The 144,179-nt window shown below is 48.3% G+C and overlaps 2 protein-coding genes, 1 long non-coding RNA gene and 1 other non-coding gene across 4 annotated transcripts; 2 read left to right on the top strand and 2 right to left on the bottom strand.

The window, feature by feature from the left end:
- Positions 1 to 27,055: 27,055 nt before the first annotated feature.
- On the top strand, positions 27,056 to 119,366 carry LOC140417907 (uncharacterized). Its single transcript, XM_072501339.1, has 3 exons — positions 27,056 to 27,163; positions 28,625 to 29,736; positions 118,240 to 119,366. Exons 2-3 carry the CDS (start codon positions 28,702 to 28,704, stop codon positions 119,221 to 119,223), a joined length of 2,019 nt encoding a protein of 672 aa, XP_072357440.1. The 5' UTR covers positions 27,056 to 27,163; positions 28,625 to 28,701; the 3' UTR covers positions 119,224 to 119,366.
- Positions 55,004 to 71,665, bottom strand: LOC140419712 (uncharacterized). Its single transcript, XM_072503648.1, has 2 exons — positions 71,612 to 71,665; positions 55,004 to 61,803 (listed from the first exon to the last, which is right to left on the bottom strand). The coding sequence occupies exon 2, from the start codon at positions 61,445 to 61,447 to the stop codon at positions 60,245 to 60,247; it is 1,203 nt and encodes a 400-aa protein (XP_072359749.1). The 5' UTR covers positions 61,448 to 61,803; positions 71,612 to 71,665; the 3' UTR covers positions 55,004 to 60,244.
- trnak-cuu (transfer RNA lysine (anticodon CUU)) lies at positions 74,808 to 74,880 on the bottom strand. The gene has a single exon. It is a non-coding gene; the product is annotated as a tRNA-Lys (tRNA).
- Positions 119,367 to 141,155: 21,789 nt separating the features above from the next.
- On the top strand, positions 141,156 to 143,658 carry LOC140419716 (uncharacterized). The gene is made up of 2 exons (XR_011945995.1): positions 141,156 to 141,437; positions 142,722 to 143,658. It is a non-coding gene; the product is annotated as an uncharacterized lncRNA (long non-coding RNA).
- Positions 143,659 to 144,179: the final 521 nt, after the last annotated feature.

The following is a 144,179-nucleotide window of genomic DNA, read 5'->3' as shown; positions in this document are numbered from 1 at the left end:
GATTCCAGCACCATTTATAGACAGTGCATTCCAAATCACAACAACTCGCTGTGTTTTACAACAAATAATTGTGGATATGGTGTGTCGGGAGTTTCACAGAGTATTCAAAATGGTGTCAACACTGTGGTTATTACACAAAATTAAGACTCAACCTTTATCAATTATTTTGGTGAGGACACAGAGTGTAATATGTCCGGGTGTAGGGACAGTGAGAACAAATGTACATTTCTATAAAACCTCACTCCCACTGGACCTCCTAAAGTGTTTTAAAGCCAATGGAGTATTTTGAAACATATTCACTGTTGTAATGTAGGAAACTGTAAGTACGCATGAGTAATCACATTTAGTTTTTTAAATTGTGGGTGGCACGGTGGTGCAGTGGTTAGCACCGCTGCCCACAGCACTGAGAACCCTTGTTTGAATCCTGGCCCTGGGTCACTGTCCGTGTTTGCATATTCTTCCTGTGCCTGCATGGGTTTCACCCCCACAACCCAAAGATGTGCAGGTTGGGTCGATTGACCACGCTAAATTGCCCCTTCGTTTGAAAAAATAATAATTGGGTACTCTAAAAAAAATGTTTTAATAGTTTTGAAATTGTTATTTTCAGAGTGTATTCACTGTCATTAGTAACAAGGTCAAGGAAGCTCTTTTTTACCTCTAACATGGGGCTTCATGCAGCCACTTCACCTCCTGTACCTTTCTATATTAACTATGTAACGATTTCATAGAAAATATACAAACAGACACAGACGCACCAATATATTCTACAAACACACATACCAGGCACTCATGGATACACCAACACCCAAGCAAACACATATGGGACATGTCCTGTCCTATCGGGCAAACTTAAGGGAGGCAGAGAGAGACTGGTGAAAATTGAAATATAGGAAACAGTGAAGAGAACAACAAACCTCAGGAGGACAGGGAGAAACTGGGTAAAATAGAAATATAAGAATAATGGGGAGGATTGTAACAAATTCCAGGAGAACAGAGAGAGACTGGGGGAATGGAAATATAGGAAACAGTGAGGCTGATCATAACAAATTTCAGGATGACACAGAGAGAGACTGGGGAAAATTGAAATATAGGAATAGTGGGGAGGATAGTAACAAATTCCAGGAGAACCGAGAGAGACTGGGGAAATGGAAATATAGAAAACAGCGAGACTGATCACAACAAACTTCAGGAGGACAAAGAGAGAGACTGGGGGAAATGGCAGACACCTAGCAGATCAAATGTACAAACCATAATGCTGAAATCTTTACCAACTTGGGTACAATGTCTGAATAATCTGGGTGGAGAGACACAACACAGATGGGAAACTGATTTAAACAATACGGAGAAGAAAATAAGAGAAATTACCAGCAAGAAAGGCACGGAGAAAAAATTAAGATTGGCTGAATACAGGAGCAGTAAAACAAAACTGGGAGATAGGAAACATTTGTTATTAATATTGGTGGAATAAATCAGTCTGGGATCAATCAGTTGAAAGACGTTTTACTAAAATACGTGTGTGATGTAATAAACATGAAATACACACACAATTCACGTTTATGTTGCATTCTGGCAGGTCAACTAAACCATGAATCAGAGTGAGCCAGAGGATCAGTGGTTTCACAACTGTCAGTGTGTTATGGAATGCTATTTTGCAGTGCCATTGATTCATGTCGAGAAAAGCAGATCATTCATGTTTTGACTGTGGGAATTACAGCTGTGTTTTGGGATTAAATTGGAGAGATGAGCAAAAAATGTCAGCAATCAGCTATTTAAATATTGGGACAGTTAATATTCCTGTGAAGGGTTATGGAATGTTGTCATTACTGTTAAGGTGCTATAAAGTGCAAGTCACTGACTATGAGAATGAACGGACTTCCTCTCTGAGCTGGGAACCCATGATACAGTCATGTTTCTATATGAGTCTTCTGGTTGATTCCCTTAATTCGTATTCCTTTAATTTTGTCTTTATTATTTTGGACCATTGAGACATACATTTAACTCGAGCAGAGGAAGTAAGCAACTCAAAGTGTCAAAACTGTACACTGTGTTATCAAGTTTTCTATTTTGGACAGACTAATCCAGACTTTATGACACCCAAGAGATATAAGGGGTTTGTTCCAATTGGTTGACTGGTGATCAATGGATTGGCCAGGGACAGTATTCCACCCGGCAGCCGCCAGCGATTTGTTCTTATCAGGTGTGGTTTTTCAGAGAAAACCCAGGAGAAGCCACTGGACCCTCAAGGTGGAAGCAGCTTTCTCACTCTGCTCTGCTGCCGACTGTCTGAAGGCACGAAGCTTCTCGATCCTGGAAGAAGAAACTTTCTCTCTGTCTCAAATGCTGGTTGCCTGCTAGTTCTGTGAGTCTACTGTGAAAACTATTGCAAACTGAATGTAAAGGCAACATCCATCTGAAAGCCTAGAGTGAAGGAACTAACTGCAAGACTTCCATCTGAAACAAAGACTCTTAACCTTTTATTGTCACCATTATGTTCACACCCTCTTTCCCCTTTGTGTTTGTTTGTCTGTCTATGTTCAGAGGGTGGGGTGAGTTCAGGGGAGGTGGTTGAGAGTTAGATATTAGATAGAATTTTTTTTTCTAAAAATAAATTTAGAGCACCCAATTATTTTTTCCAATTAAGGGGCAATTTAGCATGGCCAATACACCTAACCAGCACATCTTTGGGTTGTGGGGATGAAACCTACACAGACACGGGGAGAATGTACAAACTCCACATGGACAATGACCCAGGGCCGGGATTCGAACCCGGGTTCTCAGCGCCGTAGTTCCAGTCATCAGATAGTAGAATTAACCAGTTGCATGTGTTGCCTATTTAATTATAGTTACTGTCAATAATATAAGTTTAATAGTGTTTAAATTTACAAGGCCAGGTGACTGTAGTTATTGGCCATCTGAAGACCTGGGTATTTTAAGATAAAAGTTAATTTCAATGTGTTGTGATTCCAGGTCAAGTGGGGCTGGAATTGACCATGCACTGGCCCAGGGTGTCATGACACTGCAGATTGACCACTCAGCAGCTCAATGTGGGAAGCGCTGCTCTCGGTCATACCATTTACTGACAGATAGCACAGTCACACTGGAGAGAGACCATTCAAATACTTTAAGTGAGCAAGGACATCTTGCTATTATTCCAGCGGAACATGCCCTAGCTTAATGATTCAAAGGTTTCATGCATGACCAGCACATTCTTACTGGAGAGTGGCTGTTTAAATGTTCTCTGTGTTGAAATAGATTCACTTACATAAGAACTAGGAACAGGAGTAGGCCATCTGGCCCCTCGAGCCTGCTCCGCCATTTAATGAGATCATGGCTGATCTTTGTGGACTCAGCTCCACTCTCCGGCCCGTACACCATCTCCCCGAATCCCTTTATTCTTTAGAAAGGCATCTATCTTTTTCTTAAAAACGTTTAAAGAAGGAGCCTCAACTGCTTCACTGGGCAAGGAATTCCAGAGATTCACAACCTTTTGGGTGAAGAAGTTCCTCCTACACTCCGTCCTAAATCTACCTCCCCTTATTTTGAGGCTATGCCCCCTAGTTCTGCTTTCCCCGACCAGTGGAAACAACCTGCCCGCATCTATCCTATCTATGCCCTTCATAATTTTATATGTCTCAATAAGATCCCCCTCCCCCCCCCCCCCCCCCCCCCGCATCCTTCTAAACTCCAATGAGTACAGTCCCAGTCTACTCAACCTCTCGTCATAATCTAATCCCCTCAACTCTGGGATCAACCTAGTGAATCTCCTCTGCACTCCCTCCAGTGCCAATATGTCCTTTCTCGGGTAAGGAGACCAAAACTGAACACAATAATCCAGATGCGGCCTCACCAACACCCTATACAATTGCAGCAAAACCTCACTAGTCTTGAACTCCATCCCTCTAGCAATGAAAGACAAAACTCGATTAGCCTTCTTAATCACCTGTTGCACCTGCACACCAACTTTTTGAGACTCGTGCACCAGCACACTCAGGTCCCTCTGCACAGCAGCATGTTTTAACATCTTACCGTTTAAATAATAATCCATTCTGCTGTTATTCCTCCCAAAATGGATAGCCTCACACTTGGCAACATTGAATTCCATCTGCCAGACCCTAGCCCATTCACCTAACCTATCCAAATCCTTCTGCAGACTTCTGGTATCCTCTGCCCTTTTTGCTTCACCACTCATCTTAGTGTCGTCTGCAAACTTTGACACATTGCACTTGGTCCCCAACTCTAAATCGTCTATGTAAATTGTGAACAACTGCGGGCCCAACACTGATCCTTGAGGGACCCCACTAGTTACAGGTTGCCAACCAGAGAAACACCCATTTATCCCCACTCTCTGCTTTCTGTTAGTTAACCAATCCTCTACCCATGCTACCACTTTACCCTCAATGCCATGCATCTTTAGTTTATGCAGCAACCTTTTGTGTGGCACCTTGTCAAAAGCTTTCTGGAAATCCAGATATACCACATCCATTGGCTCCCCGTTATCTACTGCACTGGTAACGTCCTCAAAAAATTCTACCAAATTAGTCAGACATGACCTACCCTTTGTGAACCCATGCTGCGTCTGCCCAATGGGACGATTTCTCGCCAGGTGCCCCGCTATTTCCTCCTTAATGATAGATTCCAGCATTTTCCCTACAACCGAAGTTAAGCTTACCGGCCTATAATTACCCGCTTTCTGCCGACCTCCTTTTTTAAACAGTGGTGTCATGTTTGCTACTTTCCAATCCTCTGGGACCACCCCAGAGTCTAGTGAATTTTGATAAATTATCGCCAGTGCGTTTACAATTTCCCTAGCCATCTCTTTTAACACTCTGGGATGCATCCCATCAGGGCCAGGAGACTTGTCTACCTTTAGCCCCATTAGCTTGCCCAATACTGCCTCCTTAGTGGTTACAATCATCTCAAGGTCCTCACCTCTCATATCTTTATTTCCATCAGTCACTGGCATGTTATTTGTGTCCTCCACTGTGAAGACTGACCCAAAAAACCTGTTCAGCTCCTCAGCCATTTCCACATCTCCTATTATTAAATCTCCCTTCTCATCTTCCAAAGGACCAATATTTACCTTAGCCACTCTTTTTTTTCTTATATATTTGTAGAAGCTTTTACTATCTGCTTTTATGTTCTGAGCCAGTTTACTTTCATAGTCTACCTTACTCTTCTTTATGGCTTTTTTAGTAGCTTTCTGTTGTCCCCTAAAGACTTCCCAGTCCTCTAGTCTCCCACTAATTTTTGCCACTTTGTATGTTTTTTCCTTCAATTTGATACTCTCCCTCACCTCCTTAGATATCCACGGTCGATTTTTTCCCCTTTCTACCGTCTTTCTTTTTTGTCGGTATGAACCTTTTCTGAACACTGTGAAAGATCGCTCAGAAGGTTCTCCACTGTTCCTCAACTGCTTCACCATGAAGTCTTTGCTCCCAGTCTACCTTAGCTAGTTCTTCTCTCATCCCATTGTAATCGCCTTTGTTTAAGCACAAAACACTAGTGTTTGATTTTACCTTGTCACCCTCCAACTGTATTTTAAATTCCACCATATTGTGGTCGCTCCTTCCAAGAGGATCCCGAACTATGAGATCATTAATCAATCCTGCCTCATTACACAGGACCAGATCTGGGACCGCTTGTTCCCTTGTAGGTTCCATTACATACTGTTCCAGGAAATTATCCCGGACACATTCTATAAACTCCTCCTCAAGACTGCCTTCACCAACCTGGTTAAACCAATCGATATGCAGATTAAAATCTCCCATGATAACCGCTGTACCATTTCTACATGCATCCGTTATTTCTTTGCTTATTGCCTGCCCTACCATCCTGTTACTATTTGGTGGCCTATAGACTACTCCTATCAGTGACCTTTTCGCCTTACTATTCCTGATTTCCACCCAAATTGATTCAACCTTGTCCTCCATAGCACCAATATCATCCCTTACTATTGCCCGGATGCCATCCTTAAACAACAAAGCTTATGTTTGGTCCAATCACCACCGCCCTTACCGTCCATTTTATCCTTTCGTATAGTCTGATACCCTTGGATATTTAACTCCCAGTCGTGACCATCTTTTAACCATGTTTCAATAATGGCCACTAAATCATAGTCATTCACGATGATTTGCGCCATCAACTCATTTACCTTATTTTGTATACTACGAGCATTCAGGTAAAGTACACTTATGCTGTTTTTTATGTCTTTGTTATGAATCCTAACACCTTGATCAGTAACTTTTCGCAATTTATTTTTCCTCTTACCCTTTCTCCTAATTTTCCTTGTCTTTGAACCCATATCTCTACATAATAACCTGTCACGTAACCTGCTGCCTTGATCTCCATTAACCATTATACTGTCCATAGCTTTACACTTCCCTTCCACTTGTTGATCGAACCTGCTGAGATACCACTGGAAGTATGGTAGCACAGTGGTTAGCACCATTGCTTAACAGCACCAGGGTCCCAGGTTTGATTCCCACTTGGATCACAGTCTGGCAGAGTCTGCACGTTCTCCCCGTGTCTGTGTGGGCTTCCTCCCACAAGTCCCGAAAGATGTGGTGTTAGGTAATTTGGAAGTTCTGAATTCTGCTTCAGTATACCCGAACAGGCCCCGGGGATTTTCACAGTAACTGTATTGCAGTGTTAATCTAAGCCTACTTGTGGCAATAATAAAGATTATTAGATTATTATCCATTTGTGCCTATAGGGATGGTTTTGTCTATTTATTTCCACTGTGTCTCACAATTTCAGACCAAGTCCAATTTCCCATCTCTGGACTTTGAGAATAGGTTATGCTTTTGTATTTCTGTATGGTCCTTCAGTCCCAGTCGACATCCAACAACAACAAATAAATCTTTTCAACCATTATCTTCAATGGCGGGCATTCTGCCCAGCATGCCTTGCGCAGAGACTCCCGGATGTGGACAAGAGACCATCGCGCAGGCGCGGAACAGCCCAGTGTAAGGAACATGCGCAGTGGGAGTGATGGCGAAGGGGAGCAGCTTGTTTCTGGTCCTACAACACCAGGTTAAAGTCCAACAGGTTTGTTTCGATGTCACTAGCTTTCGGAGCACTGCTCCTTCCTCAGGTGAATGAAGAGGTATGTTCCAGAAACATATATATAGACAGATTCAAAGATGCCAAACAATGCTAGGAATGCGACCATTAGCAGGTGATTAAATCTTTACAGATCCAGAGATGGGGTAACCCCAGGTTAAAGAGGTGTGAATTGTATCAAGCCAGGACAGTTGGTAGGATTTCGCAGGCCAGATGGTGGGGGATGGGGATTACCCCATCTCTGGATCTGTAAAGATTTAATCACCTGCTAATGCTCGCATTCCAAGTATTGTCTGGCATCTTTGAATTTGTCTATATATGTGTTTCTGGAACATACATCTTCATTCACCTGAGGAAGGAGCAGCGCTCCGAAAGCTAGTGACATCGAAACAACCCTGATGGGACTTTAACCTGGTGTTGTAAGACTTCTTACTGTGCTCACCCCAGTCCAACGCCGGCATCTCCACATCATGTTTCTGGTCTCGACAGCGGATAAGGTAACAGTGTGTCCGAGAGAGCAATGGGCGCTGTGGGTGGGCGGAAAGACTTGATAAACACTCAGTGAAGATCTCGAACCGCGAATAAGAAACTCTCAACCCTGCGGCGCGCTTCCCCGGGCCGCTGTATTTCCGGCAGGGGCCAGGCCCGGGTTAATGTTAAAGGAGCAGCAGGACGCATGCGCGCTGAAACCCTGTCCTGTCAGCAGGAGGAGAGAATGTTGTTAATTTCTCTCCTGGACTGACAGGGATGAACAAAAGAACAAAGAAAAGTAGAGCACAGGAACAGGCCCTTCGGCTCTCCAAGCCCGTGCCGACCATGCTGCCCGACTAAACTACAATCTTCTACAATCTAAACTACAATGGATTCATCAGGATCTGGATATTATTGATCTTTGAATTTTAGCATTGAGTTCCAGGTCATTACCACTCACTGGGTGTAATTTATTCATCACATCCCCACCACCACCCATACATCTTACCCCCAAATTGTAAATCTGTCCTGAAATCATTGTATGATCGGATAATGGGGATGTTTCTTTATCTACCTTATCTAAACATATCATAAACTATCCAAACCTATCAGAAACTGGTACACCTCTATCAAATCTCCCCTCTGCCATTTGCTCCAAGGAGAACAACCCTCTTATGGACTGACTTGATTGACACTACACCCCTGTATGCTTCACCCGATGGCAGTGTTTATGTAGTTATATTGTGTACCTTGTATTGCCCTATTATGTATTTCTTTTCTTTTCATGGACTTAATGATCTGTTGAGCTGCTCGCAGAAAAATACTTTTCACTGTATCTTGGTACATGTGACAATAAACAAAATCCAAATCCAACCTAACATTGCAACTGTAATCCCTCATCCCTGGAACCATTCTGGTAAATCTCCTTTGCACCCGCTCAAAGACCCTCCCATCCTCCATACTGTGTGGTGATCACTGGTTTGCACCGACCCAGATGTTCTGTCTTGCTGTCTGTGATGTCATCACACACCCACAATTGCACAGTGACATCACCCCCACTTCCCGGGTGTCTCCTCAATGGTGTCACTAACAAGACCAACAGCAAATATTGCCAAACCCCAGTTGGTGAGATTATAACGTTTGAGCTTCTTGAACCGCTGCAGTCTGTGTGGTGAAGGTGCTCTCACGATGCTGTTAGATTAGGAGTTACAGGTTATTCCCCCAGTGATGATGAAGGAACAGTGGTGATATATGTCCAAATCATTATGCGCTACTCTATTTATATTGAGCCTTTAAGGTAATGAAACATTCCTCAATATTTCACAGAAATGTTATCAAACGACATTGACACTGAGCCACGTAAGGAGTTATTAGGGCTGATGGACAAAAGTTTGATCAAAGAGGTAGGTTTGAAGGAATATCCTAAAGGAGGAAAGTTGGATTGAGAGGAGGAAAGGCTGAGGGAGGAAATTCCACAATTTATGGCCTTGGGAAAATGAAGGTGCAGCGTGGCACAGTTAATATCAGAACGTTGAGGAATTAGAGGAAGTGCAGGTAGCCCAGAGGGTTGTGAGGCTGGAGGAGATTACAGCGGTCGGTCAGTGAGCATAGGGGTGATGGGTGAACAGGACTTGGTGTGAGTAAGCACACAGGCAGCAGAGTTTTGTGTGACCCCAGGATTACAGGGAGGATGAATCTGGGAGGCTGGCTGGGAGTGTGTAGGATAATAGGTTTAGAGGTAACAGGAATGGATGGGAGTTTCAGCAATAGATGAACTGGGTTTAGGGTGCAGTTGGGTGAAGTTCCTGATGTGGAAATGATGGTCTTGGTGATGATGGGGATTTGTGCTTGTCCACTCATCATGGCGTCAAATATTATTCTGAAGGTGTGAAGAGTTTGCGTCAACCTCACTCAGTTGCCAGGGAGAGGGTTGGAGTTGGTGTTCAGGGAGTGGAGTTTGTAGCGGGGACTGAAGACAATGACTTCATTTTCCCAGTATTTAAATGGAGGAAATTCCAGTTCCTCTTGTACTGGGTCAGACTAGTCAGGGTGCTGTGTGATTTTGAGGGGAATTTGAAGGTGATGGTGTTAACGTACACCACAAAGGGGGACACATTGGCGTAGTGGTATTGTCACTGCACTTGTAATCCAGAGACCCAGGGTAATGCTCTGGGGAAATGGGTTTGAATCCCACCAGGGCAGATGGTGGAATTTGAATTGAATAAAAATATGGAATTTAAAAAGTCTAATGACGACCATGAAACTATTGTTGATTGTTGCAAAAACCCATCTGGTAAATGTCCTTGAAGGAAATCTGTCATCCTTACCCAGTCTGGCCTCCGTGTGGAAGCACCCACAGCAATGAGGTTGAGTCTTAAATGCCTCTGAATGGCTGAGCACTCAGCTCTTTCTTGCTGGTGGTAGAACTTCAGAGTTTGGAGATTCTAAGTTCTGTTTGAGTTGAAGACATAAAGGACCGAGTCTTCTGTAGATCCAGACCAGGTGGTAGGTTCTCTTCCCTGAAGGACATCAGTGAACCAGCTGGGTTTTTCTGACAATCCAGCAGTTTTCATGGTCACTTTTTCCCAGTGCCGGCCCCACAAATGACCAGATTCATTCAGCTCAATTTCACAACCTGTTTTTGTGGGTTCTCTCTCACTCGCTATTTTCCGTTTTAAATCAGTTTCACAGGGTGTTCGAAGGGGATTTGTTGGGAAACTCAAATCGAACATCGCATCAGGATCTGACAGTCACCCAATTTATTGTGACTTTATATCATCGGATTTTGAACATGGAAGGAAAAAGCATTGTTCACAGTGGGGAGAAACCGTACACGTGTTGTGTGTGTGGACGCGGATTCAGTCGATCATCTGGACTGTCAAAACATAAATGCAGTCAGACCAGGCAGAAACCGTGGAAATGTGGGGATTGTGGGAAAGGATTCAGATACTCGTCGTGAGTTGGAAATCCATCGACGTAGTCACACTGGAGAGAGGCCGTTCATCTGCTGTGTGTGTGGGAAAGGATTCATGAAGTCAAAGATTCTGGTAAAACACCAGCAAATTCACACTGAAGAGAAACCTTTTAAATATGGAGAATGCGGGAAGTGCTTTAAAGGTTCCAGCGAACTGATGTCTCACCAACGTGTTCACACTGACGAGAGACCGTTTAGGTGCTCTCACTGTGGGACTGGGTTCAAATGGTCATCTCAACTCACTGTACACCAATGCGCTCACACTGGGGAGAGACCTTTTAAATGCTCAGACTGTGAGAAGTGCTTCAAAAGTTCCTGGGAACTGATGCGACATCGACGTGTTCACACTGACAGGACACCGTACAGGTGCTCTCACTGTGGGACTGGGTTCAGATGGTCCTCTCAACTCACTGTACATCAGCGCACCCACACTGGGGAAAGGCCATTCACCTGCTCGAAGTATGGGAAGGGATTCACTCGGTCATCCCACCTGGTTATACACCAGAGAGTTCACACTGGGGAGAAACCATTCACCTGCTCTGAGTGTGGGAAGGGATTCACTACCTTATCAAACCAGCTGATACATCAGCGCACTCACACTGGGGAGAGGCCATTCACCTGTACCATGTGTGGGAAAGGATTCATTCAGTCATTCGCCCTGCTGATACACCAGCGCACTCACACTGCGTCGGGCCCATTCACCTGCTCCAGGTGTGGGAAGAGAGTCACTACCTTATCCAGTCTGCGGACACACCAGCGAGTTCACACAGGGGAGAGGCCATTCACCTGCTTTGTGTGTAAGAAGAGATTCACTCACTCATCCGCCCTGCTGAGACACCAGCGACTTCACAAGTAATGACAGTGATTGAACTTTGCTGTTAATCACATCCAGGACTGAATCATGTTCATTGGGGGCTGTTTTTGCTGTTGCTAATAAACCCCAGCCCAGTTATAGTAGTTAATATTGTGAATCAAAGTGAAATAAGTAAACTTTCTATTTCATACGCATTGTGTTGAATCTTTTTAATATCTCGAAGACAAATTAGTTCCTGTTGATGTGTTCTCCCTCTCCCCTGTCTCCTCCATCCTCACCTCCAATAAGTGCGAGACAATCCAATCAGCTGCCTCTGCTAGTTTCCTCACTTCTGCCAATCCACCCGGACAAATATCTCTCCGTGTCCAACTCCTCCAGCCAGCCTCCCCACACACAGTGAGTTCATACTGCAGAAAGAGGGTTTAAATGCTGAGACTGTGACAGGAGCTGTAAAAACCCACATTCACTGATGGTTCACCAGTGCAGTCACTCCGGTTCCACTCCATTCACCTGCTCTCAGTGCAGGGAGAGGTTCAGTCGATTGTCCATCCTGCAGCAACACCAGTGAGTTCACATCAGGGAGAGGTCATTCACCTGCTCCATGTGTGGGGAGGGATTCGCTGCTTCATTCAACCTGTTAACACACCAGTGAGTTCACACTGACGGAAGATATTCTAAATGTCTGGATTGTGGAAAGTATTATAAAATACACTGACAAGAGACTGTTCAGAATCTCTCACAGTGGGACTGGGATCAGGTGATCATGTGGACTCAGTGTCCGCCAGCGCCCTCATACTGGGCAGAGACTGTGCATCTGTTCCATGTGTGGGAAGAGATTCGCTCAGTCATCCCACCTCAACACACATTCACTTGTCCACACTTTTCAAAGTTCTGAGTGTGGGCAGAGATTTAAAAGCAAATCGGATCTGCTGTCACACAAACACATTCACACGAGTAAGAGGCTGTTCACCCGCTGTGTGTGTGGCAAGAGATTCACTTGGTCATCTCACCCACTGAGACACCAGTGAATTCACGGTGATTACAGGGGTTGGGTTCAGCTGTTATTGCTGCTGTTAATCACATCCAGGACTGACCATGTTCATTCTGACAGTTGGAGTTTGTTTTTGCTGATGTTAATAATTCCAGTAACTGGAATGAAGTTTAATATTCTGGATTAATGTCAAATAAATCGGCTTTATTTAAACCTGTTGTGTATTTTGTCCTTCCTACCTGAGTGGTTAACTTCACCTGTCTGGAGCTCAGAAAGGACAATCTGGGGAGGATCACATGGCAGGAACAGAACTTCAGCCTGGACACAGTCCTTCAGGGTCACACTGAGAGGGACAAATGGCACTTTGGTCTTTCCCATCTCTCTTCAAAGTCATTTCAGATATAAAATTTATACCAAGTGTGCATAAAATCAGTGCTTAAAGGTGATCAGAGTGTAAATGTTGAGAGAGCAAAATACAGCATGATATATTCAATTAATACATGTTGGTAAGTAATATGAGTTAAAATAACTAAAGAACTATGAAAACTGATTGGAGAACTTAAATTCTTTAAGTTCACAGACTAAAGGTGGTTAGATACAGTGACAGAAATGACTGCTTTCCAGAAATTACAAGCTAAAGGTTAAACTTATTTCAGACACAAGGTTGAAGGATTGAAACCTCTCAGTTTTCTTCACACAACAGTGCCTCGAACCGAAGTATAACGGTTAATTATCAATAGCTGGTGTTTTTTTAATAAATATTTTTATTCTCCTTTTTCACATTTTCTCCCAAATTTACACTCACCAACAATAAATAATAATCAGTAATGAATGTAATGTCAATCCCCATATCAATAACAACAATCCCATCCTCCCACCAAACGCCCAAACATTAGCCCGCATGTTAACATAAACAAATGACAAAAAGGAATCAGGAATCACCCATAGTCACCATTATCACATACAGTCCACCAACCCTCCCAGCAGCCCCCCCTAATGTTCGATGTAATCCAATTCTCGAAAGTGCACAATGAATAACGCCCATGAATTGTAAAACAACTCCATCCTTCCCCTCTGTCCAAATTTGACCTTCTCAAGAGTCAAGAATTCCAGCAGGTCCTTCCGCCACGCCAGGGCACAGGGCGGAGAGGTCGGTCTCCACTCTAACAGTATCCACCTTCGGGCTATCAATGAGGCAAAGGCTACAACATCTGCCTCCACGCCCATTTCCAACCCCGGCTGGTGCGACACCCCGAATGTGGCCTCCCGAGGGCCCGGGTCCAGATTCACGTGCACCACTTTGGAGATTACCCGAAAAACCTCCTTCCAGTAATCCTCCAGCTTTGGACAGGACCAAAACATATGAACGTGGTTTGCGCCATCCCCAGCCATACTTCGCTCCCAGCTCCTTCAATCCTGGAAACCGACACCCAAGAAACAAATCTTTTAAAGTCCTAATTCCTTTCTCCTCCCATCTCTGAAAAATTTCCATCCCTCTTCCCTGGCTCAAATCTATGTTTCCCCCGAATTGGTAGTTCCCTTGACCCTGCCCCCAACCTGAAAGGCGAAACTTCCTCCAAATTCTCAACTAAGCTATTACTACCCGACTCCCTGAGTATTTCCCCGGGGCCGTCAGGAGCGGCGTTGTTGCTAGCGCCTTCAATACCGACCCCCGACCCAAACTCTCCTCCATTCTGACCCACTGGGAGTCAACCAATGGCTGGGGAGCTAACGGTTCCAGACCGTAGCTCACCCAACCTTTATGGGAATCGCAGCAGTTGTTCTGTAATTAAACCGTTAAAGTGTAACTTTGTCCTGGCCTCGGGCCATGTGATGTATTTCACTTGTCCATTTTGGCAGGAAGAATAGCAAAAACAATATTCTTGTGACCTTATGAGACAAAGTCCCATCTTCACACTGAGGATACCCTCCATTGTCCTGTGTGACACTATCACTGTGCTAAGCGGGGTCGCTTCAGAACACATCTCGCTAAAAACAGGGTATCCATGAGGTGCTGTGGGCCCGCAGCAGCCTGATATTCAATCACAATCTGTAACCTCATAGGCCGGCATATCCCTCACTCTACCATTACCATCAAGCCAAGGGACCAACCCTGGTTCAACATGGAGTGGAGGAGAACATGTCAGGAGCAGCAGCAGGTATCCCTAAAACAGAATCCATGATAAACAGTGGAAACAGCAGGCTCTAGGCAGGGGTAAGCGATCGCAAAAACAATAGATCAGATCAAAGCTGCAGTCATGGAATCCCTCCAGTATCGGAGGCCATTCAGCCCATCGAGTCTGCACTGAAATAGCACCCCATCTAAGCCCAAATCCCACCCTATCCCCTAACCCCACCGAGGAGCAATTTACCTAAGCTGCACATCTTTGGACTGTGGGAGGAAACTGGAGCACCCGGAGGAAACCCACGCACACACGGGGAGAATGTGCAAACTCCACACTGACAGCCGCCCAAGGTCAGAATCGATCCTGATGCCTGGCGCTGTGAGGCAGCAGTGCTAAACACGATGCCGTTGTGCTGCTCTGCTACATTCAGTCGTGGATGGTGGTGAACAATTAAACAAATCAGAGGAGCAGGAGGTTCCACAAACAACAACATCGTCAGTGATTGGGGAGACAAGCACATCAGTGCAAATGACTGTTTTGTGTTCAGTGATCCCTGGTATGTTACTGATAACTTCCCTGGATCCCAAGGCTGAGAGAGAGACTCTGGGAGCAATGGAGAGCTGGGATTAGTCCATGGAGTAACTCAAGGTGTCACAACTGAAATAATCTAGAGTTATAAAGGAGAAAAGTTCCCAAAATGCAGCAGTCTGTATCAGGACATGAATTAATCTCCTCTTATCCTGAAGAAATGAAGGTCTCGACTGTGTGTCTGAAACAATATTAGTTCATCTGACATTTATCCAGAGGATTAAACCCCAGCCCAGTTATAGGGATTATTATCAGAAATAAACTCCAACTGTCAGAATGAAGAAGGTTCAGTCCGGGATGAGATTAACAGCAGCAATAACTGCAGAATCCAACCCCTGCGGACACTTGTCACCTTGCTGCTGTGTCAGAAGATGGGCTGTCTGAGTGATTCCCTTCCCACACCGAGAGAAAGTGAACGGTCTCTCCTCGGTGTGGCTGCGTTGGTGTCTCAGCAGGTGGAATGAGCGAGTGAATCCTTTCCCACACTCCGAGCAGGTGAACGGCCTCTCCCCAGTGTGAATCCGCTGGTGTGTCAGTAAATCCGATGTACAAGTGAATCCATTCCCACATTCGGAGCAGGTGAATGGTCTCTCCCCAGTGTGAACTCGCTGGTGTGTCAGCAAGTGGGATGACTGAGTGAATCCCTTCCCACACAGAGAGCAGGTAAATGGTTTCTCCCCGGTGTGAACTCGCTGGTGTTCCTGGAGGCTGGAAGACCGAGTGAATCCCTTCCCACACAGAGAGCAGGTAAATGGTTTCTCCCCGGTGTGAACTCGCTGGTGTTTCTGGAGGCTGGAAGACCGAGTGAATCCCTTCCCACACACAGAGCAGGTAAATGGTTTTGCCCCGGTGTGAACTCGCTGGTGTTCCTGGAGGCTGGAAGGCCGAGTGAATCCCTTCCCACACTTTGAGCAGGTGAATGGTTTATCCCCAGTGTGAACTCGCTGGTGAACCAGCAGGTGAAATGAGGGAGTGAATCCCTTCCCACAGTCAGAGCAGGAGAATGGTCTCTCCCCAGTGTGAACCTGCTGGTGACTCAGTAAGTAGGCTGTACAAACGAATCCCTTCCCACATTCATAAGAGCATAAGAACTAGGAGCATGAGTAGGCCATCTGGCCCCTCGAGCCTGCTCCGCCATTCAATTAGATCATGGCTGATCTTTGTGGACTCAGCTCCACTTTCCGGCCCGAACACCATAACCCTTAATCCCTTTATTCTTCAAAAAACTATCTTTATCTTAAAAACATTTAATGAAGGAGCCTCTACTGTTTCACTGGGCAAGGAATTCCATAGATTCACAACCCTTTGGGTGAAGAAGTTCCTCCTAAACTCAGTCCTAAATCTATTTTCCCTTATTTTGAGGCTATGCCCCCTAGTTCTGCTTTCACCCGTCAGTGGAAACAACCTGCCCTCATCTAACCTATCTATTCCCTTCATAATGTTATGTTTCTATAAGATTCCCCCCTCATTCTTCTAAACAAGTACAGTCCCAGTCTGCTCAACCTCTCCTCGTAATCCAACCCCTTCAGCTCTGGGATTAACCTAGTGAATCTCCTCTGCACACCCTCCAGTGCCAGTACGTCCTTTCTCAAGTAAGGAGACCAAAACTGAACACAATACTACAGGTGTGGCCTCACTAACACCTTATACAATTGCAGCAGAACCTCCCTAGTCTTAAACTCCATCCCTCTAGCAATGAAGGACAAAATTCCATTTGCCTTCTTAATCACCTGTTGCACCTGTAAACCAACTTTTTGCGACTCATGCACTAGCACACCCAGGTCTCTCTGCACAGCAGCATGTTTTAATATTTTATCATTTAAATAATAATCCCTTTTGCTGTTATTCTTACCAAAATGGATAAACTCACATTTGTCAACATTGTATTCCATCTGCCAGACCCTAGCCCATTCACTTAGCCTATCCAAATCCCTCTGCAGACTTCCAGTATCCTCTGCACTTTTTGCTTTACCACTTATCTTAGTGTCGTCTGCAAACTTGGACACATTGCCCTTGGTCCCCAACTCCAAATCATTTATGTAAATTGTGAACAGTTGTGGGCCCAACACTGATCCCTGAGGGACACCACTAGCTACTGATTGCCAATCAGAGAAACATCCATTAATCCCCACTCTTTGCTTTCTATTAATTAACCAATCCTCTATCCATGCTACTACTTTCCCCTTAATGCCATGCATCTTTATCTTATGCAGCAGCCTTTTGTGTGGCACCTTGTCAAAGGCTTTCTGGAAATCCAGATATACCACATCCATTGGCTCCCCGTTATCTACCGCACTGGTAATGTCCTCAAAAAATTCCACTAAATTAGTTAGGCACGACCTGCCCTTTATGAACCCATGCTGCGTCTGCCCAATGGGACAATTTCCATCCAGATGCCTCACTATTTCTTCCTTGATGATAGATTCCAGCATCCAACATTCGGAGCAGATGAATGGTTTATCCACAGTGTGAGTGCGCTGGTGTGTCAGCATGTTGGATGAGAGACTGAATCCCTTCCCACACTTTGAGCAGGTGAACGGTTTCTCTCCAGTGTGAACTCGCTGGTGCATCGCCAGGTGGGATGAGCGAGTGAATCTCTTCCCACAGTCAGAGCAGGTGAACGGCCTCTCCCCAGTGTGAAACCGCTGGTGTCTCAGCAGAACATTTGTGGATTTAAAGCTCTTCCCACATTCAGAGCATTTGAAAGATTTCTTATCCGAGTGAACAAGTTCATGTGATCTGAGGCTGGTTAAATAAATTAATCCTTTTCCACTAAGGAGCAGATGAATGGCCTCTCCCCAGTGTGGACTCTTTGGTGTTTCTGGAGGCTGGAAGACTGAGTGAATCCCTTCCCACACACAGAGCAGATGAATGGCCTCTCCCCAGTGTGGACTCATTGGTGTTTCTGGAGGCTGGAAGACAGGGTGAATCCCTTCCCACACACAGAGCAGGTGAATGGTCTCTCCCCAGTGTGAGTGCGGTCATGTTCAATGAGTGTCTGTGATCGTTTAAACAGCTTCCCACAGTGAGAGCAGCTGAACTGCCCCTCAGTGCGAACAACCTGCTGCTTGACCAGGGCCTCGGAGCTTTTAGAGTTCTTATCACAGGCTGACTGGTTAAACAGCTTCTCATCAATGTGAACTTGCTGGTGGGTCAGCAGGTGCGATGACTGAAGGAATCGCTTCCCACAAACGGAGCAGGTGAACGGCCTCTCTCCAGTGTGACTGCGTCGATGCATTTCCAGCAGGGATGGGTATTTGAATCCCTTCCCACAGTCCCCACATTTCCATGGTTTTTCCATGGTGTTCATGTCCTTGTGTCTCTCCAGGTTGGATGATCAGTTGAAGCTTCATCCACACACAGAACACATGTACGGTTTCTCCCCGCTGTGAATGATGTGATGTCTTTTCAGGCTGTGTAACTGGTTAAAGTTCTTTTCACAATCAGTTCACTTTAACACTCTCACTCAGGTGTGTGGATCTCTGCTTTTCCAGTCACACTGATGTTTGAAATTGTTTCCCACTGACAGAACCAACAAACATTTCTCCTTCCACATTCAAAGACCGATGATATTCAGATCTTGATGAATTGAGTGACTCTGTCAGATCTTGATGTGATGTCTGGTTTGAGTTTCCCATCTGCAAATCAATGTCCTCTTTTACCTTATAAAAGACATTGACAGTGTCAGTATTACCATGACCGGGTGGGTCGCGTGCGGGTGTCGGGAGGGTCGCTGTCATTAACGCCGTCTGCAAGCGGCCTTCAAAATGCCCGCATACATGTAAAAAAAAATGCAGCCGCATTGCGCATGCGTGCCAGATCATCGGTACGCTTGCGCAAAACTATGCGAATGTGCTCCGATGATCGGGCACGCATGCGCAGTGCGGCCGCTTTATTTTAAAATGGTCGCAGCTTTTTGATTTACAAGTTCGGGGGAGAGGGTTTATAAATTTTATTCATTTATTTTATTTATTTAATTTTTATTTTTTTCATTTTTTTTTTACAAGTTCGGGAGGGTTTTATTTGATAAAAATGTTGCAGGAAAAAAATTCAGAACTTTGGACAGATGGAGACTCCATACTTTCCGACACCGGAAGGCTTCACCTTCATCCGACAGGTTCCATTGGAGGAGCGTCTCTGAGGGCCAAAGGGACCCAAAACCATTTCCTCCATTTTTGTCAGCAGCAAACAAAGGAAGAGAAAATGGTGGGTTGGCCGGTTGGTAAGAATGGGTCCCCGGTTAAAAAAAAGTTTGAAGAACACTGATCTACAGTTTATAATCAAGAAATTAGGAAAACACGATCACAGCTTAGAAAGAGCTGGGTTAGTCAGAAATCAGTTGCGAGCGGCCAATATAACTATGATTAAGAAGTGGGTGATCGGGGGGGGGGGTTGGTGTGGGAGCAGCTGGAGGCGGCATCATGTAAAGGTACTAGTCTGGGAGCTTTGATAACAGCTCCTTCACCGTTCTCACCGACCCGTTACTCCACAGGTCCGGTGGTGGTGGCGACACTGCGGATTTGGGGACAATGGAGGAGGAAGGTGGAGGGAGTGTTGGTTTGGACCCCGAGATTCAACAACCACAGGTTTGTCCCGGGAAGGATGGATGGTGGGTTCCAGAGCTAGCAGAGGGCAGGCATCAGAAGGATGGGAGATCTGTTCATAGACGGAAGCTTTCCCAGTTTGAAGGCGCTAGAGGACAAATTTAATCTGCCGCCAGGAAACGCCTTTAAATATCTGCAACTATGAGCCTTCCTGAAAAAATAGGTAGTGGCCTTTCCGACGCTGCCGCCACTGAGGATACAGGACAGGGTGGTCTCCGGCACCTGGGTGGGGAAGGGGAAGGTGTCGGATATCTACCAGGAACTACAGGAGGCGGAGGAAACCCCGGTGGAGGAGCTCAAGGGCAAGTGGGAGGAGGAGCTGGGTGAGGGGTTGGAAGCGGGTCTGTGGGCAGAGGTCCTGGGCAGGGTTAATTCCTCCTCATCATGTGCCAGACTCAGTCTAATTCAATTTAAGGTGGTCCACTGGCACACATGGCAGCAGTGAGAATGAGCAAGGTTTTTGGGGTGGAAGACAGTTGTATGTGGTGCAAGGCAACCCTGCAAACCATTTCCACATGTTTTGGGCATGCCCGGAGCTTAGAGAGTTCTGGCAAGGGTTCGCGAGGGCAATGTCCAACGTGCTTAATACACGGGTGTTGCCGAGTCCAGAGATGGCGATCTTTGGAGTGTCAGATGACCCGGGATCTCAGGGGACGAAAGAGGCCGACGTCTTGGCCTTTGCCTCCCTAGTAGCCCAGAGACGGATTTTATTAATGTGGAGGGACTCGAAGCCCCCGAGTGTAGAGACTTGGGTTAACGACATGGCTGGGTTTCTCAGCCTCGAGAAAATAAAGTTCGCCTTAAGAGGGTCTTCGCTAGGGGTCTCTCAGAGGTGGCAGCCGTTCGTCGACTGTCTCGGGGAAAATTAAAATGTCAGCAGTAGCAGCAATCCGTAGGGGAAGGGGGGGGAGGTTGGGGGGGGGGGGTGAGTGCTTCATTGGGATAGTGTGGGAAGACTGGGTCGCGCGGGGTAATGTCCATTTAATTGTTATTCTATATTCTCTTTTTACACTATGTTAATATTCACTCTAGTTTGTTTTGTTATTATTGTTTCTATTGTTGTATTATGAAAAATTCTGCAAAACCTTAATAAAAATACTTTTTTTTAAAAAGAAATCAATTGTGAGAAGTCAATTATGTTGACAAACACAGGACAGTGTCAGCCTGTTATCTCTGCCAAGGACATGTCCAGCACAAAACCTGAATCAAGATAAACTTGATCAGCTGGGGAGGATCCCATATGTAAACCAGACACCTGGGTAAAGGTTAAAGAAATGAGCCACAAAATGACTTCATGCTTTCTGACTAAACTAGGAAGGATTACCAGTTTCTGATTGGCGATTCTGCGTTGTCGATCAACGCGCCAGAGTGAAAAGCCGCACCGACCTCCTCAGAAAACAATCACAGGACACAACCAACGAATACCCTTCGTCATTCAGTACTTCCCTGGAGTGGAGAAACTACATCTTCTTCGAAGCGTTCAACATGTCAACGATGACGACGAATATCACGCCAAGGCCATCCCCACAACTTGCCTTCAAACAACCACCTCACCTCAAACAGACCATTATTCGCAGCAACACCACTCAACCCTACCACGGCAACGTCTGCAATTCATGCTGGATCATCGACATGGATATCACCATTACACATGAGAACATCACCCACCAGGTACGCGGTACATACTCATGTGACTCGGCCAACGTTGTCTACCTGATACGCTGCAGGAAAGGATGTCTCGAAGCGTGGTACATTGGCAAGACCATGCAGATGCTACGACAACGGATGAACGGACATCGTGCGACGATCGCCAGGCAGGAATGTTCCCTTCCAGTCGGGGAACACTTCAGCAGTCAAGAACATCCAGCGTCTGATCTTCGGGTAAGCGTTCTCCAAGGCGGCCTTCAAGACACACATCAACGCAGAATCAGGTAGCCAAGTTCTGCACGCACGAGGAAGGCCTCAACCAGGACTTCGGGTTCATGTCACATTACGTGTGACCCCCATCATACTGCCCGGATTTGCAGAATCTTATTACCTGTCCAGGCTTGAGACAATTGAGACCCAGAATCATCGAATTTACAGTGCAGAAGGAGGCCATTTGGCTCATCAAGTCTGCCTCTTGGAAGCCGAGGTCAGCCAGAGTTTGCTGACTTCTGGGAGCAACATGGGGGGAGTAATTACGCTAGCGGGGGATCTAGCGGGGGGGGGTGGGAGGGGGGAATTACTGGGTTGCTGCTGCTGGGGAGAGGGGGGAGCTGGTATGGGAGAGGATGGGCGGGGGGGCACCGCCTGGGGGAGATACAGCTGCGTGGGAACCAGGTGAGGAGGTGGAAAAAGGTGATGGCTAATCGACAAGGGGGGGGGGTAGGAAGCCCCCCAACTCGGCTGATCACGTGGAACGTGAGAGGGCTGAGCGGGCCGATAAAGAGGGCACGGGTACTCGCACACCTTAAGAAACTTAAGGCAGATGTGGTTATGTTACAGGAAACGCACCTGAAACTGATAGACCAGGTTAGGCTACGCAAAGGATGGGTGGGGCAGGTGTTCCATTCGGGGCTAGATGCGAAAAACAGGGAGGTGGCTATATTAGTGGGGAAGCGGGTAATGTTCGAGGCAAAGACTATAGTGGCGGATAACGGGGGCAGATACGTGATGGTGAGTGGCAAACTACAGGGGGAGACGGTGGTTTTGGTAAACGTATATGCCCCGAACTGGGATGATGCCAATTTTATGAGGCGGATGCTAGGACGCATTCCGGACCTAGAGATGGGAAAGCTGATAATGGGGGGAGATTTTAATACGGTGTTGGAACCAGGGCTGGATAGGTCGAAGTCCAGGACTGGAAGGAGGCCGGCAGCAGCCAAGGTACTTAAAGATTTTATGGAGCAGATGGGAGGTGTAGACCCGTGGAGATTTAGCAGACCTAGGAGTAAGGAGTTCTCGTTTTTCTCCTATGTCCATAAAGTCTACTCGCGAATAGACTTTTTTGTGCTGGGTAGGGCATTGATCCCGAAGGTGAGGGGAACGGAATATACAGCTATAGCCATTTCGGATCACGCTCCACACTGGGTGGACTTGGAGATAGGGGAGGAAACAGGAGGGCGCCCACCCTGGAGAATGGACATGGGACTAATGGCAGATGAGGGGGTGTGTCTAAGGGTGAGGGGGTGCATTGAAAAGTACTTGGAACTCAATGATAATGGGGAGGTCCAGGTGGGAGTGGTCTGGGAGGCGTTGAAGGCGGTGGTTAGAGGGGAGCTGATATCAATAAGGGCACATAAAGGGAAGCAGGAGAGTAAGGAACGGGAGCGGTTGCTGCAAGAACTTTTGAGGGTGGACAGACAATATGCGGAAGCACCGGAGGAGGGACTGTACAGGGAAAGGCAAAGGCTACATGTAGAATTTGACTTGCTGACTACAGGCACTGCAGAGGCACAATGGAGGAAGGCACAGGGTGTACAGTACGAATATGGGGAGAAGGCGAGCAGGTTGCTGGCACACCAATTGAGGAAAAGGGGAGCAGCGAGGGAAATAGGGGGAGTGAGGGATGAGGAAGGAGAGATGGAGCGGGGAGCGGAGAGAGTGAATGGAGTGTTCAAGACATTTTATAAAAAATTATATGAAGCTCAACCCCCGGATGGGAGGGAGAGAATGATGGGCTTCTTGGATCGGCTGGAATTTCCCAAGGTGGAAGAGCAGGAAAGGGTGGGACTGGGAGCACAGATCGAGGTAGAAGAAGTGGTGAAAGGAATTAGGAGCATGCAGGCGGGAAAGGCCCCGGGACCGGATGGATTCCCAGTCGAATTCTATAGAAAATATGTGGACTTGCTCGCCCCGGTACTGACGAGGACCTTTAATGAGGCAAAGGAAAGGGGACAACTGCCCCCGACTATGTCTGAAGCAACGATATCGCTTCTCTTAAAGAAGGAAAAGGACCCGCTACAATGCGGGTCCTATAGACCTATTTCCCTCCTAAATGTAGATGCCAAGGTCCTGGCCAAGGTAATGGCAATGAGAATAGAGGAATGTGTCCCGGGGGTGGTCCACGAGGACCAAACTGGGTTTGTGAAGGGGAGACAGCTGAACACGAATATACGGAGGCTGTTAGGGGTAATGATGATGGCCCCACCAGAGGGAGAAACGGAGATAGTAGTGGTGATGGATGCCGAGAAAGCATTTGATAGAGTGGAGTGGGATTATTTGTGGGAGGTGTTGAGGAGATTTGGTTTTGGAGAGGGGTATGTTAGATGGGTGCAGCTGTTGTATAGGGCCCCAGTGGCGAGCGTGGTCACGAATGGACGGGGATCTGCATATTTTCGGCTCCATAGAGGGACGAGGCAGGGATGCCCTCTGTCCCCATTATTGTTTGCACTGGCGATTGAGCCCCTGGCGATAGCGTTGAGGGGTTCCAAGAAGTGGAGGGGAGTACTTAGGGGAGGAGAAGAACACCGGGTATCTTTGTATGCGGACGATTTGCTACTATACGTGGCGGACCCGGCGGAGGGGATGCCAGAAATAATGCGGATACTTGGGGAGTTTGGGGATTTTTCAGGGTATAAATTGAACATGGGGAAAAGTGAGTTGTTTGTGGTGCATCCAGGGGAGCAGAGTAGAGAAATAGAGGACCTACCGTTGAGGAAGGTAACAAGGGACTTTTGTTACCTGGGGATCCAGATAGCTAAGAATTGGGGCACATTGCATAGGTTAAATTTAACGCGGTTGGTGGAACAGATGGAGGAGGATTTCAAGAGATGGGATATGGTATCCCTGTCAATGGCAGGGAGGGTGCAGGCGGTTAAGATGGTGGTCCTCCCGAGATTCCTCTTTGTGTTTCAGTGCCTCCCGGTGGTGATCACGAAGGCTTTTTTTAAAAGGATTGAAAAGAGCATCATGGGTTTTGTGTGGGCCGGGAAGACCCCAAGAGTGAGGAAGGGATTCTTACAGCGTAGCAGGGATAGGGGGGGGCTGGCACTACCGAGCCTAAGTGAGTATTATTGGGCCGCTAATATTTCAATGGTGAGTAAGTGGATGGGAGAGGAGGAGGGAGCGGCGTGGAAGAGATTAGAGAGGGCGTCCTGTAGGGGGACTAGCCTACAGGCTATGGTGACAGCCCCATTGCTGTTCTCACCGAGGAACTACACCACAAGCCCGGTGGTGGTGGCTACACTGAAGATTTGGGGACAGTGGAGACGGCATAGGGGAAAGACTGGAGCCTTGGGGGGGTCCCCGATAAGAAACAACCATAGGTTTGCCCCGGGGGGAATGGATGGGGGATATGGAATGTGGCAAAGAGCGGGAATAACGCAACTGAAAGATCTGTTTGTGGATGGGAAGTTCGCGAGTCTGGGAGCGCTGACCGAGAAATATGGGTTGCCCCAAGGGAATGCATTCAGGTATATGCAACTGAGGGCTTTTGCGAGGCAACAGGTGAGGGAATTCCCGCAGCTCCCGACACAAGAGGTGCAGGACAGAGTGATCTCAAAGACATGGGTGGGGGATGGTAAGGTGTCAGATATATATAGGGAAATGAGGGACGAAGGGGAGACTATGGTAGATGAACTAAAAGGGAAATGGGAAGAAGAGCTGGGGGAGGAGATCGAGGAGGGGCTGTGGGCAGATGCCCTAAGCAGGGTAAACCCGTCGTCCTCGTGTGCCAGGCTAAGCCTGATTCAGTTTAAGGTATTACACAGGGCACATATGACTGGAGCACGGCTCAGTAAATTTTTTGGGGTGGAGGATAGGTGTGCGAGGTGCTCGAGAAGCCCAGCGAATCATACCCATATGTTTTGGTCATGCCCGGCACTACAGGGGTTTTGGATGGGGGTGACAAAGGTGCTTTCAAAAGTAGTAGGAGTCCGGGTCGAACCAAGCTGGGGGTTGGCTATATTTGGGGTTGCACAAGAGCCGGGAGAGCAGGAGGCGAGAGAGGCCGATGTTTTGGCCTTTGCGTCCCTAGTAGCCCGGCGCAGGATATTGCTAATGTGGAAAGAAGCCAAGCCCCCGGGGGTGGAGACCTGGATAAATGACATGGCGGGGTTTATAAAGCTAGAGCGGATTAAGTTCGTCCTAAGGGGGTCGGCTCAAGGGTTCACCAGGCGGTGGCAACCGTTCGTCGAATACCTCGCAGAAAGATAGACGGAATGGGAAAAAGAAGGCAGCAGCAGCAGCCCAGGATCGGGAGGGGGGGGGGGGGGGGGGGAGGAGGGGGGGGGGGGGAGGAACCAGAAGGACTCTCAGGGTTGTTAATATATACTGTATAGTATGTATAGGTCGTTGCTACAGATAATTATATATTGGACTGTTAAATTATATTTTTGGAGAGTGTTACTTGTGACAAGGCAGTTGCCAATTAGGGCTAGTTTTCATTTTTGTTATTTATTATTTATTCATTTTTTTGTTTATAAAATAGGTCATTGTTATTTGTGTTGTTATAATATTGTGTTCAGGATGCACAATGTACTGTGTTGGTTGACCAAAAATTTTCAATAAAATATTTAATAAAAAAAAAGTCTGCCTCTTGGAAAGAGCCCCTTACCTAAGCCCAAACCTCCACCCTATCCCCGTAAACTCACCTCACCTTTTTGGTCACTAAGGGCAATTTTCATGGCCAATCCACCTAACGTGCACATCTTGGGACATGGGAGGAAACCGAAGCACCCGGAGGAAACCCATGCAGACACGGGGAGGACGTGCAGACTCCACATATACAGTGACTCGAGCGGAAATCAAACCTGGGACCCTGCCGCTGTGAAACAACTGTGCTAACCACTGCGCTACTGTGCCACCCAGAAATTATTGGTTTCTAAAAATGCTTCACTCCAACTACTAAAGGAACAGCTCAACATACAACAGGCCTACAGCGATACCCAGTCTTCCTACACATTCAATTTCCATAATAACAGCTTCAACTTGATCTGTATCTAATTTCTGTGTGTGTATGTGTCAGTGAGTGTGAAAGAGACGAGAGACTGAGATGTTCAAACATCCAGGGAAATAGTGTGATAGTAAATAACCTTCTTTCCTTTTAAAAATCACCAGTAAGCCTGCTGCTGAAATGTTTCTTAAATGAAGACAAATCACTCTGAGGGTAAGAAAATATCACACAAACATCCTGATAATGGACTGGAAAGGACCACACAAATCCTGCGGGTAACAATGAGTAAATCTCCTGACTCATTCAACGCCCCCACCCGAGCCTGGGGTTGAAGTGTAACCAAAAGTTGTATAACCCGTTCAGGTAGCGAGACAGGGCTGCAGCCTCTCGCACTGAATGATTAAATGACTGAGTCCTCCAGGCTGCAAACATCAGCTGCAGCCTGGGAGTGGGAGGTTTAAAAACCAGTTGCGATCGATGTGGAGCCCTGGCACTAGGACCCGGCTGGGAACCGAAACCTTGATGTTCCGCCCACGCTGTTGCGTCACCAGGACGCCAGCGCATGCGCTCTGCTCCACGCTGAACCAAGATGGCGGCCGTTAACCAGGGCTTGGTCCCGGGAGAAAGACTCGGAGCAGCAAACGCGGGATCTGCAGGTTCGTATTCGAGGTTTGAAGCCTTCACCAGACATTTATAAATCTTACCCGTCTATCTGGCTCCCTGCATGTTTCCACATCCTTACCGGCGGCTGATGATGTGGAGATGCCGGCGTTGGACTGGGGTGAGCTCAGAGTCTTACAACACCAGGTTAAAGTCCAACAGGTTTGTTTCAAATCACTAGCTTTCGGAGCGCTGCTCCTTCCTCAGATGAATGAAGAGGTATGTTCCAGAAACATATATATGGACAAATTCAAAGATGCAGATACAGAATTTGTCCATATATATGTTTCTGGAACATACCTCTTCATTCACGTGAGGAAGAGCACAGTAAGAAGTCTTAACACCAGGCTAACCTGTTCACCTGAGGAAGGAGCAGTGCTCTGAAAGCTAGTGTTTGAAACAAACCTGTTGGACTTGAACCTGGTGTAAGACTTCTTACTGAGCTCACCCCAATCCAACACTGGCATCTCCACATCATCATTGTTCAGGACACCGGAGGTGGGGGTGTTGTGAATTTCTCTCCTGGACTACTGTGATAGATTTTGGAAACTCCTTTACTGGGGGTTAGAAGCGGAGGATTTAAATACAGCAAACTCAAACCAAGAGAAATGTTTGTCTCTTTTGAATTTAGTTTCTGGACTGACCGTGATGGTTTTTGTAAACCTCCATTTAGAGGGTATTAGAAGAGGATTTGCAGACATGAAACTGGAACCAAATTTCACATCAAAATCTGGCCACATTATTTGATTACTCAGCACCTGAATGTAATCGCCCTTTTAGCATAATGATTGAGTTCCAGGTCATTGACATTCACTGTGTAAATCTGCCATCCTTAGTTGGGTGGTGTTATTGAGGTGGAAATAGTCAATAATGGTGATGATGTTGATATCTGGTTGAAAGCTCAAGTTTAAGGTGAAATATTTAGTCTGGTTCGGTCTCTGGCAGTTCAGAGGAGAAGGGGTGAAGATAGAGGCTGGCGGGAACTGTAGACAATATGAAAATGGAGGAAATTTCTGTTCATCCAGTATTGGATGTTGAGCAAGTCAGGATGGTGTGTACGTTGGAGGAGAACTTGGTGGTGATGGTGTTCACAGCCACCTGCTACCCTGGTCCTTCTAGGTGGAGGAAGATAGGAGTTTTTGGAAGTTCTACCAAACATCTTGTTGAGTTGTAGATATATAAAATATCTCTACTTCATTCCTTGCCTCTCCTTTCCTGCTCCTTCCCTCCCCTCTCTTGCTCTCTTCTCCCAGCGAGACCAGAGAATTGTGTAGGTCCAGACCAAGTGGCAGGTTCCCTTCCTTGAAGGACATATGAACCAGTTCATTCATGGTCAATTTTTCCAAGTGCCAGCCCCACAAATGTCCAGATTCATTCAGCTCAATTTCACAACCTACCATTGTGTTTTTGTTGGTTCTCTCTCACGCCATCTTTTCTGTTTTAAATCAATTTTACAGGGTGTTAGAAGGGGAGGATTTGCAGTCGGGAAACTGAAACCCGTTTATTGAAACCTGTACACCACCATATTTGAAACATGGAAGGAAAATGCGCCGTTCACAGTGAAAAGAAACCGGACACATGTTCTGTGTATGGACAAGACTTTAGTCCGTCATCTGGTCTGACAAAACATAACTACAGTCACCACAGTGAGAAGCCTTGGAAATGTGGAGACTGTGGGAAGGGCTTTAATTACCCATCTGAGTTGGGGAATCATCAGCGCAGTCACAGTGGGGAGAGACCGTTCACCTGCTCTGAGTGTGGGAAGGGATTCACTTGTTCATCCTCCCTGCTGCAACACCGACAAGTTCACACAGACGCGAGACCTTTTAAATGTCCAGTCTGTGGGAAGTGTCATAAAAGTTCCCGGGAACTGACTGGTCATCGACGTGTTCACAGTGACGAGAGACCTTTCAAGTGCTCTCAGTGCGAGACTGGTTTCAAGACATTATCTGGCCTCACTGTCCACCAGCGAATTCACACTGGGGAGAGGCCATTCATCTGCTCCATGTGTGGGAAAGGATTTGCTCACTCATCTCACCTGCGGACACACCAGCGAATTCACACCGGGGAGAGACCTTTTAAATGTCAGGACTGTGAGAAGGGCTACAAAACTTCCTGGGAACTGATGGTTCATCAACGTGTTCACACTGGGGAGAGGCCGTTCAGGTGCTCTCTCTGTGGGACTGGGTTCAGGCGATCATCTGATCTGATTGTACATCAGCGGGTTCACACTGGGGAGAGACCCTTCAACTGCTCTGAGTGTGGGAAGGGATTTACTCGGTTATCCACCCTGCTGGAACATCAGCGCATCCACAGTGGAGAGAGGCCGTTCACCTGCTCCCAGTGTGGGAAGGGATTCACTCGGTCATCCCACCTACTGACACACCAACGCACCCACACTGGGGAGAGGCCATTCACCTGCTCAGAGTGTGGCAAAGGATTCACTCAATCATCCCACCTGGTGACCCATCGGCGCATTCACACTGGGGAAAGACCGTTCACCTGCCCTGAGTGTGGGAAGGGATTCACACAGTCAGCCAACCTGCTGCTACACCAGCAACTTCACAAGTGACTGTGATTGAATTGTTCTGTTTATTGTATCGGGGGTGAACCATATTCATTGGGTCGGTTTCTGCTGGTGTTAATAAACTCCAGTTATAATGGTTAACATTTCACATAAAAGTCAAATAAACCAGCTTTTATGTTAAACACAGGGTGGTAATTTTTTAAATAATCTCTAACAGATTAATTCCCTTTGAAGGGTTCCCCAGTCTCCTCCATCCTCACCTTACCTCCAACAAGAAGTGTGAGGAGCTGATGGAGCTTCTTTGTCACTGAGATTGAGACAATCTGATCAGCTGCCTCTGCTGCTTCCCCCCCTCCCACTAACCCACCAGACCAAACCATTTCTCTAAGTCTGAGCCTTGAACCTGCATCTTTCTCCACTTTCACTCCTATCTTCAATCTTCCTCAGAGCTGATCTTGTCAGAGATCTGCCTTCTGCTCCTTAGACCCCATTCGCACTAAACATCCTGACCATGTTAGCTTCTCCGTGTTAGCTGATATTGTTAACATTTCTCTCTCTCTCTTGGTACCGTCACCCTCACCTTTAAATCCACCATCATCACCTATCCTCTTAAAAAAGAAAAACTTTTCTACTGTCGTTGCAAAGTACCACCCATCTCGTATCACTTTCCTCTCCAAAGTCCTTGTACTCGGTGTCCCCCAAGGATCGGTCCTTGGCCCCTCCTATTTCTCATCTACACGCTGCCACTAGGTGGCATCATCTCAAAGCACCTTGTTAGTTTTCACATGTACACTGACAACACCCAGCTCTACCTCACCACCATCCCTCTCCATTCCTCCACTGTTACTAAATTATCAAACTGCTTATCCCACATCCAGTACTGGATGAGCAGAAATTTCCTCTAATTAAAAATTGGGAAGACCAAAGCCATTGTGTTCGGTCACCATTAGAAATTCCGTTCTCAGGGCAGCACGGTGGCATAGTGGTTGGCACTGCTACCTCACAGCACCGAGGTCCCAGGTTCGATCCCGGCTCTGGGTCACTATCCGTGTGGAGTTTGCACATTCTCCCCGTGTCTGCTTGGAATTCACCCCCACAATCCAAAGGTGTGCAAGTTAGGTGGATTGGCCACGCTAAATTGCCCCCTAAAAAAATCTTTTTTAAAATAAAAAAATAATAAATGAAAAGCATTTAATGCTTCTGCCAGTTTTGACCCAGGCACCTTTCGCGTGTTAGGTGAATGTGATAACCTCCATGCTACAGAAACAGCTGGAAGCACAGCACCAATGGACCTGTGCAACGTTCAACTGCACAGTCTTGCTGCAGCATTCAATGGTTCGGCTGGGAGGCCAGGTCACTTATTACATGAAGACAGCTGTTCCTTTAAAACAGATGTCTCAAGTTGTAAGACCATAAGATATAAAACTTATATTGAACTTTAACATTTGTTCAGCAGATATCTAACGGAACAATGCTCTGTTCAATCATTAATGCATCATTCTTATCTTCCACCAATTTTACTCAATATGTTTTATTCAATGTTAAACGTCAGTATTTTTATTTGTTGTATATGAGGGTAGGTCCGATCAAGGACAGTAGCGGGAGATTGTGTATTGAGTCTGAAGAGATAGGAGAGGTCTTGAACGAGTATTTTTCTTCTGTATTTACAAATGAGAGGGGCCATATTGTTGGAGAGGACAGTGTGAAACAGACTGGTAAGCTCGAGGAAATACTTGTTAGGAAGGAAGATGTGTTGGGCATTTTGAAAAACTTGAGGATAGACAAGTCCCCCGGGCCTGACGGGATATATCCAAGGATTCTATGGGAAGCAAGAGATGAAATTGCAGAGCCGTTGGCAATGATCTTTTCATCCTCACTGTCAACAGGGGTGGTACCAGGGGATTGGAGAGTGGCGAATGTCATGCCCCTGTTCAAAAAAGGGACTAGGGATAACCCTGGGAATTACAGGCCAGTTAGTCTTACTTCGGTGGTAGGCAAAGTAATGGAAAGGGTACTGAAGGATAGGATTTCTGAGCATCTGGAAAGACACTGCTTGATTAGGGATAGTCAGCACGGATTTGTGAGGGGTAGGTCTTGCCTTACAAGTCTTATTGAATTCTGTGGGGAGGTGACCAAGCATGTGGATGAAGGTAAAGCAGTGGATGTAGTGTACATGGATTTTAGTAAGGCATTTGATAAGGTTCCCCATGATAGGCTTCTGCAGAAAGTAAGGAGGCATGGGATGGTGGGAAATTTGGCCAGTTGGATAACGAACTGGCTAACCGATAGAAGTCAGAGCGTGGTGGTGGATGGCAAATATTCAGCCTGGATCCCAGTTACCAGTGGCGAACCGCAGGGATCAGTTCTGGGTCCTCTGCTGTTTGTGATTTTCATTAATGACTTGGATGAGGGAGTTGAAGGGTGGGTCAGTAAATTTGCAGATGATACGAAGATTGGTGGAGTTGTGGATAGTGAAGAGGGCTGTTGTCGGCTGCAAAGAGTCATAGATAGGATGCAGAGCTGGGCTGAGAAGTGGCAGATGGAGTTTAACCCTGAAAAGTGTGAGGTTGTCCATTTTGGAAGGACAAATATGAATGCGGAATACAGGGTGAACGGTAGAGTTCTTGGCAATGTGGAGGAGCAGAGAGATCTTGGGGTCTATGTTCATACATCTTTGAAAGTTGCCACTCAAGCGGATAGAGCTGTGAAGAAGGCCTATGGTGTGCTAGCGTTCATTAACCGAGGGATTGAATTTAAGAGCCGTGAGGTGATGATGCAGCTGTACAAAACTTTGGTAAGGCCACATTTTAGGAAGGATGTGGAAGCTTTGAACAGGTGCAAAGGTGATTTACCAGGATGTTGCCTGGAATGGAGAGTAGGTCTTACGAGGAAAGGTTCAGGGTGTTAGGCTTTTCCCATTAGAACGGAGAAGGATGAGGGGCAACTTGATAGAGGTTTATAAGATGATCAGGAGAATAGATAGAGTAGACAGTCAGAGACTTTTTCCCCAGGTGGAACAAACCATTATGAGGGGACATAAATTTAAGGTGAATGATGGAAGATATAGGGGGGATGTCAGAGGTAGGTTCTTTACCCAGAAAGTAGTGGGGGCATGGAATGCACTGCCTGTGGAAGTAGTTGAGTCGGAAACATTAGGGACCTTCAAGCAGCTATTGGATAGGTACATGGATTACGGTAAAATGATGTAGTGTAGATTTATTTGTTCTTAAGGGCAGCACGGTAGCATTGTGGATAGCACAATTGCTTCACAGCTCCAGGGTCCCAGGTTCGATTCCGGCTTGGGTCACTGTCTTGCGGAGTCTCCACATCCTCCCGTGTGTGCGTGGGTTTCCTCCGGGTGCTCCGGTTTCCTCCCACATTCCAAAGATGTGCAGATTAGGTGGATTGGCCATGATAAATTACCCTTAGTGTCCAAAATTGCACTTAGTGTTGGGTGGAGGTGTTGACCTTGGGTAGGGTGCTCTTTCCAAGAGCTGGTGCAGACTCAATGGGCCGAATGGCCTCCTTCTGCACTGTAAATTCAATGATAATCTATGATTAATCTAGGACAAAAGTTCGGCACAACATCATGGGCTGAAGGGCCTGTTCTGTGCTGTATTTTCTATGTTCTATATGACTTCATTTTGAATTGAATAGCTCTTGAGTCTTCACGCTGAATAACTCTGAAATATACACCATTGAATTGCAAACATGACTGACCAAGAAAAGAAAGCGTTTCACTGGGTAATACAAATCCCATGAATCGTTATCGAGTTTGACCTCAGACAGCTTTTGAACAAAGTCAAATATAGTTAAATGGAAGTGAATTGAGAATTATGTGTTGCTTATATTTGACCCCTCTGTGTTTTGCTGTGAAACGTTCTGCAGCCTATATACCGTTAATGTATAAGAAAGGAGGGGTGACAGCAAATCCGCACTGAGCCTGGATTTCCTCATCTCCCCGAGTGGCTTTTCCTGTTTCCCCATCATTAAGGCTGAATCTTTCAAAAATGTGGTTCAGTTAAACTCTAACATTTCCTCTAATTCAGTTACAGTAGATTTCCGGTTGCGGCGATGCGGAGCTAAGCCGCACGATTCGGCAAATCCCGCGATCGCGGACTTTCGGGCTCTCTAGAAGAGCCCCAACTGGAATTTTTTGAAGACGTTCCGAGTGGGACGGGGAGAGTGAGGTCCCCCTTCATGGTTTATGGATCGAACAAGAAGTGAAATGGCCAAAAAAGCGGCGCTGGAGCAATGGGAGAAGCGAGGGAAGAAAAACAAGATGGCGGCGGCCGGGGATAAAGTGGAGTGTGGGCCAGAGCTGCAAGAGTTCATTAAGCGCTGATTTGAGGAGCTGCGGAAAGAGATGCTGGCGCCTATGCTGTCGGCGATTGAAGGATTAGGGATGACCCAGAAGGCCCACGAGGTAAAGATCCAGGAGGTGCAGAAAAACGTTAATGATAACGAGGATGAGATCTTGGGCCTGGCGGTGAGGGTGGAGGCGCACGAGGCGCTGCACAAAAGGTGGGCGGGAAGATTCGAAGACCTGGAGAACAGGTCGAGGAGAAAGAATCTTCGGATCCTGGGTCTCCCTGAAGGAGTGGAGGGGGCCGATGTCGGGGCATATGCGAACACGATGCTCGAGTCGATGATGGGCGCGGAGGCCCCTTCGAGGCCCTTGAAGCTGGATGGGGCACACCAGGTGCTGGCGAGGAGGCCCAAGGCTAATGAGGTTTCACCGGTTCACGGACAGAGAGAGGGTCTTGAAATGGGCCAAGAAAGAGCGGAGCAGCAGCTGGGAGAATGCGGAGATCCGAATATACCCGGACTGGAGCACGGAGGTAGCAAAGAGGAGAGCGGGTTTCAACCGGGCCAAGGCGGTGTTGCACCGGAAAGGAGTGAGATTCGGAATGCTGCAGCCAGCGTGATTGTGGGTCACATTCAAGGATCAACATCACTATTTTGAAACGCCTGAGGAGGCTTGGACATTTATTCAAACTGAAAAGTTGGACTCAAACTGAGGGTTTGTGACGGTGGGGGGGATGTTTGATGTACATAGGGTGTTAATCACACGCAGGAAATGTGCCACGGATTGGGAGATGGATGGGGATGGGGAAAGGGACCAGGTGAGAAGACCGTACGAGAGACGATGAGTGCTGGTGCTGGAGGGAGAGGAGGCTCGGGGATGGGGAAATGAGACAAGGCCACGACAGGAGCTGCGCCAGAGGGGGCGGAGCAGGCTTAGGAAAGCGCGGGCTTTTTCCCGCGCTAGGGAAGGACGGGGGGGGGGGGGGGGGGGGGGGGGGGGGGGAATGGAGGAGTGCACACTGATTGGGAGATTCCCACACGGGGGAGTCAATGGGACGGCGGGGGAAGCCGGGGTCAGCTGGCTTACGGGAGTGCTATGGGGGGAGCAAAAGAGCTAGACACGGGTCTAGCGGGGGGCGGCGGGGAAATAGGGTTGCTGCTGCACTGGCCGAAGGGGAATGGGACACAGAAGAGGTGGTCGGGGCGGGGGTCTCCCGTCTGGGGGACTGGAGGGTGAGGGTGGCACGGGCACGGGACTGGCCTAGTAAAGGAGATGGCTAGTCGGCAAGGGGGGGGGGGGAGGCTCCCCAATCCGGCTGATAACGTGGAATGCGAGGGGCCTGAATGGGCCGGTAAAGAGGGCCCGCGTGTTCGCGCACTTAAAGGGACTGAAGGCAGACGTGGTCATGCTCCAGGAGACACATTTGAAGGTGGCGGATCAGGTCAGGTTAAGAAAGGGATGTGTAGGACAGGTATTCCATTCGGGGCTGGATGCGAAGAACAGAGGGGTGGCAATATTGGTGGGGAAGCGGGTGTCGTTTGAGGCCAAGAATATCGTAGTGGACAATGGAGGTCGATACGTGATGGTGAGCGGTAAGTTACAGGGGACGTGGGTGGTATTGGTAAATGTATACGCCCCGAACTGGGATGATGCCGGATTCATGAAGCGTATGTTGGGGCGCATTCCAGACCTGGAGGTAGGAAGCTTGATAATGGGTGGGGATTTTAATACGGTGTTGGACCCAGCACTGGATCGCTCCAGATCTAGGACCGGAAAGAGGCTGGCTGCGGCCAAGGTGCTTAGGGGGTTTATGGATCAGATGGGGGGAGTGGACCCGTGGAGGTTTGCCAGGTCGCGGGCCAGAGAATTTTCTTTTTTCTCCCACGTGCACAAAGCCTACTCCCGGATAGATTTTTTTGTTCTGGGCAGGGCGCTGATCCCGAAAGTGGAGGGAACGGAGTATTCGGCCATCGCCATTTCAGATCACGCCCCGCACTGGGTGGAACTGGAGTTGGGAGAAGAGAGGGACCAACGCCCGTTGTGGCAGTTGGATGTGGGACTGCTGGCAGATGAGGCGGTGTGTGGGAGGGTGAGGGAGTGCATTGAAAAGTACTTGGAGGCCAACGACAACGGGGAGGTGCGAGTGGGGGTGGTATGGGAGGCGCTGAAGGCGGTGATCAGGGGAGAGCTAATCTCCATCAGGGCTCATAGGGAGAAGATAGAGGGCATGGAAAGGGAGAGGTTAGTGGGGGAGATTTTAAGAGTGGATAGGAGATACGCAGAGGCCCCTGAAGAGGGACTACTCCGGGAAAGGCGACGTCTCCAGACGGAGTTTGACCTGTTGACCACAGGGAAGGCGGAGGCACAGTGGAGGAAAGCGCAGGGGGCGACCTACGAGTATGGGGAGAAGGCGAGTCGGATGCTGGCACACCAGCTCCGTAAGAGGATGGCAGCGAGGGAAATAGGTGGAGTCAAGGATGGAAGGGGAGCTACGGTGCGGAGTGCGATGAAAGTAAATGAGGCATTCAAGGCCTTCTATGAGGAGCTGTACAGATCCCAGCCCCCAGCGGGGGAAGAGGGGATGCGACGATTCTTGGACCACCTGATGTTCCTGAGGGTGGAGAAACAGGAGGTTGCTGGTTTGGGGGCACCAATTGGGTTGGAGGAGCTGATCACAGGTCTGGGGAGTATGCAGGCAGGGAAGGCCCCGGGACCGGACGGGTTCCCGGTTGAGTTCTATAGGAAGTACGTAGACCTGTTGGCCCCGTTGTTAGTGAGGACGTTTAATGAGGCAAGGGAGGGAGGGACCCTGCCCCCGACAATGTCGGAGGCGACGATCTCTTTGCTCCTGAAGCGGGACAAGGACCCACTGCAATGTGGGTCGTACAGGCCGATCTCGCTCCTCAACGTGGATGCTAAGTTGCTGGCAAAAGTTCTGGCTACGAGGATCAAGGACTGTGTCCGGGGGTGATTCACGAGGACCAGACAGGATCTGTAAAGGGTAGGCAGCTAAACACCAATGTGCGGCGGCTCTTGAACGTGATAATGATGCCATCGGTGGAGGGAGAGGCGGAGATAGTGGTGGCTATGGACGCGGAGAAGGCCTTTGACCGAGTAGAGTGGGAGTACCTCTGGGAAGTGCTGCGTAGGTTTGGGTTCGGGGGAGGGTTTATTAGATGGGTTAAGCTCCTATACAGAGCCCCGGTGGCGAGTGTGCTTACGATTCGGCGGAGGTCGGAGTACTTTCGGCTGTATCGTGGGACGAGGCAGGGATGCCCCTTGTCCCCCTTGTTATTTGCATTAGCAATTGAACCCTTGGCCATGTCATTAAGGGAGTCTAGGAAATGGAGGGGGGTGGTCCGAGGGGGGAGAGGAGCATCGAGTGTCGCTTTATGCAGACGACCTGTTGCTGTATGTGGCGGATCCAGTGGAGGGGATGGTGGAGGTCATGCAGACTCTAAGGGAGTTTGGGGATTTTTCAGGCTATAAGCTTAATGTAGGGAAGAGTGAGCTTTTTGTAGTACAGGCAGGAGACCAGGAAAGTGGGATAGACGATCTACCGCTGAGGAGGGCGGAAAAGAGCTTTCGGCACCTGGGGATCCAGATAGCTAGGAGTTGGGGGGCCCTACCTAAACTTAACCTGACGAGGCTGGTGGAGCAGATGGAGGAGGACTTCAACCGATGGGACACGTTGCCGCTCTCATTAGCGGGTAGAGTGCAGTCGGTCAAAATGGTGGTCCTCCCGAGGTTTCTTTTTGTGTTCCAGTGCCTTCCAATTGTAATCACCAAGACCTTTTTTAAGAGGGTAGGCAGGAGTATTATGGGTTTTGTGTGGGCGAATAAGACCCCAAGGGTAAGGAGAGGGTTTCTGGAGCACAGTAGGGACCGAGGAGGGTTGGTGCTGCCGAATCTGGGTGGCTACTACTGGGCAGCAAATGTGGCGATGATCCGCAAGTGGGTGATGGAGGGAGAGGGAGCGGCATGGAAGAGGTTTGAGATGGCGTCCTGCAAGGAAACGAGTCTGGGGGCACTGGTGACGGCACCGCTGGCACTCTCGCCGACAAGGTACACCACGAGTCTGGTGGTGGCGGCAACGCTAAAGATCTGGGGCCAGTGGAGACGCACAGGGGTGCAATGGGAGCCTTGGTGTGGTCCCCGATCAGGGATAACCATCGGTTTGTCCCAGGGAGGATGGACGGGGTGTTTCAGAGCTGGCATCGGGCAGGGATTAGAAGAATGTGGGACCTGTTCGTCGATGGGACGTTTGCGAGCCTAGGGGCGCTGGAGGAGAAATTTGGATTACCCCCGGGAAATGCCTTCAGGTACATGCAAGTGAGGGCGTTTGTGAGGCGGCAGGTGAGGGAATACCCGCTGCTCCCGGCACAGGGGATTCAAGACAGGGTGATTTCGGGCATATGGGTCGGGGAGTGCAAGGTGTCGGCGATATACCAGGAGATGAAAGAAGAGGGGGAGGCTTTGGTAGAGGAGCTGAAAGGTAAATGGAAAGAGGAGCTGGTGGAGGAGATTGAGGAGGGACTGTGGGCTGATGCCCTAGGTAGGGTTAATTCCTCTTCTCGTGTGCCAGGCTTAGCCTGATACAATTCAAGGTAGTGCGCAGAGCGCATATGACGGGTACAAGGCTGAGTAGGTTCTTTGGGGTGGAGGACAGATGTGGGAGGTGCTCAGGAAGTCCGGCGAACCATGTCCATATGTTTTGGTCATGCCCGGCACTGGAGGGGTTCTGGAGGGGAGTTGCGGGAATAGTATCTTAAGGTGGTGAAAGTCCGGGTCAAGCCAGGCTGGGGGCTAGCAATATTTGGAGTAGTGGACGAGCCGGGAGTGCAGGAGGAGAAAGAGGCCGGCATTCTGGCCTTTGCGTCCCTAGTAGCCCGGCGAAGGATCTTGTTAATGTGGAAAGAGGCGAAGCCCCCCAGAGTGGAGGCCTGGATAAATAATATGGCAGGGTTTATCAAGTTGGAAAGGATAAAGTTTGCCTTGAGAAGGTCTGCGCAGGGGTTCTACAGGCGGTGGCAACCGTTCTTAGACTATCTCGCGGAGCGTTAGATGAAGGTCGGACAGCAGCAACAGCAACCCAGAGGGGGGGGGGGGGGAAGGTTTTTTTTTCTGGGGGGCATTTGAGCAAGAAAACACATGAATGATCCGGAAAACTGACATGTACGGGATGAATCCAATGTACAAAGTTCTGTATCATTGACTTGCCATGTCTTACTATGTGCGCTTTCTTTCTTTTTGTTACGGCGGGGGGGGGGGGGGTTTGTATGGTTGAAAATTCTGTTAAACTCTTAATAAACATATTTTTAAAAAAAAAATATTTAAGGCAAGATTATAAACAGAGGGCATTCATTTAAAGTGATTAGAAAGAGACGCAATGCTGAGCAAGGCTAGGAGAGTGGGCAAAGAAGTGGCAGATGGAATACAATATGGAAAGGTGTGAGGTTATGCACTTTGGAAGGAGAAATGGAGGCATAGACTATTTTCTAAATGGGGAAATGCTGAGGAAATCACAAGCACAAAGGGACTTGGGAGACCTTGTTCAAGATTCTCTTCAGGTTAATGTGCAGGTTCACTGTAGCCTCACGGCGCCGAGGTCCCAGGTTCGATCCCGGCTCTGGGTCACTGTCCGTGTGGAGTTTGCACATTCTCCCCGTGTTTGCGTGGGTTTCACCCCCAAAACCCAAAGATGTGCAGGGTAGGTGGATTGGCCACGCTAAACTTCCCCTTAATTGGAAAAAATAAATTGGGTACTCTAAATTTTTTTTAAAGGTTAACGTGCAGGTTGAGTCGGCAGTTAGGAAGGCAAATGCAATGTATTCAGGTCGAGTGGCTTGAATACAAGATCAAGGATGTCCTTCTGAGACTATATAAGGCTCTGATCCGACCCCATTTGGAGTATTAAGAGCAGTTTTGGGCCCTGTATCTAAGTAGGATGTGTTCACCTTGGAAAAGGTCCAGAGGAGGTTTACAAGAATGAAATGAAAGAAAATTGCTTATTGTCACAAGTAGGCTTCAAATGAAGTTACTGTGAAAAGCCCCTAGTCGCCACATTCTGGCGCCTGTTCGGGGAGGCTGGTACGGGAATCGAACCGTGCTGCTGGCCTGCCTTGGTCTGCTTTAAAAGCCAGCGATTTAGACCTGTGCTAAACAGCCCCTGCGATCCCCTGGAATGAAGAGCTTGTCGTATGAGGAACGGTTGAGGACTCTGGGTCTGTACTCGTTGGAGTTTAGAAGGATATGGGGGGATCTTATTAAAACTTACAGGATACTGCGAGGCCCTGGGTAGAGTGGACATGGAGAATCCACTTGTAGGAAATTATTCCTCAAAACTCTCCAAAAAATACTTTTGGCAGGGAAAAATCGGCAGGCATTGTAAAATAAACAAATCACGGCAACATGTTCATTTTAAACCGACCCTCCAGTGACCTCCCCCCCCCCCCCCCCCCCCCCCCCCCAATCCCGAGCAACCTGCACACCCAGATATCTAAAGTGAACCACTGCCCTACAGAATGGCAGCCCCCCCCCCCACCCCCTGCCCACACCCCCCGGCCGAAACACCACAAAATGCTCACTCTTGTCTGGATTTAATTTGTACCTCGAGAAAGACCCAAACACCCGAAGCAGCTCCAATATTCCCCCCTCTTGACATTCTGGGTTCCGACACATAGAATAACAAGTCGTCGGCATACAAGGGCACCCTGTGCTCTATTCACCCCCCCCCCCCGCCTCATAACGCGATGGCCAACGGCGATTTTGCGATGGCCAACGGCTCAATCGCAAGTGCAAACAGCAGGGGGGACATAGGACATCCCTGCCTAGTCCCACGGAGAGAAAAGTCTCTCGAGCTGATGTTTTTTGTGCGGACACTGGCCCCGGCTCCTCATACAGTAGCTTTACCCAGTCCACAAATCGTGGACCAATCCCAAACCGCTCCAGAACTGCTATCAAGGGCCCCCCATTCTACTCGGTCAAATGTTTCTCGGCATCCAGTGCCACAACCACCTCTGTTTCCTTCCCCTCCGCTGGTGCCATAACCACGTTCAATACCCTCTTAATGTTTGAAAAGAGCTGCCTCCCTCACACAAACCCCGGTCTGATCTTCACCTATCACCTTCAGGAGGCACTCCTCCTGCCTTCCTGCCAGTACTTTCGCTAATACCCTTTGCGTTCACGTTTAAATGTGATATGGGCCTATACAACCCACACCTCGTCCGTCAGATCCTTATCTTTTTAAGCAACAGGGAAACTGATGCCTGCGCCAAAGTTTGTCGTAACACCCCCTTCCCGATCTCCTCCTCAAATATCTCCATCATCAGGGGTGCCAGCTTATCCTGCAGACACACCAGCGAGTTAACACTGGGGAGAAGCCATTCACCTGCTCTGTGTGGGAAGGGATTACATAGAAACATAGAAAATAGGAGCAGGAAGAGACCATTTGACCCTTCGCGCCTGCTCTGCCATTCATTATGATCATGGCTTATCATCCAACTCATTAGCTTAATCCCGATTTCCCCTCCATATCCTTTGATCCCCTTCGCCCTAAGTGCCTATATCTAACTGCTTCTTGAAACATACAACGTATTGGCCTCAACTATTTTCCTGTGGTAACAATTCCACAGGCTCACCCCTCTCTGGTTGAAGAAATTACTCATCATCTCTGTCCTAAATGGTCTACCCCGTATCCTCAGACTGCGCCCTTTGGTTCTGTACACTGCCCACCCTCGGGAAAATCTTTCCTGCATCTACCCTGTCAAGTCCCTGTTGGAATACTATAGGTTTCTATGAGATCCCTCATTCTTCCTGAACTCCAGCGAATACAATCCTAACTGATTCAATCTCTCATACGTCAGTCCCACCATCCCAGGAATCAGTCTGGTAAACCTTCGCTGCACTCCCTCTAGAGCAAGAATATCCTTCCTCAGATAAGGAGAACCAAAACTGCACACAATATTCCAGGTATGGCCGTCGCCAAGGGCCCTGTATAATGACAGACAAGATATTCCTGCTGCTGTACTCTAATCTGCTCGCAATGAAGGCTGGCATATCATTTGCCTTCTTTTACCGCCTGCTGTAGCTGCATGCTTTCCTGCAGTGACTGTGTACAAGGATATCCAGGTCTCGTTGCACATTCCCCTCTCCTAATTTATGACAATTCAGATAGTAGCCTGCCTTCTCATTTTGCTACCAAACTGGATAACCTCGCAGTTCTCCAAATTATACTGTAAGTGCCATCCATTTGCCCCACTCACTCAACTTGTCCAAATCACACTGACGGATCTCTGCAACCTCCTCACAGCTCACCCTCCCACGCAACTTGTGTCATCTGCAAATTTGGCGATATTGCATTTTGTTCCCTCATCTAAATAGTTAGGTGACGCAATGGGTAGCACTGCAGTCCCACCGAGCTGAGGACCATTATTCAATCCTGGCCCCAGGTCACTGTCCATGTGGAGACACGTTCGCCAAGTGTCTGCGTGGGTGTCACCCCCATAACTCAAAGATGTTTACTTCTATTTTCGCGATTCACTGGTTTTGCTGTCCGTTCACCTGCTCTCAATGTACAAAGGGATTTTGTAATTCATCGCACTTCCTGAGACACCAGCAAGTTCACAACTGATTACAGGGATTGGATTCTGCTGTTATTGTCTCTGTTCTCAATTACATCCAGGACTGCATTTTGTTTATTCTGATTCAATGGGGATGGTCAGAGAGTTTCTTTCTGCTGGACTGGCCGGTCTCATGGCTTTGTCTCCAATGGTCTGATTCTCTCTGAGCCTTCTTGCGAATATCTGGTTTCACATTTCACAAGGATCAAAGTGTGGAAGGGTGTTTGGAGGTTAGAAGATGTTTCATTACCATTTCTGTTTGGAAACCCCCAAAATCATGCCACATTGCCATGAAGATGGACTATGATGGTTACATGGTTCTTTTGTTTAATTTATCTTGGTGCTTCTCACAGAAGAAAATTATTGGGGTATGAGGGGCACGTTATCTGAGGTGCACTGGGAAACTACATTAAATAGTATGGTGGGAGACAGGCAATCACTAATATTTATGAAATTATTGCAGATTTACATGGGAATCGGTTAGCTCAGTTGGCTGGTTCGTGTTGAGTGACACCAACATTACAGGTTAAATTCCATTACCAGCTGAGGTTAGCCATGGTTTGTGTCAGTATTTATGCTCCACATGAGCCTCCACCCACCCCTCTATATCTCTTCTTCCCCCCCCCCCCCCCCCCCCCCCCAAATCAACATCTCCTTCTATTCCTTTCTCCCTCATGTATGTATCTAGCTTTACATTCAATGGATTCATGCTGTTCACCTCAACCACTCGCTGTGGTCGTGAGTTCCACATTCTCACCACTCGCTGGGTAAAGGGGTTTCTATTGAAATTCCTATTGGATTATTGAATCCCTTCATAATCTGAAAGATTCCATCCGGTCACCCATCAGTCTTCTCTTTTCCGGAGAAAAAGCAGCCCCAGCCTTTCCTGAGTGTTAAATGCTCTCAGTTCTGTATATTATGAATCTTTGTTGCACCTTATCCAGTGCCTCTATTTCCTTTTTCGAAATGGAGATCACCAATGTTGACAGAGCTCCCAGTGTAGTTGAACCATCGTTTTAAACAAGTTGAACATTTCCTCCGTGCTTTTCAATTCTTTCCCTCTGGAATGGAACCCTATGTATGGGCTCCACACTTTAGGAAGGATGTGAAGTTCTTAGAGAGGGTATAGAGGACATTTACAAGAATGGCACCAGAGATGAGGGACTCCAGTTAGTTGCAGTGACTGGAGCAGCTGAATTTCTCTCCTGAGATCACAGCATCTGGAGGGTGGGGAATGAGGCCATTCAGCCCTTTGAGACCGTGTCGGCTCCCTGTGGAGGAAGCCAGTCTGCCCATTGCCCAGTTCTTTCCCCAAATCCCTGTGGTTTATTCTCTCAGTGCCTGTCCAATTTCCTATTGAAATCTCTCCGTCATCTCTGCGTCTCCTACCCTCATAGGCAGTAGGTTCCAGGTCGTTACCACTCCCTTTACGTGTACACAAGGCTCCCAGAGCACAGAGGAGTCTATTTGGCCCATTTTCCCCGTGCCAGCTCTTTGTACAGCGACCCATTTAATCCCATAGTTCGACTATTTTGTTTTCTTTTTCAGAATGTACCAAATTCCCTTTTGGAAGTTACAGTCCAATGAGATTCCAGCACCATTTATGGACAGTGCATTCCAGGGTCGGGATCGAACCTAGGGCCTCGATGCCGTGAGGCAGCAGTGCTAACCATTGCGCAGCTTTGCTGCCTGTAAATTGTTATTTTCATAGTCTATTCACTGGCCTTAGTAATAAGGTCAAGGAAGCCCTTTTATACCTCTAACATGTGCCTTTCTGCAGCCATTTCACCTTCTGTACCTTTTCTATATGAACTATGTATTGATTCCATCGCAAAAAACAATAATAAAATTGAAGTTTATTCAACAGTGAACATTGATTATGATTAGTGAATTGGTGTATTAGGTAATTATATTGCAAAAACTAGATCTTTATTTTAAAAAAATAACACGATCAACCAAAATGTTGCCAGAAACTGCAGAGCTATCAGAATTTGTTTGAAGAAATAAATTACTGGATAATTTTGAGAAGTTACGAGATGTGGTGATAAGCCTGTATATAATATTACATGTACTCAGCAGTGTGACCTCCCACCAGTAGTTGGCGTCAGGCAGCAGTCGGGTTCCGGCTTCCAGCAGAAGGTTGTCATGCATACACGAGGCCAGTCGCACATAAGGGTAGTTCCAAGAGTTCTAATGTAATTCTGTGATAACTTAGTCTGTATAGCATTCTGATCGTTACCACGTATACATTAATAAATCATCGTTCTGACTAATTCACCAGCAGTTCTGTAGAATCATTGCAAGACAAGCCAAGAATATGTGGGCTAGGCATTGGAGTAATGGCATTGTTACTGGGTGAGTAATCCAGCGACCTAGGTTAATGCTCTGGGGATCTGGGATCGAATCTGCCTGTGTCCAAAAAGGTGAGGAGGGGTTATTGGGTTAGGGGGATAGGGTGGAAGTGAGGGCTTAAGTGGGTCGGTGCAGACTCGATGGGCCAAATGGCCTCCTGTACTGTATGTACTGTATGTTCTATGTTCTATATGACAGATGCTGAAATTGAATAAAAGTCTCGAATTAGAAGTCTAATGATAACACTCTTGATTGTTGTGAAAACTCATCTGGTTCACTAATGTCCTTCAGGAAATCTGCTCTCCTTATGTGGCCTGGCCTACACGTGACTCCAGATCCACAGCAATGTTGTTGTTGATTTGTAAGTGCCCTCTGAAATAGCCTCACAAGACACGCAGTTCAAGAGCAATTGGAATGAGCAGTAAATGCTGGCCCAGCCAGTGACCCCCACCTCCCTTGAATGAATAATTTTTAAGGCGGCTCAATGTTCAATCTGAAGACGAGTAAGAAACTGTCTCTTTGATTGGATTTGATTTATTGTCACGTGTACCGAGGTACAGTGAAAAGTATTGTTCTGTGTACAGTCCAGACAGATCATTCCATACATGAAAACACAAAGTGCGGATCTTGGCAATTTGCTCAGTTCACAAAAGAATTTAATGGCTTTGTAGACGTAGATTAAGATTTTAATCACCCTCCGAAACATATCCAGACAGCTCATATAGACAGACACAAACGATACTGTAACTGAATTTTTAAAAAAATATATATTTATTAAGAATTTTAACACAATTTTTCACCCTTACAAACAAGAACCCCCCTCCCGTAACAAAAAGAAAGCGCCCGTTGCAAGACATGAACATGGTAAATCAATATGTTACAGAGCTTTGTACATTGGATTCCTCTCGTACATGTCAGTTTTCCGTGTGGAGACATGTTCTGCAAGTGTCTGCGTGGGTGTTACCCCCATAACTCAAAAGATGTTTACTTCTATTTGCGCGATTCACTGGTTATGCCGTCTGCAGTCACACCAATATTGCCACCCCTCTATTCTTCGCATCCAGCCCCGAATGGAACACCTGTCCTACCCATCCCTTCCTTAACCTGACCTGATCTGCCACCTTCAGATGTGTCTCCTGAAGCATGGCCACGTCTGCCTTCTGTCCCTTTAGGGTGCGCGAACACTCGGGCCCTCTTAACCGGCCCATTTAGGCCTCTCACATTCCACGTGATCAGCCGGATTGGGGGGCTACCCAACCTCACCTGCCGACTAGCCATCTCCTATCTTAGGCCAGTCCCGTGCCCGCGCCTCCCGCACCCTCCAGTCCCCCAGACGGGGAAGCCCCGCCCCGACCATCTCTTCCATGTTCAGTTCCCCCTCGGACAGTGCAGCAGCAACCCTAATGTCCCCCCCCTCTTCCCCCCCCCCCCTTCCCTCCCCCCCCCCCCCCCTCCCCGCTAGATCCGCATCCAGACCGTACCATTCTCCCTCTCTACCTGACCGTTCCACCGGGGGTTGTAACTGTTCGTCCTGCTCGAGGCGATGCCCTTGCTGAGCAGGAATTGACGCAGTTCGTCGCTCATGAAGGAGGACCCCCTATCACGGGGTCCGGTGGGGAAACCGAACAGTGTAAAGATGGTGCAGAGGGATTTAAGACCGTGGGCATGGTCATGTCGGGGCAGGGGATGGCGAAAGGGAAATGGGAGTATTCGTCAACCACATTTAGGAAGTACGTGTTGCGATCGGTGGAGGGCAGGGGGCCTTTGAAGTCCAGACTGAGGCGCTCAAAGGGACGGGAAGCCTTTATCAGGTGTGCTCTATCTGGCCTGAAAAAGTGCGGCTTGCACACTGCACAGATTTGGCAGTTCCTGGTGGCTGTTCGGACCTCCTTGACGGAGTAGGGGAGGTTGCGGGTCTTCACGAAATGGTAGAACCAAGTGACCCCCGGGTGGCAGAGGTCCTCGTGGAGGGCTTGGAAATGGTCCACTTGTGCGTTGGCACATGTGCCGCGGGATAGAACATCGGACGGCTCGTTCAGCTTTCCGGGACGATACAAGATCTCATAATTATATGTGGAGAGTTTGATCCTCCACCGCAAGATCTTGTCGTTCTCGATCTTGCCCCGCTGCGCATTATCGAACATGAAGGCTACCGACCGTTGGTCAGTGAGGAGCATGAATCTCCTACCGGCCAGGTAATGCCTCCAATGCCGCACAGCTTCTACTATGGCCTGGGCCTCCTTTTCCACTGAGGAGTGGCGGATTTCTGAAGCGTGGAGGGTACGGGAAAAAAAGGCCACGGGTCTGCCTGCTTGGTTTAGAGTGGCCGCCAGAGCTACGTCGGATGCGTCGCTCTCGACTTGGAAGGGGAGGGACTTGTCGATTGCGTGCATCATGGCCTTTGCGATATCCGCTTTGATGCGGCTGAAGGCCTGGCGGGCCTCTGTCGATGGGAAAAACAGTGGACTGAATTGGCGGGCGGCCCTTGTCCGCGTAGTTGGGGACCCACTGGGCGTAATAAGAGAAGAAGCCCAGGCAGCGTTTGGAACAGTGAGGGAGGGGGAACTCCGTAAGGGGGCGCATGCGTTCAGCGTCGGGGCCTATCACTCCATTATGCACTACGTAGCCAAGGATAGCTAGACGGTCGGTGCTAAACACGCATTTTTCCCTGTTGTAGGTGAGGTTCAGGGCGTTAGCGGTCTGGAGGAATTTGCGGAGGTTGGCGTCGTGGTCCTGCTGGTCATGGCCGCAGATGGTGACGTTGTCGAGGTACGGGAACATGGCCCGTAAACCGTGCTGGTCAACCATTCGGTCCATCTCCCGTTGGAAGACCGAGACTCCGTTAGTGACGCTGAATGGAACCTTTAAAAAGTGGTAGAGCCGCCCGTCTGCTTCGAAGGCAGTGTACTTGCGGTCGCTCGGGCAGATGATATGCGGACTTAAGGTCCACGGTGGAAAAGACCTTGTACTGTGCAATCCGATTAACCATGTCGGATATGCGGGGGAGAGGGTACGCATCTAGTTGCGTGTACCTATTGATGGTTTGGCTATAATCTACGACCATCCTCTGCTTCTCCCCGGTCTTTACAACTACCCCCTGAGCTCTCCAGAGACTATTGCTGGCCTGGATTATGCCTTCCTTCAGCAGCCGCTGGACTTCAGACCGGATAAATGTTCGGTCCTGGGCGCTGTACCGTCTGCTCCTAGTGGCGACGGGTTTGCAATCCGGGGTGAGGTTCGCAAACAAGGAAGGCGGTTCAACCTTGAGGGTCGCGAAGCTGCAGATAGTAAGTGGGGGTATAGGGCCGCCGAATTGGAACGTTAAACTCTGATGGTTACGTTGAAAATCTAACCCTAGGAGAGTGGGAGCGCAGAGGTGGGGGAGGAAATAAAGTCGTTAATTCTTAAACTCTCTCCCCTGCACCGTTAGGTTCGCGATGCAGAACACTTTGATTTCTACGGAATGGGATCCCGCTGCCAGAAAAATCTTTTGGGTACTCGGGTGGATTGAAAGATTGGATTGGATTGGATTTGTTTATTGTCACGTGTACCGAGGTACAGTGAAAAGTATTTTTCTGCGAGCAGCTCAACAGATCATTAAGTACATAAGAAGAAAAGGGAATAAAAGAAAATACATAATCGGGCAACACAACATATACAATGTAACTACATAAGCACTGACATCGGATGAAGCATACAGGGTGTAGTGTTCATGAAGTCAGTCCATAAGAGGGTCATTTAGGAGTCTGGTGACAGCGGGGAAGAAGCTGTTTTTGAGTCTGTTCGTGCGTGTTCTCAGACTTCTGTATCTCCTGCCCGATGGAAGAAGTTGGAAGAGTGAGTAAGCCGGGTGGGAGGGATCTTTGATTATACTGCCCGCTTTCCCCAGGCAGCGGGAGGTGTAGATGGAGTCAATGGATGGGAGGCAAGTTTGTGGGATGGACTGGGCGGTGTTTTTGAGTCTGTTCGTGCCTGTTCTCAGACTTCTGTATCTCCTGCCCGATGGAAAACAGCGTCTTACCGTATCCGGATTGATAAAACTTTCCGTGCTCCCAGAGTCGATCAGACATGGCGTTTCGTACTCGTTAACCAGCACCGTCGTCGTTGCCGTTTGGAATGTCCGGGGCCGCGACTGGTCCAGGGTCACCGAAGCCAGTCGCGGTTGCTGCATCAGGGCGTTTTCTTCAGGCCCCGTGGAGCCCTCCATGCTGGGGTCCTTGGCTGTCAACCAAGATGGCGGCGACCACGGATCGCACGCAGTTGGGGGCGGACAAAATGGCCGCATCCATAAATCTCACGTGGCCGGAGGGTCACAAGATGGCGGCACCCATCCCCCCCGCATGGAGTCCAGGACCCAAAATGGCGTCGCCCGTTGGCCACACATGCATTGTTGGGCGGGTTGAGTCTGTAGTCCCAGCTCTCCCCTGGAGATTGCGGCGACCCCCTGGGACTGGCACACCGCTGAATAGTGTCCCTTCTTGCTGCAACTTTTACAGATGGCCGAGCGGGCCGGGCAGCACTGCCGGGGGTGTTTTGACTGGCCGCAAAAATAGCAGCGGGGGCCCCCCCCGGGTAGTCTGGTGCTCTGGCCGCACAGGCTTGCGGGGGGATGGGGGGTGCCGGGGAGTCGGTCGCGGGTGGGGGTCCACGGAGCCCAAGGGGCTGCTGTGCGGTCGGTGGCATAAGCGCGGGCATTCTGCGAGGCCACATCGAGGGAGGCCGCAAGGGCCCGTGCCTCCGTGAGCCCTAGTGAGTCTCTCTCCAGCAGTTGCTGGCGAATTTGGGATGAGGTCATACCTGCTACGAACGTATTCCTGATTAGGAGTTCCGTATGTTCGTTAGCCGTCACCGGTGGGCAGTTGCAGCTCCTTCCCAATATTAGCAGCGCGCTGTAGAACTCGTCCAGCGATTCTCCGGGGATTTGCCGTCTCATCGCGAGTTGGTGGTGTGCGTAGACTTGGTTTACGGGCCGAATGTAGATCCCTCTCGGCATGGTGAGCGCCGTCGGGAAATCCTCTGCGTCTTCGATGAGCGTGTAGATCTCCGGACTCATCCTGGAATGCATCCTGGAATGCATTTTCTGGTCTTCTGCCGGGGGCCGTTCGGAGGGATCCCTCAAAGCACGCTAGCCAGTGTTTAAACGTGGCCGCTGAGTTTGCTGCATGGGGGCTGATTCGCAGACACTCCGGGGCGATCCGGAGCTCCATCATCCTTTAAAGTGTGCGTAATAAATTGTAGCACAATCAATCACTCACGAGGCGAGAAGAGATGAAGTTAATCGATGGCTTTATTACGCAGACTTGTTCGCCAGCAGCTCGGTTACAGAATGTGGGTGCTGGGAGAACCCGGGTTCTTATACTCCACCTTACTGGGTGGAGCCAGCAGGTGGCAGATCCAATCAGGACCCAGTGTCTGTCCACCAATAGCCTCTCGGCATCACTGGGTACCGTACTACCCCTAATACATACCACCACAAGCACAGACAAGACTCCAAAGATGTGCAGGTGAGGTGGATTGGCTATGCTAAAATGCCTTAGTGTCCAAAAAGGGTAGGTGGGGTTACAGGCATCGGGTGGAGATGTCGGCTCAGGTAGGATTCTCTTTCCAAGGACCGGTGCAGACTCAATAGGCTGAATGGCCTCCTTCTGCACTGTAAAGTCTATGATTCTATGAGGTCAGAAGCTCATATTGGGTTCAAATGTGAAACAAAGTTTACGAAGAGACTGGCTAAGTCTCAGACTGTTGCCAGGGAGAGGGTTAGAGTTAGTATGTCAGGAATGGAGATTGGAGCAGGGACCGAACAGTGGATTCAGTCTTCTCCATATTTGATTGAAGTTATTTAGTCAGCAGGAAGAGAACCAGAATGGATCTTGGGTCTGATATCCAGTACAACTTAGTTCAAGAGGGAGAGGAAGAACGAAGGAAACCCTGGAACATTTGGTGAAACGACCTTTGCGACTGCTCATCAAATCTCCACACAGTCAGTTCTGGACACCAGGTTAACATCTGTTATTCTGTCTGCTCAGTCAGGGTGATTCAGATTAATGTCTGTCACAAGTCATGAATGAAGTGACTTGTAAAGCATATTCTTACCTCTAATTATATAACTTTGGTAAAAGGATACAGAAATAATGATCTAATACTTTATTTGGATTTCAGCCCCAGGCAGGAGGGAGAGTGTGAGGGGCGGGGATTTACAGCTTTGGGGAAAAAAGAGAGACAAAAATGTTCCGCAGAAACTGGAATTAACTGTTCTGTATTTCTATCCCATACTGATAGTGTGCCCTTCGTAAACTCCTTTTCCAGGGCATTAGGAGAGGATTTTCAGACAGGAAACACAAACCAAATATCACATTAAGATCTGACAGTGTCACTCGGTTGGTGTGGACCTGAATATCCTCAGACTATAGACTGGAATTAAAAATGTTTGTTCTGTTTGTGGGAAAATATTTCAAAAGCAGTGTGACTGGAAAAGCACCGAGACACACACGCACCTGAGTGAGTGTGTTCCAGTGAACTGACTGTGGAAAGAGCTTTAACCAGTTACAGCCTGAAAAAACACCACACCATTCACTGAGGGGAGAAACCATACACGTGTTCTGTGTGAGGACCAAGCTTCACTTGATTGTCTAAAGAGGAAACGGACAAAGGCACTGACTCCATGGAGATACCGTCGAAACCGTGGGGTATGAATTTTGCTTCGGGGGTTTCCAAAACGCGAGAGGTCCCGGGTTCATATCCCGGACGAGCCCTGCAAAGTGGTTGACTGGGGGGGGGGGGGGGGGGGGGGGTGATGATGTAGTTGTATTGTCACTGGATGAGTCATCCTGAGACCCAGCACAATTCTCTGAGAATGCAGGTTCAAACCCCACAACGGCAGATGCTTCATTGTGGCTTGTATTTGAACTTGAATCCAATAAATCAGGGGTAGCACAGTGGTTAGCACAGTTGTTTCTCAGCTCCACTGTCCCAGGTTTGATTCCTGCTTGGGTCGCTGTCTGTGCGGAATCTGCGCTGGTGTCTGCCTGGGTTTACTCCGGGTGCTCCGGTTTTCCCCCAGTCCAAAGATGTGCAGGTTTGGTGGAGTGGCCATGCGAAATTGCTCTTGGTGTCCAAAAGGGTTAAATGGGGTTACTGGGTTATGGGGATAGGGTGGAGGTGTAGGCTTGAGAAGGGTGCTCTTTCCAAGGGCCAGTGCAGACTCGATGTGCTGAATGGCCTGTTCTGCACTGTAAATTATATGATTGTGGAAGTTGGATATGAAACAGTTTAGTGAGAATTGGGTCAAAGGAGCAAAGGGTAAGTCTCACAGACAAGATGAGCGCTGAAAGAGCATGATGGGAGGAAAAGAAGAGAAAGATCTGAGTTCAGAATTTGGACAAGAAAAGTCTTCGAGGCAGTTTTACTGAGTGGTTTAGTGGAAGAGGAGCTGTAGAATCAGCTGATCGGATTGTTTCAATGGGTGGGGTTTTCCAGTCCTTCCTGTTGGCTGGAACTTCCAGTCCCACAGATCTCTCGGTCTGCTGTTCCGGTTCATTGGTTGTCTCATTGGGTTCGCTGTAGGCCTCTTGGGATCTGTGGAAAAACTCCCGGTGCCACATTCGCCTGATGAATTCCCTGGAGCGGAGAAACTACACCATCTTCTTCACAGCCTTCAACATGTCATCGATGAAGATGAACATTTTGCCAAGGTCATCAACACTGCTTGCCTCCCAACAACCGCGCAACCTCAGACTATTGATTGCAGCAAACTACCCAGCATTCAGAACGATCATGACACCACACAACCTTGTCATGGCAACCTCTGCAAGACGTGCCAGATCAACATGGGTACCACCATTGCACGTGAGAACACGTGTAATGGTGCGCCTCAGCCAACATTATCTACTTCATACGCTGCAGCAAAGGATGTCCCGAGGCGTGGTACATTGGCGAGGCCAATGCAGACGCTGCGACAAGGAATGAACGGACATCGCGCAACAATCGCCAGACAGGAATGTTCCCTTCCAGTCAGGGAACACTTCAGCAGTCAAGGGCATTCAGCCTCTGATCTTCGGGTAAGTGTTCGGTCTTCAGGACGCGCGACAACGCAGAATGGCCGAGCAGAAACTGATAGCCAGGTTCCGCACACGAGTACGGCCTCAACTGGGACCCTGGATTCATGTTACATTACATGTGCTTGCAAAATCCAACCAACTGTCGTGGCTTGAGACAATTCACACCTCTTTAATCTGTGATTATCCCTCTCTCCAGTCGCAGTGTATGGACCTGTAAAGACTTAATTACCTGCAAAGACTCGCATTCAAAGTACCATTTTGCGACATTGAATTTTTCTACAGACGTATTTGTGGGACCCACATCTTCATTCACCTGAGGAAGGAGCTGCAATCCGAAAGCTAGTGATTCTAAACAAACCTGTTGGACTTTAACCTGGTGTTGTAAGACTTCTTACTGTGCTCATCCCAGTCCAACGCAGGCATCTCCACATCATAAATGAGAAGCATTAAATGCTTCTGCCAGTTTCGAACCATGCACCTTTTGCTCGGTGAATGTGATAACCTCCATGCTACAGAAACAGCTGGAAGCACAGTACCAATGGACCTGTGCAACGTTCAACTGCACAGTCTTGCTGCAGCTTTCAATGGTTTGGCTGGGAGGCCAGGTCACTTATTACATGAAGACAGCTGTTCCCTTAAAACAGATGTCTCAACTTGTAAGACCATAAGATATAGAACTTATATTGAACTTTAGCATTTGTTCAGTAAATATCTAACAGAACAATGCTCTCTGTTCAATCATTAATGCATCATTCTTATCTTCCTGCAGAATATTTCCACCAATTTTACTCAATATTTGTTTCATTGTTCAATGTTGAACATCAGTATATTTATTTGTTATATATGACTTCATTTTGAATTGAATCGGTCTCGAGTCTTCACTCTGAATAACTCTGAAATACACACCATTGAATTGCAAACTTGACTGACCAAGAAAAGAAAGCGTTTCACTGGGTGACACAAATCCCATCAATCTTTGTTCAGTTTGACCACAGTCAGCCTTTGGACAAAGTCAAATATAGTTAAATGGAAGAGAATTGAGAATTATATGTTGCTTATATTTGACCCCTCTGTGTTTTGGTGTGAAACATTCTGCAGCCTAAATACCGTTCATGTATAAGAAAGGAGGGCTGACAGCAAATCCGCACTGAGCCTGGATTTCCTCATCTCCCCGAGTGGCTTTTCCTGTTTCTCCATCATTAAGGATGAATCTTTCAAAAATGTGATTCAGTTAAATCTCTAATATTTCCTCTAATTCAGTTACAGTATCGTTTGTGTCTGTCTGTATGAGCTGTCTAGATATGTTTCGGAGGGTGATTAAAATCTTAATCTATGTCTACAAAGCCATTAAATTCTTTTGTGAACTGAGCAAACTGCCAAGATCCGCACTTTGTTTTTCCATGTGTGGAACGATCTGTCTGGACTGTACGCAGAACAATACTTTTCACTGTACCTCGGTACACGTGACAATAAATCAAATCCAATCAAAGAGACAGTTTCTTACTCGTCTTCAGATTGAACAATGAGTCTTCTTAAAAATTATTCATTCATGGGAGGTGGGTGTCACTGGCTGGGCCATCATTTACTGCTCATTCCAATTGCCCTTGAACTGCATGTCTTGTGAGGCTATTTCAGAGGGCACTTACAAATCAACTACAACATTGCTGTGGATCTGGAGTCACGTATAGGCCAGGCCACGTAAGGAGAGCAGATTTCCTGAAGGACATTAGTGAACCAGATGAGTTTTCACAACAATCAAGAGTGTTATCATTAGACTTCTAATTCGAGACTTTTATTCAATTTCAGCATCTGTCATAGGCAGATTCGATCCCAGATCCCCAGAGCATTAACCTGGGTCTCTGGTTTACCATTACTCCAATGTCCAGCCCGCATATTCTTGGCAGAATATGGTGTCACATGTTGTGTTCTGCGATCTTGTCTTGCAATGATTCTACAGAACTGCTGGTGAATTAGTCAGAACGATGATTTATTAATGTATACGTGGTAACGATCAGAATGCTATACAGACTAAGTTATCACAGAATTACATTAGAACTCTTGGAACTACCCTTATGTGCGACTGGCCTCGTGTATGCATGACAACCTTCTGCTGGTAGCCGGAACCCGACTGCTGCCTGACGCCAACTACTGGTGGGAGGTCACACTGCTGAGTACATGTAATATTATATACAGGCTTATCACCACATCTCGTAACTTCTCAAAATTATCCAGTAATTTATTTCTTCAAACAAATTCTGATAGCTCTGCAGTTTCTGGAAACATTTTGGTTGATCGTGTTATTTTTAAAAATAAAGATCTAGTTTTTGCAATATAATTACCTAATACACCAATTCACTAATCATAATCAGTGTTCACTACTGAATAAACTTCAATTTTATTATTGTTTTTTGCTGTGAAATCAATGCATAGTTCACATAGAAAAGGTACAGAAGGTGAAATGGCTGCAGAAAGTCACATGTTCGAGGGAGAAAAGGGCTTCCTTGACCTTATTACTAAGGCCAGTGAATAGACTATGAAAATAACAATTTACAGGCAGCAAAGCTGCGCAATGTCCTCACCAATTTATTGATAAAGGTTAAGTCTTAATTTTGTGTAATAACCACGTCAATGACACCATTTTGAATACTCTGTGAAATTCCAGACACACCATATGCACAATTATTTGTTGTAAAACACAGCGAGTTGCTGTGATTTGGAATGCACTGTCTATAAATGGTGCTAGAATCTCATTGGACTGTAACTTCCAAAAGGGAATTTGGTACATTCTGAAAAAGAAAACAAAATAGTCGAACTCTGGGATTAAATGGGTCGCTGTACAAAGAGCTGGCATGGGAAAAATGGGCCAAATAGACTCCCCTGTGCTCCAGGAACCTTGTGTACATGTAAAGGGAGTGGTAACAACTGGGAACCTACAGCCTATGAGGGTAGGAGATGCAGAGATGACGGAAGCATTTCAATCGGAAATTGGACAGGCACTGAGAGAAATAAACCCACAGGGATTTGGGGATAGAACGGGGCAATGGACAGACTGGCTTCCTCCACAGGGAGCCGACACGGTCCCAAAGGGCTGAATGGCCCCATTCCCCACCCTTCAGATGCTGTGATCTCAGGAGAGAAATTCAGCTGCTCCAGTCACTCCAACTAACTGGAGTCCCTCATCTCTGGTGCCATTCTCGTAAATGTCCTCTACACCGTCTCTAAGAACTTCACATCCTTCCTAAAGTGTGGAGCCCATACATAGGGTTCCATTCTGGAGGGATAGAATTGAAAAGCACGGAGGAAATGTTCAACTTGTTTAAAACGATGGTTTGACTACACTGGGAGCTCTGTCAACATTGGTGATCTCCATTTCGAAAAAGGAAATAGAGGCACTGGATAAAGTGCAACAAAGATTCATAATATACAGAACTGAGAGCATTTAACACTCGGGAAAGGCTGGGGCTGCTTTTTTCTGGAAATGAGAAGACTAATGGGTGACCTAATGGAGGTCTTTCAGATTATGAAGGGATTCAATAATCCAATAATAATTTCTTCATTTTTTTTTTTGAATTTAGAGTACCCAATTATTTTTTCCAATTAAGGGGCAATTTAGCATGGCCAATCCACCTATCCTGCACATCTTTGGGTTGTGGTGGTGAAACCCACACAGACACAGGGAGAACGTGCAAACTCCACAAGTACAGTGACCCAGGATTCGAACCCGGGTCTTCAGTGCCGTAGCCAATAGGAATTTCAATAGACACCTCTTTACCCAGCGAGTGGTGAGAATGTGGAAGTCGTTACCCCAGCGAGTGGTTGAGGTGAACAGCATGAATCCATTGAAAGTAAAGCTAGATACATACAGGAGTGAAAAAGGAATAGATGGAGATGCTGATGGGGGAGGCGGGGGAGAAAGAGAGGTATAGAGGGGTGGGTGGAGGCTCGTGTGGAGCTTAAATACTGACACAAACCATGGCTATCCTCAGCCAGTATGGGGATTTAATCTGTAATGTTGGTGTCACTCAGCACGAACCAGCCATCCAGTCAATAGAGCTAACCAATCCCCGTGTAAATCTGCAATAATTCCTTAAATATTAGTGATTGCCTGTCTCTCACCATACTATTTAATGTAGTTTCCCAGTGCACCTCAGACAACTTGCCCCTCATACTCTGATAGTTTTCTTCTGTGAGAAGCACCAAGATAAAATAAACCAAACAACCATGTAACCACATTAGCCCATCTTCATGGCAATGTGGCATGATTTTTGAAGTTTTCAAACAGATATGGTAATGAAACATCTTCTAACCTCCAAACATCCTTTCACTCTTTGATCCTTGTGAAATGCGAAACCAGATATTCGCAAGAAGGCTCAGAGAGAATCAGCCCACTGGAGGCGAAGTCGTGAGACCGGCCAGTCCAGCAGAAAGAAACCCTCTGACCATCCCCTTTGACCAACAGAATGAACAAAATGCAGTCCTGGATGTAATTGAGAACAGAAACAATAACAGCAGAATCCAATCCCTGTAATCATTTGTGAACTTGTTGATGTCTCAGCAAGGGTGATAAATTACAAAATCCCTTCGCACATTGAGGGCAGGCGAATGGCCTCTCCCCAGTATGAACTCCCTGGTGCGACTGCAGACAGCATAACCGAGTGAATCGTGCAAATAGACGTAAACAGGTGTGAGATAATCGGGATTATGGAGACATGGCTGCAGGATGGGATTGAAGGGTGATAAATCGCCAGGGCCTGATAATCTGCATCCCAAAGTACTTAAAGAAGTGGCTCCAGAAAAGGTGGATGCAATGGTGGTCATCTTCCAGGATTCTATAGACTCTGGAACAGTTGCTGCAGATTGGAGGGTGGATTATGTAACTCCACTATTTAAAATGAGAGATAGCGAGAAAACAGGGAATTATAGACTAGTAAGCCTGACATCGGCAGGAGGGAAAATGTTAGAATCCATTATTAAAGACTTTATAGCAAAGCACTTCGAAACCAGTGGCAGCATCGGACAGAGTCAGCATGGATTTATGATGGGGAAGTCGTGCTTGACAAATCTACTGGAATTCTTCGCAGGTATAACTGGTAGAGTTAACAAGGGAGAGCCAGTGGATACAAAGAACAAAGAAAAGTACAGCACAGAAACAGGCCCTTCGGCCCTCCAAGCCCGTGCCGACCATGCTGCCCGACTAAACTACAATCTTCTACATTTCCTGGGTCCCTATCCTTCTAATCCCATCCTATTCATCTATTCATCAAGATGCCCCTTAAATGTCACTACCGTCCCTGCTTCCACCACCTCCTCCGGCAGCGAGTTCCAGGCACCCACTACCCTCGGTGTAAAAAACTTGCTTCGTACATCTCCACTAAACCTTGCTCCTCACACCTTAGACCTATGCCCCCTAGTAATTGACCCCTCTACCCTGGGAAAAAGTCTCTATCTATTCTGTCTATGCCCCTCATAATTTTGTAGACCTCTATCAGGTCGCCTCTCAACCTCATTCCAGTGAGAACAAACCGAGTTTATTCAACATCTCCTCATAGCTAATGCACTCCATACCAGGCAACATCCTGGTAAATCTCTTCTGCACCCTCTCTAAAGCCTCCACATCCTTCTGGTAGTGTGGCGACCAGAAATGAACACAATACTCCAAGTGTGGCCTAACTAAGGTTCTATACAGCTGCAACATGACTTGCCAATTTTTATACTCAATACCCCGGCCAATGAAGGCAAGCATGCCGTATGCCTTCTTGACTACTTTCTCCACCTGGGTTGGCCCTTTCAGTGACCTGTGGACCTGTGCACCTAGATCTCTCTGACTGTCAATACTCTTGAGGGTTCTACCATTCATGTATATTCCCTCCCTGTAATAGACCTTCCAAAATTCATTACATCACATTTTTCCGGATTAAACTCCATCTGCCATACCTCCGCCCAAGTCTCCAAATGATCTAAACCCTGCTGCATCCTCTGACAATCCTCATCGCTATCCGCAATTCCAGCAAACTTTGTGTCGTCTGCAAACTTACTAATTAGACCAGTTACATTTTCCTCCAAATCATTTATTTCTACTACGTACAGCAAAGGTCCCAGCACTGATCCCTGCGGAACACCACTGGTCACAGCCCTCCAATCAGAAAAGCATCCTTCCATTGCTACTCTCTGCCTTCTATGACCTAGCCAGTTCTGTGTCTATCTTGCCAGCTCACCTCTGATCCCGTGTGACTTCATCTTTTGTACCAGTCTGCCATGAGCGACCTTGTCAAAGGCCTTACTGAAGTCCATATGGACAACATCTACTGCCCCACCTGCATCAACCATCTTTGCGACCTCTTCGAAAAACTCTATCAAGTTAGTGAGACACGACCTCCCCTTCACAAAACCATGCTGCCTCTCACTAATACGTCCATTTGCTTCCAAATGGGAGTAAATCCTGTCTCAAAAGAATTCTCTCCAATAATTTCCCTACCACTGATGTAAGGCTCTCCGGCCTGGAGTTCCCTTGCTACCCTTCTTAAACAAAGGAACAACATTGGCTATTCTGCCGTCCTCCGGGACATCACCTGAAGACAGCGAGGATCCAAAGATTTCTGTCAAGGCCTCAGCAATTTCCTCTCTTGCCTCCTTCAGTATTCTTGGGTAGATCCCATCAGGCTCTTGGGACTTATCCACCTTAATATTTTTCAAAACGGATGTGGTATATTTGGACTTTCAGATGGCTTTCGATAAAGTCCCGCATCAGTACTTAGCGTGTAAAATTAAAGCACATGGGATTAGGGGTAGTGTATTGAGATGGATAGGAAAACAGGTTGGCAGACAGGAAACAAAGAGTCTGAATTAATGGATCCTTTTCAAATTAGCAGGCAGTGGCCAGTGGGATACCGCAGAGATCGGTGCTCGAACTCCAGATATATTAATGATTTTATTTTTCAAATTTAAGGTACCCAATAAATGATTACTATTATTATTAGATGCAGGAAAGATTTTCCCAATGGTGGGAGTGTACAGAACCAGTAGTCGCAGTCTGAAGATATAAGGTAGATCTCATATGAGGGCGAAGGGGGTCAAAGGATATGGAGGGGAAAGCAGGATTAGGCTATTGAGTTGGATGATGAGCCATGATCATAATGAATGGCAGAGCAGGCGCAAAGGGCCAAATGGTCCCTTCCTGCATTTTCTATGTTTCTATGTAATCCCTTCCCACACTAAGAGCAGGTGAATGGCCTCTCCCCAGTGTGAACTCGCTGATGTCTCTGCAGAGTGGATAACCAAGTGAATTCCTTCCCACACTGAGAGCAGGTGAATGGCCTCTCGCCAGTGTGAACTCGCTGATGTCTCTGCAGACTGGATAACTGTGTGAATTCCTTCCCACACTGAGAGCAGGTGAACGGCCTCTCCCCAGTGTGAACTCGCTGGTGTGTCTGCAGACTAGAGAACTGTGTGAATCCATTCCCACAGAGGGAGCAGATAAATGGTTTCTCCCCAGTGTGAACTCGCTCGTGTTTCAGCAGGTTAGACGAATTAACAAATCCCTTCCCACACTGAGAGCAGGTGAATGGCCTCTCCCCAGTGTGAACTCGCTGATGTCTCTGCAGACTGGATAACTGTGTGAATCCCTTCCCACACTGAGAGCAGGTGAACGGCCTCTCCCCAGTGTGAATTCGCTGATGTCTCTGCAAGTTGGATAAAGCACGGAATCTCCACCCACACTGAGAGCAGGTGAATGGCTTCTCCCCAGTGTGAACTTGCTGGTGTTTCCGCAAGTTGACTGAATGGCTGAATCCCTTCCCACACTGAGAGCAGGTGTACGGCTTCTCCCCAGTGTGAATTCGCTGATGTTTCCGCAGGGCGGATGAATCAATGAATCCCTTCCCACACTGAAAGCAGGTGAATGGCCTCTCCCCAGTGTGAACTCGCTGGTGTGTCTGCAGACTGGATAACCGAGTGAATCCATTCCCACAGAGGGAGCAGGTAAACGGCCTCTCCCCAGTGTGGACTTGCTGGTGTGTCTGCAGACTGGATAACCGAGTGAATCCATTCCCACAGAGGGAGCAGGTGAATGGCCTCTCCCCAGTGTGAACTCGCTGATGTTTCCGCAGGGTGGATGAATCAATGAATTGCTTCCCACACTGAGAGCAGGGGAACGGCCTCTCCCCAGTGTGAACTCGCTGGTGTGTCTGCAGGTGGGATGCTTGAGTGAATCCCTTCCCACAATGAGAGCAGGTGAACGGTCCCTTCCCAGTGTGAACTCGCTGGTGTGACTGCAGGGTGGATAACTGAGTGAATCCCTGCCCACATTTAGAGCAGGTGAACGGCCTCTCCCCAGTGTGACTGCGGCGATGAATCTCCAGCAGAGATGGGAATCTGTATCCCTTCCCACAGTCATCACATTTCCACGGTTTCTCCATGTTTTGGGTCTCCTCGTGTCTCTCCAGATTGGACAATCAGTGGAAGCCTTGTCTACACACAGAACATGTGCACTGTCTCTCCGCACTGTGATTGGTGCGATGTTTTTTCAGGCTGTTTAACTGGTTTAGGCTCTTTTCACAGTCAGTTCACTGGATCACTCTCACTCGGGTGTGTGTTGTGTGGGTCTTGGTGCTTTTCCAGTCACGCTAAAGTTTAAAATCTTTTGAAGCCGACAGATCAGACAAACATTTTCCTTCTCGCCGATGATATTCAGGTCAGAAGGACTCGAGTGAGTTTGTCACATCAAGACGTGATGTTTGAGATTTCTGTCTATAATTCCTCCTCTTCCAATATCCTTTAAAAACAATTTACAAAAGTCATCAGTTAGAAATTCAGAACAGACAATTCTAGTTCCTATGGAACATTATTTCCTCTCGTTCTCCAAAAGCTGTAAATCTCCATCGCACACAATCTCCCTCCATTCTCACTCTGCTGTATCTAATATTCACCCTCCCAATTCTCCTGAAGGTGCTGATTCATGTTGATTGACAGATCCGAGCTCGGCTCACTGCTTCCTGACCAGGACACAGATTATACCAGGAGCAAGAGTAGACCATTCGGCCCACCGAGACCGCAAAAATATTCAATGAGATCCTTGGTCGATCTACCTCAGCATCATTTTCCCCACACGGTCCCCATATCCCTCAATATCTTCAATATCTAGAAACATGTCAAACATACTTGATGACTGAGGCTCCACATTCCTCTGGGGTAGAGAATTCCAAAGCTTCACCACATCCTCGAGTGAAGAAATCCCTCATCTCAGCTTCCTCTCTATTTTCCTACCTGTTCCCCATAACCCTCAACTCCATTGTCAATAAAATATCTGTCAAACTTGTGCTTAAATATATTCAATGACCACCAGATACAACTGGTCCCTGTGGAAGAGAAATCCAAAGACTAACAACCCTCTGAGGGAAGAGATGACTGGAAATCTATAACGGAGCTGCAGTCTTATATTACAAGATGAGAAATAATAATACATTTACTTTATAACAAACATCTAATCATACATCTAATCTGGACCACGCAACAACACGAGACATATCTCTGTCCATTATTAATTTAATGTGCCCTGAAATGTCAGCCATCTCCTGGGGAACCCACTCCCTTTTTGAAGTAAATCCAATTTTGAAATAAATTTAGAGTAACCATTTAAAAAAAATTTTTTTTGCAATTACGGAGCAATGTAGCGTGGCCAATCCTGTGAGACCCATTCAGACACAGGGAGAATGTGCAAAGTCCACACGGACAGCGACCTGGGGCCGGGATTGAACCCGGGTCCTTGGCGCCGTGAGGCAGCAGTGCTAAGCACCAGGCTTTTAGTCAGTCAAATATATGCGTCAACCTGTTCAGGAGATGGGTGGCAGGAGTTGGACACACTTTGTGGAGCTGTGAACCTTCATGTAATTCTTTTTCTCCCAATTAAGGGACAATTTATCGTGGCTCCAGTTTGGGCTCAAATCATCAATGAGGACTCTGATCTCTGGGAAGGAAGGAAACCCTGGGAGGTGGGCTGGGAGGATTCACAAACACCGACTGGAGGCCCTAAACTCCCAATGAGACCCATTGATTTTATTGTCAGTCTGCAGACAGGAGCTGGAGAACTGAACCCAGGCAGAGGAGAGGGAGGGAGAAAACTGGGAGTGGAGGAAAGAAATGGTGCAGATGGTGAGATGGGTTTGGATTTCAGCCCAGGGAGGAGGGAGAGTGTGTGGGGCGGAGAAAAATGTTCCAGAGAAACTAGAATTGTATGTTCAAAATTTCTATCCTGGACTGACAGTGATGACTTTTGTAAACACCTTTTACAGGATATTACAAGGGGAGGATTTACAGATGGAAACTCAAATCAACCTTCACATTGGATTGGATTTGTTTATTGTCACGTGTACCGAGGTACAGTGAAAAGTACTTTTCTGCGAGCAGCTCAACAGATCATTAAGTACATGGGAAGAAATGTGAAGAAAAGAAAATACATAATAGGGCAACACCACATATACAATGTAACTACATAAGCACTAGCATCGGATGAAGCATACAGGGTGTAGTGTTAATGAGGTCAGTCCATAAGAGGGTCATTTAGGAGTCTGGTGACTGTGGGGAAGACGCTGTTTTTGAGTCTGTTCGTGCGTGTTCTCAGACTTCTGTATCTCCTGCCCGATGGAAGAAGTTGGAAGAGTGAGTAAGCCGGGTGGGAGGGATCTTTGATTATACTGCCCGCTTTCCCCAGGCAGCGGGAGGTGTAGATGGAGTCAATGGATGGGAGGCAAGTTTGTGGGATGGACTGGGCGGTGTTCACGACTCTCTGAAGTTTCTTGCGGTCCTGGGCCAAGCAGTTTCCATACCAGGCTGTGATGCAGCCCGATAAGGTGCTTTCTATGGTGCATCTGTAAAAGTTGGTAAGGGTTAATGTGGACATGCCGAATTTCCTTAGTTTCCTGAGGAAGTATAGGCGCTTTTGTGCTTTCTTGGTGGTAGCGTCGACATGGGTGGACCAGGACAGATTTTTGGAGATGTGCACCCCTAGGAATTTGAAACTGCTAACCATCTCCACCTCGGCCCCGTTGATGCTGACAGGGGTGTGTACAGTACTTTGCTTCCTGAAGTCAATGACCAGCTCTTTAGTTTTGCTGGCATTGAGGGAGAGATTGTTGTCGCTACACTACTCCACTAGGTTCTCTATCTCCCGTCTGTATTCGGACTCGTCGTTATTCGAGATCCGGCCCACTATGGTCATATCGTCAGCAAACTTGTAGATGGAGTTGGAACCATGTTTTGCCACGCAGTCGTGTGTGTACAGGGAGTAGAGTAGGGGGCTAAGTAGGCAGCCTTGCGGGGCCCCGGTGTTGAGGACTATTGTGGAGGTGTTGTTGTTGTTCATTCTTACTGATTGTGGTCTGTTGGTCAGAAAATCGAGGATCCAGTTGCAGAGTGGAGCTTTGATACGAGCTTGGCTGGGATTATGGTGTTGAAGGCGGAGCTGTAGTCAATAAACAGGAGTCTGATGTTGGAGTCCTTGTTTTCGAGATGCTCTAGGGATGAGTGTAGGGCCAGGGAAATGGCGTCTGATGTGGACTGGTTGCAGCGGTATGCAAATTGCAGTGGATCAAGGCGTTCTGGGAGTATGGAGGTGATGTGCTTCATGATCAATCTCTCGAAGTACTTCATTACGACTGAAGTCAGGGCCACTGGACGGTAGTCATTGAGGCACGTTGCCTGGTTCTTCTTTGGTACCGGTATGATGGTGGTCTTCTTGAAGCTGGTGGGGACCTCGGAGTGGAGTAGGGACAGGTTAAAGATGTCCGCGAATACCTCTGCCAGCTGATCCGCACAGGCTCTGAGTGCACGACCAGGGATCCCGTCTGGGGCCCGTCGCCTTCCGAGGGTTCACTTTCAGGAAGGCCAATCTGACTTCGGAAGCTGTGATGGTGGGTATGGGTGAATTATGGGCTGCTGGGGCACTCGACAGCGGATTGTTGGTTACCTGCTCGAACCGAGCATAGACTGCATTGAGTTCATCGGGGAGGGATGCGCTACTGCCAGAGATACTGTTCGGCTTCGGTTTGTAGCCCGTTATGTTGTTTAGTCCTTGCCACAACCGCCGAGAGTCTGTCTGTGACTCTAGCTTGGTTTGATATTCTCTCTTGGCATCTTGGATGGCTTTGCGGAGGTCGTACCTGGATTTCTTGTATAGGTCAGGGTCGGCTGTGTTGAACGCCTCAGATCTGTCCTTCAGTAGGGAGTCAATCTCGCGATTGAGCCATGGTTTCCGGTTGGGGAACGCACGTACTGCTTTCTTTGGCACGCTGAAACCATGGAAATGTGGAAAGGGATTCACTCAGTTGTCCCACTGAGCATTTACCAAGATGTGGGAACCGAGCTGGTGAGGAAGCGAGCGGCCTTTAATAAGGTTCAGGCTGCTCTATGTAAGAAGTTTGATTCGGGTGGTACACCCAGCAAATCTGCGGCTCACATGAGTCCAAAGACTTCCATTGAGACACTGGAGGAGGCAAATGGCTTAATTGTAAAGCCTGGACTGGGGTCCAGTTATCTGAATTGTGCAAGATCTACGTTTCCTGTGGAGTGGGATGGGTGTTGTGATAACCTCTATATAGTTTTTGATATTTTCTGATAAAATCTGTTTTTCTGTGTGAGGACTAAGGGAGATTTTCTTTTTGAAGCACAATGTAGACATATGGGGAGGGCGGAGAGAGAAATTAGAGAGAGAGAGAGATTAATAAGACAGTGAACTCTGGAGACCAGGATTGGCTTCCTTTTCTTTCCATCTCTGCCACCGCTTTGCATCATCAGTAAGACATTGGGACGACTTCCGGTTGCGGCGATGCTCAGCTAAGCCGCACGTTTCGGCGGCTCCAGCTCTGACGGACTTTCGGGCTCTTTTTGAGAGCCCCAACGGGAAATTTTCGCGACGAAATCCGGTGTGGGGTGAAGCAACAGGGAGTCCCCCCTGTGTGAAAGAAAAAGATCGGCGGCGGTGGCCAGATCACGGAGGATCCTCGAGGGCAGTGGCAGAGGAAAGAAAGAAACAAGATGGCATCGGAGGGAGCCCAGGCGACATGGGGACTCGGACCAGGATGAATTTCTCAGACGGTGTGTGGAGGTGTTAAAAAAAGGTGCTGGCCCCGATGTTACAGGCAATCGAGGGGCTTAAAGAGACACAAAAGGCCCAGGAGATAGAGCTCCGTGTGGTGGAGCAGAAGGTAACTGACAACGAGATCCTGGGCATGGCGGTCAAGATGCAGACGCACGAGGCGCTTCATAAGAAGTGCATCGAAAGAATTGAAGTCCTGGAAAACAGATCAAGGAGAAAGAACCTCCGGATCCTGGGTCTCCCCGAGGGAGTGGAAGGAGCTAACGGCGGGGCTTATGCGAGCACGATGCTACGTTCGCTAATGGGAGCTGAGGCCCCCTCGGGCCCCTTGGAGGTGGAAGGGGCCCACCGGGTCCCTGCGAGGAGACCAAAGGCTGGAGAACCACCTAGGGCGATGGTCGTGCAATTTCACCGCTTCAACGACAGAGAGGTTGTTTTGAGCTGGGCAAGAAGGTACGAAGTAGCAGATGGGAGAATGCGGTGATACGAGTGTATCAGGACACGAGCGCGGAGGTGGCGAGAAGGAGGGCGAGTTTCAATCGAGCCAAGGAGGTGCTGCATAAGAAGAAAGTGAAGTTCGGGATGTTGCAGCCGGCGCGATTGTGGGTCACGCACCAGGATAGACATTACTATTTTGAAACGTTGGAAGAAGCATGGACCTTCATTCAAACTGGACCAGAACTGAGGGACTGATGTTGGAGGGGAAACGACAATGTTAATGTATAGAGGTATAAATTGGGGAGGGGGGGGACACTGAGAAATGTGGGCGCCGGTGGGGGGGGGAGGGGGGGGAAGGGACACAGGCGGGGGACGGGGAATGGGAACGGGGCTGTAGGGGGATCTGCGCCATAGGGGGCGGGATGGTTCTAGAATGCGCGGGGTTTTCTTTCCCGCGCCAGAGAGATGATGGCGGGAAGATAGGCGCAAGGAAGATGGGAGTTCGACACACGGGGGGGGGGGGGGGGGGTCAAGGAGAGAGCGGGAGAAGCCGGGGTCAGTTGAAGTCAGCTGACTTTCGGAAGCAATATGGGGGGAGTAACCATGCTAGATGGGGATCTAGCAGCGGGGGGGGGGGCAGGGATAGGGGGACAACTGGGTTGCTGCTGCGGAGATCGAAAGGGAGCTGGTAAGAGAAAAGGTGGTCGAGGCGGGAACGCGCCGCCTGGGGGACGGGTGGGTGCGCGGGACCGGGACGTGGGACTGGCCCAGAGAGGGTGATGGCTAGTCGACAGGGGCAGCCCCCCAGTCCGGCTGATCACGTGGAACATGAGGGGCCTAAATGGGCTGATTAAGAGGGCCCGAGTGTTCGCGCACTTAAAAAGGACTGAAGGCAAGCGTGGCCATGCTTCAAGGTGGCGGACCAGGTTAGGTTAAGGAAAGGATGGGTGGGACAGGTGTTCCACTCAGGGCTGGACGCAAAGAATAGAGGGGTGGCCATATTGATGGGGAAACGGGTGTCGTTCGAGGCTAGGAACATTGTAGCGGACAGCGGTGGCAGATATGTGATGGTGAGTGGCAGACTGCAGGGAATGGAGGTCGTGCTGGTCAACGTCTATGCCCCGAACTGGGATGATGCGGGATTTATGAAGCGGATGCTGGGACATATCCCGGACCTGGAGGTAGGAAACCTGGTAATGGGGGGGGGGGGGTATCTTCAACACCGTGCTGGACCCAGGGTTAGATAGATCTAGATCCAGGACCGGAAGAAGGCCGGCAGCGGCCAAGGTGCTTAGGGGGTTTATGGACCAAATGGGGGGAGTGGATCCGTGGAGATTTGCTAGGCCGCTGGCCAAAGAGTTCTCCTTTTTCTCCCATGTTCATAAGGTATACTCCCGGATAGATCTGATTTCGAGGGTGGAAGGAACGGAGTACTCGGCCATAGCTGTTTCAGACCATGCCCCACATTGGGTGGATCTGGAACTAGGAGAGGGAACAGCGCCCACTCTGGCGACTGGATGTGGGATTATTGGCGGATGAGGGAGTCTGCGGAAGGGTACGGGGATGTATCGAAAGGTACCTGGAGGCCAATGATGATGGGGAGGTCCGAGTGGGGGTAGTATGGGAAGCGCTGAAGGCAGTGGTCAGGGGAGAGTTGATCTCCATCAGGGCCCACAAGGGGAAAACAGAGGCCAAAGAGAGGGAAAGATTACTGGGGGAGATTTTGAGTGTGGATGAAAGATATGTGGAGGCCCCGGACGAAGGACTATATAGGGAGAGGCGAAGACTCCAGACGGAGTTTGACCTGCTGACCACAGGGAAGGCAGAGGCACAGTGGAGGAAGGCACAGGGGATGAGATATGAATATGGGGATAAGGCGAGTCGCCTGTTGGCCCACCAGCTTCGTAAGAGGACAGCGGCGAGGGAAATAGGGGGAGTTAGGGATGAAACGGGAACTACAGTGCGGAGAGCAGGGAATGTAAATGAAGTGTTTAAGACCTTCTATGGGAGGTTATATAGGTCCCAACCCCCGGAGGGAAAAGCGGGGATGCAGCAGTTTCTGGACCAACTAAGGTTGCCGAGGGTGGAGGAGCAGGAGATGGCAGGCCTGGGGGCGCCAATTGGGGTGGACAAGGTGACCAAAGGGCTGGGGAACATGCAGGCAGGGAAGGTCCCGGGGCCTGACGGGTTCCCGGTGGAATTTTACAGGAAATACGTGGACTTGTTGGCCCCGCTGCTGGTAAGAACCTTTAACGAGGCCAGAGAAGGGGGGACTCTACCCCCGACAATGTCGGAGGCGACGATATCACTAATCCTGAAGCGAGATAAAGATCCGCTGCAATGCGGGTCTTATAGGCCTATCTCGCTCCTGAATGAGGACGCCAAGTTGTTGGCAAAAGTGCTGACAATGAGGATAGAGGATTGTGTCCCGGGGGTGGTGCACGAAGATCAGACAGGGTTCGTAAAGGGGAGACAATTGAATGTCAACGTGCGACGGCTTTTGGGGGGGGGGGGGGGTGATAATGATGCCCCCAGCAGAGGGGGAGGCAGATATAGTGGCGGCAATGGATGCAGAGAAGGCATTTGATAGGGTAGAGTGGGAGTATTTATGGGAGGTGCTGAGGAGGTTTGGGTTCGGGGAGGGATTTGTCAGCTGGGTTAAACTCCTCTATGGGGCCCCAATGGCAAGTGTAGTCACAAAATCGGCAAAGATTGGAGTATTTTTGGCTACATAGGGGAACAAGACAGGGGTGCCCTTTGTCCCCATTACTGTTCGCGCTGGCAATTGACCCACTGGCCATAGCGCTGAGAGACTCCAGGAAATGGAGAGGGGTGGTTAGAGCGGGAGAGGAACACCGAGTGTCACTCTATGCAGATGACCTACTGCTGTATGTGGCGGATTCAGTGGGGGGGGATGACAGAGGTTATGCGATATTGAGGGAGTTTGGAGATTTCTCGGGATATAGGCTTAACATGGGAAAGAGTGAGCTTTTCGTAATACACCCTGGGGACCAGAGTAGAGGGATAGATGGCCTGCCGCTAAGGAGAGTGGAAAGAAACTTCCGATACCTGGGGATTCAGATAGCCAGGAGCTGGGGAACCTTACACAAACTCAATCTGACTCGGCTGGTGGAGCAAATGGAAGAGGATTTCAAAAGGTGGGATATGCTGCCGCTGTCACTGGCGGGCAGAGTGCAGGCGATTAAGATAATGGTCCTCCCGAGGATCCTATTTGTGTTTCAATGTCTCCCCATATTGATCACTAAGGCCTTTTTCAAGAAAATAGATAGGAGCATCATGAGCTTCGTGTGGGCAGGGAAGGCCCCGAGAGTAAGGAGGGGGGTTCCTGCAACGTAGCAGGGACAGAGGGGGACTGGCGTTGCCGAATTTGGGCGACTATTACTGGGCCGCCAATGTGGCGATGATCCGTAAGTGGATGATAGAGGGAGAGAGGGCGGCGTGGAAAAGGCTGGAGATGGCGTCCTGTAAAGGAATGAGCTTAAAAGCGCTGGTGACGGCGCCACTACCGCTCTCCTCGAAAAGGTTTACCACAAACCCAGTGGTGGCGGCAACATTAAGTATCTGGGGGCAATGGAGGCGACAGAAGGGTGCGTTGGGAGCCTCGGTGTGATCCCCGATCAGGAACAACCATAGGTTTGCCCCAGGGAGGTTGGACGGAGGGTTCCAGAGCTGGCACCGGACGGGAATTAGGAGAGTGGGAGACTTATTTATAGATGGGACGTTTGCGAGCTTGGGAGCGCTAGAGGAAAAGTATGAGCTGCCTCCGGGGAATATCTTTAGGTATATGCAGGTGAGGGCGTTCACAAGACAACAGGCGAGGGAATTTCCGCTGCTCCCGACACAGGGGATCCAGGATAGAGTGCTTTCGGGGGTGTGGGTCGGGGAGGGCAAAGTGTCCGAAATATACCGGGAGATGAGAGAAGAGGGGGAGGAGCTGGTAGAAGAGCTGAAAGGAAAATGGGAAGAGCTCGGGGAGGAGATTGAGGAGGGTTTGTGGGCTGATGCCCTAAGTAGGGTAAATTCCTCTTCCTCGTGTGCCAGGCTCAGCCTGATCCAATTTAAGGTGCTACATCGAGCACAAAAAAACGGGAGCGAGGTTGAGCAGGTTCTTCGGTGTGGAGGACAGGTGCGGGAGGTGCCCGGCACAGGAGGAGTATTGGAGGGGAGTGGCGGGAGTGATCTCGAAGGTGGTGAAGGTCCGGGTCAAGCCAGGCTGGGGGTTAGCTATATTTGGGGTAGCGGATGAGCCGGGAGTGCAGGAGGCGAAAGAGGCCGATATTGTGGCCTTTGCATCCCTGGTAGCCCGGCGAAGGATTCTACTCATGAGGAAGGAAGCGAAACCCCCCGGCGTGGAGGCCTGGATAAACGATATGGCAGGGTTCATAAAACTGGAGCGGATGAAGTTTGCGCTGAGAGGATCGGCTCAGGGGTTCTCCAGGCGGTGGCAACCGTTCCTCGACTATCTAGCGGAACGTTAGGGGGAAAATAGATAGCCAGAAGCAGCAGCCCAGAGGGGGTGGGAGGGAGGGTAAATTGATTTTGTTCTAGATGGGGTGGAGAGGCGGGGGGGGTGGGGAGCACTATTTCATGTTATTTTGTTAGTCAACTATTTTATTTAAATAATATTATCTATTAGTTATCATGTTACCGTTTTTGTTGATTTGTAAGGAGGAAAAATGTTGTTTGAAAACTTTAATAAAATATATATTTTTAAAAAAATAAGACATTGGGACTCAAAGACTAATGCAGTTTGATGGACAAGTTGTCTCCATTCTGAACAATGGGGAACAAGCTCCTCCCACTCATTGAAACATCGCCACGACAAAGATGACAACCGCGCATGCGCCGTGATGCACATCCAACAAAGATGGCGGCCGTTACCCCGAGCCGAATATGAGGAGCTGCAGCCCCGCTCGGTACAAACTGGGTCCCGTAACCTTTTCCGAGGTTTGCGACTCACAACAGCTTTACACAACGTTTCCGCCCACTCCCGCGATCTCTCTCTCCCTCCATATTGTCAAACGCCCCTTACCAATTTCAGATCTGAAGACAGCCCTTCTCCTTCGCCATTACCCACACTGCGCATGCTTCAATCACAGCGGGCCCCGCCCCTCATTCACTCCGATTGGTTCGAGGACCAGCCGCTCCAGGTCGTCCTCCAGTCCTGCCCCTCCTCTTCCTATTGGTTCGGAGCTGCCGTCAATCACCCGGGTATTGTGACGGTTCCAGATGGTGAGAGCGGCCACAGGCTCAGACTGACTCGCTGATTGTCCAATAATAACAGTGAGAGTCTCAGTGGGACAATCAGACAATAATAGTGGAGATGGGGCCCAGAGGGTAAACAGCAAAGGATTCACTCACTTTGAGAGTAATAAACACAGTGTCTGTTCCAATAATAAGAGTCAGGCTGCAGTGTGTGAGTGAACACATCAGTGGATCCAATGTAGAATCATAAGAGTCCCTACAGTGCTGAAGGAGGCCATTCGGCCCATCGAATCTGCACCGACCCAATGAAATATCACCCTACCTGGGCCAATCTAGGGCATCATGGTAGCACAGTGGGTAGCACTGTTGCTTCCCAGATCCAGGGTCCCAGGTAATAACTCTGTCACTTATTATTAGACAATAACCTGCCTTTTATTCCAATGCTGGTGTGTGTTACTCTGTTACTGTTATTATTAGACAATAACTTGCCTGTCTTTCTTATCATTAGACAATAATAGGAGGGCACGATAGCAATGATAATTTGATGTTTCTGTGTTATAGTCAGTGTCACTTGGAGGTGTGTGATAAAATAGGAATGGAAACATCATGACATTTAAGGGGCATCTTGACAAATACATGAATAGGATGGGAATAGAGGGATACGGACTGAGGAAGTGTAGAAGATTGTAGTTTAGTCGGGCGGCATGGTCGGCACGGGCTTGGAGGGCCGAAGGGCCTGTTCCTGTGCTGTACGTTTCTTTGTTCTTTGACAGAGGCACATGTGACTGACTCCACCTGATTCAGAGCTGTTCTGCCCAAGGTGAGAGCAATGAGGATGTGGAATTCCAGAGATTTCTGGTATCTGAGGTGCATCTGTAGAGGAACTGAAATAATTCTAGTGGTTCTCGATTCATACAATCACACAGGAAATATATCTGACAGCTAAAACTAAAGTTTCAATCTTCTCTTTGAGACACATTGTGATTGAAAAGATCAAATGTTAAAACATCAGGAGAGGAAAATTCAGACTGCCGCAAAGGGCATCATTGCTACCTCACAGCACCATGGACCCTGGTTCAATTCCGGCCTTGGGTGACTGTCTGTGTGGGGTTTGCACTTTCTCCCAGTGCCTGCATGAGTTTCCGACCACCATTCAAAGATTTGCAGCTTAGGTGGATTGGCCATGATCAACGTCCCCTTAGTGTCCAAAAATGTGTTGGTTAGGTGGGGTTACAGGGATAGGGTGAGGGATTGGGCCTAGGTATAGTGCAAACTCAATGGACCGAATGGCCTCCATTTGCACTGTAGAGATTCTATGAGTGAACTATTCAATTCATCCCATTCACCATATCTCTGCCAATTTACCCTCTACAAGTGTCACTCCCTTTGAAAGTTACTGTAAATCTGCTTCCAGCAGCCTGTTAGTGTGAATTCCAGATCACATCACATCACTGTGTAAAAACAATTCTCCTCATCACCCCCTTGGGTTCTGTTGTCAAATATCTCAAATATCTGTGTCCTCTGGTTACAAACCTTTCTGCTCTTGGGAAACAGTTTCTCCCCATCGACACCATCACAAATCCTTCCTCATGTTAAACACCTCTATTAAATCTCGCCTTCATTTTCCCTGGTCTCAGAGGGACAATCCCTGTTTCTCCTGCTCTGAGTCACAAGGACTCAAAACATTAACACTTTTTCTCTCAGTACCGATGCTGTCAGAACTGCTGAGTTTTTCCAACATTTACTGGTTTTCGCCCTCTTTCTTTCTTTAATCTATTACAACCCTTTCATGAAATTCAACACCTCAATTAAATAGTAACATACACACACCAAGAGAGAGAGAGATACAGAGGAAAGGAGAGAGAGAAGAACTGAGAAAAACTGAGATTTTAAACAGCAGAAAGATGAGGTGGCGAGAGATAAAAGCTGAGAAATAGAGGAATCAAGTAACACAGAAAGAATGATATAAAATATAAGGGAGCAGGTTATCAGTTCCCAGCTACAGAGAGCAGAGGGAACTCAGTGACTGATCCACAGACACAGCCGGTTCTGTCTAGGAATGGAGACTGAACAGAAATAACCGGCTCATTTGTAAATGTCACCGCAATGTGATCTGTGGGACTCTGTCCTGACTCTGTGGACAGATACAGGCCGCCTTGACAGACTTTCACATCAGATTGTGGTCCCTGGATTTATTTTCTGCTCAGAAGTGAGATGTGCGGTTTGGAACCGGCAGCAGAGAAACAGGAAGTTGTCTTTTTAAGTTACATCAATTCAAATGTCTATCTAAATACTTTTTAAATGTTATGAGGGTTTCTGCCATCATTTCAGGCAACATGTCACAGATCCTTACTACCCTCTAAACCTCCTAGTCCTTCCCTAAATCTCTGCCCCCTTTGATATGTATCTCTCAACCAAAGGGAATAGGACCTTCCTATCCAATCTATTTAGATCCCTCAGAATTTTAAACAAATATAAATTTATATTTGTTTCCAATTAAGGGGCAATTTAATTTTGCCAAGCCACCTAACCTGCACATATTTGGATTGTGGGGGTGAAACCCACACAGAAAACGGGAGAATGTGCAAACTTCTTACAGACAGTGACCTGGGGCCAGGATCGAACCCGGGTCCCCAGCACGCAGGCACACAACCACTGTGCCACCATGAAACTCCAGAATTTTATACATTTAGAATAATTTTTACTATTGTCACAAGTAGGTTTACATTAACGCTGCAATGAAGTTACTGTGAAAATCCCCGTAACCACACTCGGGCAGCTATTCAGGTACACAGAGGGAGAATTCAGAATGTCCAATTCACCTAACAAGCATGTCTTTCGGGACTTGTGGGAGGAAACCCATACAGACACTGGGAGAATATGTAGACTCTGCGCAGACAGTGTCCCAAGTGGGAATTGAACCCCGGGACCCTGGCGCTGTGAAGCAACAGTGCTAACCACTGTGCTACCGTGCCGCCCATAAAACAGTCCAGCTCAATGTTCTCAGATTAAAGAAGCTGAAGCGCCCAACGTGGGTCTTGAACCCACGGCCCTGGGATTAAGAGTCCCATGTTCTACCGACTGAGCTAGCCGGGATGCTATTCAAAACAGCCCCAGTTTATCCAAACTTTCCTCTGAGCAAACATTGTCAATTTCTGGCTGATGTTGTTAAATCCCCTCTGTGCTCTCTCTGGTGCAATCTTCCTGTGCACAGGTATCTAGCTCTGGCCTAACTAGTCCTGTCCTGCCATTTATCATGTAATCCTTTGCCTTGTTTTCCCTCCAGCTTTCTTCCTCATTCCTCAAGTGTTCAATTATTTTTGTGTCACAGGTAAACTTCTTCCTCATGTTCCTACATTTACTCCAAATCAGTGATGTCACCAGGAGTGAAGGGCCCAGTACTGATTCCTTGGAAACCGGCGCTGGAAACAGCCCTTTGATTTTCTCTATTCTTTATGGGATGTGAGTGTCACGGGCAAACCAGCTTGGCTGCCCATTCCTAATTGCCCTTAAACTGAGGGGCTTGCTGGGCAATTCAGAATTAACCACATTTCAGTGAGTTAGCCGGATCAGGTAGCTCAGGTACAGACTCGATGGGCCGAATGAATTGTGGATTCTATGATTAATTCCGACCTTGGGTCACTGTCTCTGTGGAGTTTTCCTGCGTCTGCGTAGATTTCCTTTCCGGGTGCTCTGGTTTCCTCCCACAGTCCACGAATGTGCAGATTAGGTGGATTGGCTGTGCTAAATTGTCCCCGGGAGGTGTTACGTGGATAGGGTGGGGAATTCGCCATGGTAGGGTGCTCTTTCAGAGGGTTGCTACAGACTCGATGGGCCGAATGGCCTCCTTCAGTACTGTTGGAATTCCATGATTCTACAATGATGTGTTCACTCACACACTGCAGCCTGACTCTTATTATTGGAACAGACACGGTGTTTGTTACTCTCAAAGTGAGTGAATCCTTTGCTGTTTATCCTCTGGGCCCCATCTCCACTGTTATTGTCTAATTGTCCCACTGAGACTCTCACTGTTATGACTGGACAATCAGTGCACAGTCTGAGTCTGGCCGCTCTCACCATCTGTAACTGTCACAATGCTTGCGTGAGTGACGGCAGCTCCAGACCAATAGGAGGTGGAGGGGCACTCTCCCTCCTTCCTGGGCTGAAATCCAAACCCATCTCACCATCTGCACCATTTCTTTCCTCCACTCCCAGTTTTCTCCCTCCCTCTCCTCTGTCTGGGTTCAGTTCTCCAGCTCCTGTCTGCAGACTGAGAATAAAATCAATGGGTCTTATTGGGGATTTGGGGCCTCCAGGGGGTGTTTGTGAATCCCCGCCCACCTGCCAGGGTTTCCTTCCTTGTCAGAGATCAGAGTCCTCATTGATGATTTGAGCCCAACCAGGAACAACACGAAATTGCCCCTTAATTGGGGAAAAAATTACATGAAGGCTAGCGTCTGCACAAAATGGTTCCATCTCGTCCCACCCATCTCCTCAACAGGTTGACGCATTTATTTGACTGACTAAAAGGATGGTCTCTGGCAGCACAGTGGTTAGCACTGCTGCCTCACGGCGCCAAGGACCCGGGTTCGATCCTGGCCCCAGGTCACTGTCTGTGTGGAGTTTGCACATTCTCCCTGTGCCTGCACCCCCACAACCCAAAGATGTGCAGGGTAGGTGGATTGGCCACACTAAATTGCACCTTCATTGCAAAAGAAAATTGCTTACTCTAAATTTATTTCAAAAAAGGCTTGTCTCTTTCCTCATGTTCACAATTAAAGGGGTGGGTTCCCCAGGAGATGGCTGGCATTTCAGGGCAATTAAATTAATAATGGACAGGGATATGTCCAGTGCTGTTACATGGTACAGATTGGATATATTATTTATCATTCTGTAATGAAGTAAATGTATTATTAGTTCTCGCCTTGTAATATAAGACTGTAGCTACGTTATAGATTTCCAGTCATCTCTTCCCTCAGAGGTTGTTAGTCTTTGGATTTCTCTTCCACAGGGACCAGTTGTATCTGGGGGTCATTGAATATATTGAAGTACAAGTTGGACAGATATTTTATTGACAATGGAGTTAAGGGTTCTGGGGAACAGGTATGATAATGGAGTGAAAGCTGAAATGAGGAGGGATCTCTTCACTCGAGGATGTGGTGAAGCTTTGGAATTCTCTACCCCAGAGGAATGTGGAGCCTCAGTCATCAGGTATGTTCAAGACAAATATTGACAGGTTTCTAGATATTGAAGATATCGAGGGATATGGGGATTGTGTGGGAAAATAGTGCTGAGGTAGATCGGCCAAGGACCTCAATGAATGGTTGAGCAGACTCGGTGGGCCGAATGGCCTACTCTTGCTCCTATTCTAATCTCTGTGTCCTGGTCAGGAAGCAGGGAGCTGAGCGTGGATCTGTCAATCAACATGAATCAGCACCTTCAGGAGAATTGGGAGGGTGAATGTTAGATACAGCAGAGTGAGAATGGAGGGAGTGTGTGGGATGGAGATTTACAGCTTTTGGAGAACAATAGAGGAAATTACATTTCATACAAACTAGAATTGTCTGTTCTGAGTTTCTATCCTGTACTAACAATGATGACTTTTGCTAATTGTTTTCAAAGGATATTGGAAGAGGAGGAATTATAGACAGAAATCAAAGGTCACGTCTCAATGTGACAAACTCAATCGATTCCTCCTGATCTGAATATCATCGGGCTCTGAATATCATCGGCGAGAAGGGGAAATGTTTGTCCGATCTGTCTGCTTCAAAAGATTTTAAACGTGAATGTGACTGGAAAAGCACCGAGACCCAAACAACACACACCCGAGTGAGAGTGTTCCAGTGGACTGACTGTGGAAAGAGCTTCAACCAGTTACACAGCCTGAAAAAACATCACACCATTCACAGTGAGGAGAGACGGTGCACATGTTCTGTGTGTAGACAAGGCTTCCACTGATTGTCCAATCTGGAGAGACACGAGGAGACCCAAAACACAGAGAAACCGTGGAAATGTGGGGACTGTGGGAAGGGATTCAGAGTCCCATCTCGGCTGGAGTCTCATCGACGCAGTCACACTGGGGAGAGGCCATTCACCTGCTCTCAGTGTGGGAAGGGATTCGCTCAGTTATCCACCCTCAAGTCACACCAGCGAGTTCACACTGAGGAGAGGCCATTCACCTGCTCCCAGTGTGGGAAGGGATTCAGTGATTCAGCCACCCTGCGGACACACCAGCGAATTCACACTGGGGAGCGGCCGTTCACCTGTTCTGTGTGTGGGCAGGGATTCAGTGATTCATCCAACCTGCAGGAACATCAGAGAATTCACACTGGGGTGAGACCATTCAGCTGCTCCTAGTGTGGGAAGGGATTCAGTGATTCAGCCACCCTGCAGAAACACCGGCGAGTTCACACTGGGGAGAGGCCATTCACCTGCTGTCAGTGTGGGAAGGGATGCACACAGTTATCCAGTCTGCAGAGACATCAGCGAGTTCACACTGGGGAGAGGCCGTTCACCTGTTCTTAGTGTGGGAAGAGATTACAGCGAAACATAGAAAATAGGAGCAGGAAGAGGCCATTTGGCCCTTTGCGCCTGCTCTGCCATTCATTATGATCATGGCTTGTCATCCAACTCTTTTCACAGCAACTTCATTGCAGTGTGAATGCAAGCCTACTTGTGACAATAAAGATTATAATTAAGATGTGCAGAGTAGGTGAATTGGCCACGCTAAATTGCCCCTTAATTGGAAAAAAGAATTGTGTATTTTAAATTTTTTTTTAAATCATTAATCTGTCTTCTGAACATCTGGGGTCCTCGCACCGATCCCTGCGGTACCCCACTAGTCACTGCCTGCCACTTTGAAAAAGACCATTAATTCCTACTCTTTGTTTCCTGTCTGCCAACCAGTTTCTTGTCCATCTCAATGCACTACCCCTAATCCCGTGTGCTTTAATTGTACACACTAATCTCTTGTGGGTGATTTTGTCAAAAGCCACCTGAAAGTCCAAATATACCACATCCACTGGCTACCCCTTGTCAACTCTACCAGTTACACCCTCAAAGAATTCCAGTCAATTTCGTCAAGCATGATTTCCCCTTCATAAATCCATGCTGACTGTCCGATCCTGCCACTGTTTTCCAAGTGCTTTGCTAGAAAATCTTTGATAATGGATTCTAGAATTTTTCCCACTGCTGATGTCAGGCTTACTGATCTATAATTCCCTGTTTTCTCTCTCATTTTAAATAGTGGTGTTACATAAGCCACCCTCCAATCTGCAGGAACTGCTTCAGAGTCTATAGAAGATGACCACCATTGCATCCACTATTTCTAAAGCCACTGCCCTCAGTACTTTGGGATGCAGATTATCAGGCCCTGGAGATTTATCAGCCTTCAATCCCATCAATTTCCCCAACACCATTTCTTTACTAATATTGATCTCCTTCAGTTCCTCCCTCTCACTAAATCCTGCGTTCTCCAACATTTCTGGTTTGTGCCTTCATTTGTGAAGACAGAACCAAATTATGTATTTATTTGCTCATCCATTTCTTTGTCCCCTATTATACATTCCCCTGTTTCTGACTGAAAGGAACCTAAATGTGTCTTCACCAATCTTTTTCTCTTCATGTACCCATAGAAACTTTTACAATCAGCCTAATTTCCTGTTTTATGCCATTTCCAACATCACTGCAGTTTGGGGGTCTCTTTACTAATTTAATTTCCCCTTGGTGTTTCTGAGCTGTACCCATACAGATTCCACATTATCGGAGCTAATATCCTTCCTCACTATTGCATTAATTTCCTCTTTAACCAGCACTGCCTCTCCACTGCCTTTTCCTTTTTGTCTGTCCTTCCTAAACACTGAATATATTCAGTTCCCATCCCTGGTCATCCTGCAGCCATGTCTCCATAATCCCAATTATCTCATACCCGTTTACGTCTATTTGCACAATTCACTTGGTCATGCCGTCTGCAGTCACACCAGGGAGTTCATACTGGGGAGAGGATGTTCACCTGCTCTCAATGTGCAAAGGGATTTTGTAATTTATCACACTTTCTGAGACACTAGCAAGTTCACAACCGATTACAGGGATTGGATTCTGCTGTTCTTGTTTCTGTTCTGGACTGCATTTTGTTCATTCTGTTGGTCAAAGGGGATGGTCAGAGGGTTTCTTTCTGCTGGCCTGGCCGGTCTCACGACTTCACCTCCAGTGGGCTGATTCTCTCTGAGCCTTCTTGCGAATATCTGGTTGCACATTTCACAAGGGGTGAAAGGGGGTTTGGAGGTTAGAAGATGTTTCATTGCCATTTCTGTTTGGAAACCCCAAAAAGCATGCCACATTGCCATGAAGATGGGCTATGATGGTTCTCTTTTATTGTTTTTTTAAAATGTAGAGTACCCAATTCATTTTTTCCAATTAAGGGGAAATTTAGCGTGGCCAATCCACCTAGCCTGCACATCTTTGGGTTGTGGGGGTGAACCCACTCAAACACGAGGAGAATGTGCAAACTCCACACGGACAATGACCCAGAGCCGGGATCGAACCTGGGACCTCGGCTCCGTGAGGCAGCAGGGCTAACCCTCTGCGCCACCGTGCTGCCCTATGGTTCTTTTGTTTAATTTATCTTGGTGCTTCTCACAGAAGAAAACTATCAGAGTATGAGGGGCATGTTGTCTGAGGTGCACTGGGAAACTAGATTAAATAGTATGGTGGGAGACAGACAGTCACTAATATTTAAGGAATTATTACAGATTTACACGGGGATTAGTTAGCTCAGTTGGCTGGATGGCTGGTTTGTGCTGAGTGACACCAACATTACAGGTTAAATTCCCATACCGGCTGAGTTTAGCCATGGTCCGTGTCAGTATTTATGCTCCACATGATCCTCCACTCACCCCTCTACATCTCCCCCCATCAGCATCTCCTATTGCTTTTCCCTCATGTATGTATCTAGCTTTACGTTCAATGGATTCATGCTGTTCACCTCAACCACTCGCTGTGGTAACGAGTTCCACATTCTCACCACTCGCTCGGTAAAGAGGATTCTGCTGAAATTCCTATTGGATTATTGAATTTCTTCATAATCTTAAAGACTTCCATCAGGTCACCCATCAATCTTCTCTTTTCCAGAAAAAAGCAGCCCCAGCCTTTCCTGAGTGTTAAATGTTCTCAGTTCTGTATTTTATAAATCTTGCACTTTATCCAATGCCTCTATTTCCTTTTTCTAACTGGAGATCACCAATGTTGACAGTGCTCCCAGTGTAGACTAACCCTGGTTCTAAACAAGTTGAACATTTCCTCCGTGCTTTTCAATTCTATCCCTCGAGAATGGAACCCTATATATGAACCCCACACTTTAGGAAGGATGTGAAGTTCTTAGAGGGGGTGTAGAGGACATTTACAATAAAAATAATGTCACAAGTAGGCTTACATTAACGCTCCAATGAAGTTACTGTGAAAAGCCCCTAGTCGCCACACCAGAGCCTGTTCTGGTACACCAAGAGAGAATTCAGAATGTCCAATTCACCTAACCTGCACATCTTTCGGGACTTGTGGGAGAAAACTGGAACACCCAGAGGAAACCCACCCAAACACGGGGACACTCAGACTCCGCATAGACAGTGACCCAAACCGGGAATCGAACCTGGGACCCTGTAACTGTCAAGCAACAGTGTTAACCATTGTGCTAGAATGGCACCAGGGATGAGGGACTCCAGTTAGTTGGAGTGACTGGAGCAGCTGAATTTCTCTCCTGAGATCACAGCATCTGGAGGATGGGGAATGAGGCCATTCAGCCCTTTGGGACCGTGTCGGCTCCCTGTGGAGGAAGCCAGTCTGTCCATTGCCCCGTTCCTTCCCCGAATCCCTGTGGGTTTATTTCTCTCAGTGCCCGTCTAATTTCCAATTGAAAGCCTTCCGTTATTTCTGCATCTCCTCCCCTCATAGGCAGTAGGTTCCAGGTTGTTACCACTCCCTTTACATGTACACAAGTCTCCTAGAGCACAGGAGTCTATTTGGCCCATTTTTCCCATGCCAGCTCTTCGTGCAATGACCCATTTAATCCCAGAGTTCGACTATTTTGTTTTCTTTTTCAGAATGTACCAAATTCCCTTTTGGAAGTTACAGTCCAATGAGATTCCAGCAACATTTATAGACAGTGCATTCTAAATCACAGCAACTCGCTGTATTTTACAATAAATAAATGTGGATATGGTGTGTCTGGAGTTTCACAGAGTATTCAAATTGGTGTCAATGACGTGGTTATTACACAAAATTAAGACTTAACCTTTATCAATGATTCTGGTGAGGACACCCAAGTGTAATATATCCTAATTTGCAGACTAGAACAATTAGAACAAATGTACATTTCTATAAAACCTCTCACTACCACTGGACCTCCGAAAGTGTTTTCAAACCGATGATAGTAATAATCTTTATTGTCACAAGTAGGCTTACATTACCTAACAGCATGTCTTTCAGGTCTAGTTGGAGGAAACCGGAGCACCCGGAGGAAACCCACGCAGACACAGGGAGAATGTGCAGACTCGGCACAGACAGTGACCCAAGCCAGGAATCCAATCTGGGACCCTGGTGCTGTGGAGCCACAGTGCTAACCACTGTGCTACCATGCTGCCCGATGGAGTACTTTTGAAACATATTTACTGTTGTAATGTAAGAAGCTGTAAGTACGCATGTGTAATCACATTTAGTTTTTAAATTGTTATTTTCATCGTGTATTCACTGTCATTAGTAACATGGTCAAGGAAGCCCTTTTATACCTCAAACATGTGGCTCCCTGCAGCCATTTCACCCTCTGTACCTTTTCTATATTAATTATGTATTGATTTCATCACAAAAAACAGCAAGTAATTAATGATTATTCAGTAGTGAACATTGATTATCATTAGTGAATTGGTGTGTTAGGTAATTATTTTGTCAAGACTAGGAGCAAAATTCTCCTACCCGCCCCGCCACATTTCTGCTCCGACCGGCCGGCGGGAGTCTCCGTAACACCGGCCGATCAATGGGGTTTCCCATTGTGGGGCAGCTCCACGCCGTCGGGAAACCCCGGGCGCCGGCAAAGCGGAGACTCCCGCCGGCGGAGAATGACGCCCTAGATCTTTATTTTAAAAAATAAACACTATCAACCAAAATGTTTCCAGAAACTGCAGAGCTATCAGAATTTGTTTGAAAAAATAAATTCCTTGTAATTTTGAGAAGTTACAAGACATAATATTCTGCCAAGACTATGTGGGCTGGGCAGTGGTGTAATGGTATTGTTACTGGGCTAGTAATCCAGAGACCCAAGTTAATGCTGGGGATCTGGGATCGAATCTGCCTATGACAGATATTGAAATTGAATAAAAGTTTAAAGTTAAAAGTCTCATGATGGTTAGAAAAACCTGTCTGGGTCACAAATATCCTTTAGGAAATCTGCTCTCCTTACGTGGCCTGGCCTATACGTGACTCCAGATCCACAGCAATGTTGTAGTTGATTTGTAAGTAACCTCTGAAATAGCCTCACAAGACACGCAGTTCAAGGGCAATTGGAATGAGCAGTAAATGCTGGCCCAGCCAGTGACGCCCACCTCCCGTGAATGAATAATTTTTAAGGCGGCTCATTGTTCAATTTGAAGACGAGTAAGAAACTGTCTCTTTGATTAGATTTGATTTATTGTCACGTGTACCGAGGTACAGCGAAAAGTATTGTTCTGCGTACAGTCCAGACAGATCGTTCCATACATGAAAACACAAAGTGCGGATCTTGGCAGTTTGCTCAGTTCACTAAAGAATTTAATGGCTTTGTAGGTGCAGATTAACATTTTAATTACCACCTGAAACAAACCTAATGGTAATGTATGCTCATATAGGCAGACACAGGGACTTCCGGGTGCGGCTATGCAGAGCTAGGTCGCATATTCGGCAGCTCCCGCTTGGAACGGACTTTTGGGCTCTTTTACAGGGCCCCCACAGCATTTGTTTGACATTTCCCGGTGTGGCAAGAAGACTGCAACATTCCCCTGACGGTGTCCCCCAGGAATGTTGTGTCTTTTGGCTACCAGACCCGGCAGAAACAGTAAAAGATTTGGCTTTGGCTGCAGGTTTAGACAAAATCCTCTTCCAGCATGCAGGCGGGGGAAGGGCAAGCTTAAAGTTGCAATCTGACTTGACTCTATCAAAGGTGAATTCTAGCAGCAGAGGGAACAACTATGAAAAGATCTACCAAGGCCATTGAAGAACCATGGACGAGGCTTCCGGTGGCGGCCATGGAGGAGTAGGTCGCGCATTCGGCAGCTCCTGTCTGGACCTGACAGACCTTTTTCAGGAGTTTCCATAGACTTTTTAAACGGACCAGAAGTGTAACGGCCAAAGGAGCGGCACTGGAGCAACGGGAGAAGTGAGGGAAAGAAAACAAAATGGCGGCGGCCAGGAACAAAGGGGAACTGCAGGAGTTCATCAAGCGCTGCTTCGAGGAGCAGTGCGAGGAGATGCGCAAGGAGATGTTGGCGCCTATGCTTTCGGCAATTGAAGGACTCAGGATCACCCAGAAGGCCCACGAAGCTAAGATCCAGGAGGTACAGAAAAGAGTCAGTCAGAACGAGGACGAGCTCGTGGGCCTGGCGGTGAGAGTGGAGCAGAACGAGGCGCTACACAAGAGGTGGGCGGGAAGACTCGAAGACTTGGAGAACAGGTCGAGGAGAAAGAATCTGCGAATCCTGGGTCTCCCTGAGGGAGTGGAGGGGGCTGATGCCGGGGCATACGCGAGCACGATGCTCGAGGCGATGATGGGCACGAAGGTCCCTTCGAGGCCGCTGGAGTTGGACGGGGCACATCGGGTGCTGGCGAAGAAGCCCCAGGCAAATGAGCCGCCAAGGGCGATGGTGGTGAGGTTCCACCGGTTCACGGACAGAGAGTGGGTTCTGAGATGGGCCAAGAAGGAGCGGAGCAGTAAGTGGGACAATGCAGACATCCGAATATACCCGGACTGGAGCACGGAGGTTGCAAAGCGGAGAGCGAGTTTCAACCGGGCCAAAACGGCGTTGTACCGGAAAGAAGTGAAATTCGGAATGCTGCAGCCAGCGTGACTGTGGGTCACATACAAGGGCCAACACTATTACTTCGAAACGCCTGAGGAGGCGTGGACCTTTGTACAAGCCGAACAGTTGGACTCTAACTGAGGGTTTGTGAGGGCAGGGGGGATGTTTGAGGTTTGATGTGTGATAGTTGTTGTATATAGGGGGTCAATCACGTGCAGGAAATGTTACATGGGCTGGGGGAGAAAGACAAGGCCGCGACAGGAGCTGCGCCAGAGGGGGCGGAGCGGGCTTTGGAAAGTGCGGGGTGGTTTTCCCGCGCGCGGGAAGAAAGGCGGGAAGGGGAACGAAGGAATGCATATGGATTTGGAGACTCCCACGTGGGGAGGTCATTGGGACAGCGGGGGAAGCCGGGGTCAGCAGGCGTCAGCTGACTTACGGGAGTGACATGGGGGGAGCAAAAAAGCTAGACAGGGGTCTAGAAGGTGGCGGACCAGGTCAGGCTAAGAAAGGGATGGGTAGGACAGGTATTCCACTCGGGACTGGAAGCAAAAAATAGAGGGGTGGCAATATTGGTGGGAAAGCGGGTGTCATTTGAGGCCAAGACTATTGTAGCGGACAATAGAGGACAATATGTAATGGTGAGCGGTAGGCTGCAAGGGATGTGGGTGGTGTTGGTAAACGTATCCGCCCCGAACTGGGATGATGCAGGATTCATGAAGCGCATGTTGGGGCGCATTCCGGACCTGGAGAGAGGAGGCCTGATAATGGGAGGGGACTTCAATACAGTGTTGGATCCAGCACTAGACGGCTCCAAATCAAGGACTGGAAAGAGGCCGGCGGCGGCCAAGGTACTTAGGGGGTTTATGGATCAGATGGGGGGAGTGGACCCATGGCGGTTTGCAAGGCCGCAGGCCAGGGAATTTTCTTTCTTCTCCCATGTACACAAAGCCTACTCCCGGATAGATTTCTTTGTTCTGGGTAGGGCGCTCATTCCAAGGGTGGAGGGGACGGAGTATTCGGCTATAACCGTTTCGGACCATGCCCCACACTGGGTGGAACTGGAGCTGGGAGAGGAGAGGGACCAACGCCCGTTGTGGCGGCTGGATGTGGGACTGCTGGCGGAGGAGGTGGTGTGTGGGAAGGTGAGGGGGTGTATCGAAAGGTACTTGGAGGCCAACGACAATGGGGAGGTGCGGGTGGGGGTGGTATGGGAGGCATTGAAGGCGGTGATCAGGGGAGAGCTCATTTCCATTAGGGCTCATAGGGAGAAGACAGAGGGTATGGAAAGGGAGAGGTTAGTGGAGGAGATTTTGAGAGTGGACAGGAGATACACAGAGGCCCCGGAGGAAAGATTACTTGGGGAAAGACGACGGCTCCAGACGGAGTTTGACCTGTTGACCACAGGGAAGGCGGAGGCACAGTGGAGGAAAGCGCAGGGGGCGACCTACGAGTATGGGGAAAAGGCTAGTCGGATGCTGGCACACCAGCTCCGTAAGAGGATGGCAGCGAGGGAAATAGGGGGAGTCAAAGATGGAAGTGGAGGCACGGTTCGGTGTGCGACGAAAATAAATGAGGTCTTCAAGGCCTTTTATGAAGAGCTGTACAGATCCCAGCCCCCAGCGGGGGAAGAGGGGATGAGACGATTCCTAGATCAGCTGAGATTCCCGAGGGTGGAGGAGCAAGAGGTGGCTGGTTTGGGGCACCAATTCGGTTGGAGGAGCTGAGCAAGGGTTTGGGGAGCATGCAGGCGGGGAAGGGACCGGACGGATTCCCGGTGGAGTTCTAGAGGAAGTACGCAGACCTGTTGGCCCCGCTACTAGTGAGGACCTTTAATGAGGCAAGAGAGGAGGGGACCCTGCCCCCGATAATGTCGGAAGCGACAATTTCTTTGATCCTAAAGCGGGACAAGGACGCACTGCAATGTGGATCGTACGGGCCGATCTCGCTCCTCAATGTGGATGCAAAGTTGCTGGTAAAAGTGCTGGCCACGAGAATCGCGGACTGTGTCCCGGGGGTAATCCACGAGGACCAGACGGGATTTGTAAAGGGCAGGCAACTAAACACCAATGTGCGGCGGCTCTTAAACGTGATAATGATGCCATCGGAGGAGGGAGAGGCGGAGATAGTGGCAGCTATGGACGCGGAGAAGGCCTTTGACCGAGTAGAGTGGGAGTACCTCTGGGAGGTGCTGCGCAGGTTTGGGTTCGGGGTAGGGTTTATCAATTGGGTTAAGCTCCTTTACAGAGCCCCGATGAGAAGTGTAGTGACGAACCGGCGGAGGTCGGAGTACTTTCGACTGTACCGAGGGACGAGGCAGGGGTGCCCCCTGTCCCCTCTGTTGTTCGCATTGGCGATCGAACCATTGGCCATGTCATTGAGGGAGTCTAATAAATGGAAGGGGGTGGTCCGAGGGTGATGCATATAGCATCGGGTGTCGCTATATGCGGATGACCTGTTGCTGTACGTGGTGGATCCAATGGAGGGGCTGGTGGAGGTCATGCAGACTCTAAGGGAGTTTGGGGAGTTTTCGGGCTATAAGCTCAATGTAGGGAAGAGTGAGCTCTTTGTATTACAGGCAGGGGACCAAGAAAGAGGGATAGGGGACCTACCGCTGAGGAGGGCGGAGGGGAGCTTTCGGTATCTGGGGATCCAGATAGCCAGGAGTTGGGGGACCCTACATAAACTGAATCTGACGAGGTTGGTGGAGCAATTGGAGGAGGATTTCAAAAGATGGGACATGTTACCGCTCTCGCTGGCGGGTAGAGTGCAGTTGGTCAAAATGGTGGTCCTTCCGAGGTTTCTGTTTGTGTTTCAGTGCCTTCCCATCGTGATCACTAAGGCCTTTTTAAGAGAGTAGGCAGGAGTATTATGGGGTTTGTATGGGCGAATAAGACCCCGAGAGTAAGGAGAGGGTTCCTGGAACGCAGTAGGGAACGAGGAGGGTTGGCGCTGCCAAACCTGGGGAGCTACTACTGGGCAGCAAATGTGGCGATGATCCGCAAGTGGGTTATGGAGGGAGAGGGGGCAGCATGGAAGAGGATGGCGTCCTGTAAAGGAACGAGCCTGGGGGCGTTGGTGACGGCACCGCTGCCGCTCTCGCCGACAAAGTATACCACGAGCCCGGTGGTGGCGGCAACACTAAGGATCTGGGGCCAGTGGAGACGGCACCGGGGTGCAATGGGAGCATCGGTGTGGTCCCCGATCAGGGGTAACCACCGGTTTGTCCCGGGGAAGATGGACAGGGGGTTCCAGAGCTGGCATCGGGCGGGGATTGGAAGAATGGGGGACCTGTTCATCGACGGGACGTTTGCGAGCCTAGGGGCACTGGAGGAGAAGTTTAAGTTACCCCCGGGAAATGCCTTTAGATATATGCAGGTGAGGGCTTTTGTGAGGCGACAGGTGAGGGAATTCCCGTTGCTCCCGGCACAAAAAGTTCAAGATAGGGTGATCTCGGGTGTATGGGTCGGGGAGGGCAAGGTGTCGGAAATACACCAGGAGTTGAAAGAAGAGGGGGAAGCGCTGGTCGAAGAGTTGAAGGGTAAATGGGAGGAGGAGCTGGGGGAGGAGATCGAGGAAGGTCTGTGGGGTGATGCCCTAGGTAGGGTTAATTCCTCCTCCTTGTGTGCCAGGCTCAGCCTGATACAATTTAAGGTGGTCCACAGAGCGCACTTGACGGGGGCGAGGTTGAGTAGGTTCTTTGGGGTAGAGGACAGATGTGGAAGGTGCTCAGGGAGCCCGGCGAACCATGTCCATATGTTTTGGTCATGCCCGGCACTGGAGGGGTTCTGGAGAGGAGTGGCGGGAGCAATATCTCAGGTGGTGAAAGTCCGGGTCAAGCCAAGCTGGGGGCTAGCAATATTTGCAGTAGTGGACGAACCGGGGGTGCAGGAAGCGAAAGAGGCCGGCATTCTGGCCTTTGCGTCCCTAGTAGCCCGGCGAAGGATCTTGCTAATGTGGAAGGAGGTGAAGCCCCCCCAGCCTGGAGGCCTGGATAAATGATATGGCTGGATTCATAAAGTTGGAGAGGATTAAGTTCGCCTTGAGAGGGTCTGCGCAGGGGTTTTACAGGCGGTGGCAACCGTTCCTAGACTATCTCGCGGAGCGTTAGAGGAAGGTCTGTCAGCAGCAGCAGCAACCTTTGGTGGGGGGGGGAAGAGTCCTGGGAGTGGGGGGGGGGGGAGGGGGGGGGACTGCCTGGGAGGGTGGATGAGCAAGAGATAACATGAAGGGTTGGGGAATCTGGCACGTACGGGTGAGGGCCAGTGTACAAAGCTGTGTAAATAGATCATTTTGCCATGTATATATCTTGCTCTGTGCAGTTGAACGTTGCACAGGTCCATTGGTACTGTGCTTCCAGCTGTTTCTGTAGCATGGAGGTTATCACATTCACCTAACGCGCAAAAGGTGCCTGGTTCGAAACTGGCAGAAGCATTAAATGCTTCTGATTTATGATGTGGAGATGCCGGCATTGGACTGGGGTGAGCACAGTAATAAATCTTACAGCAGCAGGTTAAAGTCCAACAGGTTTGTTTAGAATCACTCGCTTTCGGATTGCGGCTCCTTCCTCAGGTGAATGAAGAGGTGGTTTCCACAAACACATTTTTAGAAAAATTCAATGATGCGAGATGGTACTTTGAATGCGAGTCTTTGCAGGTAATTAAGTCTTTACAGGTCCAGACGGTACGACTGGAGAGAGGGATAATCGCAGGTTAAAGAGGTGTGAATTGTCTCAAGCCAGGACAGTTGGTAGGATTTTGCAAGCCCAGGCCAGATGGTGGGGGGATGAATGTAATACGACATGAATCCAAGGTCCCGGTTGAGGCCGTACTCATGTGTGCGGAATGTGGCTATCAGTTTCTGCTCTGTGATTCTCTGTTGTTGCGCGTCCTGAAGGCCGCCTTGGAGAACGCTTACCCGAAGATCAGAGGCTGAATGCCCTTGACTGCTGAAGTGTTCCCCGACTGGAAGGGGACATTCCTGCCTGGTGATTGTTGCGCAATGTCAGTTCATCCGTTGTCACATGGTCTCACCAATGTAACATGCCTCGGACATCCTTTCCTGCAGCATATGACGAAGTCTTACAACACCAGGTTAAAGTCCAACAGGTTTGTTTCGATGTCACTAGCTTTTGGAGCGCTGCTCCTTCCTCAGGTGAATGAAGAGGTATGTTCCAGAAACACATACATAGACAGATTCAAAGATGCCAAACAATGCTTGGAATGCGACCATTAGTAGGTGATTAAATCTTTACAGATCCAGAGATGGAGTAACCCCAGGTTAAAGAGGTGTGAATTGTATCAAGCCAGGACAGTTGGTAGGATTTCGCAGGCCAGATGGTGGGGGATGAATGTAATGCGACATGAATCCCAGGTCCCGGTTGAGGCCGCACTCATGTGTGCGGAACTTGGCTATGAGTTTCTGCTCGGCGATTCTGCGTTGTCGCACGTCCTGAAGGCCGCCTTGGAGAACGCTTACCCGGAGATCAGAGGCTGAATGCCCTTGACTGCTGAAGTGTTCCCCGACTGGAAGGGAACATTCCTGCCTGGTGATTGTTGCGCGATGTCCGTTCATTCGTTGTCGCAGCGTCTGCATGGTCTCGCCAATGTACCACGCTTCGGGACATCCTTTCCTGCAGCGTATGAGGTAGACAACGTTGGCCGAGTCGCACGAGTATGTACCGCGTACCTGGTGGGTGGTGTTCTCACGTGTAATAGTGGTATCCATGTCGATGATCTGGCACGTCTTGCAGAGATTGCCATGGCAGGGTTGTGTGGTGTCGTGGTCACTGTTCTGAAGACTGGGTAGTTTGCTGCAAACAATGGTTTGTTTGAGGTTGCGCGGTTGTTTGAAGGCAAGTAGGGGGGGTGTGGGGATGACCTTGGCAAGATGTTCATCGTCATCAATGACGTGTTGAAGGCTGTGAAGAAGATGACGTAGTTTCTCCACTCCGGGGAAGTACTGGACGACGAAGGGTATTCTGTCGGTTGTGTCCCATGTTTGTCTTCTGAGGAGGTCGGTGCGGTTTTTCGCTGTGGCGCGTTGGAACTGTCGATCGATGAGTCGAGTGCCATATCCCGTTCGTACGAGGGCATCTTTCAATGTCTGTTACGCTCCTCCTCATCTGAGCAGATCCTGTGTATACGGAGAGCTTGTCCATAGTGGATGGCTTCTTTAATGTGTTTCGGGTGGAAGCTGGAGAAGTGGAGCATCGTGAGGTTATCCGTGGGTTTGCGGTAAAGCGAAGTGCTGAGGTGACCGTCCTTGATGGAGACGAGTGTGTCCAAGAATGCAATTGATTTTGGAGAGTAGTCCATGGTGAGTCTGATGGTTGGATGGAACTTATTAATGTCATCGTGTAGTCGTTTCAGTGATTCTTCGCCGTGGGTCCAAAGGAATAAAATGTCATTGATGTATCTGGTGTATAACGTCGGTTGAAGGTCCTGTGCGGTGAGTAGGTCCTGTTCAAACTTGTGCATGAAGATGTTGGCGTATTGGGGTGCGAATTTGGTCCCCATGGCTGTTCCGTGCGTCTGGATGAAGAACTTGTTGTCGAAGGTGAAGACGTTGTGATCCAGAATGAAGCGGATGAGTTGCAGAATTGCGTCTGGAGATTGGCAGTTGTCGGTGTTGAGTACTGAGGCTGTTGCAGCAATGCCGTCATCATGGGGGATGCTGGTGTGGAGTGCCGAGATGTCCATTGTGACGAGGAATGTTCCTGGTTCAACTGGTCCATGGGTGCTGAGTTTCTGTAGGAAGTCCGTCGTGTCGCGACAGAAGCTGGGCGTACCTTGTACGATGGGTTTCAAGATGCCCTCGATGTAGCCAGAGAGGCAGCATATGAGGTAGACAACGTTGGCCGCGTCGCACGAGTCTGTACTGGGTATCTGGTGAGTGGTGTTCTCACATGTAATGGTGGTACCCATGTCGATCTGGTACGTCTTGCAGAGGTTGCCATGGCAGGGTTGTGTCGTGTCATGGTCGCTGTTCTCCTGAAGGCTGGATAGTTTGCTGCAAACAATGGTCCATTTGAGGTTACACAGATGTTTGAAGACAAGTAGTGGGGGTGTGGGGATGGGCTTGGCAAGATGTTTGTCATCATCGATGACGTGTTCAAGGCTGTGAAGATGATGTCCTAGTTTCTCCGCTCCAGGGAATTCATGAGGCGAATGAGGCTCCGGCAGTTCTTCCACAGACCTCAAGAGACCGACAGCGAACCCAATGAGACAGCCAATGAACCGGAATAGCAGACCGAGAGACCTGTGGGACTGGAAGATCCAGCCAGCTGGAAGGGCTGGAAAACGCCACACATTGAAACAATCCGATCAGTTGATTCTGCTGCTGCTTTTCCACTAAACCACTCAGTAAAACTGCCTCAAGTCGTTTCTTGTCCAAATTCTGAACTCACACCTTTCCCCTCTTTTCCTGCTATCTCCCATCATGCTCTCCCAGAGCTCATCTTGTCTGTGTGACTTACCCTTTGCTCCTGTGGCTCAATCTCATTAAACTGTTGAACATCCAACTTCCACAATCTCCACGTTGCCACGGTATCTCCATGGAGTCAGTGTCTTTGTGAATTTCCTCTTTCGACAATCAAGTGAAGCTTGGTCCTCACACAGAACACGTGTATGGTTTCTCCCCTTAGTGAATGGTGTGGTGTTTTTTCAGGCTGTAACTGGTTAAAGCTCTTTCCACAGTCAGTTCACTGGAACACACTCACTCGGGTGCGTGTGTGTCTCGGTGCTTTTCCAGTCACACTATCAGTACAGGATAGAAATTCAAAACAGACAATTCCAGTTTCTGGGGAACATTTTTTTCTCTCTTCTTCCCCCAAAGCTGTAAATTCCCGTCCCACACACTCTCCCTCCTCCCTGGGCTGAAATCTAAATAAAATATTCGATCATTATTTCTGTATCCTTTTAGAAAAGTTCTATAATTGGAGGTAAGAATATGTTTTATAAGACACTTCATTCATGACTTGTGACAGACATTAATCTGAATCACCCTGACTGAGCAGACAGAATAACAGAGGTGAAACTTGTGTCCAGAACTGACTGTGTGGAGATTTGATGAGCAATCGCAAAGGTGGTTTCACCAAATGTTCCAGGGTTTCCTTCGTTCTTCCTCTCCCTCTTGAACTAAGTTTTACCGGATATCAGACTCAGGGTCCATTCTGGTTCTCTTCCTGCTGACTAAATAACTTCAATCAAATATGGAGAAGACTGAATCCGCTGTTTGGTCCCTGCTCCAATCTCCATTCCTGACATACAGACTCCATCCCTCTCCCTGGTAACAATCTGAGACTTCGCCAGTCTCTTTGTAAATTTGGTTTCACATTTGATCCCAATACGAGCTTCTGACCTCATAGAATTTACATGAGAGAAGGAAGCCATTCAGCCCATTGAGTCTGCACCAGCCCTTGGAAAGAGCACCCTACCTAAGCCCAAACTCCCACCCTATCCCTGTAACCCCACCTAACCTTTTTGGACACTTAAGGCAATTTAGCATGGCCATTCCACCTAACCTGCACATCTTTGGACTGATGTCTGTGCTATCACTAAGACCACCTGTTTCCACTTGTGTTACATTATCCCGATTTGACAATTCCACTACACACCTGGCTGCTCTCCCACATTCTACCTATGGAAAATTAAAGTGATCCAAAGGTCTGCTACCCATGTCTTAATTCACAGCAAGTTCCTTCCCCCTATGATCCCTGTGCTCCGAGACTTGCATTCGCTCCCAGTTAATTCTCACCCTTGTTTTCAAACCCCTCCATGGACTTGTCTCTCCCTGTGTCTGTATCTCCTCCAGCCCCACAACCCCCTCGGATATCTGCACAGATCTGATTGTGGACTTCGTACACTCCCGATTCTAATTACTACTCGAAGGTTTTAAGTTCCCTCGGCCCCAAGCATTGAATTCCCTCTCTAAACCGCCCCGTCTCCACCTCACTTCCTCCTTGAAGACTCTCTTCAAAACTCATCTCTTTGACCAAGTTTTTGGTCACCTGCCCTAATATCTCCTGTTGTGTCTGGGTGTCTCACTTTGTTTTATAATGTTGCTGTGAAGTTGACTGGGATGATTTCTGATGTTAAAGGTGTTATATAAATAGAAGTTGTTGTTGTTGACTGTAACCCTGACCTCCTGTTTTACAAAATCCCATTGGTTTCACAACAAACTCTGTCTCTGATGTTTTGCCCCCTGCGGGTTTGCAGCCTCTATAAAGACGGCGGCCGTTAACTCAGGCCTGTCACCGGGAGCAGGCCGCAGCTGCCCCACCGCTCACTGCAAACCCGGGCCCGGAAACTTCTTATTGGGGTTTGGAGCCTCCACCGGGTTTCAGTGAAACCTCCCGGCCGAGTCCAGCATCGGCACTGCACATGCTCCAGCTCACAATGCCCTGGGAATGATTGGTGGCAGATCTGGACCAATAGGAAGAGAGGGACGTGACTGGAGCACCAAGCGGAGCAGCTGGTCCTCCAGCCAATCGGAGTGAATGAGGGGCGAGGCTGAGTCCCAGTTTCCCACGTGTACTGGAGCATGCGCAGTGCCGATAACAGTTCAGGATTCAGGCGGTCGGGTGCAAATCATCTGCCGGTCAGATCCCGCTCGGTGAAGCAGTGGGGATGGCCTTGGCAAGACGTTCGTCTTCATCGATGACGTGATGAAGGCTGCAAAGAAGATGTCAGAATTTCCCCGTTCCAGGGAATTCATCAGGTGAATGAGGCTCCGGGAGTTCTTCCACAGATCCCAAGAGGCCTACAGCGAACCCAATGAGACAACCAATGAACCGGAACAGCAGACCGAGAGATCTGTGGGACTGGAAGATCCAGCCAGCAGGAAGGCCTGGAAAACCCCACCCATTGAAACAATCCGATCAGCTGATTCTACAGCTCCTCTTCCACTAAACCACTCAGTAAAACTGCCTCGAAAGTCCTTTCTTGGACTTCCGGGTGCGGCGATGACCAGCTGAGTCGCACGTTTCGGCAGCTCCCTGTGAAACGGACTTTTGGGCTCTTGATAGGAGCCCCAACGGCAATTTTAACGGCTGAAAACACCGTGCGGTAAACCAGAAGGGTGTTCCCCCTGGACACGGATGGAAAAAGGAGAGGAAAGTGGCCGGATTGCAGCGGATCCTTTGGAACAACGGCAAGGAAGGCAAGCAGAAACCAAGATGGCGTCGGAAGGTGGCAGTTTCATATGGGGCCCTGAACAACAAGAGTTTTTGAAACGCTGCGTGGAGGAGATAAAAAAGGAAATGAAGAAAGAGTTGTTGGCCCCGATATTACAGGCGATTGAAGGGCTGAAAGAGGAACAAAAGACCCAGGAGCAGGAGCTTCGGGTCGTGAAGGCGAAAGCAGCAGAGAATGAAAACGATATACAGGGCCTGGTGGTGAAGTCGGAGATACAGGAGGCACACCAGAAACGATCTGTGGAGAGGTTGGAGGCACTGGAAAATAACGCAAGGAGGAACAACTTGAGGATTCTTGGCCTTCCTGAAGGTGTGGAGGGGGCGGACGTCGGGGCATATGTGAGCACGATGCTGCACTCGTTAATGGGAGTGGAGGCCCCGACGGGTCCGTTGGAGGTGGAGGGAGCATACCGAGTTATGGTGCGAGGATCGAGAGCAGGAGAAGCTCCCAGAGCCATAGTGGTGAGATTTCTCCGTTTTAAGGATAGAGAAATGGTCCTTAGATGGGCGAAGAAAACTCGGTGTAGTAAATGGGAGAACGCGGTGATCCGCGTCTATCAAGATTGGAGTGCGGAGGTGGCGAGAAGGAGGGCGAGCTTTAATCGGGCCAAAGCGGTACTTCACAAAAAAAAGATAAAGTTTGGAATGCTGCAACCGGCAAGACTGTGGGTCACATATCAAGGGAGGCACCACTACTTTGAGACGGCGGATGAAGCGTGGACTTTTATTGTAGAAGAAAAATTGGAATGATTGGACTACGAAAATGAACGTTTGGACAAAGTGGTGGGACGAGTGGGGGGGGGGGGGGCGAAGAGGGATTGTATGATTAATCCTGCGGTATGGTAACTTTTCTTTCTCCCACAGGTGGTGATGGGGGGAGGTGGGGAGGGAGAGGAGATGGGGCGTTGGCCATGGGAGGCGGGGCCGAGGGAGAGGCGCGGGCTTGGTTCCCGCGCTATGATAATTATGGCGGGAATAGAGAAGCAGGAAGGAGGGGGCGCCGCACGGGGCGAGCCGTGATCACGGGGGAAGCCGAGGTCAGCCAGAGTTTGCTGACTTCTGGGAGCAACATGGGGGGAGTAATTAGGCTAGCGGGGGGTCTAGCGGGGGGGGGGGGGGGGAGGGGGGAATTACTGGGTTGCTGCTGCTGGGGAAAGGGGGGAGTGGGTACGGGAAAGGATGGGCGGGGGGGCACCGTCTGGGAGAAATACAGCTGCGTGGGAACTGGGCGAGAAGCTGGAAAAAGATGATGGCTAACTGGCAAGGGGGGGGGGTGGGAAGCCCCCCAACTCGGCTGATCACGTGGAACGTGAGGGGGCTTAACGGGCCGATAAAGAGGGCACGAGTACTCGCACACCTTAAGAAACTTAAAGCAGATGTGGTCATGTTACAGGAAACGCACCTGAAACTGATAGATCAGGTTAGGTTGCGCAAAGGATGGGTAGGGCAGGTGTTCCATTCGGGGCTGGATGCGAAAAACAGGGGGGTGGCTATATTAGTGGGGAAGCGGGTAATGTTCGAGGCAAAGACTATAGTGGCGGATAACGGGGGCAGATACGTGATGGTGAGTGGCAAATTACAGGGAGAGATGGTGGTGTTGGTAAACGTGTATGCCCCGAATTGGGACGATGCCAATTTTATGAGGCGAATGCTAGGACGCATCCCAGACCTAGAGACCGGAAAGCTGATAATGGGGGGAGACTTTAACACGGTGTTGGAACCAAGGCTGGATAGGTCGAAGTCCAGGACTGGTAGGAGGCCGGCAGCAGCCAAGGTGCTTAAGGATTTTATGGAGCAGATGGGAGGGGTGGACCCGTGGAGATTCAGTAGACCTAGGAGTAAGGAGTTCTCGTTTTTCTCCCATGTCCATAAAGTCTATTCACTCATAGACTTTTTTGTGTTGGGTAGGGCATTGATCCCGAGGGTGAGGGGAACGGAATATACGGCTATAGCCATTTCGGATCATGCCCCACACTGGGTAGACTTGGAGATAGGGGAGGAAACAAGAGGGCGTCCACCCTGGAGAATGGACATGGGACTAATGGCGGATGAGGGGGTGTGCTTAAGGGTGAGGGGATGCATTGAAAAGTACTTGGAACTCAATGACAATGGGGAGGTTCAGGTGGGAGTGGTCTGGGAGGCGTTGAAGGCGGTGGTTAGGGGGGAGCTGATATCAATAAGGACACATAAAGGGAAGCAGGAGAGTAAGGAACGGGAGCGGTTGTTGCAAGAACTTTTGAGGGTGGACAGACAGTATGCGGAAGCACCGGAGGAGGGACTGTATAGGGAAAGGCAAAGGCTGCATGTGGAATTTGACTTGCTGACCACAGGCACTGCAGAGGCACAATGGAGGAAGGCGCAGGGTGTACAGTATGAATATGGAGAGAAGGCGAGCAGATTGCTGGCACACCAATTGAGGAAAAGGGGAGCAGCGAGGGAAATAGGGGGGGTGAGAGACGAAGATGGAGAGACGGAGCGGGGAGCGGAGAGAGTGAATGAAGTGTTTAAGACATTTTATAAAAAATTGTATGAAGCTCAACCCCCGGATGGGAGGGAGAGAATGATGGAGTTTTTGGATCGGCTGGAAATTCCCAAGGTGGAAGAGCAGGAAAGGATGGGATTGGGAGCACAGATCATGGTAGAAGAAGTGGTGAAAGGAATTAGGAACATGCAGACGAGAAAGGCTCCGGGACCGGACGGATTCCCAGTTGAATTTTACAGAAAATATTTGGACTTGCTCGCCCCGCCACTGACGAGGACCTTTAACGAGGCAAAGGAAAGGGGACAACTGCCCCCGACTATGTCAGAAGCAACGATATCGCTTCTTTTAAAGAAGGAAAAGGATCCGCTACAATGCGGGTCCTACAGACCAATCTCCCTCCTCAATGTAGATGCCAAGGTCTTGGCCAAGGTAATGGCAATGAGAATAGAGGAATGGGTCCCGGGGGTGGTTCATGAGGACCAAACTGGGTTTGTGAAGGGGAGACAGCTGAACACGAACATACGGAGGTTGTTAGGGGTAATGATGATGGCCCCACCAGAGGGTGAAACGGAGATAGTAGTGGCGATGGATGCCGAGAAAGCATTTGATAGAGTGGAGTGGGATTATCTGTGGGAGGTGTTGAGGAGATTTGGGTTCGGAGAGGGGTATGTTAGTTGGGTGCAGCTGTTGTATAGGGCCCCAGTGGCGAGTGTGGTCACGAATGGACGGGGATCGGCATATTTTCGGCTCCATAGAGGGACAAGGCAGGGATGTCCTCTGTCCCCATTACTGTTTGCACTGGCGATTGAGCCCCTGGCGATAGCGCTGAGAGGTTCCAAGGGATGGAGGGGAATACTTAGGGGAGGAGAAGAACACCGGGTATCTTTATATGCGGATGATCTGCTACTATATGTGGCGGATCCAGCGGAGGGGATGCCAGAAATAATGCGGATACTTGGGGAGTTTGGGGATTTTTCAGGGTATAAATTGAACATGGGGAAGAGTGAGCTGTTTGTGGTGCATCCAGGGGAGCAGAGTAGGGAAATAGAAGACCTACCGTTGAGGAAGGTAACAAGAGACTTTCGTTACCTGGGGATCCAGATAGCTAAGAATTGGGGCACATTGCACAGGCTAAATTTGACGCGGTTGGTGGAACAGATGGAGGAAGATTTCAAGAGATGGGATATGGTAGCATTGTCAATGGCAGGGAGGGTGCAGGCGGTTAAGATGGTGGTCCTCCCGAGATTCCTCTTTGTGTTTCAGTGTCTCCCGGTGGTGATCACGAAGGCTTTTTTCAAAAGGATAGAAAAGAGTATCATGGGTTTTGTTTGGGCCGGGAAGACTCCGAGAGTGAGGAAGGGATTCTTACAGCGTAGTAGGGATAGGGGTGGGCTGGCACTACCGAGCCTAAGTGAGTATTATTGGGCCGCTAATATTTCAATGGTGAGTAAGTGGATGGGAGAGGAGGAAGGAGCGGCGTGGAAGAGATTAGAGAGGGCGTCCTGTAGGGGGACCAGCCTGCAGGCTATGGTGACAGCCCCATTGCCGTTCTCACCAAGGAACTATACCACAAGTCCGGTGGTGGTAGCTACACTGAAGATTTGGGGACAGTGGAGACGACATAGGGGAAAGACCGGAGCACTGGGGGGGTCCCCGATAAGAAACAACCATAGGTTTGCCCCGGGGGGAATGGATGGGGGATATGGAATGTGGCAAAGAGCAGGTATAACGCAATTGAAAGATCTATTTGTGGATGGGAAGTTTGCGAGTCTGGGAGCGCTGACCGAGAAATATGGGTTGCCCCAAGGGAATGCATTCAGGTACATGCAATTGAGGGCTTTTGCGAGGCAACAGGTGAGGGAATTCCCGCAGCTCCTGACACAAGAGGTGCAGGACAGAGTCATCTCAAAGAAATGGGTGGGGGACGGTAAGGTGTCGGATATATATAGGGAAATGAGAGACGAAGGGGAGACTATGATGGACGAACTAAAAGGGAAATGGGAAGAAGAGCTAGGGGAGGAGATTGAGGAGGGGATGTGGGCAGATGCCCTAAACAGGGTAAACTCGTCGTCCTCGTGCGCCAGGCTAAGCCTGATTCAGTTCAAGGTATTACACAGGGCACATATGACTGGAACACGGCTCAGTAAATTTTTTGGGGTGGAGGATAGGTGTGCGAGGTGCTCGAGAAGCCCAGCGAATCATACCCATATGTTTTGGTCATGCCCGGCACTACAGGGGTTTTGGATGGGAGTGACAAAGGTGCTTTCGAAAGTAGTAGGAGTCCGGGTCGAACCAAGCTGGGGGTTGGCTATATTTGGGGTTGCACAAGAGCCGGGAGTGCAGGAGGCGAAAGAGGCCGATGTTTTGGCCTTTGCGTCCCTAGTAGCCCGGCGCAGAATATTGCTAATGTGGAAAGAAGCCAAGCCCCCGGGGGTGGAGACCTGGATAAATGATATGGCGGGGTTCATAAAGTTGGAGCGGATTAAGTTCGTCCTAAGGGGGTCGGCTCAAGGGTTTACTAGGCGGTGGCAACCGTTCGTCGAATATCTTGCGGAAAGATAGATAGGGGAGAACAAAGAAGGCAGCAGCAGCGGCCCAGGACTTGGGGGGGGGGGGGGCGGGTGGGGAGGGATGGGGGGGGGGGGTGGCCTGAGACAAGGCAGTTGCCAATTAGGGCTAGCTTTTATCTTTTATTTTTTTGTTATTTAATATTTATTTATTTGTTGTTGTTTTTGTTTAAATTTAAAAAGGTCATTATTATCTGTATTGTTACAATGTTGTGTAAAAGATGCACAATGTACTGTGTTGGTTGACCAAAAATTTTCAATAAAATATTATTTAAAAAAAAAGAAAGTCCTTTCTTGTCAAAATTCTGAACTCACATCTTTCCCCTCTTTTCCTGCTATCTCCCATAATGCTCTCCCAGAGCTCATCTTGTCTGTGTGACTTACCCTTTGCTCCTTTGACCCGATTCTCACAAAACTGTTGAACATCCAACTTCCACAATCTCCACATTTCCACAGTATCTCCATGGAGTCAGTGTCTTTGTGTGTTTCCTCTTTAGACAATCAAGTGAAGCTTGGTCCTCACACAGAACACGTGTATGGTTTCTCCCCTTAGTGAATGGTGTGGTGTTTCTTCAGGCTGTAACTGGTTAAAGCTCTTTCCACAGTCAGTTCACTGGAACACACTCACTCAGGTGCGTGTGTGTCTCGATGCTTTTCCAGTCACACTGATGTTTGAAATATTTTCCCACAAACAGAACAAACATTTTTCACTCCACATTCACAGTCTGAAAATATTAATGATGTGGAGATGCCGGCGTTGGACTGGGGTGAGCACAGTAAGAAGTCTTACAACATCAGGTTACAATCCAACATGTTTGTTTCGAACACTAGCTTTCAGAGCACTGCTCCTTCACCTGATTCACCTGAGGAAGGAGCAGCGCTCCGAAAGCTAGTGTTTGAAACAAACCTGTTGGACTTTAACCTGATGTTGTAAGATTTCTTACTGAAAATATTCAGGTCCTGACCAATTGAGTGACACTGTCGGATATTTGGTTTGTTTCCTGTCTGAAAATCCTCTCCTAATGCCCTGGAAAATGAGTTTACAAAGGCCACACTATGAGGACAGGGTAGAAATTCAGAACAGCCAATTCCAGTTTCTGGGGAACATTTTTTTCCCCCAAAGCTGTAAATCCCCGTCCCACACACTCTCCCTCCTCCATGGGGCTGAAATCCAAATAAAACATGACATCATTATTTCTGTATCCTTTTACCAAAGTTATATAATTAGAGGTAAGAATATGCTTTATAAATCACTTCATTCAGTCCAAAGATGCGCAGGTTAGGTGGATTATCCATGATAAATTGCCCTCAGTGTCCAAAAAAGGTTAGGTCGGGTTACTGGGTTACAGGGAGGGCTTAGGTAGGGTGCTTTTTCCAAGGGCCGGTGCAGACTCAATGGGCTAAATAGCCTCCTTCTTCACTGTAAATTGTAAAAATTCTATCCATTCATGACTTGCAACCGACATTAATCTGAATCACCCTGACTGAGCAGACAGAATAACAGATGTTAACCTTGTGATCAGAACTGACTGTGTGGAGATTTGATGAGCAATCGCAAAGGTCGTTTCTCCAAATCTTCCAGGGTTTCCTTTGTTCTTCCTCTCCCTCTCGAACTAAGTTATACTGGATATCAGACATAGGGCTCATTCTGGTTCTCTTCCTGCTGACTAAATACTTCAATCAAATATGGAGAAGACTGAATCCACTGTTCGGTCCCTGCTCCAATCTCCATTTCTGACATACCGACTCTATCCCTCTCCCTGGCAACAGTCTGAGACTTCGCGAGTCTCTTTGTAAATTTGGTTTCACATTTGATCCCAATATGAGCTTCTGACCTCATAGAGTTTACAGTAGAAGGTGGCCATTCAGCCCACTGAGTTTGCACCGGCCCTTGGAAAGAGCACCCTAAGCCCACACTCCCACTCTATCCCTGTAACCCCACCTAACCTTTTTGGACACTCAAGGCAATTTAGCATGGCCAATCCACCAAACTTACACATTTTTGGACTCATGTCTGTACTATCACTAAGGCCGCCTGTTTCCACTTGCATTAGATTATCCCGATTTGACAATTCCATCACAAACCTGGCTGCTCTCCCACATTCTACCTATGGAAACTTAAAGTGATCCAAAAGTCTGCTACTCATGTCTTAATTCCCAGCCAGTTCCTTTCCCCTATGATCCCTGTGCTCCGAGACTTGCATTCGCTCCCAGTCAATTCTCACCCTCGTTTTCAAATCCCTCCATGGCCTCGTCTCTCCCTGTGTCTGTATCTCCTCCAGCCCCACAACCCCCTGAGATATCTGCACAGCTCTGATCCTGGACTCTTGTACACCCCCGATTCTAATTACTCCGCCCTGGTTTTCAGTTCCCTCGGCCCCAAGCACTGAATTCCCTCCCGAAACCGCCCCGTCTCCACCTCACTCACCTCCTTTCAGACTCTTTAAAACTCACCTCTTTGACCAAATTTTTGGTCACCTGTCCTAATATCTCCTTTTGTGTCTGGGTGTCTCACTTTGTTTTATAATGTTCCTGTGAAGTTGACTGGGATGATTTATGATGTTAAAGGTGTTATATAAATAGAAGTTGTTGTTGTTGACTGTAACCCTGACCTCCTGCTTTACAAAATCCCATTGGTTTCACAACAAACTCTATCTCTGATGTTTTGCCCCCTGCGGGTTTGCAGCCTCTATAAAGACGGCGGCCGGTAACTCAGGCCTGTCACCGGGAGCAGGCCGCAGCTGTCCCCCCGCTCGATGCAAACCCGGGCCCGGAAACTTCTTATTGGGGTTCGGAACCTCCACCGGGTTTCAGTGAAACCTCCCGGCTGAGTCCATCATCGGCACTGCGCATGCTCCAGCTCACAATGCCCGGGGAGTGATTGACGGCAGCTCTGGTCCAATAGGAAGAGTGGGGCGGGACTGGGGGACCGAACGGGGCGGCTGGTCCTCCAACCAATCGGAGGGAATGGGGGGCGGGGCTGTGCCCGGTATCTCCCACGTGATTGGTACATGCGCAGTGCCGATGACAGCTGAGGATTGAGGCGGTCGGGTGGAAATCGTTCCCTGGTCAGATCCCGCTCGGTAAGTCATGAGGGATGGTTGGAGCCGGTGGATGGGTCGGGAGGCTTCATAAACATTCCGTGTAGGCCCCAAGCCCCGAATACGAAGCTCGGATACGGCAGTTGAACCGGCGAACGCTGCTTGGGCTTTTACCCGAGACAGGCCCGGGTGGACGAAGTGTGCGGCGGAGCGCATGCGTAGTGAGTGAGAGGCCCGGCTTTTGCTCCGGCTCCCGTTCACTCTGATTGGCTGGAGGACCAGCCGCTCTCGGTCAGTCCTCCAGCCCCGCCCCCTGAGCTGTGCAAACCCTTCAGAATCATCCCAGAGATCGAAGTCTTACAACATCAGGTTAAAGTCCAACAGATTTGTTTCAAATCACGAGTTTTTGGAGCACTGCTCTTTCCTCAGGTGAATAAAGAGGTATGTTCTAGAAACAGATATATAGACAAAGTCAAATATGCAAGACAAGGCTTTGAATGCGAGCATTTGCAGGTAATTAAGTCCTTACTCATCCAGAGACAGGGATCTCTCCTAGTTGAAAAATGAAAATCGCTTATTGTCACAAGTAGGCTTCAAATGAAGTTACTGTGAAAAGTCCCTAGTCGCCACATTCCGGCGCCTGTTCGGGGAGGCTGGTATGGGAATTGAACCATGCTGCTGGCCTGCCTTGGTCTGCTTTCAAAGCCAGCGATTTAGCCCTGTGCTAAACAGCCCCTGTTTGCAGACTATTAGAACAAATGTACATTTCTATAAAACCTTGCACTGCCACTGGACCTTCTGAAGTCTTTTAAAGCCAATGGAGTACTTTTGAAACATATTCACTATTGTAATGTAAGAAACTGTAAGTACGCATGTTGGATTGGATTTGTTTATTGTCTCGTGTACTGAGGTACAGTGAAAAGTATTTTTCTGTGAGCAGCTCAACAGATCATTAAGTACGTGGGAAGAAAAGGAAATAAAAGAAAATACATAATCGGGCAGCACAAGGTATACTATGTAACTACATAAGCACTGGCATCGGATGAAGCATACAGGGTGTAGTGTTAATGAGGTCAGTCCATAAGAGTGTCATTTCGGAGTCTGGTAACAGCGGCTGTTTTGAGTCTGTTTGTGCGTGTTCTCAGACTTCTGTATCTCCTGCCCGATGGAAGAAGTTGGAAGAGTGAGTAAGCCAGGTGGAAGGGGTCTTGGATTATGCTGCCCGCTTTCCCCAGGCAGCGGGAGGTGTAAATGGAGTCACTGAATGGGAGGCATGTTCGTGTGATGGACTGGGCGGTGTTCACGACTCTCTGAAGTTTCTTGCGGTCCTGGGCCGAGCAGTTCATAGAATTTACAGTGCAGGAGGCCATTCGGCCCATCGAGTCTGCACCGGCTCTTGGAAAGAGCACCCTACCCAAGGTCAACACCTCCACCCTATCCCCGCAACCCAGCAACCCCACCCAACACTAAGGGCAATTTTGGACACTAAGGGCAATTTATCATGGCCAATCCACCTAACCTGCACATCTTTGGACTGTGGGAGGAAACCGGAGCACCCAGAGGAAACCCACGCACACACAGGGAGGATGTGCAGCTCCGCACAGACAGTGACCCAAGTCGGAATCGAACCTGGGACCCTGGAGCTGTGAAGCAATTGTGCTATCCACAATGCTACCGTGCTGCCCGTGTTGCCATATGTGTAATCACATTTTGTTTTAAAATTGTTATTTTCATCGTGTATTTACTGTCATTAGTAACAAGGTCATGGAAGCCCTTTTATACCTCTAACATGTGTTTCTGCAGCCATTTCACCTTCTATACCTTTTCTTTATTAACTATGTATTGATTTCATAGCAAAAAACACTTTTATACCTCTAACACCTGGCTTCTGCAGCCATTTCACCTTCTGTACCTTTTTTATATTAACTATGTATTGACTTCATACCAAAACACGAATTACATTTATGATTATTCTGTAGTGAACATTGATTATCATTAGTGAATTGGTGTATTGGGTAATTATATTGTAAAGACTAGATCTTTATTTTAAAAATAACACTTTCAATCAAAATGTTTCCAGAAACTGCAGAGCTATCAGCATTTGTTTGAAAAAATAAATTACTTTGTAATTTTGAGAAGTTACTGGACATCATATCTGCCAAGAATAGGTGGGCTGGGCAGTGGTGTAATGGTATTGTTACTGGGCGAGTAATCCAGAGACCCAGGTTAATGCTCTGGGGATCTGGGATTGAATCTGGCTACGACAGACATTGAAATTGAATAAAGGTCTAATGATGACATTGTGGATTGTTGTAAAAACCCATCTGGTTCACTGATGTCCTTTAGGAAATCTGCTCTCCTTACGTGGCCTGGCCTACACGTGACTCCAGATCCACAGCAATGTTGTGGTTGATTTGTAAGTGCCCCCTGAAATAGCCTCGCAAGACACGCAGTTCAAGGGTAATTGGAATGAGCAGTAAATGCTGCCCAGCCAGTGACGCCCACCTCCCATGAATGAATAATTTTTAAGAAGGCTCAGTGAGGTACAGTGATTGGGTTTTAAAAAAATATAAATTTAGAGTATCCGATTATGATGGGGCAATTTAACATGGCCAATCCGCTAAACCTGCACAACTTTGGATTGTGGGGGTGAAACTCACGCGGACACAGGGAGAATGTGCAAACTCCACATGGACAGTGACCAAGGGCCGGGATTCCAACCCGGGTCCTCAGAGCCGTAGTCTCAGTGCTAACCACTGCGCCACGTGCCGTCCTGAAAAGTATTGTTCTGCGAGCAGTCCAGACAGATTGTTCCATACATGAAAAAATCTAGGACATACGATAAATAAACGATGTAAATACATAGACACAGACACTGGGTGAAGCATACCGAGTGTAGTACTACTCAGTACTACCAGTGTATCTGGTATTGACCAAACGTATTCATTAAAATTTACTGCATTAATTCGCTATAAGTCTGTAACAGATGATTAAATAAGTAGTGATCATTAATTGCGTTACAATTAATGAAACCATTTTCTTTTAATTCAGTGGACGTGGGCGTCGCCAGTATTTATTACCCATCCCTCAATGCCCTTGAGGGTTGGTCAGAGTCAACAACATTGCTATGGGTCTGGAGTCACATCTAGGCCAGACTGGGGAAGGACGGCAGATTTCCCTCCCTAAAGGACATTAGTGAACCATAGACTTTTAATTCCAGATATTTTATTGAGTTTAAATTCCATCACCTGCGGTAGTCGGATTGGAACCCGGGTCCCCAGATCATTATCCTGGTTCTCTGGATTACTAGTCCAGCGACGATACCACTACACCACCGCCTCCCCACTGTGTAACTGGTTAAATCTCTTTCCACTGTCAGTTCACTGGAACTCGCTCACTCAGCTGTGTGTTGTGTGGGTCTTGGTGCTTTTCCAGTCACACTGATGTTTGAAATCTTTTCTCACTCAGAACAGAGAAACATTTCTCCTTCCACATTCAAAGGATGATATTCAGGTCCTGATGAATCAACTGACTTCTGTCCGATCTTGATGCAATAGTTAGTCTGAATTTCCCCAATACAAACCTTCTATTGTCCCGTAAAAAAGAGTTTACAAAACTACGGCACTGAGGACCCGGGTTTGAATCCCAGCCCTGGGTCACTGTCCGTGTGGAATTTGCACATTCTCCCCATGTCTGTGTGGGTTATCCCCCACAACCCAAAGATATGCAGGTTAGGTGGATTGGCCACGCAAAATTGCCCTTAATTGGAAAAAGAAAATAATCGGGTACTCTAAATTTATACAAATAAAAGATAAATTGCCTGAACAAGGATGAGGTTCTGTTCCTCGAGTTTCCGTTGAGCTTTATTGGAGCAGTGCAGGAGGCCGAGGACAGAGTGGGAAAGGGGCGGGGAATTAAAATATTAAATGATCAGGCGCTCAGGATTATGCTTGCAGACTGAATGGTGATGTTCCACAGTCACCCAATCCAGATTTAATCTCAACAGTGTCGGGGAGAGCAAATCGTGAGCAGTGAATACACAATACTGGATAGCAAGAAGTACAAATAAATCACTGTCACCTGGAAAGTGTGTTTGGAATCCTGGAATGTGGGAGGGATGGCGATGAACTGGCGGTTGTTGCATCTGTTGTGTCTGCATGGAATGATTTACAGTGATGTTCATAACAACACAAGAAATGGGAGCGGGGGGAGACCATATGGCTCATCGAGCCTCTGCATTTCTTGCTGGGTGTATGCTGCCTGATCAGGCATCATTCTGGTATACCTTTCTGTGTCTTCCCCAGACCTTCGAGATCCATCTTATGATATGGATACATTAGCTCAACAACCCTGTGAATAATTTAGTCAGGCCCAGTGTCAGCGAGTCTTTCGCTGAACATTATTCTTAATGCCATAACTGACAGGTTAAGAGTGAAAAAAAACAACTGTTTAGTAGTAAGGGGATGCTCTACAGTGTACAGACTGTCTCGTTGGATCTTATTCTGTCCCATCTTGCATTCAGCTAACAGTAAAATGACTAAAATACTGCAACATACAGGCATTTGGGCAACGGTGAGTTTGTGGCTCAGATTAGTTAAAGTCTCCATGTTGTAAAATAGCTCCAGAAGGACTGGAGAAGATGCAGGAAAAGATATTTGAATTATACCTGAACTGGCAGGTTATACCCAGCAAGAAAGATTGGACAGGATGTAAACCTTTTCTCTGGAAAAGGGAATGAAGGATGACCTGATCCTGTAAGGTTATGAACAGGTTTGATTTTTTTTTTTTTAAATAATGGGCAGCACGGTAGCATAGTGGATAGCACAATTGCTTCACAGCTCCAGGTTCGATTCCCAGCTTGGGTCACTGTCTGTGTGGAGTCTACACGTCCTCCCCGTGTGTGCGTGGATTTCCTCCGGGTGCTCCGGTTTCCTCCCACAGTCCAAAGATGTGCAGGTTAGGTGGATTGGCCATGATAAATTTCCCTTAGTGTCCAAAATTGCCCTTCGTGTTGGGTGGGGTTACTGGGTTATGGGGATAGGGTGGAGGTGTTGACCGTGGGTGGGGTGCTCTTTCCAAGAGCCAGTGCAGACTCGATGGGCTTAATGGCCTCCTTCTGCACTGTAAATTCTATGATAATCTATGATTTGTATTGCAGTTTTCACAAAATATCAACAACAAAATGAAAAAGGAACCCAATAGAATTAAATACAAAACAAAATAAAACAACCCCCGTGCCCCCCTCCCCCTATACATAAGTAATAAGTTAACACCCCAAATTAACACGTAGCAAACATAGCAAATATATACACCCCCTCAGATCCCCCAGTGTAGACAAACAAAAATAAAATAGGAACCCCCCCCACCCGGGTTGCTGCTGACCATTGTCTACCGTTCTGCCAGGAAGTCCAAGAATGGTTGCCACCGCTTTAAAAACCCTTGCACCGATCCCCTTGAGGCAAATTTGACCCTCTCCAATTTGATAAACCCCGCCATATCGTTGATCCAGGATTCCACGCTTGGGGGCCTCGCATCCTTCCACTGAAGAAGAATCCTTCACCGGGCTACCAGGAACGCAAAGGCCAGAATACCGGCCTCTTTTGCCTCCTGCACTCCCGGCTCCCCTGCAACCCCAAATATTGCGAGCCCCCAGCCCGGTTTGACCCTGGATCCTACCACCCTCGACACCGTCCTTGCTACGCCCTTCCAAAACTCCTCCAGCGCTGGGCATGCCCAGAACATATGGGTGTGGTTTGTTGGGCTCCCTGAGCACCTAACACACCTGTCCTCACCCCCAAAAAACCAGCTCACCCTTGTTCCGGTCATGTGTGCCCTGTGCAGCACCTTAAACTGTATGAGGCTGAGCCTCGCACACGTAGAGGAAGAGTTCACCCTCCCAAGGGCATCTGCCCACGTCCCCTTGATCTCCTCCTCCCACTTACCTTTCAACTCCACCACCGAGGCCTCCTCCTCCTGCATCACCTGGTATGTTGCCGAGATCTTCCCCTCTCCAACCCACACCCCCGAGAGCACCCTGTCCTGTACCGTGCGTGGCAGCAGCAGCGGGAATTTCACCACTTGTCGCCTGGCAAACGCCCTTACCTGTAGTTACCTAAAGGTGTTCCCCGGGGTTAGCCCATACTTCTCCTCCAGCTTACCAAGGCTCGCGAACTTCCCATCCACAAACAGGTCCCCTTCTTATCCCTGCCCTGTGCCACCCCAAAAACCCTCCATCTATTCTCTCTGGGACAAACCGGTGGTTCCCCCGTATTGGGGTCCACACCGAGGCCCCCACTTCCCCCACCGGGTCCGCCACATATAGCAGCAAGTCGTCTGCATAGAGCGACATCCTATGCTCCTCCCCACCCTGCACCAACCCCCTCTAGTTCCTCAACTCCCTCCGTGCCATAGCCAGGGGTTCAATCGCCAGTGCGAAGAGCAGGGGGGACAGGGGACACCCCTGCCTCGTCCCTTGATGCAACCGAAAGTACTCAGACCTCCTCTTGTTCGTTGCCACACTCGCCATCGGGACCTCGTACAACAGCTTAACCCACCTGACGAACCCCTCCCCAAACCCGAACCACTTCAGCACCTCCCACAGGTACCCCCACTCTACCCTATCGAAGGCCTTCTCAGCGTCCATGAACAGGTTTGATATGATAGACAAGTGGAAGATGTTTTCATTGGAGGGGAATAAATATGAGTTAGTCATTAATTAATCTAATGTGCAGTTCAAGAGCAGTTCAGAGGGCGATCACTCACATACTTCACATGTGCAAAGAAATATTTCCTCAGTTTTCCCACTGGTTAACACTCCCCGGGGAACACCTTTAAAAGCCCCAAACCATTTTATACGATTTCAGCACATTGTTATTGACGAGGGGCAGTTTAACTGTTCTGTCCAGGAAGACAAAAATCACTATTCACCTGAACCTGCTCAGACCCCAACATGTTAACAACTCACTGTCGGCGTTTGGTCTGCTGTCAATCACACCCAGGAGGGCCTGTATTATTTTGTTGCTGTATTAATTTATTTAATACATATGTTCCCTTGGCACAATGGTACCAAACGTAATCGGTTGGCAAAGCATCATTTCTATCAGCAATATCGACTTCAGTCGCGGGGTTATTACCCAACATGGACTGCGGCTGGGAATGTGCTCTATCCACATCACAGGAGCCCCTCTCACATGCGCAGTGTCCAGCTGTGACTGGAGCATGCGCCGTTCGGGCGGTCACTGGTGAATGCGCAGGTTGTTGATGACAGCGCGTTGAGCGGGAAAGAAAATCGAGCGACTTTCAGGAATAGAATATAGAACATAGCGCAGTACAGGCCCTTCGGCCCACGATGTTGCACCGAAACAAAAGCCATCTAACCTACACTGTGCCATTATCATCCATATGTTTATCCAATAAACTTTTAAATGCCCTCAATGTTGGCGAGTTCACTGCTGTAGCAGGTAGGGCACTCCACGGCCTCACTACTCTTTGCGTAAAGAACCTACCTCTGACCTCTGTCCTATTACTATTACCCCTCAGTTTAAAGCTATGTCCCCTCGTGCCAGCCATTTCCATCCGCGCGAAAAGGCTCTCACTGTCCACCCTATCCAACCCCCTGATCATTTTGTATGCCTCTATTAAGTCTCCTCTTAACCTTCTTCTCTCCAATGAAAACAACCTCAAGTCCATCAGCCTTTCCTCATAAGATTTTCCCTCCATACCAGGCAACATCCTGGTAAATCTCCTCTGCACCCGCTCCAAAGCCTCCACGTCCTTCCTATAATGCGGTGACCAGAACTATACGCAATACTCCAAATGCGGCCGTACCAGAGTTCTGTACAGCTGCAACATGACCTCCTGACTCCGGAACTCAATCCCTCTGCCAATAAAGGCCAACACTCCACAGGCCTTCTTCACAACCCTATCAACCTGGGTGGAAACTTTCAGGGATCTATGTACATGGACACCTAGATCCCTCTGCTCATCCACACTTCCAAGAACTTTACCATTAGCCAAATATTCCGCATTCCTGTTATTCCTTCCAAAGTGAATCACCTCACACTTCTCTACATTAAACTCCATTTGCCACCTCTCAGCCCAGCTCTGCAGCTTATCTATATCCCTCTGTAACCTGCTACATCCTTCCACACTATCGACAACACCACCGACTTTAGTATCGTCTGCAAATTTACTCACCCACCCTTCTGCGCCTTCCTCTAGGTCATTGATAAAAATGACAAACAGCAACGGCCCCAGAACAGATCCTTGTGGTACGCCACTTGTCACAACTCCATTCTGAACATTTCCCATCAACCACCACCCTCTGTCTTCTTTTAGCTAGCCAATTTCTGATCCACATCTCTAAATCACCCTCAATCCCCAGCCTCCGTATTTTCTGCAATAGCCTACCGTGGGGAACCTTATCAAACGCTTTGCTGAAATCTATATACACCACATCAACTGCTCTACCCTCATCTACCTGTTCAGTCACCTTCTCAAAGAACTCGATAAGGTTTGTGAGGCATGACCGACCCTTCACATAGCCATGCTGACTATCCCTGATCATATTATTCCTATCTAGATGATTATAAATCTTGTCTCTTATAATCCCCTCCAAGACTTTACCCACTACAGACGTGAGGCTCACCGGTCTATAGTTGCCGGGGTTATCTCTGCTCCCCTTTTTGAACAAAGGGACCACATTTGCTATCCTCCAGTCCTCTGGCACTATTCCTGTAGCCAATGATGACATAAAAATCAAAGCCAAAGGTCCAGCAATCTCTTCCCTGGCCTCCCAGAGAATCCTAGGATAAATCCCATCAGGACCCGGGGACTTATCTATTTTCAGCCTGTCCAGAATTTTTTTTTTTAATAAATATTTTATTGAAAATTTTTGGTCAACCAACACAGTACATTGTGCATCCTTTACACAATATTATAACAACACAAATAACAATGACCTATTTTATAAACAAAAAATGAATAAATAATAAATAACAAAAATGAAAACTAACCCTAATTGGCAACTGCCTTATCACAAGTAACACTCTCCAAAAATATAATTTAACAGTCCAATATATAATTATCTGTCGCAACGACCTATACATATTATACAGTATATATTAACAACCCTGAGAGCCCTTCTGGTTCCTCCTCCCCCCCCCCCCCCCCCCCCCTGATCCTGGGCTGCTGCTGCTGCCTTTTTTCCATTCCATCTATCTTTCTGCGAGGTATTCGACGAACGGTTGCCACCGCCTGGTGAACCCTTGAGCCGACCCCCTTAGAACGAACTTAATCCGCTCTAGCTTTATAAACCCTGCCATGTCATTTATCCAGGTCTCCACCCCGGGGGCTTGGCTTCTTTCCACATTAACAATATCCTGCGCCGGGCTACTAGGGACGCAAAGGCCAAAACATCGGCCTCTCTCGCCTCCTGCACGCCCGGCTCTTGTAGCCTGTCCAGAATTGCCAACACCTCTTCCCTACGTACCTCAATGCCATCTATTCTATTAGCCTGGGTCTCAGCATTCTCCTCCACAACATTATCTTTTTCCTGAGTGAATACCGACGAAAAATATTCATTTAGTATCTCGCCTATCTCTTCAGACTCCACACACAACTTCCCATCCCTGTCCTTGACTGGTCCTACTCTTTCCCTAGTCATTCGCTTATTCCTGACATACCTATAGAAAGCTTTTGGGTTTTCCTTGATCCTACCTGCCAAATACTTCTCATGTCCCCTCCTTGTTCGTCTTAGCTCTCTCTTTAGATCCTTCCTCACTACCTTGTAACTATCCATCGGCCCAACTGAAACTTCACACCTCATCTTCACATAGGCCTCCTTCTTCCTCTTAACAAGAGATTCCATTTCTTTGGTAAACCACGGTTCACTCGCTCGACGCCTTCCTCCCTGCCTGACCGGTACATACTTATCAAGAACACGCAGTAGCTGATCCTTGAACAAGCTCCACTTATCCAGTGTGCCCAACACTTGCAGCCTACTTCTCCACCTTATCCCCCCCCAAGTCACGTCTAATGGCATCATAATTGCCCTTCCCCCAGCTATAACTCTTGCCCTGCGGTGTATACTTATCCCTTTCCATCATTAACGTAAACGTCACCGAATTGTGGTCACTGCCCCCAAAGTGCTCTCCTATCTCCAAATCCAACACCTGGCCTGGTTCATTACCCAAAACCAAATCCAACGTGGCCTCGCCTCTTGTTGGCCTGTCAACATATTGTGTCAGGAAACCCTCCTGCACACACTGTACAAAAAACGACCCATCTAATGTACTCGAACTATATCTTTTCCAGTCAATATTTGGAAAGTTAAAGTCTCCCATAATAACTACCCTGTTACTTTCGCTCTTATCCAGGATCGTCCTCGCCATCCTTTCCTCTACATCCCTAGAACTATTTGGAGGCCTATAGAAGACTCCCAACAGTGTGACCTCTCCTTTCATGTTTCTAACCTCAGCCCATACTACCTCGGAAGATGAGTCCCCATCTAGCATCCTCTCCGCCACCGTAATACTGCTCTTGACTAGCAGAGCCACACCTCTCCCTCTTTTGCCTCCTTCTCTGAGCTTACTAAAACACCTAAACCCCGGAACCTGCAACATCCATTCCTGTCCCTGCTCTATCCATGTCTCCGAAATGGCCACAACATCGAAGTCCCAGGTACCAACCCATGCTGCCAGTTCCCCTACCTTATTTCGTATACTCCTGGCATTGAAGTAGACGCACTTCAAACCACCTACCTGAACACTGGCCCCCTCCTGCGACGTCAAATCTGTGCTCCTGACCTCTCTACTCTCATTCTCCCTTACCCTAAAACTACAATCCAGGTTCCCATGCCCCTGCTGCATTAGTTTAAACCCCCCCAAAGAGCACTAACAAATCTCCCCCCCAGGATATTTGTACCCCTCAGATTCAGATGTAGACCATCCTGTCTGTAGAGGTCCCACCTTCCCCAGAAAGAGCCCCAGTTATCCAGAAATCTGAATCCCTCCCGCCTGCACCATCCCTGTAGCCACGTGTTTAATTGCTCTCTCTCCCTATTCCTCATCTCATTATCACGTGGCACGGGCAACAACCCAGAGATAACAACTCTGTTTGTTCTAGTTCTGAGCTTCCATCCTAGCTCCCTGAAAGACTGCCTGACATCCTTGTCCCCTTTCCTACCTATGTCGTTAGTGCCAATGTGGACCACGACTTGGGGCTGCTCCCCCTCCCCCCCTAAGGACCCGGAAAACACGATCCGAGACATCACGTACCCTTGCACAAGGGAGGCAACATACCAAACGTGAGTCTCTCACGCTCCCACAAAATCTCCTATCTGTGCCCCTGACTATCGAGTCCCCAATTACTAATGCTCTGCTCCTCTTCCCCCCCTTCCCTTCTGAGCAACAGGGACAGACTCCGTGCCAGAGGCCCGTACCCCATGGCTTCCTCTCCACCAGAATTTATTGGTGAGGGTCTTCCCAGAAGTCCGCGGGTCGAACTTCCTGTTCCCGCCTTAAACACTAAAATTAAATTTTAAAAAACAGCAAAGAGGGACCGAAAACGGGACCAGGTAAGTGTTTACAGCTGAAATTGACTAGCCTGCTCCTGTGAAGGTCTCCCAGAAATCACTAACGCACCGCTCCCGCTGAAATCGACTGGCCTGCTCCTGCAAAGACAAGTGTTTTTAAAGGAGAGCTGGTGGCCGGGGAGCAATAGAAGCTGTGGAGTGAGCCGGGAGGCTTCAGAAATACCCCGTGGAGGCTTCAACTCCCGAGGAAAATGTTAACGGTCCCGTCTTACACAGCACCAAACAGAGTGAGAGCTGAGCGGTGACAGGCCCGGGTTACCGGCCGCCATCTTTACAGAGGACAAGGTGCCGCAGGGCGCATGCGCTGCGAGCCTGGACCGGATGCCAACTCTCCCGGATTGACTGACTGGAGTCTCCGGGATTTTATTTTATTCATTTGTGGGGGTCACTGGCTGGGCCAACATTTATTGCCCATTCCTAATTTCGCTCGAACTGAGCTGCTTCCTCGGCCATCTCGGAGGACATTTAAAGAGTCAACCACATTGCTGTGGTTTGGAATCGTGTCAGCCAGACCAGGTAAGGATCAAAATGTTCTTTTCTGTTCATTCATGGGATGTGGGTGTCGCTGGCTGGGCCAGCATTCACTGCCCAGCACTAATTGCCCTTCAACTGAGTGCATCTCAGAGAGCATTTTAAGAGTCAACAAGCTGACTGTGGATCTGGAGTCACGTGTAGGCCAGACCAGGTAAGGATAGAAGATTTCCTTCACTGTAGGACGTCAGTGAACAAGGTGGCTCTTTGCAACAATCGACAATGGTTTCTGCCGTGGTGAGATTCATACCTGTGTGTCTGGGAAATCATTAGGACAGTAAAGAAGGTTTTTTCGTTATTTTCTTTGAACATTTCTCTTAAGCGGATATAAAAATATTGAAAATGGGTTAAAGGTTGTTTGGCTGACAGTCAATCACTGTCCTGTGAGGTAACGAGTCCTTTTGCTTCCCAATTGGCCGAGGAAGGCAGTGTGTCACAAGGCTGGATGTGTTGACTGATTAATGGCTGGAGGATGGGGGGGGGGGGTCATGTGATCAAACCTCCAGGAATACATTTAATCAAAGTTGACGAGGAGAGAATGTTGTGAATTTCTATCCTAAACTGACTGAGGTTTCTGTAAATTTACAGGATACTGGAAGTGGAGGTTGAACAGACGGGGAAACGCAAACCAAACATCACATCGCGATCTGACAGAGTCACTCGATTCATGAGAAACTGAATTTCAGCAGCATCTGGGTGTGGAAGGTAAAAGGTTTGTCTGTACTGTCTGTGAGGGAAGATTTCAAGTCTCAGTGTGACTGGAAAAGCCCCGAGATTCACAAACCCTGGTTAGATCAAACCTGGAGAACTGTGTTCAGTTCTGGGCAACAAACCTGAGGAAGGATAGAATGGCCTCAGAGGGAGTGTAGCACAGATTTACCTGAGTGATATCGGAACCCCCCCCCCCTCGGGGTTAAATTACAAAACTAGATTACACAAAAGAGTCAGAGACATGATGGCACAAAGAAGGGCATTCGGCCCATTGAGTCCATGCTAGCTCTCTGGAGCAATCCAGTCAGTCCCATTCTCCTGCTCTATCCCTGTATCCTCGCAGATTTATTTCCCTCGGATGTCTATCCAATTTCCTTTTGAAATCAAATCATTCATTGTGTCTATTTTCAAACTCCCTCATAGGCAGCAAGTTTTAGGTAATTGCCGCTCGCTGTGTAATAACATACATCTCATATAGAACATAGAACATTACAGCGCAGTACGAGCCTGATCAGCATTGATTAAGATTGCAGCCGATCTCATTCTAACCTCAACTCCACATTCCTGCCGACCCCGATAACCTTTCACCCCTTGCCCATCAAGAATCTATCCAGCTCTGCCTTAAAAATATTCAAGGAATCTGCTTCCACTGCCTTTTAAGAAGTCTTACAACACCAGGTTAATGTCCAACAGGTTTGTTTCAAACTAGTTGGACTTTAACCTGGTGTTGTAAGACTTCTAACTGTGCTCACCCCAGTCCAACGCCGGCATCTCCACATCATGACTGCCTTTTAAGGACGCGAGTTCCAAAGTCTTACAACCCTCCGAAGAATAAAAAATCCACATCTCCATCTGAAATGGGTGACCCCTCACTTTGCAATAGTGACCCCCTTGTTCTAGATTCCCCCACAAGAGGAAACATCCTCTCCACATCCACCCTGTCAAGACCCCTCAGGATCTTATGTAGTTCAATCCAGGTTTTACCCAAAGCTTTAAATCTGTGTCCCGACTGCTTGTACGATCAGTGAATGGAAACAGCGTTTTTTTGTCCACCCGATGGAAATCTGCAGTAATCTTGTGTCCCTGAATGAAATCTCCCCTCAACCTCCTTTGCTGAAACCATTCTGGTAAATCTCCTCTGCACCTTCTCCAAGAATCTTCACATCCTTCTTTTTTTTAAATTTTAGAGTACCCAATTCATTTTTTTCCAATTAAGGGGCAATTTAGCATGGCCAATCCACCTAGACTGCACATCTTTGGGTTGTGGGGGTGAAACCCATGCAAACACGGGGAGAATGTGCAAACTCCACACGGACAGTGACCCAGAGCTGGGATCGAACCTGGGACCTCGGCGCCGAGTGGCAGCAGGGCTAACGTTCTGCACCAACGTGCTGCCCACTTCACATCCTTCCTGAAGCGTGGTGACCAGAGCTTCATTGAATTCCTACAGTGCCGAATCATAGAATTTACAGCGCAGAAGGAGGCATTTCAGCCCATCAGGTCTGCACTGGCCCTTGCAAAGAGCACCCTCATTCAACTTAAGCCCATGCCGGGGCAGCACGGTGGTGCAGTGGGTTAGCCCTGTTGCCTCACGGCGCCGAGGTACCAGGTTCGATCCCGGCTCTGAGTCATTGTCCGTGTGGAGTTTGCACATTCTCCCCGTGTTTGCGTGCGTTTCGCCCCCACAACCCAAAGATGTGCAGGGTAGGTGGATTGGGCACGCTAAATTGCCCCTTAATTGGAAAAAATGAATTGTGTACTCTAAAAAAATTTTATTTTTTAAAAACTTACGTCCATGCCTCCACCCTGTCCCCGGAACCAAGTGACCCCAACTAACCTTCGGACACTAAGGGGCAATTTAGCATGGCCAATCCACCTAACCTGCACATCTTGGGACTGTGGGAGGAAACCCGCGTAGACACGGGAGAAATTGCAAACTCCAGACACAGTCACCCAAGACTCGAATCGAACCCTGGTGCTGTGAGGCAGCAGTGCTAACCACTGTGCCACCAGAAGCATAGTTTCAGTATCAATATTTCAATTTATGAAGCTCAAGGTCGAATATGCTTTGCCAACTACTGTCTTAATATGTCTTGTAGATACACAAAATCCCTCTTCACCTCTTTCTCACTCCTCCCAAAGAGGCCAATTGGGTTGTTATGACAATCCAGCAGTTTTCATGGTCACTTTTTCCCAGTGCCGGCCCCACAAATGACCAGATTCATTCAGCTCAATTTCACAACCTGCCTTTGTGTTTTTGTGGGTTCTCTCTCACTCCCTATTTTCTGTTTTAAAACAGTTTCACAGGGTGTTCGAAGGGGAGGCTTCAAAGTCCGGAAACTCAAACCAAGCATCACATCAGGATCTGACAGAGTCCTCAATTTATCACATCCTGAATATCAGCGGATTTTGAACATGGAAGGAACAAGCATCGTTGACAGTGGGGAGAAACCGTACATGATTTGTTTGTGTGGACGAGGATTCGCTCTATCATCAGGCCTCACAAGCCACAAATGCAGTCACACTGAGGAGAAACTGCGGAAATGTGGGGACTGTGGGAAAGGATTCCCTTCCCCATCCAAGCTGGAAATTCATCGCCGTAGTCACACTGGGGAGAGACCATTCACCTGCTCCACGTGTGGGAAGGGATTCACTGACTCATCCGCCCTGCAAAATCACAAGCGAATTCACACTGGGGAGAGACCGTTCACCTGCTCCACGTGTGGGAAGAGATTCACTCAGTCATCCACTCTGTCCACACACCAGCGAGTTCACACTGGGGAGAGACCGTTCACCTGCTCCAAGTGTGGGAAGGAATTCACTCGTTCATCCCACCTGCTGAGACACCAGCAAATTCACACTGAGGAGAGGCCATTGAGCTGTTCCAAGTGTGGGAAGGGATTCGGTGATTCATCCACTCTGCAGAAGCACCAGCGAGATCACTCCAGGGAGAAACCATTCACCTGCTCAGAGTGTGGGAAGGGATTTACTATTTCATCTGACCTGCTGAGTCACCAGCGAGTTCACACTGATGAGAGACCGTTTCGATGTCCAGACTGTGGGAATTGCTATAAAACTTCTGGGAATCTGACACGCCATCAACGTGTTCACACTGACGAGAGACCGTTTAGGTGCTCTCACTGCGGGAATGGGTTCACACAATCATCTCAGCTCATTGTACATCAGCGAACCCACACTGGGGAGAGGCCATTCACCTGCTCCAAGTGTGGGAAGGGATTCACCACTTCATCCCACCTCCTGAGACACCAACGAGGCCACAAGTAACCACAGTGATTGGGTTTTGCTGTTTCTCACATTCAGGACTGAAGCATGTTCATTTGGGTCCATTTCTGCTGATAACAAACTCCAGCCCATTTACAGGGGCTAAGATTCTGGCTGAAAGTCAAATAAATTAGATTTGTGTGAAATACGCAGTGTGTTGAAATTTTCTAATATTTCTGACACGTTAGTTCCTTTTGAAGTTCTCTCGCTCTCCCCTGTCTCTTCCATCCTCACAAGACGTGTGAGGAGCTTGTGGAGCTTCTTTGTGACGAGGTTGAGTAAATCCGATCAGCTGCCTCTGCTGCTTCCCTCCCTTCCACGAGCCCACCGGACCAAACTGTCTCTAAATTTCATCCTTGCCCGAGCCCTGAACCCACAGCTTTCTCTAGTTTCTTTCCCATCTCCCCATATGCTCTTCATCTTGTCCATGAGACCCAGCTCCTGCTCCATACCCAATTCCCACTGAGCCACTGATCAGCCAGCTACTTACTCAGTGTCCACGTATATTGTCAACATTTCTCACTCTTCAGGTACTGTCCCTCTGTCCTTCAAATCTGCCATCATCACCCTCTCCTCAATAAAACAAACCCTTGACCCTGCCATCCTTACAAATTACTGCCCCATCTTCAACCTCCCTCTCCTCTCCAAACTCTTTGAACTTGTTGTCACCTCCCAAATCCTCGCCCATCTTTCCCAGAACTCCCATGTTTGAATCCTTTCAATCAGGCCTCTGCCCTATCACAGTGAAATACAAGAGACAAACAGTGGTTAGCACTGTGAAGCAACATTTCTGACGTCAGGGAAATACCACCAGACAGAACCATCGGATGAGACTGAGAGAGAAAATCCTACAGAATCTTAGAATTTACAGTGCAGAAGGAGGCCAGTCGGCATTCGAGCGTGCTCCGGCCGTTGGAAAGAGCACCCTACTTAAGCCCATGCCTCCACCCTATCCCAGTAACTCGACCTAAACATTTTTGGTAGCACAGTGGTTAGCACTGTTGCTTCACAGCTCCAGGGTCCCAGGTTCGATTCCCAGCTTGGATCAGTTTGTGTCGGGTCTGCACATTCTCCCTGTGTCTGCGTGGGTTTCCTCCGGGTGCTCCGGTTTCCTCCCACAAGTCCCGAATGACGTGCTGTTAGGTAATTTGGACATTCTGAATTCTCCCTCTGTGTAGCCGGACAGGCGCCGGTATGTGGCGACTCGGGGCTTTTCAGTAACTTCATTGCAGTGTTAATGTAAGCCTACTTGTGACAATAAAGATTATTATATTATAAAGGGGCAATTTAGCGTGGTCAATCCACCTAACCTGTATATCTTTGGACGGTGGGAGAAAACTGGAACACCCGGAGGGAACCCACACACACACGGGGAGAATGTGCAAACTCCACACAGTCACCCAAGGCTGGAATAGCTGAAACATCAACACGCTGCTCCTGGCAGTTGATGGTACAGTGGTTTAAAAAGGTATGTCATATAGAATAAAAACAGAAAATGCGAGATTAATTCAACAGCATCATAGAATCCCTGCAGTGCAGAAGGAGGCCATTCAGCCCATCAAGTTTGCATGCACGAACCCTACAAAAGAGCGCCCCACCAAGGCGCACTTCCTCTGACATTTCCCCGTAACCCCACTTCACCTTTGGTAACTAAGGGGCAATTTAGCATCGGCAATCCACCAACTCAGCCCATCTTTGGACAGTGGGAGAAAACTGGAGCATCCGGAGGGAACCCACACAGACACGCGGAGAATGTGCAAACTCTACACAGTCATCTGAGGCCGGAATTGAACCGAGGTCGCTGTGAGGCAGCAGTGTTTAGCAGTGTGCCACCATGCCACATCTGTGGCGAGTTAAACAAAGTTAATGTTTGTTGTTTCTTGTGACAGTTCTGTAGAACAGTCAATGGAATCTAAAAGTGAAAAGAAATGGAAAGTGTTTTACTCCGAGGTTTGACACAGGAAAAGGTTTCAGTCTGTGTGAAGCACAAAGCCCGCAGTCTGATTGGCTGAAGGACCAGAGTCCATCCGGTCAACACCTCTCAGGCAGGAAATGATGTGGAGATGAAAGAGAAAATGCTGGAAAATCTCAGCAGGTCTGGCAGCATCTGTAGGAAAAGAGCTAATGTTTCGAGTCCGATGACTCTTTGTCAAAGCTAACAGACAGAGAAAGTAGGAAATATTCATACTGTAGAGTGAGAATGAAAGATGAGTCATAGCCACAGAAACCCAGGGAAACTGGGTGCTAATGGCCACAGAAACCAAGGGGAAAGAGTGCTAATGGCAGTCCCCAGAGAACAAAAGATGTGAAATGCCAAACAGCAGGGAACCCCCCCCTCCCCCTTCTTATCCACCTTTCCTTACCATTTCTACTCTTTGCATCCCCCTTCCCCTCCCCCCACATCTACAGTTCACTCCTTGATGTTCTCTGCTGTTTGGCCTTTCACATCTTTTGTTCTCTGTGGGGACTGCCATTAGCACTCTTTCCCCTTGGTTTCTGTGGCCATCAGCACCTGGTTTCCCTGGGTTTATGTGGCTATGACTCATCTTTCATTAGGGGCAGGTTTAGCACACTGGGCTAAATAGCTGGCTTTTAAAACAGACCAAGGCAGGCCAGCAGCCCGGTTCAATTCCCATACCAGCCTCCCCGAACAGGTGCCGGAATGTGGTGACTAGGGGCTTTTCACAGTAACTTCATTTGAAGCCTACTTGTGACAATAAGCAATATTCATTTCATTCTGACTCCACAATATAAATATTTCCCACTTTCTCTGTCTGTTAGCTTTGACAAAGAATCATTGGACTCGAAATGTTAGCTCTTTTCTCTCCATACAGATGCTGCCAGACCTGCTGAGATTTTCCAGCATTTTCTCTTTTGTTTCAGATTCCAGCATCAGCAGTAATTTGCTTTTACATAATGATGTGGAGATGCCGGAATTGGACTGGGTTGAGCACAGTAAGAAGTCTTCCAACACCAGGTTAAAGTCCAACAGGTTTGTTTCAAATCACTAGCTTTCGGAGCGCTGCTCCTTCCTCACCTGTTGGACTTCTCACTGCAGGAAATGAGATTGTGGACCCTGTGGCCAATGGGAATAACTCAAAATGGTGCCGAGTCTCAGCCAATGAGGGAGACCTGAGATCAGCCTCGCCACTCATTCACTCCCATTGGTTGGAGGACCAGCCACTCTCACTCGGTCCTCCAGACCCGCCCCCTCTTCCTATTGGTCCGGAGCTGCCGTCAATCACTCCCCGGGCATTGTGATGTAGAGCATGCGCAGTGCGGCTCATGTCCAGGGACAGACGCTTCTTTGTCTCATCTTCAGGCGGGAAGGAGGTGGACAAGCGGAGGCAGCGTTAGGGGCAGTAGGTGGGAGGGGAGGCTTCACAAACACCCAGTGGAGGCCTCAAAGCTAAAACAAAAAATTACCGCTCCCGGGTTTGCACCAAACGGGAAGGTTTTCCTGCAGAGCCTTTCCCCAGTTAACCACCACCATCCTCATAGGGGGCAGTGTGCAGCAGGGCGCATGCGCGGTGATCCCTGTCCACTCAGCAGGACTGACAGTGATGGATTCTGGAAACTCCTTTTACAGGGGGTTACAAGGGGAGGATTTAAACACAGCAAAGTGAAATCAAACAAGACATTGAGACCTGAGAGAGTCACTTTATTAATCAGAACCTGGATATTATGGCTCTTTGATTGTAAGCATTGAGTTCCAGGTCAGTACCACTCTCCACGGGGGTTCACTGTACCAGCAATCCACAGACACAGGCTAGTGTTCTGGGGACAAGGGTCCAAATCCCATCATGGCAATTGGTAGAGTGTAAATTCAATTAAGAATCTGGAATTCAATGTTTATCGCAGTATTGGTGACCGTGAAATCATTGTGGTGAGTCTGTGGGAAGGGGAGAGTGTGGGACTGGGATTTGCACCTTTGGGAAACAAGTGAGCAATAATTATACCCCGGGAATGAGAGTTATCTGTTCTAAGTTTCTGTCCTGGGCTAACCTGTGGCAAATTGGTTTTATAGGGTCACAATGAGTGGATTGACAGACAGGAAACTCAAATCAAACATCACATCACGATCTGACAGTCACTCAATTCATCAGGACCTGAATATCATTGGCTTATGAATGTGGATGGAGAAATGTGTGTCTGTTCTGTCTGTGGAAAAGATTTCAAACACCGGTGTGCCTGGGAAAGCATCGAGACGCACACACACCGGACTGAGAGTGTTCCAGTGAACTGACTGTGGAAAGAGCTGAAAATACATTACACCATTCACAGCGGGGAGAATCCGTACACGTGTTCTGTGTGTGGACGAGGTTTCAACCGATTGTCCAACCTGGAGAGGCACAAGGACAATGGCACCATGGACAAACCGTGGAAATGTGGGGACTGTGGGAAGGGATTCATATCCCCGTCCGTGCTGGACATTCATTGGTGCAGTCACACCGGGGAAAGACCATTCACTTACTCCGAGTGTGGGAAGAAATTCACTCGACTAACCCACCTCACTACACACCAACTTGTTCACACTGACATCAGACCTTTTAATTGTTCCGACTGTGAGAAGAGTTTTAAAAGAAAAGCAAATCTGCTGACACACCAGCGAGTTCACACCGGGGAGAGGCCGTACCCCTGCACTGAGTGTGGGAAGCGATTCACTCAGTTATCCAGCTTTCTGTTACACCAGCGAGTTCACACTGGGGAGAAACCATTTGCCTGCCCCAAGCTGAGTTATTCCAATTCCCATTTGATGGTGTGCCCTTTCTCTTTTATTCTCAGTGGGACATCCCATTAATGATCATTCTATCTTATTCCGGAGCCGTGGAGAAACTTTATCTCATTCAATATTCACATAATCTGGTCTGTTTGGATCAGAGGCACAAGTCCAGGTATTTCCAATCAGTTTGGAGATAACTCCCACATTTCCCATTCCCAAGAATTTTATCTTGAAAGGTAACAGGTGGGATTTTCTGGTCATGTCCGTCTCACAGGGGTACAGTTCACAGTTGTGTTCAACCCAGCGGGCCATCTGTTTACGTCTGTCAGTGAGAACTTCACCATCTGATGATTCCAGGACACCGACTTTAGTGAAAGCAGAACCAAGTGTCCTCTTAATCCCATCAAATACATAACACTGGGGAGAGGCCATTCAGCTGCTCTGGCTGTGGGAAGGGCTTTACTCAGTTGGCCCTGTTGACACACCAGAGAAGTCACACTGGGGAGAGTCCGTTCAGCTGCACTTCCTGTGGAAAGAGGTTCAGGTCTTCATCCAACCTCAGCGCCCACAAGCGTGTTCACACTGGGGAGAAACCATTCACCTGCTCCGAGTGGGATGGGATTCACTCAGTTTATTGTACGCTAGTTTCTGTTGAGAGTTCTGGAATGAAGGGGTAAGATCCCAGATGGTGTTTTAAACAGGGACATTGCAGCCCGAAAATCAGGGAGATATCCAGAACATTACAGTTCCGTCTGTTATTGGGTTATTAATTTCACCAGAAACAAACCAAATATTATCAGACTAACAGTCCTGGATGTGAGTAACAGCAACATTAATAATAGATTTCCATTGTCAGAGGAAGTTTGGAATTCTTAATGTCGGCTCATCCTGTGTTTATTTACACAGTATCTCCCTGTCGTTTGCTACTTTCTTGGCTACTTTCACGTGATGCAGTGTTCTAGCTGTTGGGTGTATGTTGTACATCAGGCCGGCTTTGCTTTTTGCTTCAATGACAGATGTCATCTCTGCTGAGTGGGTCTCAAACCAGTCTTTGTTGTTGGTTCCACCTTTACCAAATGTTGCTGCTGCTGTGTCAGAAATTATTCAACTCAGTGACTTCCAAACTTCATCAATATCAATGTTGATTGATGAAGCTTTTATTGATGTGGTCTGTGCATTACTTTACTGTTTTGTTCAATGTATCATGATGATATAATGGAGCTCCCAATGTGAAGAATGTGTGTGTCAGAGAGAATTGTCAGCAAGGATTAATCAGCACGTTACAATTGGAGATGTTCATCAGTGAAACCTTTCAGACAATGAATTGTAGATTTTACATCAAAGACCAATTTAGGATTCAAGTAGAAGTTAATCATTTTATTGTACGCTAGTTTCTGTTGAGAGTTCTGGAATGAAGAGGTAAGATCCCAGATGGTGTTTTAAACAGGGACATTGCAGCCCGAAAATCAGGGAGATATCCAGAACATTACAGTTCCGTCTGTTATTGGGTTATTAATTTCACCAGAAACAAACCAAATATTATCAGACTAACAATCCTGGATGTGAGTAACAGCAACATTAACAACATAATCCACTCTCTGCAGTCACTTGTGAACTCTCTGGTGTGTCTGCAGATTGGATGACCAAGTGAATCCCTTCCCACACACAGAGCAGGTGAACGGCCTCTCCCCAGTGTGAACACGCTTGTGTACGTTGATATCAGATGGAGATCTGAACCTCTTTCCACAGGAGGTGCAGCTGAACGGCTTCTCCTCAGTGTGAATTCTCCTGTGTACCATCAGGTTGGTTGACTGAGTGAATCCCATCCCACTCGGAGCAGGTGAATAGTTTCTCCCCAGTGTGAACACGCTTGTGGGCGCTGAGGTTGGATGAAGACCTGAACCTCTTTCCACAGGAAGTGCAGCTGAACGGACTCTCCCCAGTGTGATTTCTCTGGTGTGTCAGCAGGGCCAACTGAGTAAAGCCCTTCCCACAGCCAGAGCAGCTGAATGGCCTCTCCCCAGTGTGATCTCGCTGATGTAATGAAAGGCCAGACGACTGAGTGAAGCCTTTCCCACATATGGTGCAGATGAATGGCTTCTCCCCAGTGTGAGTGCGTTGGTGTATCAGCAGGGTGGAGGACTGAGTGAATCTCTTCCCACACGTGGAGCAGGTGAATGGTCTCTCCCCAGTGTGAATTCGCTGGTGTGCAGTGAGGGTGGATGACTGCTTGAACCTCTTTTCACAGTGAGTGCAGCTGCATGGTCTCTCCTCAGTGTGAATTCACTGGTGTGACACAAGGCTTGCTTTGTAAATCCTTTCCCACACACAGACCAGATGAACGGCTTCTCTCCAGTGTGGCTGCGTTGATGGATTTCCAGCAGCATGGATAATAGAATCCTTTACCACAATCCTCACATTTCCACCATCTTTCTGTGGTGTTGGTCCCAATGTGACTGCGTCGGTGGATTTCCAGCCAGGATAGACAATTGAATCGCTTCCCCCAATCCTCACATTTCCACGGTTTCTCCATGGAGCTGTGTCCTTGTGACTCTCCAGGTTGGACAATCAGCTGAAGCCTCGTCCACAGAACACGTGTACGGTCTCTCCTCACTGTGAAAGGGGTGATGTTTTTTCAGGCTGTGTAACTGGTTGAAGCTCTTTCCACAGTCAGTTCACTGGAACACTCGGGTGTGTGTGTATTTCGGGGCTTTTCCAGTCACACTGATGTTTGAAATATTCTTCCACAGACAGAACAGACAAACATTTCTCCTTCTACATTCAAAGGTTGATGATATTATGCCCCGAAGAATGTGTCTGATTTTGACGTGATGTTTGATTTTATTTTCTGTCTGTAAATCCTCCCCTAATCCCCTGGAAAATGATTTGAAAAGAGTACTCACTGCAAGTATAAGATAAAATTCAGATCAGACAATTCTAGTTTCTGTGTAATATCCTTTCCCCAAACCTGTCAATCCCAGTCTGTCTCTCATGGGAAAGACTTGGACCCTGTCCAAGATGGCGGCGGCTGGTTGCCTGGGTAACCCGGGCCTGTCACCGGGGAGGAAGCCCCGCCTCCCTGACTCCCACTTGCAAGATGGCGGCCAATGAGCCCGCTCCCCCCTGGACAGTCACCGCGGACGGGGTAAACACGGGGCCTGCAACTTCTTATTCGGTTCCTCCGGCTTACCTCAGAAGTTGATAAAGTTTCCAGTGCAGCCGCGGTTTCCATTCCTACCCTGTGCCCACAATCTCCTCCCAGACCGTCCACTCCTCCTCACTCTCTCACCATGACTGACACTGAGCATGCTCAGAGCACACACCCACACTGCCCCTGCGCACTGTTCTCGTACACTCACTGATCGGGGACTTTCTGCAGCGCGGGGGTTTCTGGGTCACGCAGCCGCCATAGAGATCAATTATTAAACGGGAAGATTATTTTTCCCAGTAGATTCACGGATAAGCAAGATGCTGGGCATGAAACACAATGAGAGGTTCAGATACTTGATTTAATACAGAAGCACATTATTCTGATAATTATTCAGACATGTGCAACCAGCAGGCCTATCTACAGTATGTACAGTGTTTACAACACCGGGACATGGTAAATCATCTCATGAAACCAGTGATAGATTTGTTTTCTGTCAATAATTGTAACTGGGTCACACTCGCGATTTGTGCAAATGCAACTCCCCAGGATCATTGACCCACTCCCTCCAGATTTGTATTCTCTGAAAAAATCTTGACATCTGCCTTAGTTTTTATCCAGCCATGTGTGTTCAGCTCACAGTGCCCAACAACCAGCCTCTCCTGCACTGGGGCACAGGGTTTCCATTATATCGAGAGGGAGCAATCTGCCTCTCCTGCATTGGTTCACTGCATTTCCTTTATATCACAGTGTCATTGAAAGGTGACAGCAGAGAATGAAGGCACTCGACAAATTGTATCTGTGCCAACTTTCTGCAACAGTCACAATCCCCTGTCATTGGCCCTGAACTCTGCAGATATGTTTCTCCTGAAAAGATACAAACAGATGAGCAAGGAGCTGGAGTTGGCTATTCAGCCCAGTCTGCTCCACCATTTAACAAGGTCATGGCTGATCTGATAGGAACAGATAGTTGTCCAATTCTCTTTTCAAGGCATCAATTGAATCTGCCTCCACCACATTTTCGAGCAGTGCATTCATGATCCCACATGCAGCACAGAATGTTTTTCTTCACATCAGCAATGCTTCTTTTTATAATCACTTTAAATGAATGCCCTCTGTTTATAACCTTGCCCTAAATATGACTTGCTAGAACAAACGTCTATTGCAGATCCTTAGTTTTAATGTGGTCAAGTGCCTTTCCATTTGAGAACTGTCAATAAAGTTATTTGAATTATTTGTAGCTTCCCCACCTGGCTTCCCTGTTTAACCACCCCCCCGCCGCCTTCCCTCGGGGCTCAAGGTATTTAATCCTTTTGCTTTTTCAAAGCTTTTCTCTTGTTCGGTGCAAATTTCCCATTGCATTTTTTGCCCTGTAACCTGTTAGAATTCCCTTCATCACCCCATCAAACTCAGGGGAATTAGCATCACCTGGAATACCAGGTTGCAATTATTCAAGGATGGTGCCCTGTATTGTAAACAATCTCACACTGATCACTGGACGGTTAAAACACTGTGTGGTTAAAACTGCTCACAGTCTCGCAGGGATAGGTTTACTTGAACTTCGGCAAAACTGTGGACTGAACCACAGTAATAGTCAAGTTGGTTAGTGTGAGGAAAAATGTCCCTCTAATCGGACTGTGTGTCTGTGAGTGTTTGTGTGGGTGCTTATCTGTATAGGTATGATGGGAAGGGCAACACAGTGGTGCAGTGGTTAGCACTGGGACTACGGTGCTGAGGACCTAGGTTTGAATCCCGGCCCTGGATCACTGTCCATGTGGAGTTTGCACATTCTCCCCGTGTCTGTGTGGGTTTCAGTCCCACAACCCAAAGATGTGCTGATTTGGTGGATTGGCAACACTAAATTGCTTCTGAATTGGAAAAAAAATAATTGGGTCCTCTAAATTTATTTTAAAAAAATAAGTGATGGGAAACCTGAAAACTACATAATTGCAGTTGGATCGAACCTGGGACCTCGACGCCATGAGGCAGCAGTGCTAACCACTGCACCACCGTGCCACCTTTGAATGGTAACGGTATTAACCTTCTCCCTATCCTGCCCTAGTTATTGGAATGAGAAACAATACTTGTTCTAATGGTGACAATTCCCTGTCTGCCAGTTATTCCTTAAAGGCAGTCCTTGAATTGTTTGTGGATTGTTCCATCTTGTTGCCACATTTCAGTAACAAACGTTGCAATGATGACTCCACACCCGAGGCAGCATGGTCGCAGTGGTTAGCACTGGGCCTGCGGCACTGAGAACCCAGGTTCGAATCCCGGCCCTGGGTCACTGTCCATGTGAAGTTTGCACATTCTCCCCGTGTCTGCGTGGGTTTCACCCCCACAATCCAATGATGTGCTGGTTAGGTGGATTGGACATGCTAAATTGCCGCTTAATTGGATAAAAAAAACAATTGGGGACTCTAAATTTATTTTTTTAAATGATTACTCCACACCCACAGGTTTCATCTGTTTAAAGCCACAAACAGAAAGGTCCAGTTTTCTCCTGGAGTTTAAGACAAATCAGCTTTCAAAATGATGCAGAGTTTCAGCCAGAGGGACATCCGGGCTCAACCCCGCCCCTCATTCACTCTGATTGGTTGGAGGACCAGCCCCCAGTCGGACGCATGTGTAGGGAGCAAGAACCCCGGATTTGCTCTGCCTCTCATTCACACTGATTGATTGAACGACCGGTCACTCTCATTCAGTCCTCCAGCTCCGTCCCCTCTTCCTATTGGTCCGAACCTGTCGTCAATCAGTCCCCGGGCATTGTGAGCTGGAGCAAACCCTTCACAATCATTGTCAGCTCCCTGGTTTGCAGCTGTGGGGCTTCTCCCTCCCTCCCAGGAACAGGCCCAGGTAAACGGGCCCCATCCTGCTTCAGACACTGGAGGATGGTTCACATCAGAGGATGGGGGAGGGGGACAAGAAATAAGAGCTTACACTTTGCACTCAAATCAATGAGGATACTTATCTCTGGGAAGGAAGTAAACCCTGGCAGGTGGGCGGGGAGGATTCACAAATACCCGCTGGAGGCCCCAAACCCCCAATAAGACCCATTGATTTTATTGTCAGTCTGCAGACAGGAGCTGGAGAACTGAACCCAGGCGAAGGAGAGGGAGGGAGAAAACTGGGAGTGGAGGAAAGAAATGGTGCAGATGGTGAGATGGGTTTGGTTCTTACCACAGGGAGGAGGGAGAGATTGTGAGATGAGAATTTACAGCTTTGGGTAATTGGAAGAAAACATTGAAAGTGGAATTGACTGTCCCGAAATTTGTACAAGGTATTAGAGAGGAAATATTGCAGATGAGAAACTCAAACCAAACATCACATTGATGGGTGACAGTTATTTGATTCATTAGGACTGGAACACCACTGGCCTCTGAATGTGGAAGGAGCAATGTTAAGTTTATTCTGCCCGTGGGAAAAGATTTCAAATATTATTGTGACTGGAAAAGTGCCGATACACACACACCCAAGTGAGAGTGTTCCAGTGAACTGACTGTGAAAAGAGCTTCACCCAGTTACACAGCCTCAGAAAGATCACACAGAGGGTAAGTCAGTGTGAATTATTTGGCAGATAAAGTATAATTTGGGGAAAAAAGTGAAGTTGTCCCCTGTGTTGGGAATAATAATAATTTAAATAGAGAGACTGCAGAAGACCACAGTAGAGAAGGATCTGTGTGTCCTTGTACATGAACCCCAAGTGTATTTATTACCTCACACTTCTCCAGATTGATCTCCATTTGCTTCTTTGCTGCCCAGCTGATCAGTCTACCGATATCTTCCTGTAGTCTACAACTTTATTCCTCACCTTCAACCACAAGGCTGCAAATGTCTCAACCATGTCCCTATGTTAAAGTCTAAATCATTCATATATAACACACAAAGCATGGAATCTTGTCCTGAACAATCCAGAACTCCGCTGGAAAGTTTTCCGGTCACAAAAATACTTCTGGACCAATTCCCTTTGCTTCCTGCTGCTCCAGCTGATGACATTTCCAGCGTAATGGAAGCGCCCTGGTTTTCCCACATAGAACTGGATGTGCATTCACAGGGCTGGGATGTGCTGTCTTTATTTATTTCATTCATAACTGACATAAGTAAATAAACTTAAGAACAAATAGGGCCGTATGGTGGCGCAGTAGTTAGCACTGCGGCCTCACGGCATCAAGGTCCCAGATTCGATCCCGGCTCTGGGTCACTCTCCGTGTGGAGTTTGCACATTCTCCCCGTGTTTGCGTGGGCTTCACCCCCATAACCCAAAAATGTGCATGCTTGGTGTACTGGCCACGCTAAATTGCCCATTAATTGGAAAAAATGAATTGGGTACTCTAAATTTATACAAAAAAAGAATAAAACAAATAAAGATTCATCAGATACTCACCAATCAGTTTTTACCATTATCCTGAAGTGACCTTATTTTCATAGGGAGCTAACTGAAGTGTTTTCCTAACCTCTCATTATCTAAATTTCCATTTCCCACTTTTCTGTCCATCTGACCCAGTCCATGGCTTTCTCCCCCATTGTCTAAAACACATCAGCAACTTTTGTTTAATCGTTGTGTGTACATTTAAGTCTAAATCATTGATATACACGAGAAAACTGTGGAGCCGCACTGGAAACAGACGTCCAGGCATCATTCAGTCACGGATGTGACTAACAGCAGCAACAACAGCTGAATCCAAACCCTGCTATTGTCTGTGAACTTGCTGATATTTGAGCAGGTTGTTTGACTGAGTGAATCTCCTCCCGCACACGGAGCAGTTAAGCAGCCTCTCCCCAGTACCGCTCCCACATGTGGGCCACACGGTAGCACAGTGGTTAGCATTGTTGCTTCACAGCTCCAGGGTCCCAGGTTTTATTCCCAGCTTGGGTCACTGTCTATGGAGTCTGCGCGTTGTCCCAGTATCTGCGTGGGTTTCCTCCGGGGGCTCCGGTTTCCACAGTCCAAAGATATGTAGATTAGGTGGATCGGCCATGCTAAATTGCCCGTAGTGTCCAAAAAGGTTAGGTGGGATTATTGGGTTAGGTTGGAGGTATGGGCTTAAGTCGGGTGCTTAAGTCCAAGGGCCGGTTTACTCAATGGGCCAAATGCTCTCCTTCTGCACTGTATATTCTATGATTCTGTTTCAGTGTGAACTCGCTGGTGTTTCAGCAGATTCTGTTTACTTTTAAATCCCTTCTCACAGTGCGAACATTTAACTCGCTGGTGTTTCAGAAGCTGGGATGAACATGTGAATCCCTTCTTACAAAAGGAGCAGGTCAATGGCCTCTCCCCAGTGTGAGTGCGTTGATGTATCAGCAAACACCTTTTACTTTTAAAGCTCTTTTCACAGTCAGAACATTTCAAAGATGTCTTAGCAGTGTGAACACGTTGGTGTGTCTGGAGTTTCGATGACTGAGTGAATCCCTTCCCACACACGGAGCAGGTGAATGGCCTCTCCCCAGTGTGAGTGCGTTGATGCATCAGTAAATACATTCTGCTTTTAAAGCTCTTCTCACAGTCAGCACATTTAAAAGGTCTCTGATCAGTATGAACAAATAGGTGTGTCAGGAGGAGTGATGACAGAGTAAATCTCTTCCCACACATGGAACAGGTGAATGGCCTCTCCCCAGTGTGAGTGCGTTGATGTAAATGTAAATCCTTTCTGCTTTTAAAGCTCTTCTCACAGTTAGCGCATTTAAACGGTCTCTGGTCAGTATGAACAAGTTGGTGTGTCAGGAGGTCTGATGACCGAGTGAATCCCTTCCCACACACGGAGCAGGTAAATGGCCTTTCCCCAGTGTGAATACGTTGATGAGTTTCCAATTCAGACGGGTAATTGAATACCATCCCACAGTCCCCACATTTCCATGGTTTCTCCATGGTTATCGACAGGTTATCAGGTGTAGGTGGGATGCAGATTTGAGGTCATTATTAGATCAGCCGTGATGTTATTAAATGGTGGAACAGGCTCACGGGACTGAACGTCCTATTGCTGCTTCTTGATTCCTATGGCGCAAATGTCCTTCTGTCTCTCCAACTTGGATCATCAGTTGAAGCCTGAGTACGGTGTCTCCCTGATGTAAATGCTGCAATTTAATTTCATGCTGTGTGATTGGTTAAAGCTCAGTTCCAGCTAACTGTGTAAAATTACTTTGATGTCTGTGTCTTGGTGCTTTTCCAATCACAGTGATTTTTGAAATTTTTTCTCCAAAGACAAAACAGACAAACATTTATTTGCCCTACCAAGTTGAAAGGCCGGTCCTGATGAATCAAGTGACTCTGTCAGATCTCGACATGATGTTTGCATCTGCAAATATTCTGTAAAAGGTGATTACATTGAAATACTGTGAATATATGAAACACAAACAGGCCATTCTGTAACAGATTCTGCTCTGTCCATCCTCGGCACACATCTCCTACAGTCCCACCTCTCTCATCTCAGCCTTTCAGCTGATTTTTGATTCCATTTTCTCTCATGTGCTTGTCCTGTTTCCTTTTGAAAACATCTCAGCCTTTTCCTCAACTCATTTCCATGGCAATGAGCTGCACATTTTAAACCTGTGAGTAAATAAACTATTTTATATTGCCCCCTTGGATTTATTCATAACTATCTTGTATTTATGACTGGATGTTTATTCCTTGTTTTCGATAGAAAAAATGCCCACTCCATTTATTCCTTCCTGAGAGCTGTAATCTGTCATGTTACAAAAGTCATCACTGTCAATGCAGGATAGAAATCACAAAGAGGGACTTCCGGGTGCGGCGATGACCAGCTAAGTCGCACGTTTCGGCAGCTCCTGGTGGAACGGACTTTTGGGCTCTTAATAGGAGCCCCAACGGCAATTTTAACGGCTAAAAGCGCTGTGCGGTAAACCAGAAGGGAATTCCCCCTGGATACGGATGGAAAAAGGGGGGGAAAGTGGCCGGATTGCAGCGGATCCCTTAGAGCAGCGGCAAGGAAGGCAAGCAAAAACCAAGATGGCGTCGGAAGGTGGCAGTTTAACATGGGGCCCTGAACAACAAGAGTTCTTGAAATGCTGTGTGGAAGAACTCAAAAAGGAAATGAAGAAAGAGCTGTTGGCCCCGATATTACAGGCGATCGAAGGGCTAAAGGATGAGCAAAAGACCCAGGAGCGGGAGCTTCGGGTCGTGAAGGCAAAGGCTGCCGAGAATGAGGATGACATACAGGGCCTGGTGGTGAAGACGGAGATGCACGAGGCACACCATAAACGATGTGTGGAAAGACTGGAGGTGCTGGAGAACAATGCGAGGAGGAATAACTTAAGGATTCTTGGTCTTCCTGAAGGTGCGGAGGGAGCGGACGTCGGGGCATATGTGAGCACGATGCTGCACTCGTTAATGGGAGCGGAGGCCCCGACGGGTCCGTTGGAGGTGGAGGGAGCATACCGAGTGATGGCGCGAGGACCGAGAGCAGGAGAAATTCCCAGAGCCATAGTGGTGAGATTCCTTTGTTTTAAGGACAGAGAGATGGTCCTCAGATGGGCAAAGAAAACTTGGAGCAGTAGGTGGGAGAACGCGGTGATCCGCGTATATCAAGACTGGAGTGCGGAGGTGGCGAGAAGGAGGGCGAGCTTTAATCGGGCCAAGGCGGTGCTTCACAAAAAGAAGATAAAATTCGGGATGCTGCAACCGGCAAGACTGTGGGTCACATACCAAGGGAGGCACCACTACTTTGAGACGGCGGATGAGGCGTGGACTTTTATCGTGGAAGAAAAATTGGAATGATCGGGTTATTAAAAAGAACGTTTGAAACAAAGTGGTGGGGCGAGTATGGGGGGCGAAGAGGGGGGTAAAAAGGGGGGAAAGAGGAGTTTTATGTTATTAATCCTGCGATGTGGTAACTTTTCTCTCTTCCACAGGTGGTGGTGGGGGGAGGAAAGGAGGTGGAGGAGATGGGGCGTTGGCCATTGGGGGCGGGGCCAAGGGGGAAGCGCGGGCTTGGTTCCCGCGCTATGATAATCATGGCGGGAATAGGTAAGCAGGAAGGAGGGGGCGTCGCACGGTGCGAGCCGAGGTCACGGGGGGAAGCCGAGGTCGGCCAGAGTTTGCTGACTTCTGGGAGCAACATGGGGGGTGTAACTACGCTAGTGGGAGTGGGGGGGGGGGGGGGGAGCTGGTATGGGGTGGGGTGGGCGGGGGGGCACCGCCTGTGGGGGACACAGCTGCGTGGGAACCGGGGGAGGAGCTGGAAAAAGGGGATGGCTAATCGACAAGGGGAGGGGGTAAAAAGCCCCCCAACCCGGCTGATCACGTGGAATGTGAGAGGGCTGAACGGGCCGATAAAAAGGGCAAGGGTACTCGCACACCTTAAGAAACTTAAGGCAGACGTGGTTATGTTACAGGAGACGCACTTGAAACTGATAGACCAGGTTAGACTACGCAAAGGATGTGTGGGGCAGGTGTTTCATTCGGGGCTAGATGCGAAAAACAGGGGGGTGGCTATATTAGTGGGGAAGCGGGTAATGTTTGAGGCAAAGACTATAGTGGCGGATAGCGGGGGCAGATACGTGATGGTGAGTGGCAAATTACAGGGGGAGACGGTGGTTTTGGTAAACGTATATGCCCCGAACTGGGATGATGCCAATTTTATGAGGCGTGTGCTAGGACGCATCCCGGACCTAGAGGTGGGAAAGTTGGTAATGGGGGGAGATTTCAATACGGTGTTGGAACCAGGGCTGGACAGGTCGAGGTCCAGGACTGGAAGGAGGCCGGCAGCAGCCAAGGTGCTTAAAGATTTTATGGAGCAGATGGGAGGAGTAGACCCGTGGAGATTTAGCAGACCTAGGAGTAAGGAGTTTTCGTTTTTCTCCTATGTCCACAAAGTCTATTCGCGAATAGACTTTTTCGTTTTGGGAAGGGCGTTGATCCCGAAGGTGAGGGGAACGGAGTATACGGCTATAGCCATTTCGGATCACGCTCCACACTGGGTGGACTTGGAGATAGGGGAGGAAACAGAAGGGCGCCCACCCTGGAGAATGGACATGGGACTAATGGCAGATGAGGGGGGGTGTCTAAGGGTGAGGGGGGTGCATTGAAAAGTACTTGGAACTCAGTAATGGGGAGGTCCAGGTGGGAGTGGTCTGGGAGGCGCTGAAGGCAGTGGTTAGAGGGGAGCTGATATCAATAAGGGCACAAAAAAGAAAGCAGGAGAGTAGGGAACGGGAGCGGTTGCTGCAAGAACTTCTGAGGGTGGACAGGCAATATGCGGAGGCACCGGAGGAGGGACTGTACAGGGAGAGGCAAAGGCTACACATAGAATTTGACTTGCTGACAACGGGTACTGCAGAGGCACAGTGGAGGAAGGCACAGGGTGTACAGTACGAATATGGGGAGAAGGCGAGCAGGTTACTGGCCCACCAATTGAGGAAAAGGGGAGCAGCGAGGGAAATAGGGGGAGTGAGGGATGAGGAAGGAGAGATGGAGCGGGGAGCGGAGAGAGTGAATGGAGTGTTCAAGGCATTTTATAAAAGATTATACGAAGCTCAACCCCCGGATGGGAGGGAGAGAATGATGGGCTTTCTGGACCGGCTGGAATTTCCCAAGATGGAGGAGCAGGAGAGGGTGGGACTGGGAGTACAGATCAAAATAGAGGAAATAGTGAAAGGAATTAGGAGCATGCAGGCGGGGAAGGCTCCGGGACCGGATGGATTTCCAGTTGAATTTTATAGGAAATATGTGGACTTGCTCGCCCCGCTACTGATGAGGACCTTTAATGAGGCAAAGGAAAGGGGACAGCTGCCCCCGACTATGTCTGACGCAACGATATCGCTTCTCCTAAAGAAGGAAAAGGACCCGCTGCAATGCGGGTCCTATAGACCTATTTCCCTCCTAAATGTAGACGCTAAGATTCTGGCCAAGGTAATGGCAATGAGGATAGAGGACTGTGTCCCGGGGGTGGTCCACGAGGAGCAAACAGGGTTTGTGAAGGGGAGACAGCTGAATACGAATATACGGAGGCTGCTAGGGGTAATGATGATGCCCCCACCAGAGGGGGAAGTGGAGATAGTGGTGGCGATGGATGCCGAGAAAGCATTTGATAGAGTGGAGTGGGATTATTTGTGGGAGGTGCTGAGGAGATTTGGTTTTGGAGATGAGTATGTTAGATGGGTACAGCTGTTGTATAGGGCCCCGATGGTGAGTGTGGTCACGAATGGACGGGGATCTGCATACTTTCGGCTCCATAGAGGGACAAGGCAGGGATGCCCTCTGTCCCCATTATTGTTTGCACTGGCGATTGAGCCCCTGGCAATAGCATTGAGGGGTTCCAGGAAGTGGAGGGGAGTACTCAGAGGAGGAGAACACTGGGTATCTCTGTATGCGGATGATTTGTTGTTATATGTCGCAGACCCGGCGGAGGGGATGCCAGAGATAATGCGGACACTTCGGGAGTTTGGAGAATTTTCAGGATATAAACTGAACATGGGGAAAAGTGAGTTGTTTGTGGTGCATCCAGGGGAGCAGAGCAGAGAAATAGAGGATTTACCGTTGAGGAAGGTAACGAGGGACTTTCGTTAATTGGGGATCCAGATAGCCAAGAATTGGGGGACATTGCATAGGTTAAATTTAACGCGGTTGGTGGAACAAATGGAAGAGGACTTCAAGAGATGGGACATGGTGTCCCTGTCATTGGCAGGGAGGGTGCAGGCGGTTAAAATGGTAGTCCTCCCGAGATTCCTCTTTGTGTTTCAGTGCCTCCCGGTGGTGATCACGAAGGCTTTTTTCAAAAGGATTGAAAAGAGTATCATGAGTTTTGTGTGGGCCGGGAAGACCCCGAGAGCGAGGAAGGGATTTTTACAGCGTAGTAGGGATAGGGGGGGGCTGGCACTACCGAGCCTAAGTGAGTACTACTGGGCCGCCAATATCTCAATGGCGAGTAAGTGGATGGGAGAAGAGGAGGGTGCGGCGTGGAAGAGACTGGAGAGGACGTCCTGTAGGGGGACTTGCCTACAAGCTATGGTGACGGCCCCATTGCCGTTCTCACCGAAGAAATACACCACAAGCCCGGTGGTGGTGGCTACTTTGAAAATTTGGGGACAGTGGAGACGGCATAGGGGAAAGACGGGAGCCTTGGTGGGGTCCCCGATAAGAAATAATCATAGGTTTGCCCCGGGGAGAATGGATGGGGGATTTGGAATATGGCAAAGAGCAGGAGTAACACAATTGAAAGATCTGTTTGTGGATGAGAAGTTTGCAAGTCTGGGAGCGCTGACCGAGAAATATGGGTTGCCCCAAGGGAATGCATTCCGGTGTATGCAACTAAGGGCTTTTGCGAGGCAACAGGTGAGGGAATTCCCGCAGCTCCCGACGCAGGAGGTGCAGGACAGAGTGATCTCAAAGATATGGGTTGGGGACGGTAAGGTGTCAAGATATATATAGGGAAATGAGGGACAAGGGGGAGATTATGGTAGATGAGCTGAAAGGGAAATGGGAAGAAGAGCTGGGGGAGGAGATTGAGGAGGGGCTGTGGGCGGATGCCCTAAGTAGGGTAAACTCATCGTCCTCGTGTGCCAGGCTAAGCCTGATACAATTTAAGGTGTTACACAGGGCGCATATGACTGGAGCACGGCTCAGTAAATTTTTTGGGGTGGAAGATAGGTGTGCGAGATGCTCGAGAAGCCCAGCAAATCACACCCACATGTTCTGGTCATGTCCGGCACTACAGGGGTTTTGGGTGGGGGTGACAAAGGTGCTTTCGAAAGTAGTGGGGGTCCGGGTTGAACCAAGCTGGGGGTTGGCTATATTTGGGGTTGCAGAAGAGCCGGGAGTGCAGGAGGCGAGAGAGGCTGATGTTTTGGCCTTTGCGTCCCTAGTAGCCCGGCGCAGGATACTGTTGATGTGGAAGGAAGCCAAGCCCCCGAGGGTGGAGACCTGGATAAATGACATGGCAGGGTTTATAAAGCTGGAACGGATTAAGTTTGTCCTAAGGGGATCGGCTCAAGGGTTCACCAGGCGGTGGCAACCGTTCGTCGAATACCTCACAGAAGGATAGAGGGAATGGAAAAGAAGAAGGCAGCAGCAGCAGCCCAGGGGCGGGGGGGGGGGGGGGGAAGGGGGGGAGGAACCAGAAGGACTCTCAGGTCCGTTAATATATATGTATAATATGTATAGGTTGTTGCTATAGTTAATTGTATATTGGACTGTCAAATCATATTTTTGGAGAGTGTTTATCTGAGACAAGGCAGTTGCCATTTAGAGTTAGTTTTCGTTTTTTGTTAGATATTATTTATTTTTTGTTTATAAAACAGGCCATTGTTATTTATACTGTGAGATTACTGTGTAAAGGATACACAATGTACTGTGATGGTTGGCCAAAAATTTTCAATGAAATATATATTTTTTTAAATAAATCACAAAGAGACAAACCTTTTTGTTGGATTGAATTTGTTGTGTGCAAATTCTCCAATTCTAACCCGCTGTAGAAGGAGTTTACAAAAGTTATCACTGTCAGTCCAGGATAGAAATTCTGAACAATTATAGTTTCTCTGGAACTGTTTTTTCCTCTCTTGTTCCCCCAAAGCTGGAAATCCCTGCCCCACGCACACTCCCTCCTCCCTGGGCTGAAATCCAATCTCATCTGCACCATTTCTTTCCTCCGCTCCCAGTTTTCTCCCTCCCTCTCCTCTGCCTGGGTTCAGTTCTCCAGCTCCTGTCTGCAGACTGACAATAAAATCAATGGGTCTTATTGGGGGTTGGGGCCTCCAGCGGGTGTTTGTGAATCCTCCCCGCCCACCTGCCAGGGTTTCCTTCCTTCCCAGAGATCAGGGTCCTCATTGATTTGAATGCAAGTGTAAGCTCTTATTTATTGTCCCAATTCCCCATCCTCTGATGTGAAGCATCTTTCAGTGTCTGAAGCAGGATGGTGCCCGTTAACCTGGGCCTGTTCCCGGGAGGGAGAAGCCCCGCAGCTGCAAACCAGGGAGCTGACAATGATGGTGAAGGGTTTGCTCCGGCTCACAATGCCCGGGGACTGATTGACGGCAGGCTCAGACCAATAGTCCTCTTGTACACTCCCGATTATAATTACTCTCCGTCGCCACCTCATTATCCTCCATTAAGACTCTCTTTAAAACTCACCTCTGACCAAGTTTTTGGTCACCTGTCCTAATATCTCCTTTTGTGTCTGGGAGTCTCACTTTGTTTTATAATGTTCCTGGGGTGATTTATGATGTTAAAGGTGTTATATAAATAGAAGTTGTTGTTGTTGACTGTAACCCTGACCTCCTGTTTTACAAAATCCCATTGGTTTCACAACAAACTCTATCTCTGATGTTTTGCCCCCTGTGGGTTTGCAGCCTCGATAAAGACGGCGGCCGGTAACTCAGGCCTGTCACCGGGAGCAGGCCGCAGCTGCCCCGCCGCTCGATGCAAACCCGGGCCCGGAAACTTCTGTTTGGGGTCTCCACCAGGTCCGAGTGAAACCTGCCAGCCTGGTGATTCATCTGCACTGCGCATGCTCCAGCTCACACTGCCCGGGGAGTAATTGACGGCTGCTCTGCACCAATAGGACAAAAGGGAGCGGCTGGTTCTCCAACCAATCAGAGTGAATGAAAGACGGAGCAAACCCGGGGCTCTCGCTCCCTACGCATGCGCCTCGCCGCACACTTTGTCCACCCGGGCCTGTTTCAGGGAGAAGCCGAGCAGCTTTCACGGGTTTACCTGCCATCTCCGAGCTTTGCATTCGGGGCCTACACGGAGTGCTTATGAACCTTCCCGACCCACCCGCCGGCTCTCTTCCTCACTCATGACTCACCCGGCTGCATTTGACCAGCTGACGATTTCCACCCGACCACCTGAACCCTGAGCTATTATCGGCACTGCGCATGCTCCTACTCACGTGGGCGATCGTGACACAGCCCCGCCTCTCATTCACTCCGATTGGTTGGACGACCAGTCGCTCCGCTGTGTACTCCAGTCCCGCCCTTCTCCTCCTATTGGTGCAGAGCAGCCGTCAATCACCCCCGAGCATTTTGAGCTGGAGCATGCGCAGTGCCGATGGTGGGAGGATCCACTGCAACCACTCGGTCCTCCAGGCCCACCCCTCTGTTCCTGTTGGTCCAGATCTGCCGTCAATCACTCCCTGGGCATTGTGAGCTGGAGCATGCGCAGTGCCGATGCTGGACGCGGCCGGGAGGTTTCACTGAAACCCGGTGGAGGCTCCAAACCCCAATAAGAAGTTTCCGGGCCCGGGTTTGCATCGAGCGGGGGGACAGCTGCGGCCTGCTCCCGGTGACAGGCCTGAGTTAACGGCCGCCGTCTTTATAGAGGCTGCAAACCCGCAGGGGGCAAAACATCAGAGATAGAGTTTGTTGTGAAACCAATGGGATTTTGTAAAGCAGGAGGTCAGGGTTACAGTCAACAACTTATATTAATATTATGTGGAGATGCCGCCGTTGGACTGGGGTGAGCACAGTAATAAGTCTTACAACACCAGGTTAAAATCCAACAGGTTTGTTTTAAATCACCAGTTTTCGGAGCACTGCTCCTTCAAGGAGCCTTCAAGCTCGTGATTTGAAACAAACCTGTTGGACTTTAACCTCGTGTTGTAAGACTTCTTAAAGGAGGAAAGTGAGGTGGAGACAGAGAGTAATTAGAATCGGGAATGTACAAGAGTCCAGGATCAGAGCTGTGTAGATATCTCCAGGGGTTGTGGCGCTGGAGGAGATTCCAGAGATAGGGAGAGATGAGGCCATGGAGGGATTTGAAAAGTAGGGTGAGAATTTGGGCAGCACAGTGGATAGCACTGTTGCTTCACAGATCCAGGGTCCCAGGTTCGATTCCCGGCTTGGGTCACTGACTGTGCGGAGTCTGCATGTTTTCCCCTGTCTGCGTGGGTTTCCTCCGGGTGCTCCGGTTTCCTCCCACAGTCCAAAGATGTGCAGGTTAGGTGGATTGGCCATGATAAATTGCCCTTGGTGTCCAAAAAGGTTAGATGGGGTTGCTGGGTTACAGGGATAGGTTGGAAGTGTAGCCTTAAATGGGGTGCTCTTTCCAAGTGCCCGTGCAGACTTGATGGGCCGAATGGCCTCCTACTGCACTGTAAATTCTATGACTGGGGGCCAGTGGAAACCAGGAAGCCAAGGGATGATATGGGGAAAGCAATTTGCTGTAAATTAAAACTTTTGGATGGTTTGAAGTTTACAGAGCTAGAATGTGGGAGAGCAGCCAGGAATATGGAATAGTCAGTTCTGAAAGTGACGTTGGCATGACTGAGGTTTTCAGTACCAGGTGCACAGATACAGGAGAGAGGCCGGATGGTGTAACGTAAGTGGAAACAAGCAGTCTTAGTAATAGCACAGATATGAGGTCAGAAGCTCATCTTGGGATCAAATCTGAAACCAAGGTTAAAAAGAGACTGACTTAATCTTCGACTGTTGCCAGGGAGAGGGGTGGACTCCATATGCCAGGAAGGGAAATTGAACAGGGATCAAAATGTGGATTCAATCTTCTCCATATTTGATTGAAGTTAACTAGTCAGGGAGAGAACAAGAACCCAGGGTGATGTAGATGAATATCAGTCACAAGTCATGAATGAAGTGAATTATCAAATATATTCATATCTCTACTTGTCCAAATTTGTTAAAAGGATACAGAAATAAGTATCTGACAGTGTATTTGGATTTCAGCCCAGAGAGGAGGGAGAGTTTGTGGGACGGGGATTTAAAACTCAGATCCTGCAGACCAGATTGTAGATGTGTTCGCGGACATGTTCAATCTCTTCCTACTTCATCCCCACCTACTTGAAGAAGACCACCATCATACCGGTGCCAGGAGAATGATAGAGAACCCAGTGGAGTGTCTTAACGACAATATCCTCTCCTTCAATGTCAGCAAAACTAAAGAGCTGGTCATTGACTTCAGGAAGCGAACAGTCGTACACACCCCTGTCTGCATCAATGGGGCCAAGGTGGAGATGTTGACAGCTTCAAATTCCTAGGTGTGCACATTACCAACAATCTGTCCTGGTCCACCCACGTCGATGCTGTGACCAACAAAGCACAACAGCGCCTATACTTCCTCAAGAATCTATGGAAATTGGGCATGTCCACATTGACTCTTATCAACTTTTACAGGAGCAGCATAGAAAGTATCCTATCTGGCTGTATCACAGGCTGATCTGGCTGTATCACAGGCTTGTATGGCAAATGCTCAGCCCAGGACCACAAGAAACCTGAGAGAGTCGTGAACACAGCCCAGTCCATCAGACAAACCTGCCTCCCATCCACTGACTCTGTCTACACCTCCTGCTGCCTTGGGAAAGCGGGCAGCATAGACAAAGATCCCTCCCAACCGGCTTATACACTTTTCCAACTTCTCCGATTGGACAGGATATAGAAAGGTCTGAGAACACACACCAACAGATTCTTCTCCCCTGTTACCCGACTCCTAAATTACCCTCTTATAGACTGATCTAACTCTTCATACATCTTCTCTACTGAGTAGTACTGCACTCCTGTATGCTTCACCCAATTGGGGTTTATTTCTACTAATGTTAATGACCTCTGTAACTGGACTAGAGTTTAATATCTTGCTGTCTATTGAATAAATCAGCTTTGTCTCAAACACACAGTGTGTCAAGTCATTGATTTCTCCATAGGAAAAGGAAATTAATTGATGTCCTGTCACCGACTGCTCTATTTTTGGAACACTTCTCCTATCTAACTCTAGATTATTTCAGTTTTATACCTTTGGTTACTCTCATATACAAGTCCCAGCTCCCCATACCTTCCAGAGTACCTCTCCCAGCCTTCACATCCAGGGAAGCTTTCGGTGTTAAAAACAGAAAACGCTGGAAATAATAATCCAAATTTTCCCAACTGCCAGTTGATTTTGTCCCAGAGAAAGATCAACTTTTCCCAACATTGATGTGAAGCTGATTGGATGTAATTACTGTGCCTGAGAACAGGGATGTAACATGTTACAATCTGTCAGTCCTTTGGAACCACTGCTCTGTAAGGAGCATTGGAAGTACTGGATGTGGGATAAGCAGTTTGATAATTTAGTAACAGTGGAGGAATGGATGGGGTTGGGGGTGAGGTCGAGCTGGGTGTTGTCAGTGTACATGTGAAAACTAACACGGTGCT

This window comes from Scyliorhinus torazame, chromosome 5, assembly GCF_047496885.1.
Source record: "Scyliorhinus torazame isolate Kashiwa2021f chromosome 5, sScyTor2.1, whole genome shotgun sequence".
NCBI classification, from domain to species: Eukaryota; Metazoa; Chordata; class Chondrichthyes; order Carcharhiniformes; family Scyliorhinidae; genus Scyliorhinus; species Scyliorhinus torazame.
This window is presented reverse-complemented; position numbering and strand designations above follow the sequence as displayed.

Bases quoted from the DNA above. Each gene is read 5' to 3' on its own strand.
- LOC140417907 (XM_072501339.1), top strand. From the start codon at position 28,702: ATGGAAGGAAAATGCGCCGTTCACAGTGAAAAGAAACCGGACACATGT. The intron at 29,737-118,239 runs TGACTGTGATTG...TTTAAAACAGTT, and splicing joins TACACCAGCAACTTCACAAG to TCACAGGGTGTTCGAAGGGG.
- LOC140419712 (XM_072503648.1), bottom strand. From the start codon at position 61,447: ATGGAGAAACCGTGGAAATGTGATGACTGTGGGAAGGGATACAGATTC.